This window comes from Paroedura picta, chromosome 5 (genome assembly GCF_049243985.1).
Source record: "Paroedura picta isolate Pp20150507F chromosome 5, Ppicta_v3.0, whole genome shotgun sequence".
In the NCBI taxonomy this organism is placed as follows: Eukaryota; Metazoa; Chordata; class Lepidosauria; order Squamata; family Gekkonidae; genus Paroedura; species Paroedura picta.
Window position 1 is genome coordinate 100,973,129 of NC_135373.1, and position 127,489 is coordinate 101,100,617.

General features: G+C 44.7%; 4 protein-coding genes across 8 annotated transcripts; 2 read left to right on the plus strand and 2 right to left on the minus strand.

Moving 5' to 3' along the window:
* The first annotated feature begins 465 nt into the window (after positions 1-465).
* MICALL1 (MICAL like 1) lies at positions 466-37,218 on the plus strand. Its single transcript, XM_077339489.1, has 16 exons — positions 466-1,168; positions 9,625-9,673; positions 18,550-18,691; positions 20,473-20,573; positions 21,102-21,238; positions 22,444-22,994; positions 23,926-23,983; positions 26,238-26,635; positions 27,317-27,783; positions 30,317-30,451; positions 30,665-30,791; positions 31,794-31,884; positions 32,700-32,773; positions 34,047-34,161; positions 34,465-34,511; positions 35,560-37,218. The coding sequence occupies exons 1-16, from the start codon at positions 1,023-1,025 to the stop codon at positions 35,679-35,681; spliced, it is 2,760 nt and encodes a 919-aa protein (XP_077195604.1). The 5' UTR covers positions 466-1,022; the 3' UTR covers positions 35,682-37,218.
* A 15-nt stretch (positions 37,219-37,233) lies between these two features.
* C5H22orf23 (chromosome 5 C22orf23 homolog) lies at positions 37,234-47,900 on the minus strand. 4 transcript variants are annotated; one of them, XM_077339499.1, is made up of 7 exons: positions 43,157-43,388; positions 42,252-42,365; positions 41,978-42,040; positions 41,149-41,337; positions 40,633-40,764; positions 39,476-39,576; positions 37,234-38,583 (listed from the first exon to the last, which is right to left on the minus strand). In XM_077339499.1, the coding sequence occupies exons 2-7, from the start codon at positions 42,355-42,357 to the stop codon at positions 38,467-38,469; spliced, it is 708 nt and encodes a 235-aa protein (XP_077195614.1). In that variant the 5' UTR covers positions 42,358-42,365; positions 43,157-43,388; the 3' UTR covers positions 37,234-38,466. The 4 variants fall into 4 exon arrangements, with proteins under 4 accessions (XP_077195614.1, XP_077195613.1, XP_077195615.1 ...); XM_077339498.1 differs by having other exon boundaries at positions 43,046-43,388; XM_077339500.1 differs by lacking the exon at positions 43,157-43,388 and adding an exon at positions 42,543-42,902.
* Positions 47,851-64,501, plus strand: POLR2F (RNA polymerase II, I and III subunit F). Of its 2 annotated transcripts, XM_077339501.1 has the most exons (6): positions 47,851-48,006; positions 48,463-48,532; positions 48,989-49,119; positions 51,372-51,443; positions 52,728-52,837; positions 64,143-64,501. In XM_077339501.1, the coding sequence occupies exons 1-5, from the start codon at positions 47,987-47,989 to the stop codon at positions 52,816-52,818; spliced, it is 384 nt and encodes a 127-aa protein (XP_077195616.1). In that variant the 5' UTR covers positions 47,851-47,986; the 3' UTR covers positions 52,819-52,837; positions 64,143-64,501. The 2 variants fall into 2 exon arrangements, with proteins under 2 accessions (XP_077195616.1, XP_077195617.1); XM_077339502.1 differs by lacking the exons at positions 52,728-52,837; positions 64,143-64,501 and adding an exon at positions 52,324-52,375.
* On the minus strand, positions 57,551-80,625 carry SOX10 (SRY-box transcription factor 10). The gene is made up of 4 exons (XM_077339492.1): positions 80,419-80,625; positions 79,054-79,502; positions 60,538-60,803; positions 57,551-60,117 (listed from the first exon to the last, which is right to left on the minus strand). The coding sequence occupies exons 2-4, from the start codon at positions 79,461-79,463 to the stop codon at positions 59,408-59,410; spliced, it is 1,386 nt and encodes a 461-aa protein (XP_077195607.1). The 5' UTR covers positions 79,464-79,502; positions 80,419-80,625; the 3' UTR covers positions 57,551-59,407.
* Between the last annotated feature and the right edge of the window lie 46,864 nt (positions 80,626-127,489).

Sequence of the window (127,489 nt, forward strand, 5' to 3'; positions counted from 1 at the left end):
TTGGCTAGCTAGACCCCTGGATGTCTGGGGCGAGAATGGAATCCATTCTTCCCTCCTCCTCATAAAAGGGGTTAATAGTTAGCGTTGGATCTCGGGTCTTGGCGATTCGGATCCATGTCATTCCCTTTCTTTACATTAATGTCGTGGAGTGACCTTGGCCTAATCACACGCAGCCCGACCCACCTCACAAGGTGGCTGTAGGGGTCAAAGGCGGCGGGGGGGGGGGAGACCCGCGGCTGTGGTCCTCAGCTCCTGGACGGGAAGGGGGGGGGGAGTTGGGGACGTTTGTCCGGCAGACAGCGACAGATGAACGTGGCTATCCCAGAATTACGCATAGTCCATTTAGGTGGGACACAAGGTTGAGACATTGCGCCTGAGGTGGGCGCCGCGGGGCGTGGGTGGCTGTGCTTGTGAGGGGGGTGGGGAGCGTTTTGGTGATAGGCTATCGACAACCGCAGGCGACGTGCGTCCTCTCCGCCTGCGACGGCGACTGCGGGTGACCGCCGGAGTTTCCGTTTGGGCCCCCCGGCCCGTCCTTCGCCAGCTCGAGCCTCTGCGCCTGGGCTCCCCACCCCCCGGGCATGGCGGGCGCATCGCGAAAGCCCCCTCCCCCTCTTCCCCCTCCTCCCGCCATGGCCCCCGGGGCAACAGCCGCAGCCGCAGCAGCAGCCGCTTCCCGGCCGGCTTGCCCCGCTCTCGTTGGCTGAGCCGCAGCCAGGCACGCTGTGTCTGGGTCGGCGCGGGGAGGATGGGCGGAGAAGCCGCCGCCGCCGCGACAGGTCTGAGCAGAGCCCGGCGGTGTGGCTGGGCGGGGGCAGGAGGAGGCGCCCCCCGGGGGTAGGAGGGGAGCCCGGAGAGAACCTGAGCGGAGAAGCCGGCAGCACAGCGGAGCCGCCCGGACCCCTGGCCTGGACGAGAGGCGCCCGGACCCAGGGAGCGCCGAGCCTGCCGCGCCCGCCTCCTCTCCGCCCCATCCATGCCGCTCGCCCGGCCGCTGGCTCCCTGAGCCCGGATCCCGCCCGATGTCGGGGCCCCGGAGCGCCTTGCAGGCCTGGTGCCGCCGCCAATGCGAGGGCTACCCGGGCGTGGAGATCCGAGACCTCAGCAGCTCCTTCCGGGACGGCCTGGCCTTTTGCGCCATCCTCCATCGGAATCGGCCGGATTTGCTGTGAGTACGGACGACCCACCGCCCGCCTGCCCGCCCCACGGGCCCCCCCCCTCTCCCCCACCCACCCACCCACCCCCGCGACTACGGGACCAGGCCCAGAAGCCCCGAGCTCGCCTGAGCGCCGTATTGGCCCGAGGAGGCCCTTGCGGCGGCCGTTGCATAGACACTCCCGAGGGCTTCTCCTGGGAGAGGTTGAGGGAGGAGGTGGAGCCCTCGAGCGGCCCTGAGGCTCCCTAGAGTCAAGGGGGAAGGGGGAGCCGCGCGTCAGTAACTGGCATGGATGGGAAACCTTGTTGTCACTAGAACCGCAGGCGCAAGGTCACACCTTTCTCAGCACTGATTGACGCTGAGTAACTGCTACCGGTAGTGTCTTGCACTCTCTCATCCTAATCAGATATATTTCTTAAACTTATTTATGTATGTACTCCATTTGTAGTCTGCCTCCCTCGCTTGAGATTTGAGATTTCCCACCGCAATTCTCAAAATACATACTGAAAGGGAAGGGAGATCTAATCCTTCCTTTGGTGATCCAGACTGAGTAAAATGAAATGAGAGGGGCTACAGGGGATCTCATGCGCCACTTTCCCCTTCAAATGTCTTCCATTTTTAACTCCTCTTCCTCAATGTATTTGGATCTGCTGAGCAGAAACCCATTACATACATCTGACAAAGTGAGCTGAGGTCTGCACAAGCTTATACTACACTGAAAACCTGTAAGCCTTTACTATTTCATTTTGCTGCATCTGTTTCACAAAACTGCCCATCTGGAAATAGAGTCAAATGAGTACATTATTCCTCCAGGATGCAGGGGGGAGCTTGTGGAATCTAGTTAGGACATCTGAGAGATATATCCCAGTTTCATCAAAAAGGACTTGAGGGAATCTCACTGAGTCTTCTGGGGTTCCTCGGAGACCGCTGACCTCTTTTTCTACTCTCCTTTGCTTTTGGCTGATCTTCTCTGACATCACAGTAGACCCATATCTACTTGGCGTGCCATTGTTATTAGCTTAATTGATATAATATCATGGATAAGGTGGCCAGATTTTAACATTGGTAAAGCGGGACACCATTGACCGGGGGGGGGGGATTCTTGATTAAAAATTTGGTCTATATGGAGCAACAAAAAGTTTCATAGAACACATAGAATGCAAAAATAGTATTGTAATATATATATATTTAATTTCAACATAAGTACAATTTGCCAGGTACCTCCAGATGTCCCTCCAAAAGTGGGACAATCTGGTCACCTTAGTCATGGAAGGACTTGGCAGCTGATAAAGGATCTTATAGAATTCAAATTCCAAGGTCCATGAGCAACCTATGGTCAGTTGAACTGCCTCATCCATGGACTTTCCTTTGCCACACCTTGTTGGTTCACCCTTTTGCTTTAACTGATTTGGTATGTGGTGATAGCATCCTTCCCTTTCATTTCCTATTTAGTATTATTGTAGCCTTTCGAACATGTTATTGCATGTAACTATTAATGTTTCTTCTTCCTCTTGTTTTGAGCATTTCCTGCATTGTCTCAAACAATATGCATCTTCCTTCCTTATTGCTATTTATAAATATGACGTGTGGGAATCAAGCATCCAAGGTACTGTGTAGGAAACATCAGTGGACAAGAGTGAGAGATGAACGATTGTGACCCAGTTTTCATCCTTCAGTGTCCCCTTGGACCGCCTGTGTGTGTAGTGCTTTGTTATGACCTCAGCAAGTAACTGGGGAAATGGCTTGGTGCTGTTACAGCGGGGGAAATTCCTCATCCCAGTAGAGCTGATTTCAAATGATGTTAGTGAAGCAAAGAAGTTCAATTAGAGGACTTCGTGCTTGCACAACATGCCGTGTTGCTAGTCATGTAAAGCAGCTATGCATGCTTAACAAGCAAGCCAGTGCCATTCCTGTCCCAGCTACTAGCCTGTGGCATATTACCTAAGTATGTGTAGCTGCCTTATGTGGGAGCAGCCCAGTTTAAAAGAGATACCATTGGAGTGCAAAAATCTGACAGGTAAAATGCTTTTGCCCTGCCAGAATTAAAGCAGCTGTGAAGAGCATCTGTACACAGATTTCACAGAGTCTCCTTTAATCTCTCTGTAGCTCTTGTTGCTTTTGTTAAGTTAACCAGAAATAAGCCAGCCTTGCCAATAATGATTTAAGGCATTTCACCTTCCTTAGGCCTTTTCATCTGCTGGCCCCCCTTCTCCACCATTTCTACAGGATGGCTTTCAAATTAATCAGACAGATTCTTGGAGGTTATCAGTAGCTATTAGCTGTGGTGGTTAAAAATGGCACCATATTCAGTGGGAGTATAGCAAGCAACTGGTAGTAGCTATTTTCATTTTATGAGCTTCTCAAAGCATTTGGCTGGCCACTTAGAGACAAACTGCAGGATTCAACTGCAGATCTTCTCACGAAGTAGCCTTAATATATCGTGTGTGTGTGTCTCTCTCTCATGTGTGTGTGTGCCTCTCTCTGCAAGGTGGGAATTATAATAATGCTGAACCAGCATTATGTATTGATTAGAGCAGCCTTTTTCAACCTTTTGACCAGGGAGGATCCCCTAAATTTTTTTTTCAGACTTTGAGGAGCCCCAGAAGTGATGTCAGCTGGCCATGACCCCTGCCACACCCCAGGAAGTGACATCACTATCTACATCCTTTCCACTCCTTTTTCTCTCTCTCCATGCCTCCCTCTCCCTGCTCTGCCTCATGTAGACCAGAAAAGATCAGGCACTGAGAATATAGTCTGCCCCCCCTCCATACTACGCCACTTCAGTGTTCCCACGGACTCCCTTCAGAACTCCTGTGGGCCCCCAAGGGTCCACAGACCCCTGGTTGGGAATCTCTGGGTTAGAATATCATACTAGAACTGGGGAGATTTGGGTTCAAATCCCTGCTGTGCTAGGAAGCTGTCTCAGTGCCCTTGGCCCAGTCGCATGCTCTCAGCCTAACTTAGCTCATGGGTTGTTGTGAGGGAGGGGACAACTGTCTATACAACCTTGGGCCAGGAAAAGGATAAACATGAGATGAATTAGATAGGGGTATATATTTTGTAAATGTTATGATCAGTGACAGGAACTTGGACTATTTTTCACTATGTTCTGGTCTATGTATCCATTTTGAATTGTTTTCCGAGGTGCCACAGAAAGATTCGTTGTTAGTTAAACCAACCAGAGAGCAAACTGCCAATGACAAGTCTGTAGCAAGCAATTTGGACAAGGTTCTGTCTGCAGAGGTGGAGAAGATACAGAGCCAAGGGCTTCTGTCAGCTGCCCCATACTTTGGGTGTGCAAACATACATGGGGACAATGAGTAATTCATATGCTTTCAAAACACATGTAGCAGCTGTTGAGGGCCCAGAAGACAGCTGTTAGATGAGCACATGACAAGAGACAACATCAGAGCAAGAGGTTCAAAAGAACTATAGTCTGCACAGATAAAATGTGCCTGTCCTTGAAACAAAATTACTATCCCATTAAGCAGAAACTGTTGCTGTTAAATATCTACAGACATAAATCTCTTTCCTAGCAGATGGTCTAACTAAGCACTTTGCAGTTAAGCTGTGTGAGCTGTGTTGCAGACGAGAAACACAGCACCTTACAAGGCCATGGCATGTTAAGAAAGGATTTTTCCAAGTGACATCTAAGGGGAGCGTTGAATCATTTCAGCCACTTGAGCATGTCCTGATTTGGAAGCGGGAGGATCAAAGGCTGGAAAGAAATTGTCAAAAGTCACTCATTGAACAGATCAAAAGTACATCTTCTAAGCTGAATTTGTAAAGAAGCACAGATTATTAATAGGTTCTGGTAGGGATTGTGAACAGCCCATAGTTGTATAGAAACGGGCTGTTAGATTTTAGAGAATCAACTGCTCAAATCACAGCAAAATTAAGAGACTATGACGTTCTGCACACTCATGTATTTTTGGCTCATGCCCACAGGTCAGAGAGCTTATGATCAGACTGTTACATATGCCAAAAATAAATGCCCAAAATAAATAAATTGAAAGCCAGCATGGTGTAGTGGTCTGAGTGTTGCACTTGGATCTGGAAGACTTGGGCCCATTCCGCACAAGGTTCAATGTGGCAAATTGGTTTCAGAAAGAAAAAACGGAATTTTAAATAGTGGAATTCGGCGTAACGCATACCTGCCTTTGTAGTGGAATCCGGTTGCATTTCAATCGTTTCCCACAGGTTTCCGGTCTCGGCAAAACTCGCTAGAAATGAAGCTATTTTTTCCGTGCTTTGTCCCGCCCCTGGCCGTCAATCAAGCGAACAGCCAATGGACGGTTGTTACCATGCTCCGGAAAAGCTCCTTTGCCTTTAAGAACAGGTTTAAAAAAAAAAAACACACGTTGCAACTAATATGCCTTGATTCCTTGATTCCTTGCTTCCTCCTAACGTAGAGACCCATCTAGCTGGCAGCTGGCGTATGAGCTGCCGATTCATCGTTGCCACGCTCCCCCGAGTGAAAAAAAAATCCCCCCCCCCCCGTGCACGGGTGCGATTTTTGGCCGAAAATAAAGGGAACTTGCAAACGGGGCTGTTTTGTGCTTGGTGACTTAAAGCAGCTCTGTGAAGGGACTGCAGCTGGAGAAGCCTTGCTGGGTGAATGAAGGCTCTCCAGTTCGTTGCTTTCTGCTCGCTCCGAGAAAAAAAAATGGCGATCGCTTCGCCGGAAGTTCAGAGGAGACAGCCAGGGGGAGGGACTTTGCTGAACCCGCAACAATGTTAATGCACAGGTCTTTTTCGTTAGTGTTGCAGATTGCTTGCAAGAGAGTAGCGCTTTTCGGTGGGTGAATCCACTTTTTGGGATTTCCCTAGAAGTGCTTCAACGAATTGCTTTTAGCGGGACTGTTTCAGGAGTGTGGCAGATTGTGTACGATGTTGTGCATAACTGCATATTAGTAGCGATTACAATTTGCCACACTCCTGCAACATTGAACTTGTGCGGAATGGACCTTGGGTTCAGATCCCCCACTCTGCCATGGAAACTTGTTGTGTGACCTTGGGCTCTTGCACATTTTCAGCCTAAGCCACTTTGCAAAATGGTGTGGAGAAAAATGGAGGTATAAACAAAGTAAATACATAAATAAATCCATATCCTGCAGCCTAGATAAAATACTTAAAGTTTTTTTTACTTAGCATTGTTTAGTCTGCATTTTTGTTTATTCTGCTTCCGTTGCCCCATGCAGAGGGTCCAGGTGCTATGCAGGGTGGTACAATCCTGCCTGCTGATTATGGGGAATCTTCTTCTGCAGTCTCTCTGAGTTGTGAGATTTCAGCTGGTTCCCACATGCTTTCAGCTGTATCCTCTCGTTATATTTGAAGGGCTAGAAACATGGATATTCTGAGGAAGTTGTGCAGTACTTGGACATAGACTGCCTAGTAATACTTTAAATAGTCTGTGATGGTAACTGCTTCCTCTTCCTCTCTTCTCTGAAAGCTGAAGGATGTTAAAAACATGACTCTTAGTCCTGGAGCCAGGAAGACACGTGGCTGGATTTGGCCCACGAGCCTTCTGGCTACCATATTACAATTCCAATACCTTCTTTCAGTTTTGCCTGTGATGAATTTTTTTGTATGTCAAGCTTAATTATTGCTTCTAAAGCATCTAGCCTGTTGTATTCAGATATACTTGCTGCCCTGATCTGACATCATGTAGCATGTAAGCTGGGAATGAAGGAAAGGGTTGTTTGTGTAAAGAGACAGATACTTCCTGCTTCTTCAGTCCTGATTGGAGGACCCTGCTCAAATCTGGTCCTGAGAGGTGCGCAGGAAATGAGTGCCTGTGGCAAGAGAACTTGTTCAAATATAGGGGTCAGCCTTGCAGTCGGGGAAGTTCCAGAACCAATGTGGAGTGCTGCAGGGCACAATTCTCTGCCTGATACTATTCAGCATCTTTGTGCGACCTCTCACCCAGCTTGTCTGAGAGTTTGGGTTCAGGTGTCACCAATATGTGGATGACACCCAGCTCCATATTCCACCTGACTCCTTGGACAGGTGTCTGGGAGCTGTGAAAGAGTGGCTCCAACAAAGTTGCCTGAAGCTAAACCCCCTGAAGACAGAGGTCCTGTGGCTGGGAAGGAAGGGATCAGAGAAGGAAGTGTGTCTCCCCTGATATGACAGGGTGTAGTTGCACAGACCATCAGGAATCTGGGGGTGACCCTCGACATCTCCCTTTCTATGGAGGCACAGGTCCCAAAAATAGCTTGTCAGACATTTTCCCATCTATGACAGGTGAGGCTACCGGCACTCCACCTGGACCCAGAACACCTAGCCGCAATGATCCATGCAATGGTCACCTCCAGGCTAGATTACTGTAACTCGCTCTATGTGATACTGATTTGGAAATTACAACTGATCCAAAATGCAGCTGCTGGGTCCTTTCAAGGACCTCGTGGAGAACTACTAGGGAAAAGCGGCATATAAGAACCAACTCTTCTTCTTCCTCTTCCTCTTCCTCTTCCTCTTCCTCTTCCTCTTCCTCTTCCTCTTCCTCTTCTTCTTCTTCTTCTTCTTCTTCTTCTTCTTCTTCTTCTTCTACTTATTGACATCTGAATGGGCTCCCCTGCCTACCTCCACCCCATCTATCTCAAGCCTGGGCAGTAAACCTTGATCCATTTGCCCCCCAGGTTTTAGTGGCAGAGCATTTTTTTTCTAGTAATGGATATGATTTTAAATGAAAATGGATTATATTTTTGTATGGAATTTTAAATTATATGGGATTTAAACTGCCAAGCACCCCTTCTCCCTCCTTTCTGCAGCTGCTCCTCCAGCTTGTCTGCCTCGTTGACCACAGCTGTTGTCAAATGGCTTACTGAGTTGATCAGTGTTTGCACCTCCAGCACTTAAACTCCATTGAGCTGCTTGCTTGGCACAACTGAAAACGGTTGCGGAAAAAGAAAAAGTAAAAAAACCCTCCTAAATAAATCTAGGTCCAACTGAATATTCCTCCTGGTGGTCAAAAGTGGCTTGGCCTCTTCAATTTCATTGGTTATACACGAAGTAGGGAGGGCGAGAAGATGGTAAATGAACATTTTTGTCTGGAAATTGCTGAGATGATCAAATGGACATTGCCATCATAGCCAAGCCTGATTGCTAGTATGGTGCATGTGTTATACCTCCAACCTTGGCAGACCCATGTCTTAACTTGCTGAATTCCTTCTGTTGCATCACATGTTGGAAACCTGATCAAATTGGTTAGCTCTTCTGTAACTGCTCCCTCCCATCCACACCCAGCCGCAATAACTAGGAACTGCACAGAAAGGGAGGTGAAACTTTGAGAAGCTCCAAGTCTTGGCAGAGCACAGGAAGAAGTGAACAGTGCCTGTGTGGTTATAGTGTTGGAAGGACTAACAGGAGTTGGTGGCATTGGGGGAGAGTTCTGTTGTTCTGGGCTAAAATGTACTGTGAGTGCAGCCATTTTTGTAGAAGACCATAAGGCTTAGACCATTTTAAAAAATCACATCTCGATCCTTTGTTTCCGCAAAGTTGGCTGAACTAAATGACTTTAATCGACCTGTTGTGTGTTTGCAAATCTCTGCTAGGTTTCTAATTTTGAAACTGCTGTGATTTTTAATACATTCTAATTGTTTGCTAGTGATTGGGGAAGGAACTCTGCAACCCAACACTAGGAGGGAACAGTTTAATAATGACAGAGTTGGGGACCACAAAGAGATTTTTGAGATGCACGCTGAGTGAGGACCTGTGTTCCGTGGATTGTTTGGAAGCTCTACTGGGAATGGTTGTGACTCTAGGCATACTCTAGGCAGTTGTGGGGGAAGCTATGCGAATTCTATCTTGTGTGAAGGTATAGAAATGTTTGTCCATGTGTGCATTCATTGTGAATCCATTGGCAGTCATGCCTTCCAGAGAAACTGAAGGCAGCAAAAGGCATACATTCTTTATAGATGATGGTGTTCATTATTTATTTATTATCTTTCTATACCACCCTCCCATAAGGCTCAGTGCATTGCTAACTTATGTAGGGAAATTGTCCATTTCAAAGCAGTCTACATAATGGGATATAGTGGAGTAATCCTGTTGGCTAAAATGTCATGTGTGACCTGGCCCAGATTCTGAAGCTAATCCACTGGGTCCTTTCCTTGAGCATTTTGCATTGAAATTGTTCAGAATCACAACTGTGATTCAGATATTTGTGGAACAGATGTTTCCTTGTGGAAGTCTCTCTGGTTCTTCCTCTTTTTAAAAAAGGGTCCCTGGAATAATTGATCAACTCTGAAGTTCTTTTGAACTTCCTGACTTTGTGTTTTTGGAATATGCACAATCAGAAGTCCGTCAGTCTGTAAAATAGAAGATGATTGAACTGCAGAGATTTTCTGATTTGAAAGTTACACATTGAAAAGGCTGATTGAGATCCTTGCCTTGCACGTTTCTTTGTGAACTGGTAAAGAATTACACTTTCCTCCGTGACACTCTGTTATATGTTTGCTTTGCAGAGATTTCAACACACTTTCTAAGGAAAATGTATACGAGAACAACCAGCTGGTGAGTCCTTTCCTATGCCTTTGCTGTATTCTTGAAGGTGTCACTGGACTTTTGAAATTGTTTAATGCACATTTTAGGAATGGGCAAAGGTTACAATAGTAAATTAAGACAGACTTCTACACATGTCTGAAATTTGGGGAGTTTCTCCAGCAGGAGTGAAGAAAAGCTGCAGAGTTAATTTATGAAATCTGAACTTTGATCATTGTACAAAAGAATTTAAACTATTTTCAGTCCTTCTGGTTACTAAGATAGCATCCCATACAGTAATGGTGTCCAAACCAAAAGCATCAACTGAGCCCCCCAGAAAAACCCCTGTTGAATCCCGAACTGATCTACCTATGGAACCATAGTTAGCAAGTTAATGCTGTCATAGGAAATGTTATAATACTTGCTATCACCAGTTATGGAAGCCACTTCTTGTTTGCCTGATGTTATGAATTATGCTGTGCTATCCCTGTTATTTGTAAACCACCCTGAGCCACAAGGGAGGGCAATACAGAAATACAAGACAATAAAAGTAAAATAAAATTATGCAGGCTCAGTTCATAAACTGAGTTGATTTAGTCTCATTCCATCAACATCAGGGGAATCTTCTTGAAATAATGAGTCTGTGAATCACAGTAATACTGGCCATCGCTCAACGTACTTTATGTATTTAGCATAGGAATGAATTGGAGCATGTTTGTTTGGAACTGTGGCACAAATCCATGCAGCAAACCAATAGCTCTATTCTTTGACTGCTGGTAGATTTCTGAAGCTGAAATTAACAAAAATAAATCATGTGTTAAGGGGAAGCTGTCAAGAAAAACATGAAATTTTGTCATATGGAAAGCCTGTTGGAAACATAGTGAGAGAAGAAGGGGAATGCAAAGAAAAAAGCCTGTGAGGATTCAACACAGTTAAGGCCTGGCAGTAATGTAGTCTTGGAGACAGAAACCTTTGTAAGGCATTAGTGCAGGGGCTGCCTAATGAAAAGGAAAGAAACTTCCCTTTCTGCACCAACAACCAGCAAAATTCCTCAGTTTATTTATTTTATTTTTTTATTTTTTTATTTATATTTTTATACCGCCCTTCCCTACGGGCGGTTTACATAAAACATTTTTGAACATTCACATAGAACACTATCAAATCAATATCAAAATCAATATAACAGTATAACAATAACAACAACATATCAACTGGAACAATTAGAACGGCACTTCAACAATACCTTGACAATCCCTCAGTAGGTTCGGTCCCTCAGTCTGGGGGGCACCTGTAGGTGTTATGGCTCAGTCGGCCCCACCAAATGCCTGGTGGAAGAGCTCCTTTTTGCAGGCCCTGCGGAATTGTGGAAGTTCCGGCAGGGCCCTGATCTCTTCGGGGCGCTCATTCCACCAGGTTTACAACAAATGGTGTGTTTTTTACTTCGGGCTATAATGCCTTAAGGCTCAAGCAGGCAGCATCAGATCAGAAAGTCTTCAAAAAGGTATAGTGAGGTCATTGTTTTATTTTTAGCTAGAAAAAAACCCTCAAGGATGACTACTTTGCTAACGATGGGATAAAGAGGCAGTGTGGTGTAGTGGTACAGATTAAAACTACGGAGAGCCTGGTTCAAGTGCCGACATAGCCACAAAATGCACTGGGTTTCCCAGGGGCCTACTGCTTTCAGTTTGCCTAACCTCTTATCTGTGTACACTGGTGCCTCCCTTCTACTTCAGTGGGGGAAGTTCTTCACTGCCTCTGCTCACTCAGGTAGGGCATTCTTATGCAGATTTTTCAGAGCTGCTTCCTTAGTGACTGGAGCCTGACTATCCAGTCTTGCCCAAGCCCTGCTGCTTGATAATTTGACATCCACTATCCTTTATTTCTGTACTTTTGGGTGGGAAGTGGATGACTTCATCCCACTGAAGAGAAGAAACCTTCAGGTGAATCCAGTGTTTCGTTCTCCTTCAGCGGGTGCGAAGCTCCAGCTCTGACCACTGAAAGTCACTGCACATGTGCCTTTCCCTCCACAGTCCATAAGGTAGGAGTTGCTAGCTGGTAGTATGTGAGGTCACAGGTGCTGCCTGAACACCCAGTTGTCAACTCTGTCTTTTGCCTGCTCTTATTTCCTGAAGGGGCTTATGGGATGGGAAGAGGAAGTGTTGTGTACAAGGAAGAGGTTTCTGTACACTGGGACTTTTTCTTGAAATTGGTCTGTGGCAGTCAGGAAGATACAAGACCACACCAATACGAGAAGCCCCCTGTTCTGCTGTGAATTGCAACCAAGGCAGATGAAATCAACGATCTAAAATATTAAAAATCTTTTTTCTCTTTCGAAATGCTATAAGTTTCATTTAACACAAACCTAGCTTGGGACATGTCTTTCAGAGGTCTAGCGTTATATGTGACACAATTGGTCGCATGCAGCATTGTTACTGTGGGACAGGGACTGGCAAATCATCACAGGTACCCAGATTTAGACACTAGCTTCAGGAGATGCCATTCCTACATATTACTAGGTGGATCATTTACAGTGCTCACTTTTGGGATTTTGTATAAGGTTTCCCCTGTGCAAGCACCGAGTCATGTCTGACCCTTGGGGTGACGCCCTCTAGCGTTTTCATGGCAGACTCAATACGGGGTGGTTTGCCAGTGCCTTCCCCAGTCATTACCGTTTACCCCCCAGCAAGCTGGGTACTCATTTTACCGACCTCGGAAGGATGGAAGGCTGAGTCGACCTTGAGCCGGCTGCTGGGATTGAACTCCCAGCCTCATGGGCAAAGCTTTCAGACGGCTGCCTTACCACTCTGCGCCACAAGAGGCTCTCGGGATTTTGTATACTCCTGTTCTTATTTTTTGTTCAGTTCCCAGATTCTGAATATTTGCTCTTAAAGGTTCCAGGCTCAGTCCCTGGCATCTCCTGTTAAATGGATGAGATAGCTATGAAAAACCTTGCCCAGAGGATCCTGGAGAGCTACTGCCAGTCACCTGATTTAAAGCAACGTGTCTTTCTCATGAGTACTTCTGACTGTGTCTTTCAAACTTTCCCTCCCCAGTCATTTGTGGCAATAGAGATGAGGGTGGCTGGTGAAAGGGGTAGCTTGCCAGCAGTCTGTCTGCTGGCTGCCTGGGACTTAATTCACTACCCTATATTCAAAACACTCTACTAGCAAAATTAAATAAGACTTCTAAGGTTAGAAATCTGTATCTTTTTGAAGGAAATGAGGTCCCTCATATTCTGAGGGTGGCTAGTTCTGTATGGAATACTAGACTCACTATCTACATAACAAGTTTGCAGATTCAAACATGCAGCCTCTGTGTAATTGTCTTGGTATGGTGATGCAAGACGGTGCTTAGATTTTTCTCTGTGGCCTGTCTAAAATGCCAAGTGAGTGTAAATAATAATCTCAACTGGGAAGAGTAGTGCTGATGTAATGGTGAAACTATGGCTTGAGATGGAGGATGCAGCCCTCAGGTGAAACCTTTTGCAGCTCCATTCTGATGCAAAACAGTAGAGCAGACAAAATGCAACTTGGCTACTTTTTGTGTATTCAGGCATACTTTGTCAGCACTATCGATCAAGCTGTTGCCTTAATCCCTCTCACATCAACATGTTTAAGGCACAGATTTTTAGACTGTGTTGTTCAAACAAAGACCTTGAGGTGTTATTCCCATGCTGAGAACATCACATGGGAAATCTGCAACAAAAAGATCTCCCAGTTGTGCTCTGGGATTAGGATTAGTCAATGCAAGCATTAGTGGTAGTCATACACTGAAGATACAGAAGTCCTCATATGATTTTTGTGTTAAATTTCAATGTACTCAACCAGAGGGAGGCCAGCTTGCCCAGACATCACCCAAGTGAGTTTGTAAAGCAACTAAGAATGGGCCCAGGTCCATGATTCTATATAGTGGTCCATGTTGGCTCTTGCTGCACTTGGAAGCAAGTATTGTCATCTCGTATTATGGTTGCCTCATTCTCAGTCCTTGGCAGTTGGACAAAAATGATAGTCATCAGTCCAGTTTATGATTGGAAAAAGCCTACCTTTTATTTTTCATGTACATTGAGTACTAGCACAAGCTTCTGGTATTTCCATTTGGCTTACATGTTTTCTGAAATCAGCACTGTTTTATATAGAGAAGTAAATAAGGATTGGGGCTTGATGGAACCAGAGGAGATGTAGAGAAAGGGAGGGTGGGATATTGTGGAATGTGTGGGGACAGTTTAGTAGAGGATAAGGAACCAGGCCTTGATGTGATTTGGGGAAAGGGCAAGGAGCTCGCTCTTTCCTTTCCTTTTTATCCCACCCTTCCTTCCAAGAACTCAGAACAGTATACATGTTTCCCCCATCCCCATTTTATCGTCATGACAGCCCTGTGAGAGAGGCTGAGAGAGAGTGAGTAGCTGATGGTCATTCCATGAGCAATGTAATTGGACAGTCATTTGAACCTAGTCATTGCCCTTCTGTCTTTTGACCACTGATAACATCTCTGTGACCTCTTCAGATATCTGACAAGGCAGTGTTTCACTTTAGTTAAAGCACCACAAAATTTTGAGTCCTCATGCCTCAAATAAATCTTTATTGGCCTTAAAAGTGCTATTGTACTCAATTTTTGACCAACATGGCTATGCGCTTGAATTTAGCTAAAACAGTTCTTCAAAATAGAACAGGTGCTCCCTAGCCAACATTTCAAAGGGGTGTATGCAGTAGTATTTGCGGCCTCCAAAAGGTCCAGAGATTGGAGGGCGGTTGTCATGCTTGCATTCTCCGAGCTGGCACCAGGGGGTCCTCTGGAGGCAGAGGATCTCCTGGAAGCACTGAGAGACTCAGCTGTCATGGACAAGGCACGGCCTGATCTCCTAGGACAAGCAGCCTGTCCCACCCATTTTGGCTGCATTTTAAAAGGACCTAGAAGCAAGGTCCTTTTTGGGGTCAATGCATACGTTACCCTTCCTATCTCCTGAGACTCCTGCTCCAATTTGCCATGGCAAAGCTATGTTCCTGTGGCTCCTGGCTCTTCAACCTGTGGCTCACCTGACACCCCTGCTCTGGCTCCTTGACCCCCGCTTGTCCATCGACCACACTTGGGCTCTACAAACTCCGGCTTGTACATCGACCATGCTCTGGCTTATCTGAATCCAGCTCATATTTTGCACCTGTCCGGCTCTCCCGGTTTGCTGAGATCTTAACTTCACTCCCCACCCCACCCCACCCCACCCTACGTTCCAGCCAATACTGTCTCCCCCAGCTCCTGACCTCCTGGACTGGACTTTGGGGTAAGCTGTCTACTCCGCCACAATCACGAGCTGTACCAAATCTAAAAAACCTCAGCATTTGGGTGAAGAGGAGGAAGGTCATAATGGAATCACTGTGGCATATCCATATCAGTCATCTTAACTTCCCTGGATCTCAGGGAGGCCTATCTACATATAAGTCTGCACCAAGATTCTATATAGTACCTCTGCCTCTACCAGGAGCACCACTGTCAGTAAAGGGCTTTGCCTTTTGGCTTTTCTTTAGCACCTCAAGTATTTACCAAGATCATGGTAGCATTGGTGGACAGGATACACCAGAGGGGGATCCACGCGTACCCCTTTCTAGATGACCTGATAATGTGAAAAGACAAGGCAACTGCAAGAAAGTTTACAGAAGTGGTAATTAACAATGTGAAAGAAACATTCCCAAGAGGCACTTGGCACCATCAACAGACCTAGTACACCTAGATGCCAGAATATGCACATGCCTAGCCCAGGTTTTCTGATCGGAGGACAAGGAAAAAGAATTATGGGGATTATAACCAGCACGGTGATAGACAGTATACACTTCACAGCCATACACAGCCTACTAATATCCATGATAGACCTAATACTGTGGGTGCCATTCCATTCCAGGGCACTTCAATGGTTCCTGCTTCCCCGTCAAAGAGACATTCCAAGGTGCAGAAACACCTTTTGCATAGCGAAGGAGCAATAAAGAAACCTCCACGAAACTCTGAGCCTGAGGGACTACTTATATGATAATAACCACTGAGGAAGAAAACAATTTTGAAAACGGGATATTGGAAAAAAAAAACCTGTTTGTCTAGAACCTGTTTTGGTTTATGTTTGTACATCATAGATATGAAGGCAATATCTACAGAATAAATTAGAATAATTATAAGCAAAAAAGATTACATTTTTATACTAGCCAACTGGTTGAATTTTTCTAGTTAAGGTGCAGAAACAAGCAGATAGCATTCAGGAAAGCTTGGGGTAAAACCTCAGATGGTGGACATTGAACCAAAACCTAACAAGAAAAAACAACTTCACAACTTCACACAGCTGCCTTATGACAGTTCACTGATGAACTAAAATACGAAAATGAGGTTTATACCTAGAAACTCTTTCTATTGTTTGAATAAAATTACAACTTCTACAAGGAGGGTCCCTGGACTAGTAGCTCTATGATACAGAAAGGAACTGTGTACCTTCCAGAAGGATTCAGTTACACTGAGGACAGACTCATGCTCCCCCCCCCCCCCCCCAAAGTCAGTTCAGTATTCCACCTGGAACACCTGCTTGACTTTCTTTCTGCCCCGGGCTGCAGCACGCGAAAGTAAAAAGCTGGCACAAGCTTGATGTGCGCAGTGCCCTGTGCATCTACCTACACAGAACAGCACCCTTCAGGTGCTCAGACATGCTCTTTATGTCACATAGCACTCCAAACCTGGGCAGACAAGTGTCAAGTTTAACCATCGCATTCTGGGTCAAACAATGCATTCTCAATTCATACGAGGTCAAGGGTAAGGTGCTACAGCATATTCCATCAGGGCAGCGGCAATAATTGCAGCCTTCTCCACAAGAGGCTCAGTGACAGAGATTTGCAGAGCAGCAACGTGGCCATCATTTTTAACATTTATCAAGTACTCTCGCATCGACCAAATGGAGTCAGCAGAAGCAGCCTTCAGCCAGGGAGTGCTGCAACAGGTCGAGGAATGACAGGGAAACGAAACAACCATCCAGAAAGATAGCTTAGTTTGGATGATTTCCCCCACTGAAGGAGAACAAAATGCTGGACTTACCTGGAGGCTTCTTCCCTTCAGTGGGGCAAAGTCATCCACTTCCCACCCGGACAAGCAAGTCAGTGGTGCACAAGTGGGGAAATAGAAGTAACAAACAGAAACGACACCAGGGAAATGAGAAGCACATGAACGCAGACGCAGCAGGGCTTGGACATGACTGGAGGGTCAGCCAACAGTCACTCCCATAAGTAGCCATACAGATTTGCATAGCCCTACCTGAGTGAGCAGAGGTGTGACCTAACCAGTTTGGATGACTTCGCTCCACAGAAGAGAAGAAACCTTCAGGTAAGTCCAATGTTTAATTCTCAACAGTCAAGAAGGCTAGAAGTTTGTTTTGAAAAAGAAACCCAGCTGACCCAACTATAATCTTTGGAAAACTATATTCTGTGTTCATTTCTTATTTCCTTGTGGATTTTTGCGCCAGCATGACTAAAAAACTTTTCAAACAGACTGTCTGTTGTGGTGGTGAACATATTGTGACATGTTAGGCTGCTCCTAAGAGGAATGTAACATGAAGTTAAGAGAAAGAGTTGATTACTGATAGGTATAATTGACTATTTTTTAATACACAATTATTAGAAAAACTTAAAATCAATGGTTTTGAACAATCAAAGACTGAACATGAAAAACAATTATTTACACATTTTTATTTTTTATTTATATTCCACCCCTTCTGGCCTTGCCAGCTTGGGGCGGTTTACAACATGATCATAAGAACACGTACAGTAAATTCATAACAATTATAATATTTAAAATTTAAAATCTAAAAACAGTCAGTTGTGAACATGTTATTGCTAAGATGTCTAAACTCTTTTTGGAATTTGAGACAGAGGAAGAATGAGTGAAAGAATCAGTAATAAAATGGGCTAAAATTTTTGGATGTAATACTCATGGAACAATGGGATCGTAAATTTACATTGAGCTCTAGTCTAAAAGAAAATCATTGGTATATGTCACCAGTTAAACTAGCCATTTTTTTTAATGTTTCAAAAAAAGCTTCTGGTGAACAACATGAAGGGACATTTTATCACTTAGGGTGGACATGTAAGAAAGCAAAAAAAATGGATACAAATATATTTATTAATTCAGAAGATTTAAAAAATTAATATACAAATAAAACAAATATTCTGGGATTAATGGACAAACGGGAAAAAATGGAACTTTGTTTCTATATATGAGAACAGCAGCAAGATTATTATATGTTCTAAAACAGAAATGTTCGACATAACTCACAACAGAGATCTGACTGTTGAAGATGTTGAAATTTGCAGAGGAATAAACTCAATTCTTTGTTTAAAGAAAAGACAATATATACATTTAGTAGTAATTGGAACCCCCCCCTTATGGACTTTTTGCATGAAAAGAAAAAAAAACATGAATTGATGATTTGTGGTTTTGATGATTAAGTGGGGGGGGGAATAATAGATTTAGAGAATTGGGGGGAAAGGGTTTGTTTATAATCATAAAGTCAATTAGTTTGTAGCTTGACTTTATATATTCTATAGATAAGATCAAAAGTATTTCCTCGATATATCTGTACCTTTCTCCCTTTTTCTTTTTCTTTTAGTGTTGTAGTTTTTAATATTTTTATTTTAAAAATTCAATAAAATTATATATTTTTAAAGAAGAGTATCTGTTGCATGCAATCTCTCTATGAATAAACACAGACATGGTTCTGTTTTGGAGATGTACATTAGAGGAGAGGTGGTATGGCATGGAGCAGGAATTCTGGGGGGTTGCTTCCATAAGGCAGGTATGATTTGCCCTTGTTGCTTACTCCCCAGGCTCAATCTGCCGTTGTGTGTGTCAGCTTTGACACTGTCACTGTTTTTCCTTTGTTGTTTCTCCAGGCTTTTCAGCTGGCAGAGCAAGAGCTGGGGATCCCCGCCTTGTTGGATCCCAGCGATATGGTCTCCATGAAGGTCCCCGACTGCCTTAGCATCATGACCTACGTGTCTCAGTATTACAACTATTTTAAGAATCCCAGCCAAGGTGAGAGCTCCATTCCATACTTTATGCTGCAACTATGAATGAGATTTAGGGAGAAGTTGGCTCACTTCAGCATGTGGCAGCATCAGCTTCCCGCCAGCCCTAATGCTGTGAACTCTTGGAGCCATTCCGCACAATGTAAAATCAGCGAGGCCATTATCTTAAGCAAACGCTTTATTTTTGTCATTTTAAACGACGCTGTCAGCCTCCCACTTTGTCCCAGCGCTGATCTCACTACATCTTCTGATTTGTAGCTAGATCAGTGTAATCCCAAAAAGTGGATTCCCCTGGGAAAATCCCACCAGCTGCCGCAAGCAGCCAGCCAAGGGAGAGTCAGGAGGCTAGGGCAGTAGTCGTCACACGAGGAGATGTCCCGCCTTTGCTTCCACCCCCTTCATTTCTGGGAGCGGGGTTTCGCTGTCTTTTTAAAAAATGGCAAATCTACGAGAGCAATGAATAGGTGTTTGCGGGGCTGCAAGATGGTTTAAAAACATGTCCCAAGCAATGCATATGTGAATAAATAGATTCTCATCTCATCGCATAATTCATATTTTAAAAAGAATTTGCGGCGAGTTGCAGGGGTTTAACGTGCCATGCTGTGAGGTGATTGGTTGTCAGGAATGATTGACGGGCGCAAGCTGGGGGAGGTGCTGGAAGCTCATAGCTTGTTCTTAACTCCTTGGAAGGAGGTGAGGAACGCTGCAAATGCTGTGATCATGGAGAGAAAAGTGGGGAGGGCTCTCTAGTGTAAAATGAAGGCAGGACACTACAAAATGTTGTGCTGGCCCATGCAGCGCTGATCACGTTACTTTTCCCTTTATGTGGAATGGACCTGGGTGTGACCATCTCCCTGCAATACTTGGGTGAGCATGATGAACTCCTGCCCTTCTGTCAAGCTAGCAGCTATGTGGAGGACAGGGTAATTATCCCAGGGTAATCATGATTCTTGGAGTTTGAAGGTGCTAGGACTGCCTCTGAAGCCACCCTGCTGGCTGAGGGGTTTGGAGGATCATCCCTAACTGTTCTTCTCTGGGGAAACCACAAACACTGCCAGATTTCATTGCAGTTCATCATCTAGGCTTTACTTACCAGGCAGCCTGTGTTTGTACATCCTGCCCCAGTCAGCTGACATGCATGCCTGGGGGTGTGAGAAAGAGGCAGGGACTTTTCTCCTTTGTGTTGAGATCTGTAGAAGGTCCAGAGCAGAGGAGGAATGCCAAATGTTTTATTACTTTCCCCAAATTGCAGCACTGGTGAGTGCTCAGCAGAGGGAAGGTGTGTGCTGGGCATCCTTCCCAGAAGAGGATGTAGGAGCATTTTGCAGGGGCGAGCGGACTTGTGGATGCCTGAGTGTGTTGTCAGAGGAAAATGCTTCCCCCCTCCCCCAATCAGAATTGAGATGAACATAACTTTTGGCTGGCTCTCAAAGCCAGTCCAAATTGTTGGATCCCTAGAACTCATTGTGGCTCTACTGATGCTGCTGAACATTTAATCAGTGGCTAAGTCATGCCTGACTAATTACCACAGTGCTTTGAAAAACGAGGGAACTGGAGCGCGTAAGGGGTGAGCAATTCACCCACAATGGCTAGTCATGTAAGCCTTGCATTTAACCCCCCTCCCCCCTCAGCTGTACCTCTTCCTCAGCGAGAACTGTGTAGCAAAATGAAAGGCAGTCGTCTGGAAGCTTGCTTTACAATATACAAATGGATGCTTCTTTACATCAGCTTTTTGGGAATCAGCATCTACCCTCATGAATGACTCCCTTCTATTCTCTGTTTCTGCAGCTAGAAACCCTCCACCTAAGACACGCCCAACAGTTGCCTCTGCACCCACTTTGCCGGTTCACAAGCCCGTGGCTGTATCCGAGACCTCGTCCGCACCTCAGGTACACAGTCCCCTGAGCTTTTCTCACCTGAAACTGGACACTTTCCTTTCTCCATCTGTCTGGTTGAGGAATTCATGTGTTGTCAAGGGCATTTCTTCCTTTGAGCTGAAGAGGGTTTCCGTGATTGGCTAGGCAATGGAGGTTATCTCCTTTCCCCTCCTCTTCTGTAGCAGCCATTTTAGGTTGCAGGTCTGCTTCAGGAGCTGAAAGGCTTAATTCATTCCAGGACTGGGTGAGAGCCAGAGCATCTTGCTGAAAACTGGGCCAAGGAAAGCTAGATAAGGTCTTTCCTTAGGTCTGAATAATAAAGTCCATTATGGAATCAAAATAAGGTAGGAATGTGTGACATAGTGGAGCCTGCGGTTGGTAAGACAGTCTAGATTTCTGTGCCTTCTGATGCAATGATGTGGTTCGTTTGGAAGCCTTTTGGGTAGACGTGTGGCTTTTTTGTACTAGACAGTGTTTAATTAAGGCAAACAGCACATAGATTGGCTTGTGCATTCTCAGTGTAACTTCTTGTTGCCTCAGGACGATGTTGCAGAAGGCCTGGCTGAGCAACCCCAGCGCACCACCCTCAGTAGCACCTGTGCAGCTTGCCAACAACATGTTCACTTGGTCCAGCGCTCTCTGGCAGAGGGCAAACTATATCACCGCCAGTGCTTCAGGTAAGCTTTTCCTGCCTGAGTCCACTGAAAAGTGATTCCTTTCAACAGAAATGGTGTCTTCCTGTCATACAAGAGTATAAGAAGGACTGTCTAATAATTAAAACAAACAGAGAGAAACAGACCTATCCAATGGCAATCCAATAAATATATTCATAAAGGAAAGAAAAGTGTCCTTTTCTGTAGTTTAAATTTTTGATACTTATAAAATTGATAAAAATATTGAAGACTCAGAGGACACTGATGAAAGAATCTCGCTGAAAACGGATATTACCTGGATTCTGTTTTGACAGAGGTCCTACAGAATAAACAGATAAGAAAAACTACAAAAAAGGACACTTTTCTTTCTTTTATGAATGTATTTATTGGATTGCCATTGGATAGGTCTGTTTCTCTCTGTATGGTGTCCTCCTATGCCATGGACTTGGGTGGTCTTAGAATACCATAGCATGTGCTAAGCCCACTTGGAGCATCTGTATACTCTGAACCGTAGTACTTCTTATTTGTATGCCACCATGAAGGCCTGAAACGTGCTTTTTGTCAAGGAAAAAAAGGCTCAGGTTCTGTGTTGGAAATCCGGTAATTCAATAGCATGGGGACCACATGCGACCCTGGACGCTGTTCTCCAGTGTGGCACCTCCTTCATGTTTCTGGCAGCCTTTGTTCTGTAGGGCTTGTGGTTGACAGGTGGTTCCTCTGCCACCCCACAGGCTGAAGAACAGGTATGCTGCAGGCCATCCCCCTGTCTCAAACTTGCTTTTCTCTTGTCAGTGCCCTGAGAGAACACTCAATAGTGGAGCATTTTAAAGTATTTTAAAGATGAGGGCTATTGTGGAAATATTAGGAACCTTGTGCTAGTTCCTGCTCGATGGCCCTCTGATGATAACAGGATGTCCATGATCCTGGCTTTTGAGTCTAACTGAGGCCTGTTTTTAAGTGGATCCAAAAGGATTTGGATGGGTTGCTGTAGGGAGGGAGCGTGGTCTTTGCTCAAAGGACAGATCAGATGAAAAGGGCAGGTTTCAGTTCCTGCATTAGATATGGGAGTTGAGGAGCAGAATGCAGTGCCTTTGTCTGGAGTGTCACACTGAATGAGTAGCAAAGCAGTCAACTGCAGCTTGTTCTCTGGTGCGCTTCCCTGAGCACAAGGTCATGGTGTCTGCCCCCCTCTACCTTCCTGTAACAGGATCTCTTTGCACCTTTGGCAGGTGTAAGGAATGCTGCAGCACACTCCTCCCTGGGTCTTACAAGCCTGGACCGGAATCGGGCACATTTGTCTGTACCCAGCATTGTGGCAAGCGAAGCCTGAGCAGGAGAGCAGAGGATAGGCCCAGTCCTGATCTTCAAGCAGGAAAAAGGAGTGAAGCTGAGATGGTAAATGCTGGTAAACAGGAAGAGAACGGGCTATTGGAGAGTCACCCATCAGCTGCTGAAGAGACGGGGCAGAGAATAGTGGATGGAGCGGTGGTGGAGGTGTCGCCTGCCCAGCCCAAGAATGAAGCACTCCTCTCTACGCCCGCCTCTGGACCCAGCCCCCAAATGCCTCCCAAGCCTCCCGTGCCAGCCAAACCCCTTCTGCTGTGCCAGGATAAAGCCAACCTGCAGCATGGACGACTCAAGGAGACTCGACCCACCCCTGCCCCCAGGAGGGCCACAGACACAGCCACCCTGTCTCCACCCAACTCCCATCCTGTTCCAAAGCCCAGAGGCAACGTGCAGAACGAGGGACCCTATGAGCCAGGCTCTGGGATTGTCAATGGTAAGGAATCGCTCGCCTAGGGAAGTGGGGTTGTCTTTTTCTCTTGAAGAATGTATGAATCTGCCTTATACTGAGACAGACACTGTTGACCATCCTGACTGACAACAGTTCGGCAGGTTTCAGCCCGGGGTCTTTTCTAGCCTTGCTGCCAGTAATCCCCCCTAATGAAGGATTCTGGGGATTGAGCCTGAGACCTTATGTAGAGGACACATCTGCCCTGGTACTCAGCCACCACTCTGTTTGCAACTTAAGGAAGAAAACCTGGAAAATGATGTCCCTTCCTAGTATAATAATAGACATTAATATTTATATGGAAGAAGGAAGTCTCAAGGCAGTCTCCAGTGTTGTCCTTCCTTCTGCCATTGTGTCCTCACCTCAACCCCCAGTCAGGAAGGAGAAGATTGGGCCTGAGGTCACCCAACAAGCTTCCATCGCAGTGTGTAGATTCAAACCTGGGCCTCCCAGACCCTAGTCCAATCTCAGCAAACATACACAGTATTGCAAGTAAACATAAAGTACTTCAAGTAATATTGTCTGAGCTGTGGACTCTTGTTTATACGAGCATAACCCAAATATTAGAGAGGAAAGGCTATCCAGCTGCCCTTTTTTGGCATTTTTGATCAAAATGCATTGGGTGCTTTGCCCTGTGTGGAAAGTTCTATTTTGCGCCCTCTTTAACAGGGGAGAAAAATGTTTGGGGTCATTCTGGTAAGCATTCTCAAATTGAGGCTTATGCCAGTTTTCTGATGGGGCAGAGTTCTCTGTCAGCCTCATGCCTATGGAAGTGCTGCACCCTTCAGTCTCCTAAAGCAGGGGCAGGTGCACATTCAAGCTGTCATTCACAATCGTAAAGACTATCTACTCTCTTCCAAGATCATTTCAGCACTTGAAAGTGTTTTCTAGAAATATGATGGACTCTTATATCTTCTAGGTGGGACACCTGAGCCTCCAGTTCCAAAGCCCAGAGGCAGACCAGCTTCCTCAGACCGGTATGTTCTTTTGTCTGCAAATTACACAGAGAAACAAGAGAGAGGCACAAATGTTCCTTCTGGCTTTCATTTTTCAATCCAGGGGTTTACAGGAGGGCTCGTTTAAATCTGTTACTTAATTCTTAAGCATGTACAAGGGAAAGATGGGGAAGCTGATAACCTAAGTTATATAACTTCTCCCATTCCAGCGAAGAGAATCCCGAACTGTTACTTAGCACTCATCCCTGAAAAGGTACAGTGCAGCCTGGCCTGTGTACGTTCTTAGCTTTTGAAACAAAACATCAAGATTTTGCATCAATAGAAGCGTTAATTATTCATTTTAAAAGTTTGTAATCCCACTTGTCTCCTGAGCATTTCCGTACCTAGGGTGGGTGTAACAACAGTGTGAAAGCATTTCTTAGACAAACGTTAAAAGAGCATAAAGACATTAAAACCAATCAGTAAAACACATTATGCCCTCCCCCTAGGCACAGGCCCAATCTGGCCCACAAGCTCTCCAGAACAGTAGTTCTGCAGCCTTGCCAGATACCAAGAAGATAGGAGCCCCCCAGATTTCCTTCGTGGCTGCTGTATGGCCACTAAAAAGGTTCGAGCCCAGACTGTTGCCAAACTTGCCTTAGACAAGGGGGGGGGGCGGTTGGACTGATGTAGGCGGTGCTGGGAAGAACAGAGCTGCCACACAGGGACTAGTGGGGAGAGGTGGTCCTTCAAGTATGCGGCCCCCAGATTTGAAAGGCTTTAAAGGTAAAAATTGTGTTCTGTCACTTGTATACTTTATATAAACTAAAGAAATCCATATTGCATTGTCCCTGTGGAGCTGGCTGGCACAGAATGTAGTGATGCCTATGGAACGAAACAGTTACTGCCCAGCATCTGAGAGGGAAGGAAGATTTGATCATTTCACTGGAATGAAAATGTCAAACGGAGAGGACTAAGATCACAAGAAGTCAAAGCAAATCAAAACCAGGCAGAAGCAGAAGCAGTTTTAAGGAAGAGTAAAGAGCGAAGGGGAGGTGGATGATGAGACTTTAGGGATAGAGATCTGGGGCAAGGAAGGTTTTATCAAAGGACTAAACTACATGTTATAATACTTGGCATGTTGGGGTGGGTGGGTTTCCCTGAATCTGATTTGTGAGCAGTCAGGCACACATCATGTTGATGTGCATGGAATCCTAATTTGGGTCAGGAATGCAAGGTGAGTTTGGATGACTTCAGCCCCTGTGCCACTTTTCTGAACCAGAATGGCCCCAAGGGAAATGCTATTTACTTGGGTGGGGGGGGGGCTGTACATGTAGTCCATCAATGCATGTGCAGCCCCCCAGTGGGAAGAATAGGGCCTTTGGGGCCAGGAAAACAGCACCATAGTCCCAGTTCTGGGCCTATGTGCTTGGAAAATTAGTTTTCATCAGTGTGACTGACTCGTTACAAGTCAGGTTTGCAGAACATGTTCTTGCCTAAACACATATAATATCACGGGTACATCTTGACGAAATAGAGATAGTAAAACATCTTAGCACTTAAGTTCAAGAGCAGTTTATTTTGAGTGTTATTTTGCTTCCACAAACCAGGGCGATGGGATAAAGCTGTGCAGGGCAGTGTGAAGCCCCACAGTCTGCAGACTGAAAATCCAGCTCATACTCCATGTGGCTTCATGAGACTCACCGGGCACGGTCTGTGTGCCTTAAATCTATCTTTGTGCAGAACGTTGTGCCCAGAGACCCATTTCTATCTTTGGGTGGTACAATTGCAAAATATAGCCCTGAAGGCAAGAGTGCTAGAATATTGCTTTCCCTTGGACATGGATTCCTTGAAAAGAACTGTTGGTTTCTTAGAACTGTTATTATTGAACCATTTTGTTACCTGCATCATTCATTCATTCATTCATTCATTCATTCATTCATTCATTCATTCATTCATGCATGCATGCATTCATGCATGCATGCATGCATGCATTCATGCATGCATTCATGCATTCATTCATGCATGCATTCATTCATTCATTCATTCATTCATTCATTCATTCATTCATTCATTCATTCATTCATTCATTCATTCATTCATATTTATATACCGCTCTCCCCGAAGGCTCAGAACGGTTTATGATTTCCAAGTCTTCTGTAAACCACCCTGAGCCACAAGGGGAGGGCAGTATATAAATAGAAGAAATAAATAACTAGAATCCCAGGCCATTTGGTCCTTTGTCTATGCATTTCCCCTCAAGCTCTTCCTTGCCCTTTTTCTTGCCCCCCCCCAGTGCTGGAGAAACACCAAGGGGAAAGGACCCTCCATGGATTACCTTGGTCCAGGCAGAGCCCAAGAAGAAGCCTGCTCCTCCCCCGCCTGGCAGTAGCAAAGAAACCCCACCAAGGGTTTCGGATGGAGAAGAGGATGGAGAAGAGTCATCAGGGGAGGCAAGAGGCAGGGAGGGCAGGCCCCGGGAGCGAAAACCCTACAATCCCTTTGAGGATGAGGATGTTGGAGATGATAATGCTGTTGCAGAGGAGGAATGTGCCACGTCACCAACTACGCAAGTGCCAGAACAGAGCGAGGCCACTTCCAAGGTCCTCCATCCCTGGTATGGCATCACACCGAACAGCAGCCCAAAGACAAAGAAGCGTCCAGCTCCGAGGGCTCCCAGCGCCTCCCCACTTGGTGAGTGCCTCCACGTCCCCTTCAAATGGGAGATGGGTTAGTGCTCAGCTGCCTGTCCAGCATCAGTTTCGCCACCTCCTCCCTCCAATCATAGGCAGAGGCAACCTTTAGTTTTCTGCTGCCTCCTATAGCAGAGAGAGGATATCCTGGTCCTATTTTCCTTTGTTCTGAAGGTCTAAGGAGCTTTCATGGATTCATCATTGAAGTTTTCCTTTTCTCTTTGATCCTGTTAAAATACACTGCAGGATCACAGTGCTGGCCCCCAGGGATCAGGTGTCTCTCATCACCCAGCTCACCTTTTGCATGTCTTGAAGTGTTTTGTTCCCCAGCTGCCAAGGCCTGCTTCAGCTATGGAGGGCATTCAGGTAGCTAGGTAGCTGTTGGATGTCATGGAGTTGTCCATCTTTCAGGGGTTTTTAAAAAGTGTTAACAGCCTGAGACTCTTCTTGGAGGTTGAGAAGGAAAAATCTGCCTCACTTTTCTCTGGATATTTCATTGTTTCTGCTGTCTTCTTACGGCAGGCTTTAGTTTAGGCTTTTAGGGGCAGGGCAGGGCATCATGCTTCACGTGGCCAGGAGGGCTAGCCGCAGTGGCTTCCAGTGGGAGGTCTGTGGCTGTAGCAGGGAGGCCCTTCAGACAAGCGGCTGTTATGTTACCTCTTTGTGGTCTTTCCTTTTGCAGCTCACCATCCCATCTCCAGGCTTTCCCACTCAGAGCCATCTTCCTCCGCCCCATCTCCCGCCCCCAGCCTGGAAAGCATCGCATCTGAGTGTTTGGCCAAGACCGACAGCAATCTGGATGAGGCCTCTGTGCCCAAGAGCTCCTCGGAACCAATGGTCCATGCTCCAGCGGCGTCCGCAGCCTCCTCCTCAGGCCCTCGGCTTGACAGCATCTCTTCCGGCGAGATCCCTGCTGCCCTGCCCAGCTGCTCCCCCAACTCCTCCTTCTCGTCATCTAGTGATTTGGCCATGTATGGCAATGGAGTAGATTTGCAGGCGACCAGAAGCTGTTCATCTGGGAGCTTGAAAACTAGCCTGGGACGAATGTCTCCCAAGCTTCCTCCTGGTGCTTCTCCAACCCCTGTCCTCTTGCCATCTGATCTGAGTGGGACGGTTAGGAATTCTCCTTCACCCAAAACACAGCAGAAGGTAGGTGGAAGCCTTCAGTCTCATGGATAGTGTTGTCAGCCAGCATATGGCACCCAGCAAGGACATTGGGGGTGGGGTCCTTAGGATGGATACTATGATTTTCCAATAAGTTTCTGCAGATTCCTAGAGTGGTCTGGCATCACTACTGGGGTTTCCCTGGAAGTGACAGAATGCCATTGGGCCAACAGTGATCCCCTCTGTTGGCCTACTAAGCAGTGGAGGGTGTCAGTGTCTGAAAGCAGGAAATCCCTGAGGAATAAGGCTAGCCTGCTGGGGTGACTTCATCTTGCCATCCTGCAGTTCCTTACATGTGTGCTAGCAGCCAGACGTTACAAAAGAACAAAAACCAAAAGCCAAAAATAAAGACAGTCCCAAAGAGTTTCACAGTTGAGCAGATGGGGCTCTGCTACCCATCCGACGGTCCCTCCTTGTGGACTACTGCGTTTCAAAGATCCATTGATGCTCCCTGGGATGGGCTAAGCCCAGTAGCAGTTGTGGTCTGACAAAGCATCTGATCAAGAGCCACACTGGGGCTTTGGGTACAGAACAGTTTTCTGGCCTACTGTATCTTCTGATCACCTTTAGCAGCACCCACTGGCAATGTTGTGTATTGCATGTGGCTTTATTATTGGGATAACATACTTCAGGCAAAAGCTGTTGCTATGCAATGTGATTGCCAGTGGGAATGAAATCCTCAGTCAGCTGATTAAGGCTGGTGTTTACAGCAAAGCTGGCTAGGGGTTAAAAAAGCAAGGTCATTTTTTTTCCTGCATGATTATACTTTGTGGAATATGCTGGGCTTACTCATAGCATACAGGAGTCTAATAAGATGTTTTCCTAGGAAAATGTTCATCTCCCTCTCACAACACTACCTTGATTGCAGTTTTGGGAAGGTGTCAAGTTAGAATATTGATTATGCTAGCAATAGCTGTGTCTCATCTCCCCCGTCCTGTTCAAGAATGGAAAATGTAATGTGGCAAACTTTGCCATCTTGGGCTTTTTCTGTATTTTATAAAATGTGTACCCTGTCTTTCTGCCCTCATCAGGGCCACCACGGTGGCTAACAGATTAAATAAATATAATAAAAATTCATTGTTAAAAAACATTAAAACCAACCAAAAACACATCATGGAAACAATTCTTAAAGACATATGCAAAACATAAAAGCAGCCATTAAAACACAGGGCAGGAAGGAGAGATCACGGAGGAAACCCAGATGCAGCAAATAAGCCTTTGCCTGCTGGCAGAAGAGGGCAACAGAAAGGGAAAGGGGAGTCTCCCTGGGGAAGGAATTACAGAGTTTTGATGCCACAACCAAGAAGGCTGCCACAACCAGGTTGCCACCTGCCAAAATCTCAGAAGGTGGGAGCGCCAAATGGCAGGGCCAGTGATGATGACTATAGTGTTTAGATAGGCTTGTCTGAGACTAGGCAGTCCTGCAGCTAGGCTGACTCCAAACTATATAGCACATTAAAGTTCAACACCTTGTTTCCACAAACTGATTGGGAGCCAGTGTAAATGGGCCAAGAGTGGAGTGATATGGTCCCGATGACTCACTCCAGTCAACAACCTGGCTGTAGCATTCTGTACCAATTGAAGTTTCTGAACACTTTTAAAGGGCATCTCCAAGTAGAATGCATTGCAGTAGTATAATCAAGGTGTAACTAAGGCATATATTCCAGTGGCTAGATCTTTGCTGCCAGGAAATGCTACCTGCTTTACCAACAGTAGGTGTGGCTCCAAGCACACCCCCAAACATCTTTCTCTCTTTTTCTTCCCCCCTTCCCCTTTTGATTCAATGATCCTGAACCACAAAAAGGAGCCATTATTTCTTTAAGGAAAATATGGTGGGGGTTAGCCACGTTCAGTGTAATTCTTGGACCTCTATCCACCAGCAGATAAGAGACTATATTTTAATCCAATTTTACTTACAGTCATTCAGACCAGATTTAAAGGACTATATTATCTTTTGGTAAGGTAGAAGGTAATTTTGTTAAAATAGGGGCTATCTATAACTAAGGATAAAAATTATAATAAAGATGAGCAGCCATGCTAGTCTGTCCATGACATTAGAAAACAACAAGAGTCCAAAAGCACTTTAAGGACTAACATAATTTGTGGCAGGGGAGGAGCTACTTGTGAGTCACTGCTCACTTCTTCAGAAGCCTCACTTCTCCAAATACCATTAGGTATCTGAAGAAGTGAACTGTGACTCACGAAAGCTCCTCCCCTGTCACAAATTCTGTTTGTTTTTAAAGTGCTCTTGGACTCTTGCTGTTTTCTGGCTCGGTTTTGATTCCTGAAGGTCAGAAAGGTCATTATCCCTCATATTATCTTCAATCATGACTCTTTGTGTTCTGCCCCATTCCCCCACTCTGGTTCAGATGGTCCATCTTGCTTCTAGTTCACAACAGATCTGGATACACCTCATAAGGCTGTAGCTGATGCACTGCTTTAAATTGGGCAACTCCCGTTAAGTGTTGGAATGGAGCACTAGGCCCCCTTTGACATTCTTGTGTGTGTTTTTCTCCAGTCATCGTGCAAAGAGAATCCCTTCAACCGGAAGCCATCACCTGCTACTTCCCCTTCAATTAAGAAGGCCCCCAAAGGCCCCAAGCCAGCAAGGCCTCCTGCTCCAGGACACGGCTTCCCACTTATCAAGCGGAAGGTAATGGAAGTCGAAGGAGATGCCTTCCCACTTTAGATCAGTGATACTGTTTATATTCCCAAATTATTGCCATGGTTGAGGAAGGTTTACACAAATTCTAGGGGTGAGATAGAAGAACTCCTTACCAGTTGGCTAAGAGATGCAGCATGGGAGGAAGCTGTAAGTGGCTTATTATATGTGGGAAGAATAATTGTTACTCCTTTGTTTTGGCAGGTTCAGTCAGATCACTATGTCCCAGTAGAGGACATTTACGGTGAGATGGACAGCATTGAGCAGCAGTTGGATGAGTTGGAGCACCAAGGAGTAGAGCTGGAGAAAAAGCTCCGCAGCATGGAGAATGGTAGGATGTCTGTCTGTCCATTTTGATCTCACCTGTGCCTGTGGAGCTCGTCATGGGCTTCCCTTCATGGTTCCTCTGCCACCACCTTTGGACTCAAAAAGCTCTTTGTGAGGGAAAGGACCAGATGTGTCAGTGGGGGGTTGCTTCCTAACTAGCCTCAATTTCGTCTGGAGTTGACCTCATCTGTCCATTCTGTTTCCCAAAGAACTGAAACTGTGCTGCCAAATTCTTTCATTCCACTCTGGGTTGGGTCCTGTGGTTGCCCAAATGGAAGGCACTTGCAGAGGTGAATTTTCCTCCTTTCCCATAACAGCTCCCAGTTGCCCACCCTCCCAATACAGTTAAATAAAAATAAGAGTACTTACCTCTCTGAATTCCAGTTGCTACCATATGCAATGAGCCTCAGCTTGCAAACATTTTTATGACCAAGGCTATATAGGGTCCTATCACCTGTTAAATGTAATGTGTGTGTATGTGTATATATTTATTAACTCTTTCCCAATTGGCCAAGCCCTTCTGGGGCCGTTGAGAAACCCCAGGGTTTCATGGAAGCCCAGCGACTAGGAGACCCATGTTCAGATTCCCATTCTGTCATGACCAGGCCTTCTTGCAGCCTAACCTACACGTAGAGTTGTTGTGAGGAGATAATGGAGGAGGGGAAAGCAAGGTATGTCACTCTGAGCTCCTTGGAAGGAAGGGCAGGATAAAGGCATATGAAACAAATAAGGAAGGAAGAGGTGGATTATTAACATCTTGGAAAGGATAAGACAAATCAATATCCCTCTGGGGTTTGCATGAGCATGCTGAGAATGGGTATATATATATATATATATGCAAATGTGAGTGACTGGGTAAAAATGCATACAATAAAAGAGCTCTTCTAGGCCTTGTGTGTACAGAAGCCAGAGCTGGGTAGTGGTAAAGAGTCTTTACTGCATCTCCCAGAAGCACAGCCTTTCTGTGCTCCTGAACTTCCTTTCTCTGTCCCTGTATATCTTGCAGATGCTCCTGAAGATGGCCTGCTGGTAGACTGGTTCAAACTCATCCATGAGAAGCACATGCTGGTGCGCCGTGAGTCGGAGCTCATCTACATGTGAGTCTGAATAATTGGCCAGTGGCTGCCTTGTCTTGAAAGGCTTGCGGCAAGCAACAAAGCAGAATGCAATTGCCTCATCTGGGAAGTAACATTCAAATGTCTCCCATCCTTAACTCCAGAGCCCTAAAGCTCAGTTCTCACAGGCAGAGTCTCTCCACCTTTTTAACAGGTGCTCAGCCTGGCCTTTGCTGAATCCACAGAGGGAGAGAATTCCCTGTGGACCAGCATATGTAGTCCCAGTGGAAATGGGGTGGGTGGCAGGTAACATGTCTTGTTTCCATTAGAGCAGCCAACTTTTACTTAAGAAAAGTTCTAGGCATACATACATTGGAAATTGTGAGGGATTCTGTGTGGTTCCCCCCCCCTTTAATTTATTCTGCCCTTGCAAACAGAGGATGGGTTCCTAGGAGCTTAGATCCCCCCAGTATCTGAGAGCCTTCATAGTTGCAGTCCTCTTTGATATTCTTCCACACTGTTTCCCTCCCTTTGAGTGGAGAGGGCTAAAGTCACATCTAGTTTACTGCTGGATTCAGCAGAGCATTTTGGTGGACCAGAACGATTTCTACCCACAGAGCACAAATTCCTTCCTTCCCTCGTCCTGCTGCAGCCCAAAATGCTTCCCCAAATGTCACTCCATGGGGACAGGGGCAGAAGGTGAGAAAGTCATGCTCTGTGGGTGGAAATGGCTCCGATCCAAGCCCCAGTGTTGAGAATGTTCCCTGGAATAACATCACGTTGCTTTGTTAAGATTCCCGCCCTCTTTCCCGAAGTCTTGCTGCTGGCTTGAAATGCTCCCCTTCTCTTCTTTTCAGCTTTAAGCAGCAGAACTTGGAGCAGCGCCAGGCAGATGTTGAGTATGAACTCCGGTGCCTTCTCAATAAACCTGGTAAGACTTTTCCTAGAATCTCTAAAATGGCTTTCATTCTAAGTAAATTGTGCATTGTGTGCTTGAGTACTGAAAAGATTCTCCTGCATTCCCCCCCCACCCCCCCCACCCCAGTTCTGAAAAACCTATGCAGATTATCATGTGTCACAGTGGGAAATCTGGCAGTCAGGGCTGGGAACTGGAGTGATACAATCTTTAGTGCCACTGTACATAATAATCCATATGTAACAGCTCTGCATTTCTAAGCTGAGTGAGTGCCTGCTTCTTATTTCTTTTCTGTGGAGACCTGTTCCGATAAACATATGTGAATTGGTGCATTTCTTTTGTATGCAGCTGGCTACCTATGTGGTGGCTCGTATGACAAACAAAATGTTCCTGCTTGATTAGAACACATATGGTCCTCTCCCATATACTTTTCCTGCCTCACTTTTAGGGATGGAACAGAATTTTAGAAGTTTGCTGGTTTGTATCTGTATTTGGCTATAGCGCTGGGATCGTCCCATTCCCTGAAGATCTGAACTGTATAAAATACTTCCCCTTATGGCAGCTTAGTCCTACATATGTTACCTTCTCTGACAGGCAAGAGTTGGCTGGGGTCTCAAATTGAAATGTTTCCTAGACCAGACCACCAGGGATCCTTCCAGCAGGAGATCAAGCTTGGGACAGTCTTCTTGCAAACTATGTGCCCACCACTAAGCTGTACATCAAATTGTTTCTTAAAAAAAAACAAAAAATGCTGCTTTGTTTTTTGTCTGTTTCAACTGCTGGACTGCCAGCAGAGAGCACTCTTGAATAAAGGAAAGGGCTATATGCCCAGGGCCAACTTTTCAGCATGCTCTTCCTGCTTATAGTAATAGGCCAGAATCTAACAAGAAAAGAACCTTCCGCCAGGCCAGCCTTATCCCTCAAGGCACAAATAGTCAAAAGATACAGGGAAGAAGAATTTCCTAGTCAACGGGAGAGGAATGACTTTGGGCACCCTTTCCAAGGCACTCTGAATATAATGAGCATTCAGTCTCAAACAAGACAATCAGGAAATGTCTGCTTTCTTGGTTTCCTTGTGTGTGCTGCTTATTAAGATAGTATCATTTTTATACCTGTGACACTACTTTCCAGGGTAGAAATCCAGAGCCTGGGTCCAGCCATTGCTGTATTTCCAAGACCTTGCGTATTAAAGAAGGGGCAGAGTGGGGGTCATACACCTTTCCTCTTGTGTGAGACGAGCAGAGGCCCAGCCAGTTGCATCACTTCGTTTTGTTCTCTCATTGGGTAGAGAAAGAGTGGACGGATGAGGACCGGGCGAGGGAGAAGGTGCTGATGCAAGAGCTGGTCACCATAATCGAACAACGGAATGCCATCATCAACTGCCTGGATGAGGACCGGCAAAGGTAGCCTGGAGGAAGTCAGTTTTGGCACCCCCTGGCTCCTTCTGGGGACAAGATTGGAAAGACAGTGCTGGCTGCAGCATTGCACAGCACAGCATGGTTGTGAAATCTTTTCTGGGTGACTAAGTGTTGTGCAAGGACATTGATGCTAGTACTTTGGGTGAAAGTGGGCTGGGGGAATTGCCTGGCTAGGATGATGTAGTTAGGGATTCCTGGCTGTTGTGTTCAAAGAAGAGTCATTTCTGTTCTGTGAACATAAGGTGTGCCAAGGCAAAATTTTTAGTTTTGCTTTCTTTTTTTTCACAGGGAGGAGGAGGAAGATAAAATGTTAGAAGCCATGATTAAAAAGAAAGGTAAGTGAGATGACCTAACTTTTTTGGAGGGAAAGGGGAATGTTGATTGGCTAAATGCTTTTTAAAAGTCTTAAAAATTATTATGACCTTAGTGGATTCCAGAATTCAATTTTTTAAGTGGGAAAATAAATTGTAGCTCTTAATTTCAGTGCCACATTGAATATGGGGCACTCCCCTGACCAGGTTACTTATTTACCTTTAAAATAGCATAAAAGAACCTGCATGATTCTCAAGAAACTGAATTTGACAACCCAGACCATATTCTGTATTCTCATGGAATTATGACAGACACATGGCCCTGGGATTACCCCTGAATATGTGGCTAAAATTCCAATTTGTTATATCTTCATACAAAAAAGATGTGTCTGGGTACAACCAGCCAATAACCAACTGCATGCCATTACCTGTGAGGCACATATATTTGACATAAAAGAGGGTTGTGGTTGTGGTTCTATTCAGAGGCAATCCTTCTCATCTTGCAGAAATTAGGTTTACTATATTTTGAAAAGCAAAAAGAAGGCATATTTCCTGACTGACTGCCTCAAACAAGTGATCACTATGACAAATCTCATTTTTTTTAAAAACCCTACTATTTAAGCCATGACAATCCCTACCAACTAGAAATATTCCTAACTTTCCAAACCAAAAAGAGGACGTTTTCATCAGTTTTTTAAGAGGATAGGCACCCAAAAAAGAGAACGGGTCCCCTAAAAAGAGGACATCTGGTAACCCTACCAGAAATGCTGTCTTAGCTTCTCAAGGGGAAAAACCAGAATAAAACATAATTCCAAATTCTGCAAATAGTGCCTGTTCTTCATCACAAAACAATCTGAATTGTATGAAGTGTGAAGATACAAGTTGTGATCATTTGCCTAATCTATTTAATGTAGTTCAGTTACAGAATTTATCCTTTCTAGTAACAGAAATTGGAGCTTGCTCTGCACAACTTCATATACAGGTTCTTGTTTGGGTGTGTGACTTCTGCGTGATCATTGCCTGAAAGCTGTCATACGTACACTACCCCTAGGCTGTGTCTCTCTTTTTCCAGAATTTCACAAGGAGGCAGAAGCTGACAGCAAGAAGAAAGGAAAATTCAAGCCCATGAAAGTGTTGAAGCTACTTGGGAACAAGCATGAGTCCAAAAACAAATCTCCCAAGGAGAAAAGCTAGAACAGGTCGGAGCTGGTGGGGTGCCATGCTTTCTGACTGCAGTGATCCACTTTGGCTGGCACCTGGCAAACAGGGCTTCCGCTTCCTGCCCTTTTTTAGAAGCTGTGCCTCACCATACACCAAAGCTGGCTCTTTCAAGAAGAATTCCATCAACTTCCAGCCTTAGACGCTCCTTTGCCTAGTCGAAAGGGCAGGCACAGCACGTCCAATCGGCACTGAAAATTTCTAAGGGACAGACTGGAAGAGAGCGAGCTGCTTGTCCCTGCAGCTTCAGGGTTGGGTGGAGGGAAGTGAAATAGCTTTAGACTTCCTCAGTTGTGCGCATATTATTTTTAATGGTTCTCAGCAGTACAGTGTTTGGGTGTCTGGGAAACTTGCACTAATTGTTCCCCTGCTGCAACTGTGATAGTCACGTGTGCCTCGAACCTTTCTCTTCTGGGCTCGGGGAGGGGGGGGGACTTTTGACCTTGCCCCTACCCGCTCCTGTACAGAAAGCCCTTCCCTCCTTACCGGCTTGTCAGACATCCTGCTTTGGTCACTTGAAACATTTGGGCTTTGGGAGCAGGATTATTTTTGTTGGCTTAAACTGTTAAACTGGAGAGGTCTCTCAAGGGCTTATAGAAACAGCCGAAACCCTAACCAGTTCCTTATTTCTGATAGCCTTCCCTGCCAACAAAGGAGATGTCCTATGAATGCTGATGTCTTGGAAATGGTTCAGGGAAGGAGGAATTGGTGCAGGTCCAAATAGGTCCCTCTCTCTCTTGCTGCTGTTACAAACTTCATCCACTGTGCTCCTCAGGGGACAAGGCATGCACGGGAAGAGTCACACATTCCCTGCCCACAGCTAGAGCATAGGAGGATGAGGTCAAGCTGGACTCAAGGTCAACGAGTTTCCTTTTTGCCTTGTTCACCAGTGCCACCCTGTAGCCCAGATAGGAAGCATTTCAGGTGCTCCTTCACCACATTGGTCTGTATATACTTTTCTAAGTATGCAAAAGGATTGCTTCCTAGCAGAACGTCAAACCTCTATGTCCCTTTGTGCTTTGTTTTGTGTAAACACACACACACATGCTTTGGGGGGAGGAGAACCTTTTCCTTCCTTGCTTCCTGCCTTTTCCTCTCAATCGGGGAGTTATTTATTAAAATGTTTGTTTTGTTTGAGTTAGACACTGGTAGTATTGTAGGTGTTGGCTAGTCAGCTGTTAGTCTTGAGTTCTTGTTAACAGAGGAGACTACCAGCCCAGAGCAAATCGCTGTGCTGCCTTATCTAAATACATTGAAATGTTTTACCAGTCTTCTTTTGTTGGGGGAAGGGGGGCTAAGTTCCCCTCTGCTATCAGACCTAACTGGGGCAACGTTCTCATTCCCTACAAGTGGGTGACATCAGGACCCCATGGCAAGGTCACCCTCGGTTTTCATCCCAAAGCACAATTTCCCCTATATAAGAACAAAGCGTCTGAAATGGACATTATTACAACTGTATTAACCACAATTTCCACTGATATGCAGGGAACAAAAATTAAACAAATCCATTGTATTTAGCATTTGTTGCAGTATTTATTTCTGTGTTCCAGCAGGAGGGGAGTATCTATTTAAATGGAAGACAGATGCTTCAGCTGTGTACTTTCCCTTATTAAGCCAAAGCAGAGCAACTGAGGGCCAAAGTAGACTGAATGGAGCAGCCACATTGTCCTTTTCACATCCAAAACAGGCATTGGAGGGTTGATTTCTTATAGAAAAAGGGATGCAAGGATGAGAGAAACTGAATGCTCTCCTTCTCCCACACTGTCATACTATGCTCTGCCTTGGAGTCTGCAGGAAATCTACTAATGCATGGGATTTTCATCTATTGAGTGGAACTTTTCCCATCCTGGGGAGCCCTCAAAATGCTGCTCCTGTGCATCAGAAGTCCCAAGAAACAGCATGAGGAGGAAGTCCCAAGTCTGCAGTGGGAAGGGGGAATACCCCCTCCCTGTCCTGAGCAGCAACTTTCTATGGGATCGACCACTCTTTTTTCTTCCAGCCTTGTTTCAATGACAAAAATGAACCAGGTTGAGGATAAAAGTATTTGGGGAAATAGAGTGTAGTGAGGTAATCCAAGGCCTTTGCCTGGACATGCTTTCATGGTAAAACTTAACTATGAACACATGCTTGAGATTGGGCAGGGGGGGGGCACACGTTGATTAACAAAGGTGGCTGCCTCTGGTGGTCTGAGCATGACGTTCCTATGTGCATGCAATCTTACTTGGGGCAGCTATGAAATTAAAAATAAGGCCAACATTACATGAAGCACTTTGAGGCATGGGTCGAAAGTGATGCAGGCTGAGGCCAAAGGTATTGCTTGTACACGAGCAGCATCTCACTTAAAGGGGGCTTCCGCCTGCAGAAAACAGCTGTGCTGCAAACCTGCTTCACACAGGGAACAAAATGGTTTAGACAAGACACTGGGAAGCCCTGTGAATTCATTTGCTTCAGTCTGCTTCGTGTAAATTAAGGTCAAGTCTCCTGCTGTAGCCAACAGTAATTTTCGTTCAGCCCTCGCTAGTCAGCTTAGAGGGAAAGTATCCTTATGCCTTTAACTAGTTCCATTCCAAAACCGAATGGCTGCTAAAAGCTAGGAGTGTCGTGACCCTGATCTCTCGTTTCCATGCTTTGCAATACAAACTTTTGGAACTGTCTTCTGCCAAAGGCTTCAGGTGGAACCACCCACATTCTTGTCGTCTGTGGAAGCCTAGCCCGGTGGTAGCAGAAGGAAGCAATGGTCACATTCTGGAGCCGGAAAAGACTACTCTTGGTCCCTGCTTTCAGGATCAGGCCTGTTGCCTATATTGAAGGCTTTAGCCACGGCCTCTCGCATTTCTGCGCTTCTCTGCTTATCAATGACTTCCATCTCCCGTAGTTTCTGCAAATAAGAATAAAAGAGGTGGTGGTAATGAGGATAACATTTAAAAAAAAATTATCTCAACATGTAGAAAACGGTGACCTGGTAGACATTATCTACTTGGACTTTCAAAAGCTTTTGATAAGATAACTCACCAAAGACTCCTGGATAAATTTAGCAGTCATGAGATAAGAGGACGGGTTCTTATGGACTAAAAACTGGTTAAATGATAGAAAGCAAAGAGTAGCAATCAACAGCCAGTTCTCACCCAGGAGGGAACCAAGCAGTGGTGTCTCACAAGGGTCAATATTGGGGCCAGTAGTATTTAATTTAGTAATAAATTATCTGGAACTAGGGCTGAGTACTGTAGTGGCCAAGTCTGCATATGACACAGGATGGTGCAAACCAAGGCTGACTGTGAAGAGCTGCAAAAGGACCTCCACAATCTGAGTGGATAACAACTGTACGTATGAAGTTCAGTGTTGGTAAACATAAGGTGATGCACAATGGGACGAAACAATCCCAGCTTCAGATATAGGCTAATTGGGTCTGAACTTGCAGGGGCTGAGAGGGGAAAAGGGGAATCTCCGTATTCAGAGGCACTAATCCAGAGCCAGGAGGCAACATCAGGGGGAGGTTCTATGCCTTGTTGCTGGCTCTCCAGAACTGGTTGGCCATTGTGTGAGACAGGATGCTGGACTAGATAGACCACTGGTCTGATCCACCAGAGCTCCTTTTATGTTAACCTGCAGCAGTAGACAACTGGGCAAGCTTCTTCCCAGCTAGTATTAATTTGCAAAAGGATTTTCCTATCTTACACATTTCTGTCTAATCTTTGCCCCAGTACAAAGCTGGACTAGTAATGTTCAATGCTGCATATGTTAGGATTCTGGCACTAGAAAAGTCCAAATACCTGTGATATTTCAGTGAGTATGATCCCTTGGTACAACTTGCCCTGTCCTAGAGCCTCCATTTCTTCCAGAAACTTCTTCCGATCTTCAACTTCGTTCACCACTAAGCAGGGAACAAAAAGAATGCTATGTGGAATGAGGAGGCAGAAGCACTACTGCCTCAACTCTGAGTCATCCCAATTTTCCACCCATGTCCCGCACTGTATTTATTATCTCTATGGTTTTTAAACATGAAAAACAGCCATCACTCCAGAGGGAGAAGCTTGATTAGCTTGCTTCTGCATGGGTGGCTGGTATATGTAGACTGAGGCTTAGTTCCACTAGAAATTCCTGCAGATAGAAAAGATTTCTGCCTGCAGAGCATCAGTATCTTGCCTCCTTTCCCTTCCCCTCTCCCTACAGTAGCCCAAAATGCCTCCCACAGTGCAGCTCCTGGAAGACAGAACTCCCAGGGACAGCATGGGGGTGGGGGAAGGAGAGCTGAAAAAAATCATCCCTCCTTTTATAAGTGAAAATCCTGCATGGAATCTAATCTTGAGGATGCCCCAAAGGCCTCTAACATCTGATGAGGCATGTACAATGCAGTGCCAAGTCTGGAAGCAGTACAAGAGCCTACCTCTATGTGCTGTTTCTACCTTAGCAGACATACCTTAAGTTGGTGCCATCACTGTTGGCTGCCTGTATACCTTGTATAGCTGTAAGGACAAGCCTTACAGAAGGTCAGCTCCACTAGCTAAATGTGCTGATGAGAAACCACCCCATGCAAGCTTGCTGTGCCCCTCCTTTATCAGTCTCCTGTAGCCCTCTATCCAGTTTTGTAGCATTCGTGTGAGGAAAAGTCTGTACCACAAGCTGAAGCCAGTTTCATGTGGAAATGAAAATATACATGAAATCATTTGATTCAGAAAAGAGGTACATGAAATCACTTGATAATCAGTGCAGAAGAGTCATTGCTCTGGCTCCCATTTAGGAAATAATGTTCATCAGGGTGGGCAAAATATAGCCAAGTCTCTATATCAAAGCTCTCACTGAACCTGATGATACCGCTATTCCTTTCATCTAACAAGTTCTAATGCCCAAGTAAGGGAGAGCTGCCTCTCTCTTAGTCTCCCCAGGCCAGTAAATCAAACCACTGCTTTTAACCCACTTGATTACATACATTCTTCAAACCGGTCTGGTTCCGGTACCGCCTCTTCCACCTTAACTGGCTTCTTCCGCAGCGCTCCCTCCACTTTATCCTTTCCTGTTGCCAAGATATTTTGTAGCCTTTCCTTCTCCTTTTCCAGGTCTCCTGTGAATAGCAAAGAAAGATAATAACTGAAGTGTGAGGGAGAAGTGGTGACAACATTACACACATTGTTCGGAAAAGTGCAAATTTTGGGGGGTACTTTCTAATATAAAATCAATCACCTGCATTTGTGCAAGAACCTCAACACAGGAAAGTTTAGCTGGCACAGAAATGGGTAGCAAAAAAGATGGGAGGCTTAGTGATAGAGGACAGGCTGCTTTAAGCTTGCAGAGGTTAGGAGGAGAAATTAACATATGGAAGATTTCAGTACATTCCTCTAAAAATCTCAGCTGAGCTTAAGCTGGAGGTTTCAGATATATGGGGATGTAAAAATTGAACTAGTACAGCACTACTGTGAGATTATGCATTGCAAGTATGGTCACTTACGGGTAGCTCGTGGCCTGAATCTCTCTCGGGTATAGGCATCACCTGCCTGGCAGGCCTCAGCAGGGCGGAGGTGAGGTCTGCCAAATGGACTGATCGATAAGAAAACCTTTGGTGGTGAAGAAACAGGTTTTGGAAGCTCTGGCTCTTTGCTGGATGTTGGGTTGCAGTGGAGGGGCAGTGAATCACCTCCTAAGAAAGGAAAGAAGGTCAGGGAGGCAAAACTTGTACCTTATGGATAAAGGAACTGAATGTGAGCCTGGCAGCGTGTTTACTAAAGACAGTAGAGATCAGATTTGAATCAGAGCTATGTAGCCTGGTGAAAGTTCAGCATTTGTTTATCTGTTGTATTTATAGGTCACCTTGCCATTATGACTTAAAATAAAGCAAATTTTAAAATTCTAGTTAAAATAATAAAGAAAATCAGGTGCAGTTGATTAACTCCTCCTCTACAGCCCTGCAAATGTTCTGGCTGCTGCTGTTTCCTTCTTCAGTGTTGCAGGCTGAACAGTTTTATTATTTATTTTATTAGATTAGATTAGTTTTATTAGATCTTCTAGACAACTATGTGTTTTGCTGCATGCTTCATCATGGGAATCTTACATGGAAACAGTTCTGGCTTCCACGTTGAACTAAATTACGAAACCACCATATGTGACTTTTCCTCTTTGCCCTTATGAGCCCACTATATGTTCTGCCATTCCAAGATCATGATTTGTTTCTTTGGAAATGGGTCATGCAATGTGAATAAAATTGAACTAAATTTAGGATTCTGGGAAATAATAACCAACAGCTCCACTGCACTACATAGAGAAAAGGATGAATAACTCACGGCTCACACAATTTCTAAGACGACGTTGCTGGAAGTTTGTTAGTTTGGATTCTTCCATCATCACTAAAACACAAAAGATATATGTTAAAATCCTTATGTGAGCAATCCCAGTGACTTCTATAAGTGTCGTGCACCCTGCAGTAGTGGGCACAAGTGCAAGGAAGAACGTTCAAACTGATGCTTAGATGAGGTTTATGGCCAAATGTGGAATGTTCAACTGCTGGTCAAGGACACTAAATGCTCTTGTTCATAAGTATTGTTCCTCGCAAATCACCTTTTAATAACTCCTGTGTTTCTTGGCTGTATTCAGTTACAATGGGAACATGCCAGAACCCAGCGCCTTTCACCACAGGAGGTGTGGTTCTTTCTCGGGAAGCCATTGGGGCACCTGCAAAAGCAAAGAGAAGTATTTTCTGCTGATAGGGCTATTAATCTGGACTTGCTTACTCCCCACATTGGTCTGTGTCATGGTGCCACAACTCAAAGGCATGTTCTGTTTCCACCCTCAGTATTCCACCATACATTTTTTTAAAACTAAAAACTATCAATATATTTATTTACTTACTTCATTTATAGCCCACCTGTCTGGGGGGGGGGAGGCCTCCAGGGGATTATAAAATATGAAAAGCAATTCAGTCTGACAACATAAAATATCCAATAAGAGATAAGATAAGATGGCGGCGCGGTCAGTTGTGGAGTTTAATGCTCCACCCAACGCCTAAGGAAAATGGGTTTTAATGAGGCTTCAAGCATCCTTTTTTATCTGTATTTGGGGAGGATTTTAGAAAGAACCACCTGGTCCCCCTCACCCGACGGAACTGACTCGAAAAAGAACTGGAAAAAGAACTGGACAGAGCTGAGAACAGTGAGTGCGGTGAGAGCGACGAGGGAGGGGGATGGGCAGAACAGAAAGAACAGAGAGAACGCAGAGCTAGTAAAGGGAGTGACGACCCTGCGGCTTGATAAAGACACCCGGCTGGATTTATTGCAGCTGTGGAATGCAACTCAAGTCAGGGGTGTAGTGGAAACGCTACCGTTCACCCCCCCTCGCCCTCCCCCCCTCCTCACCTGCTCCTTATTCCTCACGTCTGCAAGCTCACCCTCCTCCCTCTGGGGAGCTGCCTTTAGGCTTGTTCCCCGATTAAGTCCACAGAGGGAGACAAAAGAAGAAGTCCCTACCAGCGTGGGAATCGTGGGTGAGGCCGCAGCAACTGAAACGCGCTCCTGCACGGCAAGGGACTGGAGAGAGACCGCGGAGCAGCGTCCAGGGTTTGGGCAGCCATTTGCTTGGCAAGTGCGTGGAACCAGCACCCCAAACTTAAGAAATCGAGCTGCGGAGGAAGATCTCCCTGCGTATTCCCTGCTGGCCCTGCCGCTGGGTGGGGCGTTCAAGGGCCTTTGGTCTATTGTGAGCTGCTGGCCTGGGAGGCCTTCGGAGCTGTGCTACCACTTTAAGCTACGAACCGGCATTACGAAGATCTACCATCCTGCGCTCTCTAGTGGCTTGACCTGGCAGGGTCGTGAAGATCATCCAGGAAACGCAGCCCTGGACCTCCAGGCGACCGACTAAAGTGGAAATTGGACTCAGCACCTGCACGAATCAGCTCATTAGGGGGTTGAGGGGGAGGGGCAAGATAAGGATAAGAATACGGGCATACTCAAGGCCATCTACGGGGAATTAGATAAGTTAAGGTGCCCTAGCAGGGATCTATTGGAACCAGTGGGGGGCAAGGTCGTGAGAACCCCCTCGAGGCGGGATCTGACTAGGCCCTAGCCTGCTGGTGAAATAGGACTGCTGGCTTGCAGAGATAAGGTTAGGGAGGGAGGTTAGGGTGGGTTTAGTGGGTGGAATTGGGTTGGGGGGGCTAGGGTGGGATATTCAGTGCAACCTAGGAGTATTAGTGCTAGGGTTCTAGGGCAGCTAGTTAGCTGAGGGTTTGTTCCCCTGGGAGTATGATTGGAGGGGTACCACCACGAGGGGGGGCCCAAGTTGGGGCCGGGATCTCGTCCATAATGGGTCAAGGGCGATATGGCTGGGGGAGGAGGTTAGACAAGAGAAGGTCAGAGAGCACTTGTGTTAGTCCTTGGGCCAAGCCGTGGTTACACGGCAGACGCCCGAGGCGTGCTCGCTGCCCTTCTAACCTCCGTCCCATCCCCAGATATACGGGGGAGGAGGCAAGGGTGGACCCGGTCTTGGTCCTGTGCAATGCAAGGTCAATCAACAACAAGGCCTCAACTCTGCAACAATTTTTCGCGGAGTCTGGGGCCGACCTTGCGTGTGTGACTGAGACCTGGGCGAGGGGTGGTGAAACAGTCGCCTTAAAGGAACTTGCCCCCCCAGGGTTTGCGGTCCTGCACCAATCCCGGGTCCATAGAAGGGGAGGGGGGGTGGCAATCTTGGTCCGGGAGGATTTCTCCTACAGGGCTCTCCCGGCCCCAGACATCAGGGGAGTGGAGTGCGTCGGTATTGGGTTGGACTCAGTCGAGAGTTTGGCCATCTGGTTGGTATACCGTCCGCCCAACGCCCAACCAGATGTCCTGCCGAGCCTGCTGGAGGCGGTGGCCGCCTGGGCCTTGCAGTACCCCAGGCTTATAATCTTGGGGGACTTCAATGTCCATGCGGACGCGCTGCCCCCAGGACTTGGCTCGGACCTAGTGTCGGCCATGGCGACGCTGGGGCTCTCGCAATTTGTTGCTGGGCCCACCCATCAGGCCGGCCACACCCTCGACCTGATCTTTGGGGCAGGGATAGAGGTGGTTCTGGATACAGCTTTGGCCGTACCATGGTCAGACCATTATGCCCTGCGGGCTCGGATCAAGACCCCACCCCCTCCCCAGTTGGGCGGCGGGCGCATTTTTGCCCGCCCAAGGAGACTCATGGATCCAATTGGTTTCCAGAATGCTCTGCGGGACCCGAAACCTCCCGGCATCTCGTTAGCGGCCATGGTGGAGGACTGGCAGTCCCGCCTGTCGGCTGCCATAGACGAGATTGCTCCTAGACGTCTTCTCTGCCCTCGACTCAAACGGGCACCCTGGTATACTGGGGAGCTCCGGGAGAAGAAGAGGGAATTGAGACGACTAGAGCGAGTGTGGCGGAAGGCCCGTGACGAGGCTACAAGAACATCTCATCGCACGTTTATGAGGGCGTATGAGATGGCAGTGAAAGCGGCTAAACGTGAATTCTTTGCCGCGGAAATTGCATCCGCTAGCTCTCGCCCAGCTCAACTATTTAGGGTTATTAGATCTCTTACCGCCCTGGAAGATGGGCGCCAAAATAGTAGGAATTTGACCATCAGCTGTGAGGCATTTGCGAGCCATTTCGCGGATAAAGTCTTGTCGCTCCGCCACTCCCTTCCAGCTACAGTTAATACAGTTAATGAACTAGAGGCCCGTTGGCCGCCTTTGGAGGTAACGTTTGATGGCTTCAGGCGGCTCTCTTTATCCGAAGTGGACGGGTTGCTGGGGAGGATGAGGGCAACCACCTGCCCCCTTGATCCCTGTCCGTCTTGGCTCCTTAAGGGGAGGGATGGACGGATAGGTGAGCAGCTCAGGGATATTGTTAACTGCTCTCTCCAGTTGGGGGAGTTTCCTGAGGTGCTGAAGGAGGCGATGGTGTGCCCTCTCCTCAAGAAGCCATCCCTGGACCCACATGACCCTGCAAGCTACCGCCCAGTAGCGCATCTAGCGTTCCTGGGTAAGGTGGTGGAAAGGGCTGCGGCGGACCAGCTCCTAGCGTTCCTGGAAGATACTTCGGCACTCGATCCATACCAGTCTGGCTTCCGCCCTGGTCATGGGGTGGAGACTGTGTTGGTCTCCTTGTTGGATGACCTTCGTCGGCAGCTTGACCGAGGTGGCTCTGCTGTGCTAGTTCTTTTAGATCTGTCGGCCGCGTTTGACGTGGTCGATCACGAGCTGCTAGCGAGCCGCCTTGCCGGTACGGGGATAAGGGGTACAGCGTTACGCTGGATACGCTCCTTCCTCCAAAACCGGACACAGAGGGTAGCCGTGGGAGAGGAAGTATCGGGCCCTTACCGGCTCCCTTGTGGGGTCCCACAGGGCTCGGTGCTCTCTCCTACATTATTTAACATCTTTATGCACCCTCTGGCTCAACTGGTACGGAGCTATGGGCTGGGTTGCCACCAGTACGCTGATGACACCCAGCTCTTTCTCCTCATGGATGGCCACCCGGACTCCCCCCCAGATCCATTTGCCAGATGTTTGGAAGCCGTAGCTGGATGGCTCGAGCAGAGTCGCCTGAAACTCAACCCCTCCAAGACGGAGGTTCTGTGGTTGGGCCGTAGGGGGGCAGATCAGGAAGCGCGCTTACCCTTTCTGGCCGGGACGCAACTTAATATCGCATCTCAGGCCAGGAATTTAGGGGTGACCATCGATGCCTCACTAACACTCGAGGCACAGGTTAAACAGGTAGCTAGCCGGGCATTTTTCCATCTTCGCCAGGCTCGGCTACTAGCGCCCTATCTGTCCTCTGAACACCTGGCCACAGTGATCCATGCGACGGTCACCTCTAGACTAGATTTCTGTAACTCGCTCTACACCGGCCTGCCTCTGGGCTTGATCCGGAAACTGCAACTCGTCCAAAATGCGGCTGCTAGAGTCCTCACAGCTACACCATGGAGGGCTCACATCCAGCCAGTTCTGAGGCAGCTGCATTGGTTACCGGTCGCCTTCCGGATCAGGTTCAAGGTTTTGGTTTTGACCTTCAAGGCCATCCGTGGTCTAGGCCCAGCATATATGAGGGACCGCCTTTTGCCCTATATCCCCCGCAGGGCTTTACGCTCTGCGGGGGCTAACCTACTGGTCGTTCCCGGCCCCAAGGAAGCCCGCCTGGCCTCGACTAGGGCCAGGGCCTTTTCGGTCCTGGCCCCAACCTGGTGGAATGAGCTCCCGGAAGAGCTGAGGGCCCTGCGAGAATTACCAGCATTCCGCAGGGCCTGTAAGACGGAGCTCTTCCGCCAGGCTTATAACTGAGGCCGGGCGGAAAGAAGATCAGCCCCCCCCTCACAAACTGGTGGTAGAGAGCGTCACCCCCCACCGTAGATGAGGATGCGGAGAGCAAATGAGTAGGCTACGCCATCGCTGTTACAATTATTGTAAATCATTGGTTTTTATTGTCATTTTATGGTTTTAGGGGACGGGTTTATGTAAGCCGCCTCGAGCCTTCGGGGGGAGGCGGGGTATAAATATAAATATAATAATAATAATAATAATAATAATAATAATAATAATAAATAATGTAGTCGAACTAGGATTATAGAATTAGAGACCTGTCTAAAGCAGGTAAGGCAGAAGATGCCACAATAAAAAGAGGGAGGTTATGCATATAGTAAACATTGCAATAGATTACAATCCTGTCCTTTACAACAAGCGCTTTTTTCTGGGACCTCCTATTCTTCCAGTTTGTGGACCACATATACAAACTCAAAAAGAGTGACATTTTAATTTTTAAAAATCTTATTACAATTAGGGCTTCTTCCCTAACCAGACGCCTCGAGACAACTTCCTGTACCAAAGCTCAGGGACAGGGGTAGTCCATTCGCTGGCAGGGGCTCATGGGAATTGTAGTCCATGGACATCTGGAGGGCCGCAGTTTGACTACCCCTGCTCAGGGACAACAACTGGAGCGTAGTTGGGTGTTTCACGCACAGCCTGGGAAGCAACTTTGGTCATCTCAAAAATTCCATTCCTGAAAGGAACGGGTCTCAATAAAGCCACATAGGCAGCGGGACGAAAGCACTCCTAAAGATAGACACAGAGAGACAATCACAGTTATTTACCTTCTCTTAACCGAGCCGGCAGCTCACGTTACCATGCCAACCGTGCTTTCCCCCTGCACCCGTTCGAGCTAGCGGCTCCCTTTACCATGACAACGGTCAATTTCCGGTAGCGTCTGTTCTGACCCGGAAGTACTCCTCATCTCCCGTGGGGTAGTTTGTATCGTTCGGCTCGCCGGGCGGGCGTCTGCTCTTGAAAAGCCGCAGCGGCAGCAGCATGTCGGATAACGAAGACAAGTAAGGGCGCGCGGGGCGAGGGATGGTTTGAGCACCGGCGTCGGGGAGAAGAGTCCCGGCAGGTCGCTGTGGGCCCGGCCGGGGAGGCCTCGAAGTCGGGCCCGGGGCTCTTCAGTTAACTCACGACGAAGGGAGTGTCTCTGACCGTGTGTGGTGTTCGCTTCCCCCTTCACACACACGCGCACTCCGACAGCAAGGAAAACCCCACTCCCAAGACAAGCATTTGTGGGGAAGAGAAGCTTCCGCAGCAAACACGTAGTCTTTGAGCATGCCTGCTTTGGTGATGGTTTCAGGGTTAGCCTCTTTGGTTTCGAGGGGCCTTCTGGTTTTCCAGCTATATCCAGAGTTATTTGGATATTTAATAGGTCATTAGTGTGGAAAGATATAAGGGAGCACTTGTATACAAAAACATAGCAAGACTGCAGCACTTGATGTATTGTATATTTCTTCAACCAGTTTTGATGGAGATGATTTTGATGATGTGGAGGAAGATGAAGGGCTAGATGATCTGGAAAATGCAGAGGAGGTAAGTCTCTTTAACCTATAGCGATCTCACCCAATCATTGATGTGTACAGTGCCCCAAGATATTTCTTCACAGATTGTTCTTTCCGCATTTGTGTGTGTGCTTGCCATGGCACATGTGTCAGTCCAGGAACCTAAGAGCAAGGATGGAAATCCATTTCTGTGTAATTCATGATTCCAGTTCCTATGCTAATTGTCCTTCCAATAATATTTTGATTCAGGTATTATAAGTGATTTCAGTTAGAAATAAGTATAAGCTTATTAAGGGGAGTCCCCTACCTTGTAGCTTGTTTTTGAATAACAAAAGTTGGCAGACTCATATATTTGATGAATATATTTTAAAATTCATATCCAAAATATACTAAGATAATATTCAAGCAACTCTTATTACTAGTATTGTATAACTTGTCATAAACAATTCTATGAATGTGCTTACAGTTACTTATACTTCTTCTGCAGGAGGGTCAGGAGAATGTAGAAATTCTGCCATCTGGAGAGCGGCAGCAGGCAAACCAGAAGCGAATCACCACACCCTATATGACCAAATATGAGCGGGCCAGAGTTCTTGGCACCCGTGCCCTCCAGATAGCGTAAGTAGCTTTTGGGCCACACGCTAAAGAGGAAATTAGGTGTCAGTGGGCATCTACAGAAATTCAGCTTTGTACTTTTGTCTATTTGTACATTTCTTATCACTCTCTTCTCCTCTGTCTTATTCTCACAACAAACCTATGGAGTAGGTTAGGTTTGGGAATATGTGACTGACCCAAGGTCAACCAGCAAGCTTCCATGGTGGAGTGAGAATTCAAATTTGCATCTCCCATATCTTAGTCTTGTACTCAAGCCACTACACCACACTGGTTTTCACAGTGGGTAGCAGGAAGGAAGACTTGTGTCAGACTGCAGAAGCAGTGTTTTTTGCTCCCTGAACCGTTTTCCCGGGAGTGGTGAAACTGCGCACGTGCTCTCCCTTATTGCTTTCAATTCAGAAGTTTCACATGTTGTCTGTATAACTGTGTACATGTTGAAGAAATTAGGTGTCTTTTCATTCTAGCACAACATTAAGGATAGATGTTTCAAATTAGCTAGGAGAAATCCTTCTCTGGTAGTATTTGTGGCATGTCTCTCAGGTGGTACTTGTTGCTGTATCACATGCTTTGCTCTGTGTACAAAATATAGTTCTGCAGGAGCCTCCGGTGTTTAGGGCCACAAAGCATGCTTACTGTTTTTGTTGAGGGTGTGCTTTTAACTTCTCAACCTGTTATGGAGAAACAGCTAATATGTTTTAGTGATGGTAGAATTCAGGTAATTCTAATAACAAATCCAGTCTTCTGCCAACATAGTGATTGTGCAAATGTTATTGAATGTTAAAGTGAAGCTGTCAAGGTGCTTGGCTGTATTGGCTTGATACTCTTTTGTCCTCAGAATAAATTAAAACTGTAGCTCCAAGTTTCTAAATAGTTGTCATTTTTCTTTTCAGTTCAGTATGCTGATATTACATACACAGTGATTTCGGTTTTCATAAATGTTTTTGAATGCAAATGTAAATATTTAAATAAAACTAGGCAAATACAGAGCTCTTTGTGCATCTCCTGGTGCAATCTTTATAATAATAATAATCTTTATAATAACCCTGGAAGGTAGATTAATAGTCTCCATAGTGCAGATTCAGGGTTGGGTTAAAGTTAGGTATGGTACCTTATGGTAGAGATTCATTTGAACTCAAATCTTCCTGATTTGTAGTTCAGTCTCTTAGCCACAGCATGATACCCCCTTTAAAAATACAGGAGGGTCGAAATCCAGCCTGTGTTCAGGCCAGGCACTGGCCTCCGGTTGATTTCTGGATCAGGTCCAATGCGTTAGTTTTGACCTTTATGGTTCTTTGTGGTTTGGGCCCAATGTAACTGAGGGACCACCTAACTGACCATACCCCCCCCCCTCGAAAGTGCTTCTTTCTGCCAACACGCGCAGGCTGGTGATCCCTGGCCCAAGGAATGTACATTTGGCTTCAGCTAGGGCCAGGGTCTTCTCAGTCATGGCCTCTACCTGGTGGAATGAACTTCTGGAAGATCTGCAAGCCCTGCAGGAGCTTTCACAGTTCTGAAGGGCCTGCAGAACAGCTCTTCTGCCAGGTATTTGGAATAATAGAACAGCAAAAGAGCCCTTCACAGAATTCCCATCCTGGAACCAAGAAGGGAACAGAGTTAACCTCATGACATAGACTGACAGCTACAGCAAATAAGAATCTGTTAATAGTTATTTTTTTATATTATTAAATGTTTAAATGTTATTGTATTAAAGTTCATTGTCATTTCAAATTGTTGTATACTGCCCTGAGATGGCTATGTTGAGAGGGGTGGTTAAAAGTCAAATAAATAAATAAAAGTATGGAAAGCAGAAATCTTTATTTGCATTGCTTAATAGTTGGGATACCTGATATCCTTTAGTGGGGGAGGGCTTTCCATATTGCATTATGAGTACACTGGAGTGGAAAGCCATGCCTCTTTCTGCTCAGGATAAGGCACTGCAAAATATTGGGTAGTGTTTATGTAGAGATATGCAATTGCTCTGTGATTAGAGATACTTTCTGCAATACTGTTGTGACCTATTAAGCCTAAACAAATACACATGGACTTCCATGTCTATATATATCCATGGATTTCCTCCCACCCTTGTACCTGCAGGAATCCTAAAAAGCAGAGTTGTTTTGGTGATGCACATAAGACTTTGTTTGCTGGTGTCTCTCAAAATAATAAGGTTATCTAACAACTATGACATACGACTTTTTAATGTGACACAGCTTATCCCCATTTATGTAATGATTCTGGATTATTTTTCCCCTTAGCATGTGTGCTCCGGTGATGGTAGAATTGGAAGGGGAGATGGATCCTTTGCTGATTGCAATGAAAGAGCTGAAGTAAGTGTGTAGTTTTGTGTGTGTGTGTGTGTGTGAATTCTAGCAGCATGCTTATTCTTATGATTTATTCAAGAACACCCCCCCTCAGCTGGCATAAAACAGTAGTTTCAACAAAATTGGCAAGAAAAAAACATAAATTAATCCTCCTTGTCTTGTTAATATCAAACATTATTTTGACAAACAATGTCAAACATTTTTTATTTTTTCTGTAACATGCATGCAAAAGCTGGTTCTTTCTACCATTTGTGCTTCCATGCCTGCATAACTTTATGGGGACATAAATTTGTGAGGCCAAACATGAAATTATCCATGCTTTAGGGTTAATTGGAGCTGTGTGGAAGCTCTCTGATTCAGTGATGTTTTGAGATTTGGGGGCTTGCTACTAGAGATGCTGTTGGATACAGCTTCTCACCATTGTAATATATTCTTGTGAGTTTTGAAAGATTTCTTTGGCTTTGTTTTCCGTATGCTCCACTTTTTTTAGCCTGAATTTCTGGACTAACTCCAAGCTGGTTAATTACTTTGTTGACCTTAAAACGTCTTTCTTAGACTAAACTGGATTTAAATTTCTTTGCTTTCAGTATTGAATTGTTCACTTTTTCCAGTAGCTTTAAACAGTTGTTGTATTCTGCTGGGAGAAGGAAGGCTGCCATTTCAGTTACTGGAGAAGTATGCACATGTTTTAGATTCTGCAAGATGGGGCTATTTGTGACCCCTAACTAGGTTGTTTATTCACTTGTTTCTCCAACTGTTCATTAGCAATTTAACTTCTGGTTTGGGATTTGTCTCTGTTAGCTGTGCCCTGAGCATATCCTGATCAGGTTCCATGGAGTATTTGATGATTTCTATGAGAATGTAACAAGAGCCTTTTGTGGCGCAGGGTGGTAAGGCAGCTGACATGCTGTCTGAAGCTCTGACCACGAGGCTGAGAGTTTGATACCAGCCAGCTGGCTCAAGGTTGACTCAGCCTTCCATCCTTCCAAAGTCAGTAAAATGAGTACCCAGCTTGCTTGCTGGGGGGTAAAATGGTAATGACTGGGGAAGGCACTGGCAAACCACCCTGTATTGAGTCTGCCAAGAAAATGCTAGAGGGCATCACCCCAAGGGTCAGACATGACTCAGTGCTTGCACAGGAGACATCTTTACCTATGAGAATGTAACAGTGTTCATTATACTACTGTTTTCAGAAGCACGGGACATGACTGGGATTCTATACCTCACTGAGAGCTTCAGTGATATAATGAAACTATCCTTTTTCTATGTGTTCCTCTTTCCTTCTTTCAGAGCTCGGAAGATTCCCATAATTATCCGCAGGTACCTGCCAGATGGAAGTTATGAAGACTGGGGTGTAGATGAATTAATAATCACGGATTGACCAGCTTCCTTTCCATACTGCAAGTCCCCTTTCCCACAGTTTTTATTTTTGTGCAATTAAATGTTAAAATGTTTATTCAGTTGTTACTTCCTTCTTGCATGTTTGAAGTCTTGGTCACATTTCCCCCTTACTTTTAGTGCTGCGACTTTTTGTGCAGCTCCATCTCTTGTGATCTTTTCTCTCTTACACATCCTTGCCCCTTACCCTGTGGCTAACTTGGAAAGCAAAATGGGGTGCCTGTTGCCTTTGAAGCTCCACATCTCCCTGTAGAAAACTTAAAGACAAGAGCAGCTTCTGCAGTATTTGGTTTTTCCCAATGTATTATACTGAAGCTATTTTAAAGTGATCCTGCAGCTGCCAGGCTTCCAGATGTCCTCCGCAGCAATTGAGAGACCCTTTTTCCTCCCAACCTACGCCCTTTTCTAGGGGCCTGTGGTAGAGGAGACATTTCTGTTGCCTGTCAGCAGACAGACATGCCTTTGTGCTTGGGAGCGAGTTGCCTTGGAAACCTCAATTTCCCCTCTGATCAGGACTGGCTCTGTGGGCTTCTCAGGAGTATCACAGAGCAACTCTCATCAAATCTCCCATTGTTCCCTGCTCCTGCCCCAGCTCCTTATCAATCAACAGGATCCCCTTACAGTGGCAGTTCTGTAGCAGGAAGCAGAATTGCCTTGATGAGTCTCTACCGAGTAAGGAATCAGCTTGACACACATAGGTATAGTTTATGCTTTGAATGCACCTCTTTCCAACTAAAGTTACAGCTGTAGATGTGCCATAGGCAGCTTTCTCATTGCAAAGCCCTACATGCATCCCTGAAATACCAGGAAGAGAGGTTCTTAAACTTTGCTGCAGTGAATCTCCTTATGTCAAGAAAAAGCTGTTCAGGGCATTTCAAAGGAACAGATCAAACAAAATGATATATTTGCTTCAGGGTAACAGAAGCAAGCAGCCTTTTGGATTGAATCTTCAGAATGCCTTATATGGAAGTGGATGCTACGTTTTAATTGCTAGTCTTACCTTTTAAAATGGGCATTTGTTACCTTGTCTTTTTTAATAGTTGTGAATCTCTTTCAACTTGAGTTAAAAGCTGAAAGCAATCTCCAATGAAATTATAAACCACAATCATCAAAACTAGTTCAACCTTTAAAACCTCATCACCCCAAATTTAAAATGCATAGATTACATTAGCATAATCTTGGTCTCAGGTGACGGATCACCAACCAAAGCAGGTAGAAAGAACCCTTAGTGGTTTCCACTAATGAAGAATCTAGTGAAAGGGCAGGGTCAAGAAGGATGTAAACCTAACTCTTCAAGTAGAACACCAACCTGTCAAGAACAGGTAATGATCCTAAACCCTCATCCACCCCGGAACAATAACCAGTAGCTCGGGGAGTCAGTTGCTTGTTCCTGAATTCAACTTAGGTAAATAATGAGTGTTGTCCTTATACAGCTAACTCCACACTCCAGAACTTTGTACAATCTCTTCCCATGGCTGACGGGAAGGAACCAGGTTAATCATCATGCACAGCAGGAGTTTCCAAGTGCTACCCTATGTTGCTAATGGAGCTTTTCCTTTGTCTTTTGAGGTTTTTCAATCTAGCCGGAAACATTTGTTTGTATGTTGTACTCACTAATGATTTATTCTGTGTGCACCTGCAGAGATGGGAACAGTAATTTTTTTTTTTATATAAGAGTAGTTTCAAAGGCTGTCGCTATAAATGACAGTGAAGGGGTTTGACAGTCAGCATGCAGCATGTGCAGGCATTAAAGCCACAAGGAATGTGTTAGGTGTTTAGAGGAGCCCCGCCAATAAACGGTTAACCTTCAGAGTTATAGCTTACCAGCCGCCTTGTGCGCACCCCCACCCCCCTCCTTTCTCTGGCGTTTAATCACGTTGGCGTGATGAAATTTCAGTAATGAAATGTGCCTTTGTGCGATCATTTTGGCACTGGCAGTGGAGCGCGGGAGTCGTTTTCTTGGTCCTCTAAAAAAATAGCTTCTTTGTTTTAATGCCCCCCTTCCTCTCAGCCCAAGCTTTGCATCTATATCAGATACAGTTAAAGGGATAGCAAAAGAGTCTAAGGCCAGCTCCCACCAGACTGCGGAGGGAATGTGCAGGCCTTTTGTGTCCAATGTGGAAGCTGGTGGGTGCCGAATCCTGCTCTTGCTATGAAGACAGAAGCATAGTTGTTGGCACTCACTGCTGCCAGCCGATGACTTAAGAGAGCACACCGCCACTCCCTTGCCCAGTTGCCCCCTTGGGGAAGCGTAGAGGACACTTGGATTATGTTGGAAGGAACGATTTTGGCTTGCTAGGTTTTGTTCCTCATGCAGGGTTCCTGTGCCCCCTAACATCAGCCATCTCCTGTCTGGCAGTTTGCCACGTATTCCACTCTCCAAAGGTCTCATTTACAGCAAAAGCGGGTTTGGAATCTCCACTCTTGCTTTTGCTTACGCATTCAGGGAAGTAAAGGACAAAGCCAGTGGTGGCAATGATGTAATGGTCTCATTTGCTGGGACCGAGCATTTGAATGTATGCATCCTACTTCAAAGTCCAGAGAGAAACCCAGGAAAGGTTTTTTCCATTTCCTGACAAATCACTCTACTGTCCTGTTGCTTCCCTTACCTAGGTGGACATTGAATGGAGATGTGGTGGTGGTGGTGGTGGTGCGGGAGGAAGGAAGTGCCATCGAGTCACAGCCAACGCATGGTGGCCCTGTGAGGTGTTCAAGGCGTGAGATGTTGAGAGATGATTTGCCATTGCTTGCCTCTGTTAGCAACCCCAGACTTCCTCGATCATCTCCAAGTAAAATATTCACCCAAGTACTGACCCTGCATAGGTTCTGAAATCTAGTGGAATTCGGTTAGCCTGGATCATTTTTCTTTGTTAGGGTAAGAGACTGGCTACTAACTCTCACTTGGTTAAAATTATTCTGGCACAGTTATAAAGATGCCCCCTCCCCACAATTTCTGTTTTCAGCTGAGCATTTAAAACATTTTAGCTAACATGACCCTGCTCTGTATGGCCTGAGCCAAAGGTTTCCATTCAGGCCAGTAAGGATAAGATCAGGCCAAATACATAACCCACTACACCCACTGCATTTTTTTGCAAAGGCCCACATACAGAATGACCAAATAGCGTGTTCTGCTATGTTAAACATGGCATTTGCTAACAATGGTCACTGGCTACATAACCCTTTTTCTTACCTTGCTGCTCTTGGTCTTGGAAGAGCATATTTGTAAATGAAGAATCTGTTGTCTGATCAGCTTGAAAGGCTTGCTGAACAACCCTATATCGGTTGAGCCCATGAAAATGTTCTTTAGATCTTCTTGACGGCTATGCAGCATGAAAAAGTGGGGATCAATTGTCTTTGAGGACAGTATGGAAGTTTGAAACAAAAGAATCGTGGTGGAGAATGGTAGGTTCCAGGGCATGGAGGAAAGAAGATACTCCTGGGCAAAGGGGCCTTGTAGAGTGAGAAGGAAACTGAAGAATCTTCTAATGTGTTTTAATAGCCTTAACTGGGTTGGCAAGGGCCACCTAAGTCAATCCAAATTACGAAAACTGAATAAAGAGAACCAAGAGAAATTCTCCTTTCTCTGCTTCAACTTAGTGTTAGAATGTGAGGTCATCGAGTGCATTGGTTGGGAGTGGGTTCACAAAAAAGACAATATTAACGTAAAGCACAATTAATATAAATTGCTGTGCAAGGGGTGCCCTTTCAAAAGGATTATTGGATCACCTTTTCTATTTAAAAAAAGAAGGCCAAAGTGCCTGGGACATTTGAGTTTGGAAAAAAGATGGCTAAAACTGAGGAGGATGTGTGAGGTTTCTAAAATTATGTGTTGGGCAGAGAAAGCAGATAGTGCTCCCCCCCCCCCCCCACTCTCACCCAAAGGCTATAGAGACTAGATTCAGGATAGGAAAAAAAATGCTTCTGTTCTCAACTATTATTTCAGTTGCGAAATATGGTGCCAGAAGCAGTAATAATGGCCACAGCTATAAGCAACTTTGAAAGGAGATGAGACAGATTCAAGGAAGAGAGGTTCACCAGGGGCTACTAGTCATGCTGACCGAAAGGAACCTCTGAATGCCAGTGCTAGGAAATAGCATCAAGGGACGGGCTTTGCCTCTATAACCTTGGCCCTATGGACAACTGGTTGACTGTCAAGTGCACCAAGAGGCTGGATCAGAGTGAGGGTCTGACCCAGTGGAGCTCTTCTTACATTATGTACTTATGGCATATTCAGAGTTCCCAGCAGCCAAGGGTAAAACTGCCCTGCCCCTTTAACAGAGGCTTAATGGAATGTTATTTACCAGGTGATATTATTCACTTCCATGTCATGGGAAGCTTCACACCTTAGCCCCCTATGAATGGGGGAAGACATTTTCTCTAGCCTTTCTGGCAACCTTTTACAAAGGCAAATTAACTTCTGTCATATGCACAGGATGTACTACAGCCTCATCACCACCACCACCACCACGCCCTCCTTGTAAGCGTTCACAGTGGCATTTCACGGGCAAGGGCTGCAACTGGAGATCCCAGTCCCGTGAAAGATTGTGCCCTGAGAGCTTCCCTGTTAGCCAGAGTCCTTTCAACAACCATCACAGAAGAAATGTGAGCAGTGTAAGGCAATTTGTGGAACAGTTCTTTGTCCTTTTCAGTTCTTTCTTGGCAAGTGGGGGGAGGGGGTAATAGAGCAAAAAAGAAGAAACAGCAATTGGCATACATAGCTGAAACCTTTAAAGTTTATTATTCCATACATTTGATGCAAAGTTAATTGGTGCTAGGACAGCACAGGGTTGTGACGCCGGGGATAGCGAAGGAGGGAATATGCTACTTGCATAAATAAGGGTGCAGAGCAGTTAATAGGTTGCATGCATACGAGGGAAACAGGCATTCTACATGTTCTTTTCAGAGACAATCATCCACTGCTGAAAATGGAGGCAAGCGTATATAAACATAATGTTAGGCAAGTTGGCCTCAGCCATTCCAGTCCAAAGGGGTTGGGAAGAACAACCTTCAGTGTGACCCATCCTCGTGTATTTGCGTAATTTTTTTCGCCGGTGCTTTGCGATTCATCCCTCCGTCTTCTAAGATGATAGCTGACTGTAAAGTGACATGCCTCTTTGAAGCCCATGGAACAGGCAAGCCGTTTCTTCACCCCAAGGAAGCCAGGAGAGCTTGGTTTAGCTGGAAGTGCTGCCTCACATGGATCTATTTTAACTTTAAATGGCCCCATGTTCTCTCTTTAAATGTCCATTCAGCATCGGATGCAGCAGCGGTGCTCTCCTTCTTGTGGCTGTGGTTGAATTCAGCTTCTATTGATTCTGAATACATGAGCAGGAGCATCCCTACCATTTTGGCAGGGCGAGGAAGACCACTCTAGGTACAAAATTTGGGGGTACCATTGAGTTTACTGATAATCATTTAGTTCATTGTATACTTTACATGAATGCCTTTTGAAATCTGGCTTAGGCTGTTTACATTGCAGCGCTATCTGCTGAATGCTCTGGTCATCTGGATGCTCTCTGGGCATTTTCTCCCCCATGCTAAAGCAAATGGTTGGAGGATCACACTTACAGTTCTGGTTGCTAAAATGCTTCTGCCTTCCCACACCTGCTTAAATACAACTGTACACACACACTCTCTCTCTCACACACACACATACACTTTCATAAGCATGCTAAAACAAACAAAATAAGCACTGGCTTTGGCAGGGTATCTTCTGAAGTATTAGGCAGCTAGCTGGGGAAGTTTAGAAGGAAGCCAGGTGATGGAAACAACTAGCAATACAAAATGTTCATAACAACAATGTAGGATTCTGTCCCCTTTGCTTCTCATGGTCCAGGGGACCAGCATGTACTACACACATGCTGTAATGCAAAGGTGGCCAGAGCATATAATGCAGTTCCTGAGTCCAATGTACTGTCTAGTAAAGTCTTAAGAGAGCCAGGCAGCAGAGAAGTGGTGGGATGGATAAAGGAAGGTGGAATGCAAATGCTAAAAATCAGGAAAAGCAAGCATGGGTTGGTCTTCCAATGGGGAACGCGATTCATGCACGTGCAACTCTGAAACAGGAATGCCCTAGAGCATCTTCTGCTTCAGCTGCTCCACCCTACTTCTCCTACTGTAACATATCCGCCGGGGTGGCTGACAAGCCACATTTCACCCACAGTGAGTGATAAAGTTATGGCCATTGTTTTCTTTGTAAACCACCAGTCTGATGGTCTGGGCAACTTGAGAGAGAGGAAGAAAATGGAGGGGGGTATTAATTTTTTTTAAATCCTTGGTCTGCTCAACAAAAACTTCACCATGACTATTTGCTCCATGCCAAGAATTGTCCTCATCTAGAAGGCCTATGGGATCTTGGAAGCCAATCAGGAATTGGGAGAATGGGGGTGGGCAGGGACCTTCCTCTAGCCAGGTGAGCCTTCGATAACTGCGGTCAGGATAGACACGCCCGGATATTCAGTGGGTTCTGGTGACTGGATTACACTGAATGGCCTCAGAACTCGGAGGCTCGTCTTCTGGGGCTGATTCTTCGGACCCTTTCCGCTGCTGCTTTGGTCACTGCTCCCCATTCCCTAGGGTCTTGAGAGGGTCGTATACACAGGCTGTTCCCAGTGTGTTGGGCTATGGGACTGTGGCACTGCAGGTGCTGGGTCAGAGATGGCAGTGTACAGGGGACGTTGGGAGGGCCCCATATACGAGAAGGCCGAATAGAGGCCGGAAGCCTGACTGGAGTGGCTATAGTAGGGTCCTGAGGGCTGGTGGTCAGGGTAGTCAAACTGGGGCCTTGATATAGAAGGAAAAGCTGAGCCATAGTGGGGCAGACTGAGAGATGTGTATGCTATCTGGGAAGTGGAGGGCTGATCAGTGTAATGGCCCCCTGGAGCCGAACCCTCCGTTTTCACTTGGGCCTTGGAGTCTACCACCGATGATGTGGTGGCAGACAAGGAGACTCCATGCTGTTTGGAGATCCAGGCAGAGTGTCCGCTGGCTGCAGCCAGGGCACTCCCCAGGCCATAACCGGCAGCTGCGGCATAGCCTCCAACATGGCCCGGGTGAGCAGCATGTCCATTCGGTGGCAGGTACTGATCAAACTCGTTGACATCGAAGGGCTCCATGTTGGACATCACTTCATGGCTGATCTCCCCGATATCCACATTGCCAAAGTCGATGTGAGGCTTTCCTCCTTCCCCCAAAGAACGCCCTTCTCTCTTGGAGTCAGCTTTACCCGACTGCAATTCTGTCTTCGGAGTGGTTGGTGGAGTAGGGGGCCCGTGGCTTTGACCTGTGAGGAAAAAAACAACATGGGAGGAAAACAGAAAAATGTGTCCATTACCATTTCACTATACATACAGTATGTGGGGAAAGTGCAACAAATCAGTCTCAGTGCAACCCAAATGCATTGATAAACTTTCCCCCCTTCACCACTCATGACTTAATAGTCACATCTCCATAGAACATCCAGTGAATGGGTACCCAGTGGAAAACCAAGATGGCAACTGGGTATAATACATTCTTGTGGGGTATGCTGGTCATACTGCCCAGCTGACTGATAACCCCCCCCCCTAATTATTGATTTATGTGCATGTCAGGTGAAGAAACTGGCTTTCATGTTGCTGCCCTTTGTCTTTGACTGCTGATTCATCAAGCAGCTATGATCGATAGCCTTGGATCGCTGAAGGTCTAGCGGTTGGCTTAGACTAACCTGAGGAATGTTCAGGGTGTCCGTCAGACAGGGGAGACCCTTCACCAGGATGCCTGTGGTCCATGTGGGCATTCTTATAGTGGGCCTGGATAGCGGCAGCCCCACCAGCTTCTCCTTCGGCTTGGCTATCATTTTCCCCCTGGGCAGCCTTGCCGTTTTTCCGACGACGTGGCTGGTACTTGTAGTCAGGGTGGTCCTTCTTGTGCTGCATCCGCAGCCGCTCGGCTTCTTCGATGAAGGGCCTCTTGTCACTTTCGTTCAGCAGTCTGCCAGAGAGAGATTTGGGGCAGATGGAGGAAGAGGTTTCTTAACGCCAGGATCATAACGTATCGCTCGAGGTTATGTTAACATATATAAACCCACCACAGAGCATCTCATAGCAGCATAGCAGGGAAACATCTGGCCACAGCGCTAGTCAACACACTTGAAGACGTTCTGCAGTGGCTCAGCAAAGCTTTTAAGGTCAGTTCACGAGACTACCAGGCATGTGATCAGCTGTCTTCCTTTTATTTTTCTGGAGCCTAAATAATATTCTGCTGTCAGCTAATCAGCCATCTGGTCCATTTGGCATGAGCACAGTTTTACCTTGAAAACACTAGCAGTCAACCATATATCAAATGATTGGGTCCCCATTGCCCACCCACCCCATGGAATTCTGTGGTGCTTTTTTCTCTAGTGAGGCTTCAAGGAGTTGTGATGTGTTCTCTGGAGGTTCTATGGCCATGTGGTGTGTTCTGTAATGTGCTTTGCATAGCTTAGGGGCTGTATAATTTGGAATGTCCCAAATGTAGCAGAAATCTTTAGGGTTTTTCTGGCCTCAGTCTCGACTCTGTTTAACAGGCCCTGCATTATAAGGCACTATTTAATAGATACTGTTTGGGGAGAGTAATTAAAAACATAGCACGGCCTTGTGAAACTCTGATGAAAGACACTATAGAAAAGTAAGGCAACTCCTGTAATATTAGCAGTTTTTCTCCTGTTAGAACAGGATTTCTCGGCCCATCGGGTTAGACCAGGGTTGCACCAAGTCCCATACCTTTGCACTTTGGACTAGCTTGTTTTAGATTTTGTTCTCTATATTCTTTTTTTCAGCTGTATGTCAGGGACTGCCAACTGGCAGCTCATGGGCCGAATCTCGCCCTGAAGGCATTTTTAATTTGCCCCTTGGCAACGCTACCCAGTTTCAGTTCAGTTTGTGTTTTCCAAAGTTGAGACAGACCATTGCACCTTTAACACTGGATGTCTCTGTATGTTCCTTATGTAGGAGTGCCTGGCCGGCTCTGGGAAAATGGCTGAGCTTCCCTAGAAGTCAGCCCCATTGAATAACAGGGCACTTACTTCTAAGTAGACTTGAATAGGATTGTACAGACTATAATGTAATGAACAGTAGAACATAAAATAATTTGGGAAATATAGATTGGAATATGTTTCTCTGTTCTGGGGGCAGAGGAGATACTCTATACCAGGGGTAGTCAAACTGCGGCCCTCCAGATGTCCATGGACTACAATTCCCAGGAGCCCCTGCCAGCATTTGCTGGCAGGAGCTCCTGGGAATTGTAGTCCATGGACATCTGGAGGGCCGCAGTTTGACTACCCCTGCTCTACACAGCTAATCGTACCACCTAAAAGAAGAGGACACTGTACTGTTTCCTCCACTTGAGAGGAGATTGATGGAGCATCACAACAGGATCTCAGTTAATTACTTCCAGCAGTCGACTGTTAAGAAAGGTACATCTGCCCATCAGTCTTCAATTTCAATATATTTATTTCCTTCACAACATTTCACCCCTGGAATTTACCCCAAATAAATGGTGACCATATAAACTAATCTTGTTATTCCGGGTTGGTGCTTGCATCTGTTAACGTTAAACACCTTTCTTATTCTGTATGCTATTTTGCTGCTTATCCTCTACTTATATGTAGGGACTGGTAACTTCCCTTTCAATACATCTGAAGAAGTATGCCAGCAGACAAAAGGTGATACCTTGAATAAAACTTTGTTGGTTTTAAAGGTACCTCTGGACTTGAGCTTTGTTCAATATTGTCACTAAGCTCTATGGATTTGTGAAGTAGGCCAGGTTGTAGGGGGAAACTACTATTCTGACCTAGATTTTCTCTTGCTAGGGAAAGCTGAAGGCAGCAGCAAAAAAGGAACACCCAAGATGACATAGCCAAGGAAGCCACAGGCCTCAGTTTGCAAGACACAATAGGACATTTTGGGAGTTATTAATTCATAGCGTTGCCATAAGTGAGAAACTACTTGACAACATTCAATCCACAGAAAGAGAGAGAGAGAGATTTTGTTTGTAGAAAGAGCAAGCTGTGAGCATATCCCTCCTCAGTGGTTCAGTGCATTCTTTAGGGAGGCAGAAAAGACACAAACGCTGTGATAGACTGCAGTTGGCCTGTCTTTTCCAGGGATGCCATCACGTTTTGCATTCCACCCATTTCAGGTTGAATTTTTTGTCTTGGCACAAACAAAAATTGTCAAAAGCATACAGCGATACACTTGTCCACAAATGGCTCCCCCCCCCCCAAATGTGGGAGATGATGCAACACATTTATATTTCAAGCTACCGGTACTGCTATTCACACCAGTTAAGAGGCTTAGGAAACCGAGGCAGGATAAATATTACCTGGGGGAGCAACACATAAACAGAAAAATGCAGAGTAAATGAATCCAGAAGGTTATACTTATCAGTGCATTAACAGTGATCTTGGGCATGAAAAATGGGGTTATTGACAGTGTGTTCCCATTTTTATCTGATAAATGTTTAAAGGTATAATATGTTTACTGGCATGGGGAAAAAAGATATAGATAGAAGGTCTTTCTAACAATGAATTGTAATGTGTTTTTCAATATTATTTGATCTGACCCTTTGAGGCACTGGTGACATGAAGATTTAATTATATTTGACTAAGCAACAAACCAAGTGTAAATGCTTATGTAAATAATTTAAATCAATTAAAAATCTTTAAATGTCTGATCTGGTAACACAGCATCTCTGAGCATGTACAGAGTACCTTGCCCATACTACTCAGAAACAGCAACCTTTCCCCAAGCAAATATCTTCTATCCAAGATTGAATCCTAGAACTGCTCTATCTCTGTACTTAGACTCAAACAGGAAAGCAAACCTGGGAAGGTGATGAGTCACTGCTACATCTTTTGTATACCTGGGCAGCTTAGTCTAAAACCTCTTGAGCTATATAGTAATTACTACAGAATTCTGTCTTCCCCACTAGGTCTTTTTTGGTCCTTGGCCTAGCCTACCTTGTCCATCCATTGATCTCAGAGAACTCTGGATTATAACCCCAATTACAGAGATAAGACCTTCAGGATAAACATATAACTGGGGAGATTACAGAAGTACCATAAACCAAGGAACTGATATTGCTTTTCTCTGGAGGGCACAGCTTCTCCCTGCCTTTCCACTAGAATGAATAGAAATACTTGCCTCTGCGCCAATTTCAAAAGTCATCTGTCAGTTTTATCCCTCTTGGTGTTTTCTTTTGTTTGGGGGGGGGAACTACTGGCCTTTTAAAAAACATCCCTTGAATGTTTATCTGATCCAAGTTTCATCTAGCACTCTGTGGCTTTTTTAGGTTGCAAAACTGCTCCAGGGAGAGAGAGGGAAAAGCCAAGGCTGTGATGTCAAAGCCACCAACCTGCCAAGGCGGTGCACAGCTCTGGAAAAGGAATAGGTGGTTCTAATAATGCTGAATATGGTTCCCGAATGCAGCGACTCTTGAATGGTTTGTGCATGCTTGTTTGTTTTGACATGTCTGTATCCACCCTCAAAATATGCTAATTTAGCCAGTCAAATCTGTACTTTCCTAATCTGTATAATTTTTGCAGCATCCAGATCTCCCTGGTGTCCATGTGGCCCCCTCTTCTGAATACTATGCCATTGTCTCCTTAATCTTTTGACATGATTGGATTATAATTTCTCCCCCCCCCCAAATTCTCATGACTCCTCCTACCCCCTGTACAGTTTCAACATTCCACCTTCAGCTAGAAACAGAACAAAGTCAAGAAGTTATTGTTTCTTTTATGATATTTCCAGCCAAGCCAGACACAGCTGTAGTTCTGCAAGCCAACCTGCAGTCTACAAGGACATGTATATTCTCACTCCATTTATGCTCCATTTTATAAAAGCAAGAAACCTGGACTGAGATATTCGGAGCCGCTTGTACAATCCCCGGGGCTTTGTTTGTTTGTTGGTTTTCCAGCTGCTTCAGAAGAAAACGAATAACTTGTGGAATGTTCAGGTTTTTTGTTTTAATCTGGTGGGTACTGAGCATATTCAGCAGATACCATTCATCCAGACTGGCATTTATTATCCAGCTAGAGAACATATGGAAAACCAAATGTACGATTTGATGACTATATTCACTGCATTTATACATGCCCAATTTACTGTTGATTCCAGGATACAACTACCTTTCATCGCCATACGTCCCATGTACTTAACATGGAGTATTATGGTTGTGTAAATGGCAGGGGGGAATATGCAACCAGAACAATAGAATCTGTGTTCTTACAGAAAACCCCTGGCAGCATTGAGCCACAGCATGGGTGCAACCTCAGTCTTCTCTCGACAAATTGGATCCAGTGCCATTCCACACCCTCCACACCGGCCCAGTACTGCTCCAACCCCATCTTTGTCTTCTCCTTCTGTATCTTCCTGCTTCCCTTTGTTCTTACCAGGGATCAGAATTTCAAATCAGCTTTAGCAAAGTGAAACCGGTATGAGCAGGCAGAGGCCAGGAGATTGGAAGGATTTAGATTTCACTGTTTCCTGCCTTTGCGTCTTCCCCCACAAAACACACACACACACACAATTCATGACCTTTCACGCAAAGGCATTTTTGCATGGGCACAGAAAAGAACAAATCATCAAGCGAGACGCAGCTTTAGCTGATCTCCCCACCAGCATAATGCTTGAGTCAAAGTGGAAAATGAGGAAAGATGAAAGCTATGTTCATTTTAGGCTTTATTCTTTCCTGCAAGGTATCTAGTCTAATAGATATGCTCAAGGTTAAACATATGCAAGTGATACAGCTCAGCTATGGGTGACACATACTGGTATCAACTGCAGATGAGTCCATGTGGTATGAAGGGCTTGGTCTGGGAGCAATGGGCAGAATATCAAAGGAATAGGTAGAAAATCACATGCAGGCATACATGCAAGTCCAGATGTTGTATGCACGATGGCTGCCTTCCACGAAAATGTTGGCCCAATCCTTTACTTATGGAGAAAGGGTCTGCTGCCATCCGTAGGCAAGGATTCTGTCATCTTGAAGGCAACTTTTGAGAGCCCTCTTCTAATTGTCCAGTCAAGGACAACTAAAAGCCAACTAATTCTTGTCCGCCTTTACCAAAACATGATCTTTCATTACTAAACACCCTAAACAGATTATCTTGTATATTGCATGGGGTTTTATACCAGAAACAAAATGCACAAAGACACACTCAGATAATTAGTATGAGATGTCTATGGTATTTTCAGATACATAATTTCTTTAAAAGTGGTGTTGGAATTGTTTGGATGCCATTTCTCCCCCTCCTTGTTCCCAGATGTGCTGAGGCTGGCTGTAGGTAGAATATACAGATGACGGGAAAGTATTCTGTTCAAGAGCAGTCTTTTCTTTATCATTATTTCTTGTATTCCCAGCCTAGGACTGCATTCAAATTGATTCTTTAGAATAAAGCTTGACGGTTAAAACACTCCATTCATTTATATGGCTTTGGATTCCAAAGGAGAAACTTTTTGTGTCCACAAAGAAACACAACACACTTCCGGTGAAGAAAGTTACTTAGGAAGAGACTTCAGGAATCCTCCTGGGTGTTGCTGCCATTTGCTCTTTATCATTCCTTTCTTGTACAGTATGTTTGGGATAGACAGAGGATAAGCTATCAACAACACAAGTAGTCACAACTGAATCTCCTTGCCCTTATTCAAATAGAATCGCAGGAGGAAGCTATCCAAAGATGGAAATGGTAGCTCTCTGGAAGATTTGAAGTTGCCAGTCATCAATAGATACACAGACAAGCACTGGGAAATATATGGAACATTGCTAGAAATGGGGAGAGTTAAAATACGGATTTCTCCAACCTCCCCATTTCTCGCAACCTCAAAGTACACCTCACAGGCAGTCTTGCATATCTTGTTCTGTTTCTGTAATTAGAAGCCATTGGGAAAGGAAATGCTGCAGCAGAGAAATGGTGAGGAGGAGGAGAAGAGGGGCTCTTCGAGCTTCCCCCTCGTGGAGGTTTTTCCACTCAAAATTTCCCCTCTTCTGTTTTTCTTCCAGTGATTTTTGCAGTGGTATTCAATCTGTTGCTAAAATATTGCTGAAATACTTGCACAAGTATTACCAAATAGAGGAATGCTTTGTGTTGTTGGGTAGAAAGGTGCCGTGGGAATACACAACAGGTGAAATATGTTTTAAACAGTAACTGCCTGTCTCCATGGTACGCTGGGAAGAATCTCTGCAAAGGAGCTAGGGATCTCTAAAAGGGAAGTATCAATATCCTCATCAAACTCCAATTCCCAGCATTCTTGGGGAAGCCAGACTATATATTGATGTATTATTTAAAGTACTGTCTCAGCGAACATGATTCCTAAAGCAGCTTATTACATAAATAAAAACACTGGTGGTGGTCGGTACTCTCAAGATGCAGCCAACTTAAAGCAATCCTATCAAATTTTCAAGACAAGAGACATTCAGACTGTTTACGCACTGGAGGTTTCATGCCGGGCTGCAGACTAGAATTTTAGTCGTGACAGGTTGCCCCACCTCTTCCTACATCCACACGGGGGAGCATTTGGCCTGGTGCGCCTCATCTGCCCCCAATTTGTGCTCCTGCATGGGAGCTGGAGCAGTGAAGTTCCCAGTGCATAAACGGCCTCAGAGGTGATTTGCCACTTCCTGCTCCTGCATAAAGACCCTGATACTCCTTGGTGGTCTCCCATCCTCAAAGTAACCAGGGCCAATCCTGCTTAGCAGCTAAAAACTGCCAAGGTCAGATTGGCTCAGGCCATCCAGGTAAGAGCAAATGAACAAGTACAACCAATTAAACCAAGTGCATTACTAAAAATAACAGCAGTATCTTAAAACCTCAGGTGTTCCTCAGGTCCACTGATTTACAATACCAAAATACACATTTGTAATGGAGACATGAAGAGCCTCTTGTGGCGCAGGGTGGTAAGGCAGCAGTAATGCTGTCTGAAGCAGTCTGCCCATGAGGCTGGGAGTTCAATCCCAGCAGGCGGCTCAAGGTTGACTCAGCCTTCCATCCTTCCGAGGTCGGTAAAATGAGTACCCAGCTTGCTGGGGGGTAAATGGTAATGACTGGGGAAGGCACTGGCAAACCACCCCGTATTGAGTCTGCCAAGAAAACGCTGGAGGGCGTCACCCCAAGGGTCAGACATGACTCGGTGCTTGCACAGGGGATACCTTTACCTTTACCTTTTTTAATGGAGACATGCCCAATTTGCTTATTGATTTCCATGGTTGATGGTTTCCATTTCCCAGACATTCGCAGAGAATGCTGCTGATGTACTTTTGCTCACTTCACATGTCTCGTAAGGTCATACCATAATTAGTCTTTAATATACCACAGGACACTCCTTTTGCATGCAAGCTCTTTGCTACATCAACAACTGCTCCTCAGGGACCTCTTCTTGTGGTCAATTCTGGCTAAAATGTTATTTCACTACTTTTCCAGCAGATGGTGCTGTAGACACCAGCATCTCATCTCTGTCTCCTATTTCTCAGTGGAAAGAGTTCAGCTTGAGTTATATTGATTCTGCTTTTTGCTTTTGTTGTTATTTCATCCAGAAAGGCGAGGCTTCTGTTTATAATCATGTTGCATGATGCACATATATGTATGTGTGTTTGTGTACTTCTCTTTTCAAGAGACCTTTTGTCCCCACAGGATAGCTAACTTGCACAGTGGCTCTCCTCACATCTCTATTTGCTGCCTCCTCCTTCTAAAAATGGTAATTTTTCAAGGCTTCCACGTGCCAAGATGTCTAGTGGATTAGATCTGAGAGGATCTACAAATGTCCCAAGAGATTCTGGCAGAAATCTGGGCTCCGCCATTTCCTCAAATTCAGCCTCGAGCACCGGATGCCATTTTGTGGAGAGGAAACCCAACCAACCAAGTTCTCTTAAAAAACATTCTAGGGCAGGGGTAGTCAAACTGCGGCCCTCCAGATGTCCATGGACTACAATTCCCAGGAGCCCCCTGCCAGCGAATGCTGGCAGGGGGCTCCTGGGAATTGTAGTCCATGGACATCTGGAGGGCTGCAGTTTGACTACCCCTGTTCTAGGGCCTGTCTCTCAGCCATCTTCCTGGCCCCACGTTTGTGCTCCCTCTCCTGAGGTTGGAGAAGGGGGGGGGGTGAAATTGTTCACCCCGTTCCCAATGATACATACGCATTCATTGCTTGTAGTGTGGAACCTGAAGAGAGAGAACCGGCGGACATGAATCAGCCAGCCCATGAATTGCTGTTGCCAGAACTTTTATACCACAATGACAATTAAGATGAAAACAACTGACTTGCTCAGAGTCATTAAGTCATCAGATTATGAGACAGCAATGGGGAGGGGGGGGGGGGGGTCATGCGTAAATTAGTGCCCCATAAAGTAAAACTCACTGGTATCACATAATGTGCTTATTTGCCCACTCTCCTGCTGCTGCAGTTTAGTTTACTGACTTTCTATACTGCCTATCCTGGTGGTAGAGTAGGAGGACAAGAAAAGTGCTATTTCATTCAATCAATCAATCAATCAATTTATATGCTGCCCCTCATTCTATCTAAACTAATGCAAATGGTGCACCATTGCCTGCCTCTGTGTGACATATGCTAAACACAATAGGGCACATGTACTGGGTGAATGTCTGTGATACCTTTTGGTCTCTGGGCACCTTATACTGTACTCAGTGATGAATGTCCTAACAATTGCTGAGGCCCAAAGAAGTCCTTCAGCAGGCCCCACAAGCCCTTAACATTGTCCCAATGGTCAGCTACAATCCCCAGCTATTACTCCATGTATTTCACCATTGACCCCTGGCACTCAAAATTAGTGATGGGACTAGGTTCTGTATTAAATTAACAGTTTAGGGTTGACAGAAAGCCAACCTAATGAGAATTAAGAGTGACTCGCCACATTTAATTATTATTATAGATGCCACTTTGAGACTTCACTGACAGCTTGAAGGGGGCTGATTTTCTAAACCCTCGGCTTCCCCCGGCTAGGGCTGTTTAAAGTAAGCACCATAGCACAACAGGGTTGCCAGGTTCCTCCCCACATCCACCAGCAGGGTATGGGAGAAGGTAGGATTCCAAGATCCAGGTTGGGAAATACCTGGCGATTTGAGGGTAGAACCTGGGGGTGGGGGCAGTGACCTCAGGGGGGTACAATGCCAAAGAGTCCACCCTCCAAATCATCCACTTTCCCCAGGGGAACTCTTCTCTGTAGTCTGTATATGAACTGTGATTTGGGGGGAACCCCAGGCCCCACCTGGAGACTGGCATCCCTGTGTTGCAAGCCCTTTCCCTTTTTTTTTTTTTTACTGTTAGTAATAACCAGGGTTTTGCACTTATAACATAATATGTTGGCGTAACTTTGAGTTTGTTTTCACCAAAACCAACTACAGTCCAGAATATCTAGAAAAGACTTTCAACTAGTCAGGAGTGAAACTAAGCTTGTGCTGGTCAGTGGTGGTAAGGAAGTGGTTTGTTACCTTCACCCCTGGCAGAAGCCACTTCTACCCTCTGTGAACTAAGAACATGGCCAGGGGAGGCTTTATCAAGTCGAAGCCATAATACGTACAACAGCTGCCTACTTTCTGTGGGATAGGTATTGCCAGCATGAAGTACAGGAAGCCAACATAAATTGGAAGTAATTGAAGCAGTTAATCAGAGCATGAAACAGAAGCCGAGATGAACTCAAAGGCTGAATTCACCACCACCAACAATATCACTAATTATTTTGTTAAAAGTCCTGCTGTAAGGGGAAAGGCACATGAGTACCCAATGGCAAATGCACCACAAGATCACATAACAAGCATATATAGTGAATCGCTAATGGGACGGACAATGAATGCCAAGTCTATAACATCCCAACTCAGATTTGTTTTTCTGTGCTAAAAAAGCCTGTCTGCCAGGGATGGTTACTGATTTTACCAGTATATGGCTTTCTTTCTTGCTGCTGGTTGTCCTATCCCCTCCCATAAACAACAATTCCAGATGAAAGTATTTTTGAAAAATCAGGAAAAAAGGCAACAAGGCAAGTAGACATGTGCATACATTTGCCGTGTTTATTCATAGCGTTTGCACTGGCTGTTTGCATTGTTTTCGGAAGTTCATTTAGGAAATTTCATGTGTCCCGTACGTATACACTGATGGCATGAATACACACATATCTGGCTCTGTATAGGAATGTGTGATAAACTGATTATGTACTTATGAGGCGCACATGCAATTTCCTCAGCAGAAACTATAGAAGAAATTCCTCATGCCTCAAGACCTCGGGCTTTACAGCTAATGTCGTCTGTGGCTGGGTATGAACCTGAGAAACTTTGATTCCTATGTCCGCTCAAGCTCAGAATGACGGGGGACCGGGGGGGGGGCTATTTGTTTTATTTACAGAACACCATTAGCTTCTCACCTGTAAAAAGGGGACACGAAAGATACACCTCACAGACCTTCTTTAAGGAAAGCAGAGAGCGCATAAGCTAAAACAAAATGTGTATCCTCAGTGCTTCATATCTTCCCTCTGATAGCACGTTTGATAATTATAGGTCTCCCCCCTCTGCAGATATCCACATATGCCCCCGAGGCTCAGATATTACTACAATGAATGACACAAAGAATGCCATTATCACAAGCAATGCTGTTTGATGTCTGTCTCTTTAGAATTTTATAATAGAGGTTCCCAAAGGGGAAAGGTTGGATTCAGGGAGAGGTCTAGGGCTCCTACGGCTGACTGATCTTTCCCAGAACTTTGTGGAAATGCCTTGCTGCAGCAGTCAGCAATAACAACACTACTAGATCTTGCAGAACGAGCAACCGGGAAAAGCAGCCCCTTTGAGATATTACCGCTGGAAGATACTTGTACACCCTGAAAAAGTTCCAGTCCCCCTCTCCTTTTGGAGTCTAGCATTGAGAGATAGAGATGAATTTTCAATACCCTACTCTTCTCTACCTTAACGAGTTTCAAAGCAGCTTACATTCTCCTTCTCTTCCTCTCCCCATGACAGTCACCTTGTGTAGGGCTAAGAGAGTTCTGGGAGAACTGTGACTGGCCCAAGGTCGCCCAGCAGGTGTTATGTGGAGGGGGGGGCAATCACACTCATTTCTGAGAGCCAGCGTAGTATAGTGGTTAAGAACAGCAGCCTCTAATCTGAAGAACCAGGTTTGATTCCCCACCTCTCCACATACAGTCAGCTGGGTGACCTTGGGCTTGTCACAGTTCTCTTAGAGCTGTACTTGCAGATCCGTTCCATTAGAGCTCTCTCAACCCCGCCTACCTCACCTCAAAGGATGTCTTTGCGGTAGGAGAAAAGGAAGGCGAAAAGGAAGCTGCTTTGGGACTCCTTTGGAGAGTGAAAATCAGAGTATTAAAAACCAGCTCCTCTCCAGATTGCTTGTCTTACTGTCTACTCCTCACTTGCAGTTGCAGTGCAGGGGTTTGCATGTCAGTCAGTAGACCAGATAAGATCCTGGCCCTGTGGGAAACCTGAATTGCAGGATGGGCTGGAGATAGGCAGGTTGCCACACGAGAACCCAATGGAGCCGCAGTGTCTGGAAGATGGGGCATCTGTTATGTTTTATGCACAGTTCAGGGCAGAAGGACAGTCTAGTATTTGCTGTTGTTGTTATGGGAAACCTTTGCTATGTTCTGTGGTTTTGTGATGCTCTGGAAGGTCTCTTAATTAAACAGGACCTAGAAACATCAGTCGGTCAGTTGTAATTCCTCCAAGGGGTGGCAAAGTTTTCAGGGAGTCCAAACCTTTAACATTAACACAAGTTGGAGTGTCAGATGTAATAACGCCACAGATGGGAAGGAGAAAGGAATTAATGCTGGTATTGGTCTGTCCCAAGCATTCCTCAGATCAAGGCAATAGGAAGCTAGAGACGTTTACATTTTGCAAAGGCGGCTCAACTTTTGACATCGGTTTTTCTTATCACGTAGCTTCATTCACATTGCTCTTATTCTGATTCAAACCCGTTAGGGATTCTTAGAGAGTTTTTCTACAAGATGTTCAAAGTGCCTTAAGCTTCTTTCGCAGCATGTTAACACCTGATTGCTAATGTGGAAAAGAGGCATTTGGAATGCAAATAAACCTCCTGGACAACTCCAGCAGGTTTAACTTTCACACATGCCTGGAAACAACCTTAAACAATATCTTTAGAACACCGACTTTCATCCTTTCTATGCAGTTCCCCCCACTCCTGCCAAGTCACAGCCAGGGGTTATCAAGGCCAGAGATGTTCAGAGGTGGTTTGCCTCTGTGCAGAAACCTTAGACTCCCATGGTCATCTCCCATCCAAGTCCTAACTCTGACTCTGCTTAGCTTCCAAGATCTGGCTTTTCTTGGTTATCGATGTCAGGGCTTTCTAGACCTAGAACTCCAACCCATGCAATGTAGAACCCATTTCTAGTGGTTAGTTTTATATATAATTTTACTGCTAGAATCCCCCCCCTCCCCAGCCTTCCTTTCCTCTGCCTTCAAAATATGTTTGTGGTGATACTCATGTGACCCAGTGCTCAGTTTAAGAAGACCAGTGGAACAGGCTTCCTCGGGAGGTGGTGGATTCTGCATCTTTGGAAATTTTTAAGCAGAGGCTGGATAGCCATCTGATGGAGAGGCTGATTCTGTGAAAGCTTAAGGGGGTGGCAGGTTACAGTGGATGAGCGATAGGGTTGTGAGTGTCCTGCATAGTGCAGGGGACTGGACTAGATGACCCATGAGGTCCCTTCCAACTCTATTATTCTATGATTCTATGACCAGTGCTTGAGAACATTGTGCAGTTTCTAAGCTTGCTCACTTTCAACCTTCCCCACAGAAGCAGCACCAGTAAAACGTATCGCTGTGGGAATGACCTATCAACCACTGATCAATGAAGTTGGCATTGTACAGGAATCCCAGACAAGTCTCACGGAAAGAAATGGAAGCAGCAGACCAAAGTCATCAGAGGATAACATAATCTACCTACTTCATGTCTTGCTGAGGTTCAAAGCTAAGCATTAGCATAATACCAAAGCAGCATTTAAGGCCTCAAACATTCCAGCCTCGGAACGACAGACTAATGCTATATTTCAGCTTGGAGGAGTTAAAAAAAGACTGCATTTTCACGTAATGTTTATTTTGAAATATTTCTGCTGATTTTTTGAAGTGTTGGCAGTAGAGATATTTTTTAAAAACCTCAAGGAAAGCGTGTAGAGCCATGTTAGTGAGGAAACACACAAGGAACTCTCTGTTCCCAAAGACAAACAAGGCAAAGCAAATAAAGGAGTAAATCAAAGTTTTTCACAAGGCAGCCATGTTGAATTGGCCCATGTGGGCCGTCCTCCTGAGAGGCACAGGACAAACTGGGAATAGCACTGTTCTAAAGCCAGAACTGTGCAAGCAGGACAAAGGTGAATAACAAAAAAGCACCAGGATCAAAAGGACCCGAGTATCTCCCTGCTCTCTCATTCTGGTCAAACTTTAGTACTATCTAATACAAGGTCCAAATCACCTCACCATGGGGAGCACAATCAGTAGACCCCTAGCCATAATAATAAGAATGGTGAGGATGACCCAGGCCCCTAAAACATCACCCTTGTCCTTATCATTAAATACTCATTGCAACTGCGGCCTGAAGGAAATCTAAACCCAAGTTATTGTTATTGCTTTCATCACTTTGCATAACAGATTCCTCAAGATAGTTTTAAAAGACAAAGGCTGAAATCTTGTTTCTATCTCTCGATCGATCAATTGAGCACTACTTTACCCCCTTACCCCACTCCAAGAAATAGATATATTTCGAATTTAAAATCTTGTGGCACTGTAAAGAGCCCTGTTAGAGGGGAAATGCACTGGAAGTGAATAACTTTAAGACAAAAAAAAGCAGTGTGCCATAAGCTATCGTTTGACAAAATCGGCTCTACTGGGGCTGCCAACAACCTGGAGCGAAAATCTCCTGTCCCTTTAACAGAGGCTTAGTGTGTGGAAATGGGCAGGTAAGGCTTTTCAGGGCATAGAGATCAATAATGTCACCTGATAAATAGCATCCTATAAAGCCTTAGTTAAAGGGCCAAGGCATTTTTGTTTTTTAGCTGTGCCACATTTGCTGCTATATTTTGGTTGTTGTTTTGGCTGCAACAGACTAGGGCCAAAACTGAATGTGCCCAGGGGTAGTCAACCTGTGGCCCTCCAGATGTCCATGGACTACAATTCCCATGTTTTGCTGGCAGGGGCTCATGGGAATTGTAGTCCATGGACATCTGGAGGACCACAGGTTGACTAACCCTGGAAGCATAGGAAGGCTGAAATTTTACTGTATGCTCACTTTTCTTTATGACCCGCAATCCATTAGGAAACCTGCTACATATGAATTGACGCTACCTTTCTAGTTTTCACTCATACACAACAGCAGTGTGAGAAAAAGGAACTAAAAATGTTTTAAGTGGTACCTGTGAATCTGGTGTAACATAGCTAACCCTCTATAATTTGTCAGATATATTTCAGATTTTCATTTTCCTGTTGAATTTGCTCTTTAATGAGTTATTCACATCATTTCTAAATCTTTATATTTTTCTAATGGTTTAAAATGTGTTCCGGCTTCTTTTTTTTTCTTTTTCTTTTTAAGGAAAATATGGGAAATGAGATTCTTTTAATGGTGTTTGACCAGAACTGTCTAACATATGATAAAGATATTGGCTGATATTCTACCATTATACTGAGCAAAGCTTTGAAGTCTTCCTCCAGTCTGCAGAGACTTTCTCCAATGTATGTTGAGAGGAAGGCTCCATAGGCTCAAGGAAAGTTTCAGATTTTACTTTGTGGTTTGGTAGGATAGGTTAGTTAATCCCATTGCAATTCTCCCGGACATGACTTCGCACCTAACAACAACAACAATCCCTATCATGTAAATCCTATTGAGATAGATATGATCGAAGCAATGGTAGTCTTATTGATTTATATTTCAACAGTGCACTTCATGACTAAGAAAATTTATACGCACACCAAATACAAAGTAAAGTTTTGGAATAGGTAGCCGGTGAAAAGAAGCACTAGGCAAAATTTGGCAGACCCCAAGGCAATCAACATACATGCCCATTTCCCATAAGTACATAATAAAGATTAGTGTCAATTAAGAAAAAAAATTGCCATTCTGATTGAATTAATCTGGAAATGCATGAACATTTAAAATTGTTCCTAACCTAAAAAGGAATGAAATCTGTCTGGATACAAAAACCAACAAGTCAGTCCACTTTTAAACTAGCCACATGTCAGTGCTAATGGTCAGTCTGCTTTTAAACGAGCCACCCAGCAATGCTATTAGTACTATTTGTAGCAATAGCAGATTTAGTGACAACTATGTACAGGAACACACAGATATAAAGTATAAGCATGTCCACATTTTTAAATCATTCATGTAAAATATTTCATCCAGTGTAACAAGACCGGGTTATGAGAATTCTATAGAAATATTTCACTGATTTCCTTGGATAGAGTTAGATAAAAAAAAGACTTTCGCAGAACGGATTAATCAGCACCAACCTTTAGGAATCTCATTTTATAGTCTATCACATTTACCCATTTTAGTTCTCCGAGGAAGCCATTTTATCACAGTTGCCCTGAAGGCAAACAGTTGGGAGAAGACATTTGATTGGGTGAACAGCAAACAGCTGCTCACAGACATTGTTCAAAATATTAAAAGTGTCCTACTGGATCACACCAATAGTCCCTCTAGTCCAGAACCCTGTTTCTCACAGTGGTTTGCCCCAGAAGGTCCACGGCCGATCCCAAAGTATCCCCATCTTCTCCCTAAGCAGGTCTTCTCCAAGGTAAGATCTACTTTAGTCAATGGGACTTACGCCCGGGATTGTAGCCAAAATAAATCCATAATAAAAACCAGACTTAAATAAAGGCCAACAGTTGAACTTCTGTCTCAGAAAACCCCTCTAGTGTCAATGGGTTTTATTTCTGGCATGGTATGACTGAAAACAGGGAAGCAAAAAAAGGAATGGACACCCAAATACTTTATGTGAAACTTATTCTCGGTGTTTATAAGTTAACAAATGGTGAAGAATATGAGGCTGGAAGGGTGTGTGTGTCTGAAGTATGCCTAAGGAAACAGTGAGGAAAATACTGAAGCTATTCGTGGGCAGCGGGAGAGGGGGGGGGAACCAGCCAGAAAATTAGAGTTCTTGCCCTTACATCACGTGGATACTGTGTGGTTCCTCTCAGCAAAACTGCTCAGCAAAGCTGATCACATGAACTAGGCCTCTGCTTATTTAGATCCCTTGAAGGAATGATGGCTCGAGGGTGGACAGGCGAAGGACTTGAGAGAACAACCATTGCTGCAGGATTCTAGCCTGGATATTGCATATATCTGGCATTCATCCACACACCAAAACGATAAATGATATATGATATGATAAATTATTATATGCACCTTGCATTTAGCTCTTCCTAAATGTGAATCTATTATTCAGGTTTTCCAGTAAAAGCCAAAATACTAACTTCAATTCTGAGAATTCAGCTCAAAGGACAAATTATTAACTTAAGCTTCACGTACGTTCTTTTGTATTTTAAACAAAATCAAAAGATAGTTTGCATTGGCATCATCCAGGCTTAGGACTTATATGATTATCTGATGCAGTGTCAGGTTTACCAGTGTCATAAATCTGGACTGTGGGGAAACTTGGAAGAATGATTACTAAGGGTTTGAAACTAACAAGGAGTCTGAAACTAACAAGGGATTTCCTTATGCTTTGCTGCTATTAGATCCATGGCCTGGCATGGGAACAGGTAGCAATGAGGGAGTAAGTGTCTGTCATAATAAGTGACGTCAGAGGCATGGATCATTAGGTACCCATCATATTCTTGCAGTTGCTTTCAGGTCACAATTCCAAACTGCAATTATGCCCTGAAAACAAGTCAATAATTTCTACAGAAACAACACAACTGTGTTTTGAGTGCTGGGAAATATGTTTTCTTTGCAACAGAACTGCTTCTTCGATGGAAAATGTCTGGATCTCACAGTTATAGGGCAATAAATTAATAATCCAGAAAGAAATTTAGAAACGTACATGACTATGCCATGAGTGAGGAATATCTTGCGCCTATGCACCACTAGAATTAACCCTGATTTGTTTGTATGATGCCTGGGATAACATGGTCCCACAAACAGAAACATCTGTAAGAATGCGCAATATGACCAGGTCTACACAGTCCCACAAGAAAGAAAATGGCATGATGGCAGGAATACAAGGGAACTTACCCTCTAACTCTACTCCCTTATCTCTTTGTTAGCATTTTCACTACTCTTATTTAGACCTTTATTGTCCCTACTTTTATCTGCAGGTTGAAAATCTGTATCACCTGCAGACAGGAAATGGCCAGCTATTAACGTCTGTGGCTAGACAGCATCAGAATGCTCCTTAAAGGGAAAAGGAGGGAGGCCGCAGCTGACCTCCTTTCTTCGTTGCCCTGTTTACCCACCCTCCTATCAGCAGCCACCTCTGTCTTAGGACTTGGGTTCAAATGTTTTTAAGGGAGTCAAAATTAAACTATGTTGACTCTTTTACCCCAACAGTCAAATCCTCACAGGATTTCAACTCCAAATGCTTCAAGTTTGACTATCCACAGATCATGAGTCTTGCTTTAAAACATGAGTTGAAAAAACCAGCCTTAAAAAAAAGGGGGACTGCTGCTCAGTTTTTCACAGTAAAAAAGCTACATTCTTCCAGACAGAAAATCTTACAAGTTTGTTTATTTGAATATTATTAGCCATGAGTCAGTTTATCATAAGGCTGCTGATGTTGGACTTTGTACTTATTAGACTCTTGTGAGAGTCATCGGTTCAGTACTATCTGTCTTCCCACAGGGTAGCCACATGCTTTGATTAGGGATGAAAGCTTTAGAAGACGACCAAGAGTGAAGACAGAAGGAATGCAACAGGCCAAAAGAAGAAGGTGAACAATGCAGTGTATGAAAGACTTCTTGGGATGCCTTTTGTGACAAGGTGAATTGGGCCTTGGAATGGAACAGCAGAGAACTGAAATTTAAAACATGGACTGAGTTTTATATTGTCAGAGCATAGCTGAGACAAGAAATGTCTTTTAGGATTCATTCTCTGATTTTCCTGACCATTATATCTGCTCTCCCATTACCACTTTCAAGGTAGACCTGTTAACTCAGTGACACTTTCTCGTCACTTCATTTATCTCCAGCATGCCCCGTTTTGCCCTCATCTTTTGTGCTTCCCCCATCCATTCTTACCTCCAGAGCTTCCCCAGCGTCTTACTAAGCTCTGCATTGTGGAGGTGAGGATACTGGTCTGCCAGCTTCCTCCGGGCAGCCTGCGCCCACACCATGAAAGCGTTCATGGGCCGCTTGACATGGGGCTTGCTCTTGCTGCTTCCATTGACCCGCACGGGCATGGGCACCAGGGTCCAGTCGTAACCGCTCAATACCTGGCTCACTGCCTCCCGGATGCACACTGGAAACTTATCGTCGTCCGCCTCTGAGTCCTGCTGCTCCTTCTTCACCTTCCCCATCTCCCCGCTGCTGGGGCTGGTCAGGTGAGAGCTGGCATCCGATGCCATGGAAGGTCCTGGTGAGAGGCAGTGATGGTCTTCAGAACCCACAGGACTCATCTCCACCTCAGAAAGGTCTTGATCATCTGTCATTTTTTCCTCCTTTTATTCCTCAGAAATCACGTCTTCAAACTGGAACCAATCAAATATTGTAAAAGTAAACACTAAAGCAAAAAAACAAAAGTTTTGAATATCCTAATAAACTGGCAACTAGTCAACTTACTGAATAAAATTAACAAGGAAGGAAGTTGCTATACCGCATATACTTTATGGGATCTAAAAATACGAAATATAGATTCAGGAGATTTTTCATTACCTGGAAGCTTTTGATCCATGATAAAAAAGTCTATCTAAAATTAGAATGTGTGTTTCGGTGAGCACACTGACACTTTAAGAAGGCTGAGGAAGTGTGGAGGAATCTAGGATCCCAGAAAATAAACCCTACTCTCTCCCTCCAAGTATTGCCTCGAGTTCACATTTTATAATCTAAACTTATTTTAAGATTGAAGTTAAAAATATCAGTAGCGGGCAGGGAAATTTGGGACTTTGCTATTAGACAAGAATGCCTTCTTTTTGAGCTAGAGGTAATTTTGAAGTGCGTCTTTAGCACCCCGTACTCTTTGAAGCTGACAAGGTATAAAAGCATGGTGGAGTGGAGTGGAAAGATTTCAGCTTCATATTCTCTTCCTGTTGCACGTATGGTCTGTACATTTTTTTTTAATTCACAAGTATATATAACTTCTTGAAAATCCAAGGCTTTGGCACACCATCCTTTCTGACACCCTTGAGTTAGATATTACCAACCTCAAGGAAGCCGTGCTCAGAAATAAAGTTAACACATACACATACACCCATTCCCTACCTTATAGTAAATGAAGTTTCAAAAGTTGTCTGGTTTTTAAATTTGTAACTATCCTTTTAAAGCTAATTTGAAGAGAGGAACAATCACCTTTTTTTTAAATAGAGCGAAGAAACTGTAGGGGGAAGAATTTCTTAAAAGAGAGAGAAAGAAAAGTGTAAGTCACCAAGTTCAGGTAGGAAAACTTACCTCGGCCAATCTGCCTGGCAAATCCTGGGAGAGCTGTAATTTGTATCCCAATAGCCCCTCTGTTCTCCTCTCGCAAGCCTGGTGACTTTCAGGAGCTCTGCGCTGAGGAAACTCAGACAAGTGCCATTGCTAGGGGGCGGCTTGGCTTTCCCTAATACCTTGGATGAATGTCTCTCTGACTGGCTTTCTGCTTCACACTGGGGGAGGGAAAGGCAGAGGGAGGAGCCAAGGGCTCTTTATAGCCCAAATACATTAATTATATGCAGGCAAAAGGAGTCTTAGATCTCCCCCCCCCCACAAAAAAAAAAAAAGAAATCTCAGGCTAACACTTGTTCAGATAGAAGCTTTTTTTCTTTTTTGATGTGACCGAAGTCACCTTTTTATTCAATTTGCTTAATGTGCACACTTAACAGCGGGCATTTTTAGGCCATTGTACCCACTGTGGCACAAGAGAGGACAGTGTTTAGACTGTGTTTCGTTTTACTCCTGACTAAAATCCTGTGTGGAACTGTCATTCTGTGTGTGTGTGTGTCTGTGTGTAGATTGTCACACGTGACAATTGTATTTGTGGGGGTTTTAGTGAGATTTGGCCAGAGCATCCCACTATGTACAGTCAAATGTGGATCTTTAATGGTCATGCATGACAAACTGCATGGCGGAACAGATAAAGAGAAGCACCTTCAGGGCAGAATTTGTATGCCATGTGAAGTGTTTCCCTTTCCGAGGCTTCCATTCTCTCTGTGTGTTAACCATTAACACCACTGGGGTTAGGGATGCTAGTCCCAAGGTGGGACCCGGGGATCCTTTGGAAATATGGCTAATCTCTAGATTTAAATAGATCAGTTCCCCTGGAGAAAATGGCTCCTTTGGAAGGCAGACTCCATATATTGCAATGAGGTTCCTCCCCACCCAAAATCCCGCCTACTCCCAGCTCCACCCCCAATGTCTCCAGGTATTTCCCAAGACAGTATCTTCACTTCTTAGCAATTAAAATCCTCACAGAATGGGTATTTTCTGCTTCCACAATGATTGTGATATGAAAATAGGCCTTTGTATTGGCTTCTGATAGCTAAATCTGCTACATAAACACTGCACCCAGCATATTCCACACGGGGAATGTGTCATCCAGCACTAGAAAAAGATGGTGTGATATAACTAAGAACATTAAAAGTGCTAATTGAGGCCTCATGTGGGTTAGACGGGGCAAAACTCTTATTTTTTTCATGGCCCCTAAGATACATTATGGGCACTGTCCAATACACTTCCATGAAAGTTGCAAGTATAATGCTAGTAAAGAGAAGAATCAAGTTTTCTCAATGATAATGAACGTTCAGTTCAGCAAAATGTGTGATGGCATTCACTGGGGGAGATGTATGTTAAATATCCTTGAGAAATCAAGGTTTCAAGCTTGTGTTGGGATTCTGGGAATACAAACTGAAATCTATAAGAGCACTCGTTAAAGCTGCAGAACTCTTCAAGTTACTTCTGGCAAAGTTTCACGGGGGTAGCAAGTGAGAGTTGATCTGAACACTGAATACAGTGTAAATCTGTTCTACTTTTCTGTGTGGCAGTTTGGCCACCAAAGTTGCCCCTGCAAGATAGTAAATCAGGCAGGAATATTTTAATATAATAGAACTGAGTACACAACAGATTCAGGGCATCTGACATATTCTTGTATTGCATTGCTATGAGCCATTGCTATGAGAGGAGACAGAGGGGGGGACATGATAGCCCTCTTTAAGTATTTGAAAGGTTGTCACTTGGAGGAGGGCAGGATGCTGTTTCCGTTGGCTGCAGAGGAGAGGACACGCAGTAATGGGTTTAAACTACAACGATATAGGCTAGATATCAGGAAAAAGTTTTTCACAGTCAGAGTAGTTCAGCAGTGGAATAGGCTGCCTAAGGAGGTGGTGAGCTCCCCCTCATTGGCAGTCTTCAAGCAAAGGTTGGATACACACTTTTCTTGGATGCTTTAGGATGCTTAGGGCTGATCCTGCATTGAGCAGGGGGTTGGACTAGATGGCCTGTATGGCCCCTTCCAACTCTATGATTCTATGTTGCCATCCTCATCAAAGCTCCCATTTCCCGTTTGACACAACCTGGTTACTAACAATGGAGCTAAATAATGAAGGTGGGTCACCAAACCACGAGGAAGGAACAAGGGTGTGTTGGGAGAGAAACACACTCTGATGGCAAGTTTGGGTTTGCCTCTTTATGTTACAAAATAGCCATGAAATACAGTCTGTTGCCCATAGTAATGAAACCCATTGTGGGGGAAAATACAATGGGCTCTAGAAAATATGGGATGGGGAGCAGGTATGAAAGGCTGTTGTAAACTGGAGAATCATAGAATCATAGCGTTGGAAGGTATCTCCAGGGCCATCTAGTCCAAACCCCTGCACAATGCAGGAACTCACAAATCCCTGCCCACCCACCCACTCACAATCTGCCTAAATTCATAAAATCAGCTTTTCTTTCAGATGGCTATCTAGCCTCTGCTTAAACACTTCCAAAGAAGGAAAACCCACCACCTCCCGAGGAAGCCTGTTCCACTGAAGAACCGCTCTGTCAGGAGCTTTTTCCGGATGTTTAGCCGAAAATTATTTGGAATTTATTTTAACACTTTGGTTCTGGTCCGACCCTCTGGGAGCTTTGGCTCCAGTGACAGTTGGTGTCTCATGCCTGGGAGGGAATGGGCGTGTGTGAAAAATGCTGTGAGGGGAAGCTGGCATGAGGTGCAGCATCTCTAGGAAAGGTGGAAGGGAGTCTACAGGTGGTAGAAGTGGGCACAAGGGGCAGCATCCTCCAGTGTGCTAACGTCACAGAGAAAAGACATCAGCACTTCAGAGGACACCCTGCCTCGTGCCCACTCCCAGCAGCCACTGGCGAGTTGTCACCAATATGGCTCGCCTTTTATATAGTAGAGGAGGTTTATGAATACTTGTGCAAACTTAAATGGACTCCGGGGAATGGTAGAGGACAGGAAGGCCTGGAGGATCATTGTCCATGGGGTCGCAATGGGTCGGACACGACTTCGCACATAACAACAACAATAAATGAATACTTGACATGAGAACAGAATATAAAGTTGTTCATATGATGTGCTATTCCTGTATTTTATGTTGGGAAGCCAGAAAGTAGTGTGGAATGCCAGACCTGTACAGCAGCAACTCAATGAGTGTGTTCTGAGCAGCACAGTAAATTTTGTAGTAGGTTCCTCTTCAAAAAGTTTGAAAACCACTACATTAAGCTGAAAAGAGTTTTCAGCTGATTAATAGAGTTGCTTAGAGCAGGGGTAGTCAACCTGTGGTCCTCCAGATGTTCATGGACTACAATTCCCACGAGCCCGTGGGAATTGTAGTCCATGAACATCTGGAGGACCACAGGTTGACTACCCCTGGCTTAGAGAACACAAGCTGAGAAAAAGTTTTAAGGGAACTGTCATTACTTTGAGGGTGATGCTTCTGTGGATTTGGAACCGTTTGTAATATATCCCTGTAATCGCTCTTTAACAGAAGGGTTCCCAAAGTAGACAGTACTGTCCCCTGGGGTAGTGGGATTACTTGGGCAGTGCTGAGAGGCTGCAGCAGGGCCCTGGAGATGAGCCCCTTTGACAATTTCATTCACTTCTTTACAACTGACCAGGCTACGGCATTATGCTGGCATATGGCACGTCAAATTTCTGCCTCTGCATAGTGCAGAAATCTGGAATTTTGTAGAACCAAAGTTATAGTCAGATCAGTGTGTTTTGAGACTGTCATCACTGTATGAGATTTCAGCTTTCTGTAGGCTTGCCGGCCTCCAGGTGATGGTGGGAGATCCCCTGGGATTACAAATGATCTACAAGTGATGGAGTTCTGTTTCCCAGGAGAAAAGGTAAAGTGACCAGATTTTAACATTGGTAAAGCGGGACACCATTGACCGGGGGGGTGGGGGAGTGTTCTTGATTAAAAATTTGGTCTATATGGAGCAACAGAAAGTTTCATAGAACGCATAGAATGCAAAAATAGTATTGTAATATATATTTTTCAACATGTACAATTTGCCAGGTGCCCCCAGGTGTCCCTCCAAAAGTGGGACAATCTAGTCACCTTAAGAAAAGGCCACTTTGGAAGGTGGACTCTATGATGTTATACTCCATTGAAGTCCTTCCTTTCCCCACACCCTGCCCTCCTAAGGCTCCACCTCCAAAATCTACAGGTGTTTCTCAACCCGGAATTAGCAACCCTAGGTCTGTCATTTGTAGAGTTTTTGCGTGTAAGTCCTTAACAGAACAGTATTGTATGTAGTATTTTTATTTCTTTTTTTTTTGTATTCTCACTTAACGAACCTGGTGATTATGAAGCACGCTTTCTAGTTGTAGAAATGTTATATTTGTCACAGTCTTCCTTTCAAAAAAGGGAAAAGATGTGGGCCTTTTAAAGGAAAAAATTAGGGATAGAAGGAAAAATTGGGATAATTGAGGGGGAAATTAGGGTATATATTAAAAAATCCAATAATAAGATGAAAAATCATTGTAAATAAATATAAATAGGGTGAAATTTGGGTATATTTTCAAGAAAAAAATAGACAAACCTTTATAAAGAAAATATAACATATAGTCCTAACTCAGAATTGCAGTAATAAAAGCAGGCAATAAATTAAAATCATCTTCTTCGTTCCTATAAATTCAAGCCAGTATTTTTCTTAAATTCTTTGGGTCTTCCAGGATCTTTTATATATACCATTTACATCTGTCAAACATGATCTTTCTCAGTGGGTTGTATAAATCACTATTTCTGAATAATGCTTTTTATAGAGAATGGCAGCAGGCACAATAGGTTTACAGAACCAAGGAAGCATTAACCACTGCTTTAGCTGCCCGGAGTCCCCTGGGGAAGGGTAGGGCAAAAGTTTAAAACTAAATAAATAAGGCGAACAAACCAGTCAGTCCCAGAGGAGTTCAGCCCTGCCTGCTCCTTAGAAGGCCAGATCCTGAAGATGAAACTCAAATACTTTGGCCACCTCATGAGAAGGAAGGACTTCCTGGAGAAGAGCCAAATGCTGGGAGCAATTGAGGGCAAAAGAACAAGGGGGCGACAGAGAAAGAGGTGGCTGGATGGAGTCACTGAAGCAGTCAGTGCGAGCTTAAATGGACTCCGGGGAATGGTAGAGGACAGGAAGGCCTGGAGGATCATTGTCCATGGGATCACAATGGGTCGGACACGACTTCTCAACTAACAACACAACAATAACAAATAAATAAAACTGTATACAGACAGATTAATACAAACAGGAGTCTTTAAGCCTCCCTCTTCCAGAAGGAAATTAAACTTGTAAAGGGGTACCCTAAATTTCCCACCATTTGCGTAAGGGAGAGAATAAAACATGGGCTAAAAAAGGCTGCATCTGGGGTTGCTAACCTCCAAGTGGGGCCTGGCAAGCTCCCAAAACTGTAACGGATCTTCAGACTACAGTTCTCCTGGCAAAACTGGCTTCTATGGAATTATGGTCTCTATGGAATTATACCCACTATCCTGCCCTCCCCGGATCTCTGGGAATTTCCCAGTCCAGAGCTGGCAAGTCCAGCTGCAGCTGATTCCAACAGTCAATCAATTCATATGTGATTTTTTCACTCATCCACTGCCATCTTCACCTCTTCAGCCTTAGAGGTGGTTAGTGAAAGTCGGCCTTTGTTGGTCAGCAGAGGGGGAGGCAATGTGGGAGTTATGGCATATGTGGAAGAAGACTCGGCCTCTGTCTGATCCATCTGAACCGCCTGAACGAGGTGGAATGGGATAGATTATTTGTGTTTTTGACCTCTTGCTTGTTTTATTGTAAAATGGGGTTTTATTGTATTTTAATGTTTTATTCTGTGAACCGCCGCGGGTCCCTAGGAAATGCGGCGGTATACAAGTTGAAATAACAAACAAACAAACAAGCAAACAAATACATGTTGTGATTTTGAGCACCATGAAGGATTTTGTTTCTGTACTGACAAAATATTTGGACGTTTCTACCTTTTAGAAACACCAAAGAAAATTTTAACAGGGACACTTTCTCTCTTAACCATTCATAGAGCTGATTCACCTCTCCTTTAACTTCTGTCCATCTTCCTGTAAGTCAGTGACGTTGCCTGAGGACCTGTGTTGGAAATGTCCTGTTGTAATAGCTTCTCCACACAGTGTTTGCTGAGCCAATCCCTTGGAGAATATCCTGTATTGTTTTTGGTAGCTCATTATGTGAATAACCCTAACAAGGATATAATTGATATGATTTTGACTTGTACCTCCGAACAGATACTAGGAAGACTGTACAATAAGGTCATAAGGTTGTTGCCTATGTCTAAACCTTTCCAGTTACTGACTATATTTTCTGCACTCCATCCTTCCATGCATTTAATGCTTAAATTTCTGTAGTAGCTGCATTCTGTTTTTACTCTAGAGAATGTGGCTGGTTCCATAACCAGGCCGGTAGGGAGGGGATGTATCTGTGTGTGTATGGCTTTTTAAACCAGGATCCTGCAGTGAACCAGTAGCACCCATCAATTAACAAGAAACAACTAGAGCTTGGTAATTTCTACCCAAGGGAATAATTAATTTTCACAGCATACTTTAGACAATGTAATTTTATCACAAAGTCATCCGCAAAGACCAGGCCTTTTCTTGTCAGAAAGGTTCATCTTTAGGCAGTGTGAAAGATGGAAGGATCTCTAGACTGAAGAACTGCCTCAGGGAGGGGAAAGGGGGTCGTCTCCTGGTCCCACTGGGATATTACTGCAGCCCAGGAACACTGGCCCAATTGTTCCAGCGTCAGGCTAATGTTCAACTTCAGATGGGGACACACAAAGTGGGAAACAATGGAAAAAGAGAAGCACGCTGTCCCTCCACACCCAGGTGCAAGTTCCTGTTGACCTACAGATTATGAGAAAGAGAAAATGTGAAGGGATTCTGTGTGTATAACGTTCAGCAAGTGAATTTTTTAATGATAGATAGATGCAGCAGTGGGGGAAATTGCAGCTCCTGAACTTCTGCATATCATGCAGCTATTAAAAGTAAAGGAGCCTTGCTGCATAAAAGTTCATAGTCTGAGGAACAGTGCTTGCACTCAAAAGCTCACTCCTTGAATAAATCTTTGTTGGTCGTAAATGTGCTACTGGACTCTGATTTTATTGTACATAAAAGTTGGCAACTCCAGTCTGTGCTATCTCACAAGTGTTAAGGGTCCACAAATTGATCTACAAATTTAACAACCTGGGATTAACATCCTGAAGTGAATTTGCATGTTTAATCATTAGTAACAGCCTTGCATCCATTGGAATGTACTCCCAAACGAATCTGCATAGAGTTGTAGACTGCTAGAGACATTAATTGCTTTATCGGTATGTGTCACAGTTCCACACCAAGGGTTGCCTCCTCCAAACCCTGCAGACAGGGATCTTGGAGCATTAAGATTAAAGATATATCAAGGATATGAAGAGAAGTGGGGCCTGTCTGGAAACCCCCCAACTGCATTCAGACCAGACGTACCTTTTCACTGAAGGTCATGCCCTAAAAACCTGGATCTGCAGTATGAAGCAGAAGCCAGCTGTGCTTATTGCCCCCCCCCCCCGGATTCCACACTATAACTATTTTGTGCTGCTGAAAGATTTCTTTTGCGCATTGAGTTGCTAGTGAAATTGAAAAGGGACTCACACACTTAATAGAACACTATACTTTCTTTAAAAATCTACCAATGGGTGGCTTGTTCCCAGGGGACTTACTTGAAAATAGCTTCAATTTTTTTAAATCCCTGCTTCTGCCTGCATTGTCCCTTTAAACTTCTCAGATGTTTCTGCTCAGAGTTAGGTTGGCCCTCCATTCCTGAACATTACTTTACCTGGGTGGGTTGAAGGGCTTTAATTACACCTTGCTTGTTAATTATTTCATAATGATCAGAACCTTCCTTTTCATCCTCACTGATTATGTTATTTTTAAAGCACTTTGTTATTTTCCATGGTGATCAATGAGTTACTTCTTTTTCACTTGTGGTGTTAAATCAGAAGAAGAAGAAGAAGAAGAAGAGTTGGTTCTTCTTATTTGCCGCTTTTCTCTACCCAAAGGAGGCTCAAAGCAGCTTACAATCACCTTCCCTTTCCTCTCCCCACAACAGACACCCTGAGGTGAGGTGGGTGAGGCTGAGAGAGCCCTGATATCACTGCTCAGTCAGAGCAGTTTTCTCAGTGCTGTGGTGAGCCCAAGGTCACCCAGCTGGCTGCATGTGGGGAGAATTGAACCCAGCGTGCCAGATTAGAAGTCCGCACTCCTAACCACTACACCAAACCGTTCTTCTTACTTGTGGGGAGTTAAAGAAAGTGAGACTTTGATTTCTTCATTCCACTTGTCTGCAAACTATGGTCATTAAAAAAAAATTACAAAGGGATATCAGTGCACTGTCATGATCCTAAAAGAAAAATTTTAAAAAGTCAACCACATTTGTGACAAAAGAAAAAGTGAATAATTAAGCCTCCTCCTTTCTAGTCTCAGGTAAGGGTTCCATTCAGGAGTGCTGAGGCACCAGTAAGGAGAATCCAAAACTTTTTGTACTTTTTTTTTAAAGGCAATATTATTTAAAGGGACAGTAAACATTGGACACCTAAAGAGCACTTTGATTGTCCACATGTGACATTGCAATGGGGAATAAAATCACCTCAGTTCAGGTATGGGTAAACAATTATGGAATGCAGTGGCGTGACCACAGTATCATATCAGCTGTCTGTGAAGACAGCATGAACAAATCCTGGTAATTCCAGATTTTAAAACTCATGTGGAACCAACCCAAGAAACCTCCAAACCTTAGAGCAGTTTTCTGCTTCTAAATGTATTCCCTTAAAACGGATAAGTTAGAGGCAATGACTGAATCAATAAATATATGAGTATTCACGTGGTGCTTTAAAAAATTATATTTAAAAGACTGGCAGCCTGCCCGAAGCGTGGGACAGTAATCTAGTGTTCAGTTTTTTGGTACGCCTACCATTTCAGTTGCAAAGCCAGGCTTGCACAGCAGCTGAAGAATTTGCTGAGAGCTCTCTCTTTATATTATATCTGTCTTAGGATTTTCCTTTCTATACTAGGTATTGTGCAGAAAGGAAAAGGCACCAGATGCAGCTTCTCTATAGCTCTGTGATGGGAAGCCCACTTCTGATTCAATGTTCTCTTCCATGCAACTCTTGAAAGTTACGGGTATCTTCTGAAGGTCACTCCATAGGCAACTAGGCAGCTGTCCAACACTCATCAAGGCAAGGATGTTCTCCGCCCAGTGCTAAGAAGTCACAAGGGATACCTACAGCAACCATCAGTGAGAAGTCAGCTGCTCTAATATATTTGTGTTCTTGTAGGATCCCCTCAAAAGGCTTTTCTTTTACCTCTGAAAGCTGACACAGAAATGTAAGAAGTGTGCCTTTTACTAATGGTGGGAGTGTGATGTTGGGGAAATCCAGACCTGTTGCCCTTCTGTCTGTCAGGTACATTTTGAAGAAATAGGAACCATACAAACACAGAACTGCTGGATTTCTGTTTTTGTAATACTTAGCAAGTGGGGAGCCCATAAATGTGTTCATGATGGGTCCTACCCTGGGGAAGCAGTCAGTTATCTGCTATAATACCCCAGCAAGGCTCAGCATCTTGCCCAGCACCTTGCTCTTGGAGCAACTTATAAAAGGAGAGGGAGGTCCCAATGGCTGAATGCACTCTTGATTTGTTTGTTTGTTTAATATACCACCCTCCCCGAAGGCTCAGGGCAGTTTATATGAAACAAGGAATGATACAGGTAACTCCATCTGTAGTAATAACAAGGTGATAACAACAATAACATTAACATAACTAGAAATTAAGCCCACTGTATCAAAAATACAGCGGACGGTAGTGGGCAGAGGATGGGTGCGGGAGGCCCCCCCGGCCTCCCTCTCCTCCCCCCCGTGTCAGCGCGAGGCTTGTAGTGTCACGCTGAAGCCTGCCCCACCCGCTCTCCCAACTCCCGGCTGCAGCCTGGTCTGAGCCCCGCGCTGAAGCCTGGCCCGGCCGTCCCCCTCCCCACCGAGTGTGGGACATGCTAAGGGGCCAATTGGCTTCGCAGCTCCCGATTGGCCCCTTCACATTTTTATCCCGGACTCACCTTTCTCCACCCACTTACCCCTTACTCCTTTATTTTTACCACTCCCGCGGGAGCGGTTTACAGATAACAACAATAACATTAAAGAACGGTTTTCACTGGTTTTCACTGATGGCTTAAATCAACCAAAGTTGCAGCTAGGATGAAAGAAACTTGGCAACCAAGTCTGCTGGTAATACGACCAATTGATACTGATAAGCAATCAAATGAAGAAAAATGCCACCGTCTCAAAAGCAGATTATATACTGCTGGACTAATGAAGCTCATTCATTAAACAGTTTCCAAAAATTCAAGCCAATGTAGCCAGTGGATCTTTCAGAAGCTTTAGTGGAAACTCTTGGAAGCATTCATGACTCATAGATACGATACAATAACATTTACTGCATATAGCCAAAGGCCATTACAAAACATAATTAAAAACAATACGGTACAAATAAGAATAAAACAATATTTCTCTAATATTGCATACATAAAATTGTAAACGAGGGCTACTGAGTTACAATAAGAAAAATATGGTGTATCAAGTTGGGGACTCCTGTGAAAAAGCTTTGGCTCAGATCTTCCTCATATATACAAAGATGGCACAGGAATGGGCCTATTGCTCTATCCATCAGTGAAATAGAGTCTTCATCCACTTGAAAGAATTTCTTCTCTCTATTCTTCTTCCAGTCATATCTGGAAGAAAACGTTTCAACAGGTTTTGAAATAGGTTCTCAAAGGGAAGGTTTTAGAGTTGGTACTTTGACCTCAGTCCTTATCAGTTAATCAGAGCCAGTCTGCTCTCCCAGACAGCATCTCTTTATTTTACATTTATATAATTCCTTTCCAAAGTTCAAAGTAGCATATAGCTGGTGAACAGAAATTAACAATACATTCCTCAGTAGAGCTAAACCATTGAAGTTAAGGGCCTAAATAAAGGATGTAACTTGGCTTAATATAAGCATTATAAAATGCATGCCCTCAAGGCAGGCATTTAACAGCATACTGCAAAATCAGACAAAAATCATGATTGGCAAGTCACTGACAGAGCTGTGCAGGACAGTCCAGGACTGTGTCCACACTTGTGATTTGCCAGCACGTTTTCACCACATTGAATTCTGAATGCAGACCCTGAATTTGCACCTGGCATTCTGCATTTGAGGTTTCCTCTGCCACTGGACAGGAGTTCATTTGTGGCATGTATTTTGCACTTCTGTTGGGAGAGTGGACAGTTCTGCTTCTCATCCTGCCTCTGCCCTTTTTTGGGTCTGAGCATGTGCAGGATGCAATTGCATCCCAGCACAATGAAATGGGGAAGATGTCTCCCCCTTCACCCCCCACTTCAAGAAGGGTCAGACTTAAATGTGGGAACTGCAGATATCTGCCCATCCGGGTGAGTGTGGCCAGACACTGAAAAATGCCTCCCGCCCACTTGTTCTTGCATCTCCTCCTGGATGTTGACACCACTGCTACCGCTGCCACCGCCACCGCTGCCATCGAGGGAAAGGGTGAGTGGGTGCCTGGGGTTCAGGCAAGGGTGGTGAAGGGCAGCAGCATTCAGTGGCACACCTCATCCCTCAGCACAGCCCTTTGGCTGCAGCCCATCACACAGACCAGGTGAACGGGGGGGGGGGAAAGTGAGCATGGGAGCAATTATAAGCTCTTGCAGTAATCCAATCAAAATAAAGAAAAAAAATTAAAATGCACACGCCACAGCCCTTGAATCCCATGGTACCCAAATCACCCAAGCAAGGAGTGGTGGTTCTTACATTGATGTGCACTCAGTCACTATGCATGCAGGAAGACAAAGGATGTTGGCCGCTATTACACACGTGTTTTCCTGCACGAAATTTATGAAGTGCCCCCTTGCACCTTAAATCGTATGGTCCATTTAGATGCTGGAGGGGGACATGGGGGAGGCAGGGGTGTGTGGAGTCAATGTTCAGCTTTCTGGAACATCCCCAGGAAGCTGATGCTTACGCTACTGCAGATTAGTATTGTAACATGATAATGTTCAAAAGAAGAAAAAATATATAAGGGAGGGTGGAGGGTGGCAGGAGAGGAAGACTATTGGTCAGAGTTGATACGTTATCATTTGAGGTGGGAAACGGAGGAGGAAGCCAACTCGACTCTTGAGGTTCCTCACTGGATAAACACAAATTCCCTCCCGGGGAAGGATGAGGGAATTTGGTAAACAGGGAGTGCGTTAAGATATGCACCTGAATAGCAAGATTTCAGTGTAAAATGCTTGGGATTCCAGGGAACATTAAGGTGGCCATTGTGACATTTTTAGTGCGTGTCGAAACAGCCTGGGGTTTGTCTGTTCACTTGACCATCATATAAGATAGGAACTCCAATTGAGAAAGCACGGAAACCTTGACTGAAACTATACAGATCTGTAAAATGGTTAGCACCTAGCCAGGGCCTGTTGAACAGATGCTGGCTGGAATGTGGACTTATATGCGGAAGGATGGCTCTGCAGGTATCTTAATCCAAAGTCTTGGTAGATACTAAACTAAATATTTTAATTCAGCTCAGATGCAAACTGGGAACCAATGAAGTTGTTTTAAGAACTGGATGGTGATCCTTGGCCCCAAATAAGCGTATCTGACCTCAGCTGGGGCCAGAGTCTAGGCCCCCACCTGGTTGAATGAGCTGCCTGAAGAGATCAAGGCTCTACCTGAGCTGCCACAGTTCCACAGGCCCTGCAACATGGAGCTTTTCCGCCAGCCATTTGGTTGAGGTCAACCGAACCAACAACAACTGCTGGGCCCTGCAGAAACTCCTCCCCATGAACTGCTCCCAAACATAGACCAACCTATGGGGCTATAGCTGACAACGTTGTCACCACTGACGTTGGAATTGTTATACTGAAGTGCTGTTGATATTGTTATCACTGGTTGTTGAGATTACTGTTACTACTGTATTGTTGAAAGTTGTTGAACTATATATACCCCTATGTTCTACGTAAACCGCTCTGAGCCACAAGGGAGGGTGGTATATAAATACAATAAATAAATAATAAATACAATTCCCGTAGATTGGGGGGGGGGGGATTATGTACCGGCTGCAACTCCCATGCAACTACCCAAGATGGTCCCATGTATTATTTCAGCCAATTAGTTGCAGCATTAATTGCAACATTTGCCTCATCCATCATAAGAAAATGGAGATGGCTCCTTTAGCTAAGGCCTCGTCTAAGCTAAGGATGGGGCTAAAAAAAAGATGTAATTGGTTGTCATAGTTCCCCTCTTCCTAGTATTGTTTCTGCTGGGGAGCATCCCAAGTAGTTATGCTGATGTCAGTTCCAGTCCAGCAGTAACCATCTGAACCATCTGAATATGATTGTTCAGCCCAAAGTTTCTCGTTGAATACTCTCACTGTTATGATCATTTTCTGCAAGGTATTGAACATTACGTAAGAGAAGTCCATCAGAAGACAGATTGAGAAACACAGTTCATTCTCATAGGGGAGGTGGAGGAGGACAAAGCCCATAGATGGTTCAGTTTGGGTCAGAAAGCATTTCAGGCATCACAACTTCAGTATTTATTAATTGACTGCTTATCTACACTATATCTACACTTGGCACAGAGTGGTAAGTGGCAGAAATGCTGCCTGAAGCTGCCTGTCCATGAAGTTGGGAGTTCAATCCCAGCAGCCGGCTCAAGGTTCACTCAGCCTTCCAGCCTTCCAAGGTTGGTAAAACGCTTGCTGGACTGGTAAAATGGTAATGACTGGGGAAGGCACTGGCAAGGCCACCCTGTATTGAGTCTGTCATGAAAACGCTGGAGGGCGTCACCCCAAGGGTCAGACACGACTCCGTACTTGCACAGGGGATACCTTTACCTTTACCTTTTACTACACTTGGTATGCCCAGGTATATGTGTGGGTGTGCGTGCCATCAATGAGCCTGAATAACTGTGCCTTAACTGCAATTTGGACAAGACTTTTGGGGTTGCCTTCTGTCTTGGGGGCACAGGACTAATGTCCTGGGTCTGTCTGGGAAAATAGGAGGGGGGGTCACAATTAAATATTTCTATACAGTAGAGCTGAAACAGGCGGGGGAAAGGAGCAGACGTTCAACACACAACGGCTGAACAATAACACCAGTGTGCTGACGGAATGGGAGACCCATGAATTGGAAGTTTGATAAGGGCTCTCTCTTTCTCTCAACAACCCCTTCAATTTCCCTCTGCACGCTCTCCCCCTCCCATGCCTGCTTTCTTGTTTGGGCTTTTAACAGTGCACTGTCTTTGTTCAAGATACAGGTGAACAACAATCATGTGATTAATACACACACACACACCACACACTTGCACAAAGCTTTTTAAAGGCCCGTCCTGTCTTGCCTCAGAACCAAGGAGATGGGGCGAAGAGAAGCTGAGACTGCAGCATTTGGACTACAGGCCATGACAGGGCTGGGCCGCGTTCTTGTGGTGAGCCATTTTGTTCTTCATCAGTGGCCACAGCACCTGTAGCACTCTGCACCTCCTTCTTGGACGGAACGCTTCCTCCCAGGCAGAAACCACGCCAGATTTGGAGGATGCGAGGAGAGGCTTTATGTTTTGCTTCTGAGGGAGCTACAAATTTTAAAAAGTCTATTTGGTGCTGCTCGTGTTGTTTTTGCTGTCACTTTGCTGTCCCTTGGCCCAGGCCCTGTGCCTTGGTATGGATTTGGGTTGTCTGCTGACATCGGGGAGTCTTGCTGGAACTAAAACAGGGGGATGACCAAAGCAGCTGAAGGTCAGTCACCTCCCCCTCCCGTTTACATTGCAACTTTAGTTGAAAAAAGAGCTTCCTAAAATGTATTTTGGTCACACCCCATTAGGGTCCAGAGCATCTCCCTTATCCCTAGATGCTGCGCAAAGCCAAATTCTAACAAAGAAATAACTGCATATGATAATTTTAATCTCTCACCTCTGCTGTTCCTCACAGCCTCGTCTTCCATGACTGAAATTGATTTGGTCAGAGCCAAATCTTTGGTTGCAGATTTGTTATATGTGTGATTTAGCTAAGCTTGGAGGGAGGGACACATATTTCCTGATAGGAGAGGCAAAGATGGGAGATTTTTTAAAACTTCTTTCAAAGTTGGGGCAAGAAACCACAAATGGGAGAGCATCCAATGCATTCCACATGAACTATCATCACAGAAGTTGTGAAGATCTGCCCTGAAGGCTCAAACAAGTAACTAATGATGCATGTGTTTTCTTAGTGTGCCCTTTCCTGCTCATTTGATGGATTTGTTTCATATACCTACTCTATTCAAGATGCCCACTGGGCAGGTAACTTTTGTGCCCCTTTAATCGTTCTGTCTGGCATAAGGATACTTCTGCTAGAAAGAAAGAAAGAAAGAAAGAAAGAAAGAAAGAAAGAAAGAAAGAAAGAAAGAAAGAAAGAAAGAAAGAAAGAAAGAAAGAAAGAAAGAAAGAAAGAAAGAAAGAAAGAAAGAAAGAAAAGATTCCAATGACACACAAATCTCTGAATGGTCACCAAGACTGTAAGAAGGAAAATGCCAGTGAGGAGCCAGACAAATATAGAAAAGCACTGGAAAATATTCTCTTTGTTCAAAATAATGTCTTTGGATGTCGGTCAGAGGGGAATGGAATGCCATCTTTATGATGCTTGTAAAGTCCTTGGCTTTGAGTCTGAACATTACTGTCATCCTGCTGACCAGTAAGATGATTCTCCAATTCATGCCTCAAGGAAGATAGTGAAGGATTCAACAACGACATTTTAACAGCACTGTTTTTTCGTGTTAGAGTTAATTAGGTTTGAAGTCCTAGAAATAGGACCTATTTTTATGTTATAAAATTATACTGATTTGATACCATTTGACTCTCATTTTTTTCCCCACAAAGAGTTCTGGGAATTGTAGTTTAGTGCTGAGATTTCTCTTGTAGAGATTTCAGTTTCCCCTCACAAAACTACAACTCCCAGAGCTCTCTGTCCAGAATGAATGTTTAAACCTGTAAATGTAGACATGGGATGTGTTCATTGGATCAAAATACCTTTTGCCCATCACAAAATAGGATACAGTGAGATGCTGACATGCTAACACTGTGCGCAAAAGAACCATCTCCTGATTTAGACCCAATTAACAAAGGCAACCTAAAGCATTTTCAGCCCCTATTCCATGCTAGTGTGCATGAGTAAAAAGCAGAATGTAATGTGTTTATCTCAGGTTTCTGAACTGACAACATTGATGTGGGATATTGATTGATAATCACATTTTGATCTTCTGACATTTATAATGTGCTTGTGGTTTCAGCCTTCAGCATTATGTCTGCCATGTGTCCGTTTCTTTTACTCATCCAGCATCACTGTTAAATTGGCCACAGGGAAATTTAAAAGCATCCCTGGCCCAGGAGTCTATTTTTAATCGTTTCAGTAATTAGAAAAGCTAAGCATTGTGTTGATCTGGTTATCTGTGCCAATGTAGGATAAGTTGACCTTTCAGAGCCTGGTACTTTGCAGCACATTTTAGGTCTGTCCAATAATGTCCCCTTTTTGTTGTTGTTTGGCCAAAGCCAGTAGTTATAAACAGAATGAATATTTGGTGCAGGTGTCTAACATTTGGGGTGGCTTAGACAATTTCTTGATTTAAGGAGCAGGTCACATTGTGAGTACAAAGACTCAGGTTCAGACCTTGGCATCTCTGGTTGAAAGAAAGGAGGACTATGCTGAATCTCTGGAGGCGATATTAGGCTAGGTTAAGAAGGTCCACAAAAATAGGGTTCAAGAACCCCTGTGTAACACCCACACCATTTTAAGCTATGTGAAATGTATTATGCTACTTGGCATTTCTGATACAAACACCACATGCATACTTCCCCCTGCCAAAATGTAGGGACATAAGTACAAGGAAACACCAAGAATATCATCCTGCATTACTCTCACATTGGGGGACTTAAGAGTGAAGTAACCCTTCATGGGGTTGTGCTGTTAATGGGTTAGTAAAGCAGATAAAAAGAAGGAATCTGTGTAGTAGTAGTAGTAGTAGTAGTAGTAGTAGTAGTAGTAGTAGTAGTAGTAATAATAATAATAATAATAATAATAATAATAGAACTTGTGGCACCCAGTCAAGTTGGTGGCCAGTTAATTCATGATGTACAAAATGAAGCACTTCACTCAAAGAGTGATTAATTTGTGGGATTTACTAGGTTTTGAAAGGGCTTTAGGGCATTTATAAAATATATTGCTATGAATACCTATTAAACACAATGACGAAAGAGAACTTTTGTGTACAGGTTTCCCCTGAATAGCAGTGTTTCAGACTCTGTGCCCTGATTGCAGTCCTTGTGAGGGCATCTAGTGGTACATACTCTGGATTTAATGGTTTTTGAGGCTGGATGAGACTTTAATATACTACAAATAATTGACTCTTGCCTGCCTGCCTGAGCCCAGGGCTGCTGAGCCCATAGATCCAGGCCCTCCTCTTGTATCCCGAAGTCCTACTCATAGCATCCCTGGGCCAATTGGTTGGCTTCTGATTGCCTAGAATGCTTGGCTAGGTGGATCAATTGCTCTGATCCAGAGCTCTTATATGTTCTAGATCAAAAGAGGAAATTGGGCACAGCCTGTTTATAAGGTGCCCTGACAGGTGGCACTCAACCTTCCTTACCACTGGTGTTACCCTCCTCAAATCTTGAAGGACAGTTGCGAGTTTCTTGTGTTTGCAAATGTAAAAGCCATGTAAGTGGAGGTGGGGACAGGATAATCTTGAGTGGGATTTGGGGTATTGCTGTATGGAGCAGAGAGTATTTTGAAGATGCTTTAGTTGAACAGCATAACCTTGTGAATGAGCAATTGAATATGTAGGTGGGATTCTAGTTGACCTTTGCTCAGAACAGTGGTCATGTAAGAAAAAATTCAAGCAGAGTGACACAGTTCTGCTTTTGGCTCTGTGGAGCATCCCAGGAAGTCAGGGGAAGGGTTAAATCAGAAACTTTTCAGTCTGCTGCTTTGGTCCCTGTAATTCCTCCCAGGGAATAAGAATGGAGAACAAGGAGCTCTTTCTTTTTTGAAGAATTAATAGCAAAGAGTCATCTGGGGTGTCATTCAAGCCCTGATCGGCTCCCAGTGGAATGCGTGTTTGGTTGTATGTGAGTGAGACAGCACAAGGCCTGAGGCTGAGATGCCAAAGTAAGGACAGAAACAGTCCCAGAGGTATAAACTGGCATCCAGTCAGGGAGACCAACCTCCTTTTAATTCTGTAATTCCCGTATCCCTGGGGAAGAGGTATCTCCAGCTGTTGTACTTAGTCCAGGATGGGCAGAATCTTTCCTTATCAACAACTTTTCCAGACTCTGACAAATTTTCAGATGTTATTGTCTATCGTTTGGAGTGCTCACTTTCTATTATGAGCCAAAAGAAATCCTTTTTCAAATCTGTGGTTGGTATTTGCCCTTACTACAAGAAAGAATGTACCATATCAGAATTCACATGCCTGGTTGCTAAGAGAGAGAAATCACCAAATACTGAGAGCAATGAATACACCAGGATGGCTAAAGCATCTTTCATGGCTTGTTTGCCTCACAGGGATACCTAATAGGTCTGTTGAAAACTGGATACTGGGACAAACAGATCTGACTCCGTTGTTACTGTACCAGGATAGCTGCCTTGACTGGAATTCACAATTGCTAGTCAACTGAATGTGACAAGAGCTGATCTATGACCATTATCTGGATTAATTGAAATGTTGTAATCAACCTGTCCTGTGTCTAGGATTTTCAATATCTAGGGCACAAAGTTTTCTTGACTTTAGCGACATTTCTTTTTATTTCACTCAAGCATTCACTTTAGGAGAAGTTTGATTTCTGGCGTTTATTTTTTCACCTCAGTTGTTGTTTATAATCACAGTATTGCATTGGGACACAACACTATCAGACAATGGCTGTTGTTTGCCCTGGGGCAGGTTGCCCTGCCTCTTCCTGCTCCCACAAGGGGGAGCATTTTGCCAGTTGCAATTTATCTGCCCGAGATTTGTGCTCCTGCATGGGAGCTGGGGTGGCAAGGTTCCACCACACTTGGTGTGTGTGTGTGTGGTTTTTGTTGTTGTTTATAAACACAGTATTGCATTGGGATGCAATACTACGTTCCCAAGCAGAAATAAAAATGTTCATGAGAATCAGATTGTTGCAGATTACATGGAAACACATAATCTGTGACAATCTGATTCCTGCTGGCGGCTCCATCCTCCTGTTCTCCCAGTCCTCCCTGCTGTGCCTGGTCTGCCAGCTCCAGAGTCCCGGAAGCCAGGGTGTGTGGCAGGGCTGGGGCACCGTGGACACTTGGTTTTCTGTTGCCTGGACCAGAGTGTAACTCAATTCCCATGCACAGATTCTGCATTCACTCCCCTCCCGCACTGGCCTGCTCTGCACTGGCCCCGCTGCACTCGATCCCCTCTGCACTCTAGCCAGCATGTGCTGCAGGGCCCCTGGGCAGAGCAGGTGCCTGCCTTCCCTCCACCTGGGCCAGAGCGTAGAAGGGGAGTGATGTAGTGGGGCCAATGCAGTGGGCACAGTGGTGGCTGGCCAGGCCTGGCACTGAGCACTACTCGCTCCACTGCTGCCCCCTCCCACCAGCCCCACAACCCACAATGTGAGTGCAGGAGGAATGGGTGCAGTGGTGGCTGGCCAGGCCTGCGCTGAGCCCTAGCCTGTAGCCCTTGTTGGTCGTCTGCCTGCCACCCCTCTCTGTCTGGCCTCAAGGCCTTGGCAGTCACCTGCCTGCCTCCCCTCTCCATCTGGCCTCAAGCTCATGCACTGTCAGGGGGGGCAGGATGGACTCCCATAACATCCATAGTAATTTACGTTTTGGGGAGCGCACCAGAAGATGTGTTTCCACGTCAAAAAATGCCCCAGGAGGCTTTATCGTACTGCACAGCATGGTGGAGCCACCTAGGGCATTTTTGTGCATTCTTGGGATGCCATGGGGGGGGGGGGGGCGGGATCCAGGCCTGGATTCTTCCCTTCCAGATGGCTCAAGCCCAACATAGGCTCCATTGCCACTGGGTCAAAAAAGGGAACATAGATATACCTCTGGGGCAACTGAGGGCCTGAATCGGGCCAGGCCTGAGATAGACCCAGCCCGGCACTAAAGTCGAGCAGAACCAGGAATTAGCCCTGCCCCCAGATGAATGGTTAATCAGGACAAATTCCTGGTGTGGAAACAAGTACCTCAGTTCTCACATCCTGCCTACAATAACATTTGTAGAGTTCTAAAGTTAAATTGTTTTCCTAATAACCTTCAGAGGGCACTAAGCCAGCTCAACAGGTGTCAGTAAGTATAGGTCCACAGCACAGACACCTGCTTGGTGAGCTCTTTCCTTAGAAGTAAGTCCTGCTAATTTCAGCTATACTTATTTTCAAATAAAATTGTTTAGACTGGACTGCTAATAAAGGGAAGAAGAACCATGCCCACTAAAATGTGTAAATGTAATGGTCATGCCTTCTACAAATTATATTTTGGAGATTATGGCCTCAGAAAGGAAATTTAGCCAATCACCATGTCATTTTCTTTTAGATAATATGTCATATAATGCTGTGTATGGCCCTTTTCCTGAGGTCACCAGCTAAGGTTCAGCTTGACAATTAGTTCCAATTAATGGCTAAAATTGGGTAATGGTAATACAAGGGAAAACTCTTATCTAATCTGCTTCTATATTATACTGTTGTGTGTAGCAGTGATTCCCAATGATTATTTATAAATAAATGATTATTTATTTAGAAACCGTGTATACTGCCCTTCCAGAAACTGGTTGATGTACCCTAGAACTGAGGGACCCAACAAGAGTCTCACTACAAGTCAGAGACTTGCCTTTCCCCCACTCCCAGGAACTATTTGACCCACCAACATAGAAGTATGACTGTAAGTGAATTACCAATTCATTCACAGTATGTATAATGAAAATGCCAACTTTCAGTAGCCAGGTGATCTCCAGCAATAAAGTTCTTGCTGACTCACAGTATACCTAATGAACTTTAGCAATGGGAAATCTGAAACTGGTAGAAGCCTAGCCCATTTTCATGTAAGCATAGCTGCACACTCATTGCACTCTCAGGGTGAGTTGGCAGTTCAGGGTGAGTTGAGAGAATTGAGCAGCCATTGCTGATTTTCGTATGATGATTTATTTGTTTGAAAATTTAAACTACTGTAGAAACAAGTCTGGGTCTTAAATTAGTGAATAGATGTGTGTTTTTTGTTTAGAGATTTCTAACCTGCCCCTCTCCAAAATTGGTCTCAGGGCAGGATACATCAGTAAAACACAAAATACAATGAGCATAAAAATCGAGGTATATTTTCTAAAAAAGACTAAAATCAATTTCACATGCTCCTGCTATCCTGCTTCATTATGGACAGGAACATTCCAGTGAGCCAGGCAAACAAATTGGAATATATGTCAAAAGGCCTTGTCCGATGAGGGGGTACCAATCCAGCAGTAACCTCCAAAGTGGGGGTAGGCAGGGAACTCAGATGGATAGTTGAGGTGCAGCCCAAATCTCAACCAAATACCTAGTAGAAGATTGCCATTTTGCAGGCCCTTTAGAACTTTTTGACTTCTGCAAGGGCCCACATTTTTGCCAGCAGCTCATTCCACCAGGATGAAGCCAGGTCTGAAAAGGCCCTGGCTCTGGTCAAGGCCTGGTGCACCTCCATGGCCAGGGATTGTCAGCAGGTTAGAATTTGCTGACCGTGGGGGGGGGTATATACAGAGACACATTCCCTCAGGTACACAGATCCTGGACAGTGCAAGGCCTTGAAGGTTAGAACCAGCACCTCAAACCTGATCCGGAACTCAATAGGCAACCAATGCAGCTGCTGGAGAACAGGTCAAATATGAATTCTCCATGAGGTCCTTGTGAGGACCTGGACAGCTGCATTTTGTACTAACTATAACTTCCGAGTCAGGGATAAAGGGAAGGCCCATGAAAAGCGAGTTACAGTAATCCAGCCTGGAAGTGACCATCACATCGATCACTGTGGCTTCACCTGGCATAGATGGAAGAATGTCTGGTGAGCTACTTTAGTGACCTGCGCCTCCATATTCAAGGAGGTGTCCAGAATCACTTCCAGATTCTTGACCAACTATGCAGCATAGAACTGGACCCCGTAAAGACAGGGAAGGTGCACGTCTTCGTCTGAACCCTTCCTATCCAGCCACAGAACATCCATCTTCAGGGGATTCAGCTTCAAGCAGCTTTGGTGGAACCAATACATCACGGCCCCCAAACATCTGGCCATTGAATCGTGGCCAATGAATCTATCAACAGATAGAGCTGGGTATCATCCGCATACTGTTGACAGCGAGCCCAAACTTCCAGACATGCTGGCCTAGAGGGTGCATAAAGATGTTAAAGAGTATTGGGGAGAGGATTGCGCCTTGTGGAACCTCACATTGGAGCTCATAATGGCATGACTGTTCCTCCCCAACAGCAACCCTCCATCCCCGACCTTGGAGGAAGGAAATCAGCCACTGGAGGGCTGCCCCCATATTATTATTATTATTATTATTATTATTATTATTATTATTATTATTATTATTATTATTATTATTATTATTATTATTTCGATTTATTTCCCGCCACTCCCAAATGGCTTGTGGCGGCTTACAGTGTCTTAAAAACCCTGAGGTGGTGAGGCAGCGAGTTAACAGCTCGTCATAGACAATATCAAATGCTGAGATAAGATAATACTAGCAGCACTGGTTCACCTTGGTTCAGCTGTCTACAGAGGTCATCTGTCAGAGCAACCAGTGCTGTCTCCACCCCATGGCCAGGTCAGAAACTGGATTGGAAGGGGTCCACTTTCAATTGTCCTGCAACTGTCTGCTCAACCACCTTCTCTATAAACTCAAGATGTGAGACAGAGCAGTAGTTGGCAGGATCCTGTGAATTCAAAGATGGCTTTTTCATCAGGGGCCAAATTATGGCCTCCTTTAGCCTGCCCAGGAAAATCCCTGATATCAGGGATTTGTTGATAATATCCCAGAGGGGCCCTCCAATCCACTCATTGCCACGAGGGACAAGGCTCCAGGGAGCCAGTGGTTGGCCTCACCGAAGACAGCAACCTGTCCACGCCAGTTTGTGAAAACTCCCTGAAGCCTGTAAAGAATTCTCCCAAAGGTGGCCAACTCCAGTTCAGTTACTGTATTAATTGTTGGGGGAAGGTTGTGGTGGAGAGACAAGATTTTATCTGCAAAAAGCTTGGAAAGGCCTCACAGCTTAATGCCAATTGACTGTTATTTTGTGACCCTTCTGTGACGCCAATAAGAGACCAAATTACCCTAAACAATTGAGCTGGGTGAGAACTAGCAGACACAATGGAAGCTGCATAGAAATCACTCCTTGCCACTTTCATTGCGATCTCACAGGCCCTCCTAAGCATCCTACAAGATGTTCTTGCCACTTCATCATGAGTCTTCCTCCAAATGCTTTAGTCGTCTCCGCTCTCGCTTTTTTCCTCTCAGCTCCCCAGTATACCAGGGGGCCAGTTTGAAATAGAAACCAGATTAATTTTGTACTACATTCCAACTCAGACTGGTTTAAACTTCTTGTTGTGCCAATCTTAATTTTTACTGGACTCATTCAACATATCCTCTACATTTTAAAAGGTATAGTGGTCCCTGCTGAAAAACCACCAGCTTTTAAGTATCCAGTGCATGACTCTCTTGCCTACGGTTGACCACGTTTTGCCATCTTGTTTCTTCTTTTTGCTGATTCTTCTTTCCGAAGTATCCATTTCTGGTGCTTAGGTTTATAATGTCTTTAGGTCTTTGGAGCAGAAACTTTAATTTCTCCTGTGTTATTTCTACTGGGTAGGAAGGCAGCATGGTATAGCCCGATCTGCTCAGATCTCAAAAGCTAAGCAGAGCTGGTACTTGGGTGGAAGACCAAAGAACACTCTTCAGAGGAAGGCAATGGCAAACCACTTCTACATTGGAAGCCCCTTGCTGGTGTCATCATACATCGGCTGCAACTCAGTGGGCCCTCACACACACACAATTTCTACTGGAATCAAACAAGATCAGTCAGTCAGTACTTGATACCAACAGGAATGGAAGAATATCTACTGGTTAATCTGTGTGCCCCATCACCCCACGAGATAAGGGCCTGTTGGAGAGAAAGGGTTAATAAGTGATGCAAAGAAGGGACCATTTAAGACATGGCAAACCTTGACCTTTCATAAATCATACTGGCTTGGTTGTGAGTGTGTGGGGGCTCTGTGCAGCTGCGCGCGACGTTGACATTGTTCCCACCATCTCTAAATGCAACAAATCCCTCTATTGTCTTCCCGGTTTATCTGGTTCCTCTTGTTTATTAGCAGAGGTTGTTTGGCATTGGTTCCAGCCCTGGGCGGGTGGAAAGAGTGCTGGCACGCACCACAGAGGGAGGGAGGAGGGGGGATGAGAAGTCTGTATCAATGGCGTTATTGTTCCACCATTTTTGTTTCTGCTGTAATGATATGTTTGGAAAAAAAAGGGGGGGAATTAAAGAAAAGAGAAAGAAATCTGTGCAAAGGACTTGGTAAGAATTGTTGTCTGGGCCTGAAGCGGATGCTGCTGCAGCTGGGAGGATGGTCCAGGACAGAGGCGCGACGGGGCCGCAATGCGCCTTTATTCGGCAGCTCTGGATTCTGATCTGTCAGCCTAGTGACAAGCACTGGAATCCACAGGTGCCAACACAGTCCATGCTGCATGTAGAGAGTGTCCACTAATGTAATCTGCTCCTTTGAGGGCTCAGGTCAGGGTTAAGGATAAAACTGTATATAAAAAAATATAAACCATTTATTAGCAGAGCTCAACAAGTTTAAAAAGCATAAAGGTATATCTTATTATCTATTGAGGACACACAAAGCAGCTCAGTCTGTACACCAGCAATGCCAACATGCTCAGATCTAACATGTTTCGATCATACTGGTCTTCATCAGAGGTCAATATAAAGATACAGACCGTTATATAGATCCCCCCGCCCCAGTTTTCAACAGGGGGTAAATACTTCTTTAATCTGCTCTAGCTGGTTCTGGTCCTGCAATATATTCATATTTGACTGTTATGCGTCGGACAGAATTTTCAACCAGCAAATATTTCTGTTTTCTCCCCTGGATTTTAGAAAATCCTGCTGTGTGTTTCTCTGCCAAAAGGTCCAAAGTAAGAGATGATCACATGACAACATCAGACCATTCTTATGAGTGCTACAAGATTACAAGTGTTACAGTAAGTCTTAACAAGACCCCCCCCCATGGAGCCCCCACTGAATAAATGCCTGTCTTAGGGCAAATTCATGGGTGTTTTGCAGGGTAGCGTAATCCTCCCATGATGGGGACTATACCATGCCAGTTTCATGTGGGAAGATGTTAATTTGTTTTCATGTGCTCCTATCTTAAAAATAACCTCATGTGAATAATTAGCCATGTCAAAGAGGAGATGATTCTTCACACATTCTTTCAAGAGGAGCGTTATATTAAAAAGCAACATCCTCAACAAAATACTTTTCTCCCTTTAAAACAGTTCTCATCAGTGATGCCTACCATGGTCAACATTTAGGTTTCCTTTAAAAGTTGATGTCAGTGGTTGAAAAGCAAAGGGTTAAATTATTGTCTAGAATCCCATTTTTTAAAATGTTTCCCTCCTTATATTTTTTTTCCTATGCTGCAGTCTCATTTACACTTTAATGAAACATATCAGGTGGCAGTGAAAAATCAAGGAACTGTATTAATAAAAGCTCCAGGTCCCTGGAGACTAGCATTACTGCAGAGAAAATATGAATCACAGCCACACATGCACACTCAACTGGATATTTTCTCCCCAGACCACTTGCTACAGGCCTTTGTTATATGTCCCTCCTTACTCTTCCCTTTGAACAGCCATGATGAAGGCCATAAGCAGCTGCTTCTGGTTGTGCCTTTCATTACCCATTTGGTCCTCCTTGTTTTGGCACCAGCAGAGAGGTCAGGAAGTGATCCAGGAGGCAATGGAAACATCATGTCTTTACGTTGTCTTCAGAATGAGCGCTCTAGGAATCTGCTGTCCTGCTACATGCACTCACATGAATGAATGAACACACAAACACTACAAGGGAATTGGCTGGACCTTTAAAGAGTTCAAACGGCATGAGAGCTGTGTGTGCTTTCAACTGATCTATCTCAAAATGTCTACAAATGGAGATAAAGTTGGCTTTGGCAGATATTCTGGAGACACAAAAGAGTATGGAAAGCTTTGAAAGATGGATTGATGCTCATTCTATTTACACCCATCCCACAGTTTCCTCTGGGAAATCAGTTTTGCAAGGTTTTATATTGTTTTGAAAACTTGAAAGACCTGTTTAGCCCACTGGAAATAGCTACAAAAACGAAATAATGTGTCCCTCTGTCAAACTGTTTTTAACTCTCTTAAAATCTGTTGTCTTCTCTAGTGATAGATAGAAATTGGAGTTTGTCAAAAACCACAGTTAATGGAAACCAATGAGCACCCTGTTTTGAAAACAGACTCTTTGTTTACATGAAGAAGCAACCCCTCTGTTACAAAAGGAAGAAAAATGCAGCTCCATATGGATGGATGGATGTTGAAGAAACAAAGAATGTGAAGTAATCAAAAGCTTTGAATGTGCTTGTGTATACATGTTTTGGCTTTTGTCAAGACTATGTGAGGGAAAGAAATCTCTAACTGAAGATAGAAGACAGTCTTCAGAGGGAATGGAAGGCTGTCTGAAAGCAGAATCACTGCTCATTCTCCTCACATTCCTGCCTGGGAAACAGATTTTATAGGTTTTAGCATTCTGTCCCCATAGTCCCGCCCTGCAACTCATGTTAACTGGGGTGGTGAAAGAGGAACAAAATAAATGCATGTAGCATGAGAAGAAGTGTAGGTTGGTGTTGCATATATGGATATTCAGAAACCTCTAATGGACAGCACGGACTTATCCGTGCTGTCGGTTGGCGGGTAGGGGGCCAAGAGAGGAGCAACGGCTCCACCAGCCAAGCCTTGGGCTCCGATGGGTACGCTGCGGTTAATGGCACCCTCCCCAAGAGCTAATTTTACAAATCAACTTTACAATAGCACAAAACTCATTTTTTCCTGCTTGTCTTCCTGCTTGTATTCACATCTCTTTTGCTTCTGGACAGACCCTGTGAGAAATCATCTCCTCTCTTACAGGGAGATTTGTTAGACATTAATTTTCTTTTTGTTCGTTGGAAAGGTCAACAGGGGACCCTATTTCTCTGAGAATCCCTTGTGGCATCTCGACACAATATGATCTTGGCGTCCATACACATTTCTGTACTGTGCCAAATGTCTGAGACTTTTCAATCCAAACCTTATTTCCTGGTGCGAATGCAGAGAACACTTTTACTCTGTGCCTGCCATTCAAGTTTCGTTATTTTTTTGTATGCTTACTTCTTAAAAATTCCAAGTTGGGCCACTTTTAGTTAAGATATGTTAGAGCTAATGGCAGAGCCATCCTCAGTCTTCAGCCCATGATAAATTCTGGTGAAGATAGTCCTAGGCCTAGTCTGTACACATAGGATAATGCACTTTCAATGTGCTTTGGCAGCTGGATTTTCCTGTGCAGAACAGGAAAATCCACATCTAAAGTGCACTAAAAGTGCATTATCTATTGTGTGCAGACTAGGCCCTACTGCCTGGGAGTGTTACTTGATACTTCAGAAGTGCTTTGAATAGATTCTCTGATTTGTGGAGACATCTCTCTAGTCATGCAACTCTTTCTGCTTCTCTATTGTTGAAGAAAAAATGTGGGCTATTGCTCAAAATCTTGTAAAAATTCTGTAAGCAAACTCTAAAACATGAAGAATCAAACTTGTGAGATTATGATGAACGATTCTCCTATTAATGGAACTTCAGAAGAGTTTTGCGATGTTTTATGTCAATGAGGAACAAGTCAACTGGGAATGGAAAGAATTTTTGTGTTGTTATGCCACTGTGTGTGTGTGTATCAACACTTCCTATCAATTAATATTTTAAGGACATCATTCTTGAACTCCATATGTTATGTTGGAGCAAAAGTTCAGTTGGAACATAAATTCATTTCTGTCTTCGTGGTGAGGTGAAGTTTAAATAAATTTAATCAAAATAATCAAGCCTTTTTGACTGCTAGACCTGTAAACTCCTTGCCAGAATAGCAATATGTGACACAACCACCATACAGAATTTTAATCCTACATGAGGCTATGGCTTGATTTCTTCATATTATCTCAGAGGATATGTTATCTAAAAGTCGCATGGAAATCATAATATATCACACTTTCATACAGCCAGCTGCCATATGTCAATCACTGCCATCTTATCAATATGGAAGTAAATCTCATAGAATCATAGATTTGGAAGATACCTCCAGGGTCATCTAGTCCAACCCCCTGAACATTGCAGGAACTCACAACTACCTGCTCACTCAGAGGGACCCCAATTTCATTCCCAAGTGATCCCCCACAAACCAAAAATCTCCAGGGCCATTCCGCACCAGGATCCATGTAGCAAATAGTTTGCTGAACGAAAAATCGCCATTTTAAATAGTGGAATTCGGCGTAACGCATACCTGCCTTTGTAGTGGAATCCAGTTGCGTTTCTATCGTTTCCCACAGGATTCCGGTCTCTGCAAAAATCGCTAGCCAGGAAGTGCTATTGCTAAGCTGTGTCCCGCCCCTGGCTGAAGCAGCCAATGGGCGGCCGTTATCATGCTCCCAAACAGCCCCTTTCCCTTTAAGGAAGGTTTTTAAAAAAAAAACACACACACAAACCCGTTGCAACGAATATGCATTGATTCGTTGCAACGGAGAGACCCATCCAGTTAGCAGGTGGTGTTTGAGCTCACGGGTGCGATTTTCGGCCGAAAACAGTGTGAAAAATAAAGTGAAAATAAACCAGCAAACGGGCCTCTGCGATGCTTGTGCTTGGTGACTTTAAACAGAGGCGCTGCAGCCAGGGAAGCCTCGCTGGATAAACGAAGGCTCGCTGGTGCGTTGATCTCTGCTCGCTCGGAGAAAAAAAATGGCGATCGCTTTGCCGGAAGATCAGAGGAGAGAGCCAGGGGGAGGGACTTTGCAGAAACCGCAACAATGGTAACTCACAGAACTTTCCCGCTAGTGTTGCAGATTGGTTGCAGGAGTGTAGCGCTTTCCGGAGGGTGAATCCACTTTTTGGGATTTCCCTGAAAGCGCTACAACGAAGCGCTTTTTGCAGATCGGTTTCAGGAGTGTTGCAGCTTGTCAACGACGTTGTGCATAATGGCAAAACTGTAGCGATTTCAATTAGTAACCATTGTGCTATTTTGGATGAATGCGAAACGGCCCCCAGAATCCATCATGGCCTGGAGGGAATCAGCTACCATCCCACAGCTGCAATTAGTAATTCCCTGGGTATGCACAAAACACTGGCACATCCCTTCCTGCCCACCCACTCACAATCTGCCTAAGTTCTTAAAATCAGCATTTCTGTCAGATATCTATTTTGTGCTTAAACACTTCCAAAGAAGTTGACTCCTTCAAGACCATTTGCTTTTCCAAGAGATTCTGACAAAGTATGACCATGTATGATTCATTGTCCCAAACTTGAAATGGTTGCAAAACCAAAAACCAATGCATGTTTTGAAGTCTTTTTCTAGAAAGAGCCTCTGGGAAGGGCAGTATATAAATATATATAAATACTAGTAATCAAGCCCACTGTATAAGTAATACAGTGGGCTCTAGGCACGTACCAGATCGTAGGAGGCCCGTCGGGCGGCGGGGCCTCTCCTGGGCGGCGGTCATTTGGCGGGCAGGGAGTCCCCGGCAGCCGCGCTCGGCGCAACTGCTGGGAGCTCCCTTCCTGGTGGCGTGACGCGGCGTGACGCGCCTGGCGGGCTGACGCGCCTGGCGGGCTGACGCGCCATAGAGGCGGAGGGCAGAGCGGCTCCGCGTCAAGGCGAGGGCGCAGGCGCGGCGGCCATTTTGGAAGCAGGCGGACGGAGGCCATGGGCCACGCGGGCAGCTGCGCCGGGATACTCATCGTCAGGCCGCCAGGCAGGGAGCCCTCAGCAGCCACGTGGAGCGCGGCTGCCGGGGACTCCTTCGGGCGGCGGCCTGATGCGGCGAGAGGCGCTTCGCGCCTCTCGCCGTGTCAGGCCGCCGGGCAGGGAGCCCCCGGCACCCGCGCAGAGCGCGGCTGCCGGGGACTCCCTTGCGGCCAGCCGGACGTGTCGGAGCAACTGCGAGCCGTGCTGTGCGCGGCTCGCAGTTGCTGGGGCTGGGAATCGGAGGGACCAATTGGCAGGCGCTGCGCGCCTGCCAATTGGTCCCTCCGATTGTCTGTCCTGAGGAAGGGTCCTATCCGGACCCTTCCTCATCACGGACACATCCCACCTTAGGACCCCTTAACGCTTTATATAGTCCGTGGCGCCCGTGGCGCCACGGGCGGTTTAAAGATATTGTATATAATTATATAAATATAATAAATAAATAAATAAAATCATATCTCTCTTTTAGCAACTACTTCCCTGGGGTTCTGGATAATCTGTTGGCCAATACTAATGATTTTCCTGGTACATATTATGTTTACTGATAAATGAAAATATAATTAGCCATTAACAAAAGATTTAGATTCTGAGTTGTAGTCGTCAAGTGTGGTTTACTCTCCCCCCCATGAAAATAAGGCTTGCAGTCTGTTTTTATAGCAAACATTCAAATTGTGTGTGTTAAGTGCCATCAAGTCGCTATGAACTGATGTCCTCCAAAAGGCCCTATTGTTAACAGCCAATCTCAGGTCTTGCAAACTTCCTTTATTTATTAAATTCATATCAAGTTGGATCTTCCTCTTATAGTCTTTTCCAGCGATGCTTACCTTCTCAAAAGTTGACCAGTTACAATAACCTTTTAGTCATGACTACAGTAGTCATAGGTAGAGCTCAGCCTTGATTTCATTTAGAACCCACTTATTTGTCAAACCATATATTATTGGTCAAAGGCAGATATTAGGCCATTCACAAGCCCATATAACTACAAGAGCTTTAAAACACTTAACGGTCTGGGACCAGCATACCTACAGGACCACCTTTTCCCTTATAATCCCCCAAAGGTACTGAGATAGTCACAACAACATCTGCTCATGATCCCTGGCCTGAAAGAGGTGAAGTTGGGCTCGACCAGGACCTGGGCCTTTTCGGACCTGGCTCCAGCCTGGTGGAATGAGCTCCCAGGAGAGATAAGGGCTTTGCTGCAGGACCTAAATCAATTCTGCAGGGCCTGCAAGACAGAACTATTCAGCCAGACGTATGGTCAAGGCCAGAAGTAACATCCACCATAGTAGCTGGCCTCACTGCTTGAAGAGGAAGGGGAGGAGATGGAAGATCTGCTCCTGCCAAACCCCTTATTGTCAGTTTGCCTAATTAAGGCTGATTTCTTGTTTGCTAATGGTGCATGTCAACGGGAGAGCAGTTGAAACAGTACCTTTCAAGTGACACGAAGAATGTGGTCAGTGATCTAGACTCTTTACTATGAGGTATTTTCCGAAATACCGCTGTAACATTAAAAAAAAATTCTTATAACATGTTATATTATTTAGCTCCCAGACTAATGTTTTATTTTATTTGAGCTGCCAGAAGCTGCATTAATATCTGATCAACAGCAGGAGAGAGTCGTCTGTCTTCTTGTGTACATTTATTATGTGCGTGAAGTCTACCCAAATCCAAATTTCATCATTAGGTACAATAATTATACCGGCCAATCGATCGGGGGCTTTCTCTGCTGGAGACATTACTCATGTGTTTTCCATTGTTTGTAGCTTCTTCTTGACTTTTCCTCACAAAGGAATAGGAATATGGCATGAACAGTGAAAGCAGAGGAAGAGGCTCGTGGTATCATTTGTATCGCGTAGTCAGTTCAACTTTCCCAAAACAAGTAAGACTTGTGTCCACAAGTCCTTGATATTTGATGTTTGTTCACTGATTCCAGAGGGGAAGTTATTTCCATCTATTGCAATAAAAATAAGCAGGAGTCCTATGGCACAATAGCAACTTTTATTCAGATGCAACTGAAGAAATGGGATTTGGTCAATAAAAACTTCTACAAACAACAGAAGTCCCACAGGATTTCTGTTTACTTTTTATATATTCCAGTTTCCCTCAAAAATGAACTTGTATACAAAGTTGAAGTCCCATGGCACCTTTAAGTCCAAGAAATTTTATTCAAGTATACACTTCTGTGTGCATGCACACTTTGTCATATACAGGGCAGGTAACCCAGGCAGGGGTTTTGTTGGTTCAGTTATTGCTTGTTGAACTCCTGTCTGTTTTTTCTGCCTTGGAACAGGCTGTGGCCATCCATTCCATTAAAGGTTCCCTTAGGGTAGTGGTAGGAATGTTCCTTTGTCTCAGATGCAACTGCTCCAGCATCATTTTATGGAAAAGAACAAACAGAATTACTGAAAACACCGCAGTAATACACAGCTGAATTACACAGAATGCCACATCCATCAGTAGAGGTGGTTGAAACTTAACACTTCAATTGCTCTACCTTTCTAAGAAAGTAATGTGCAAAAGTTATCTACATTTTCAGCAGTATTTATCTTCTAGCATTCCTCCTATTAAATTATAAGAATCATAATGTCACCATGCATAAGGTCAAAGTCAGGAAAAAAACCTACAGGATTTTATATCATCTTCACTTTTGAATTAACACACAAAATATCCCTGTAAAATCTGCCTTCTCCTCCTCACCAAATAAAATCTTTCTCTTGCCCCCTCTCCCCCCCCCCCTGGAACTTCCCTGCAGCTGCAGAGCTGGCTAGACAATCGGGTGTTTTAGAGAAATACATTTTTGGGCTAATTTGCCATGCATAAGTGTTTCTCCTACCCTTTAAAGGAAGGGAACAAAGAGTGCATTCTCCAGGCGCTCTGCCCTGTTGTGAGCAGCCCTGCAGCTGTACAGAGCTGTGCTACCCTCCGCTCTCCTGCTCCATTCTCTGCTGGCTTTGTAAAGAGATGGGTCTCTCCTTTTACCAATGCCACCAAAAGACCACGCCGTCTCCAACTCCCGCCAATGTGCTGCTTCTTGTTTGGAAAGGCAGATGGAGCAGGTGGGGAGGGTAGAGATGCAGCAGCATCTTCTTACCTATAGTGTCTTTGTGTCTTAAGTGATGTTTCTTATTTAAAGAGACAGCCTTTACGTTAAGAGACATCCCTTGCATGGTAATTTAGACATCCCATCCAGCCCCTAAGTGAAATCAGACTGATATTGCTAGAATTGAGGGGAGCAACTATGAAGCATTAATTACGTGTCAGGAGAGATTTACATTTATGGGTACAATCCAAAGTTAAACACATTTGAGTTCTCTTATTTGATAATAGCACAGAGGTAGAGGAAATTATCTGCCCTCTTCCAGCGGCGTAGAGCAAACATTTTACAGTCAGATCAAATAATATACTTAGTAATATAGGTAGAAAATAGGCTGCATACTTTACAAATGTTTTGTTCCATAGGAATGTGCTATGGGGAGGGCAACAGCCGGGCTCTGCTGTGCAATGCCAGCTTTTTGTACATTACACACTGTGGTTTGGTGCAGATTACAGCGCTGTGCACAGCAGTTCTCCCGAGAATTGGTTGACACATCATGCAGAGGCAAAGCAGAGCTAGCAGTCAATTATATTTATTTGTTTTAAAGTGTATACTCCACTCATTAATTTTAAAAAATTCAACGCGACTGACAAAATATCATAGGTGTACAATTCAATACAAAACAAAATAAGCAGCAAAAATAGCCTAACCAAAAGTCATTCAATCAACAGTAGTCGATAAGAATGAGCACCTACAGAAACGAAAATCAAGATTCACTAGAATTCTCTTTTCTTCTGCCACCGGTAAACCTCATCAAATGTGCCCAAACTGTTAAAATGGCCTCATGTTGTTGTTATGTGCGAAGTCGTGTCCGACCCATCGCGACCCCATGGACAATGATCCTCCAGGCCTTCCTGTCCTCTACCATTCCCCGGAGTCCATTTAAGTTTGCACCTACTGCTTCAGTGACTCCATCCAGCCACCTCATTCTCTGTCGTCCCCTTCTTCTTTTGCCCTCGATCGCTCCCAGCATTAGGCTCTTCTCCAGGGAGTCCTTCCTTCTCATGAGGTGGCCAAAATATTTGAGTTTCATCTTCAGGATCTGGCCTTCTAAAGAGCAGTCAGGGCTGATCTCCTCTAGGACTGACCGGTTTGTTCGCCTTGCAGTCCAAGGGACTCGCAAGAGTCTTCTCCAGCACCAGAGTTCAAAAGCCTCAATTCTTTGACGCTCAGCCTTCCTTATGGTCCAACTTTCGCAGCCATACATTGCAACTGGGAAGACCATAGCCTTGACTAAACGCACTTTTGTTGGCAGGGTGATGTCTCTGCTTTTTAGGATGCTGTCTAGATTTGCCATAGCTTTCCTCCCCAGGAGCAAGCGTCTTTTAATTTCTTTGCTGCAGTCCCCATCTGCAGTGATCTTGGAGCCCAGGAAAATAAAATCTGTCACTATCTCCATTTCTTCCCCTTCTATTTGCCAGGAATTGAGAGGGCCGGATGCCATGATCTTTGTTTTCTTGATGTTGAGTTTCAAGCCAACTTTTGCACTCTCCTCCTTCACCCGCATCAACAGGCTCTTTAGTTCCTCTTCACTTTCTGCCATTAGAGTGGTATCATCTGCATATCTGAGGTTGTTGATATTTCTTCCTGCAATCTTGATCCCAATTTGTGACTCCTCTAATCCCGCATTTCTCATGATGTGCTCTGCATACAAGTTAAATAGGCAAGGCGACAGTATACAGCCTTGCCGAACTCCTTTCTCAATTTTGAACCAGTCAGTGATTCCATGTTCAGTTCTCACTGTTGCTTCTTGACCTGCATATAAATTTCTCAAGAGACAAATCAGATGCTCTGGTATTCCCATCTCTTTAAGAACTTGCCACAATTTGTTGTGCTCCACACAATCAAAGGCTTTAGCATAGTCAATGAAGCAGAAGTAGACGTTCTTCTGGTACTCCCTAGCTTTCTCCATGATCCAGCGTATGTTGGCAATTTGATCTCTAGTTCCTCTGCCTCTTCGAAATCCTGCCTGTACTTCTGGAAGTTCTCGGTCCACATATTGCTGGAGCCTAGCTTGTAGGATTTTGAGCATAACTTTGCTAGCATGAGAAATTAGTGCAATGGTGCGGTAGTTTGAACATTCTTTGGCATTGCCCTTCTTTGGGATTGGAATGTAAACTGACCTTTTCCAATCCTGTGGCCATTGTTGAGTTTTCCAAATTTGCTGGCATATTGAGTGTAGCACTTTTACTGCATCGTCCTTTAAGATTTTGAATAGTTCAACGGGAATGCTGTCACTACCACTAGCTTTATTGTTGCTCAGACTTCCTAAGGCCCATTTGACTTCACATTCCAGGATGTCTGGCTCCAGGTCAGTAACTACCCCATTGTGGTCATCAGGGATGTTAAGCTCGCTCTTGTATAGTTCTTCTGTATAATTTTGCCACCTTTGTTTAATCTCTTCTGCTTCTGTGAGGTCCCTACCATTTTGGTCCCTTATCATACCCACCTTTGCATGAAACGTTCTCTTCATATCTCCAATTTTCTTGAAAAGATCTCTGGTCCTCCCCATTCTATTGTTTTCTTCTATTTGTTTGCACTGTTCATTTAAGAAGGCATTCTTATCTCTTCTAGCTTTTCTCTGGAATTCTGCATTCAATTGGGTGTATCTTTCTCTTTCTCCCTTGCCTTTCACTTCCCTTCTCTCCTTAGCTATTTGTAAAGCTTCCTAAGACAGCCATTTTGATTTCTTGCATTTCTTTTTCTTTGGGATGGTTTTCGTTGCTACCTCTTGTACAATGTTGCGAACCTCCGTCCATAGTTCTTCAGGCACTCTGTCTATCAGATCTAATTCCTTAAATCTATTTGTCACCTCCACTGTGTATTCGTCGGGGATATGATTTAGTTCATACCTGAGTGGCCTAGTGCTTTCCCTACTTTCTTCAATTTAAGCCTAAATTTTGCAACAAGAAGCTCATGATCTGAACCACAATCAGCTCCTGGTCTTGTTTTTATTGACTGGATAGAACTTTTCCATCTTTGGCTGCAGAGCACATAGTCAATCTGATTTCTGTGTTGACCGTCTGGTGATGTCCATGTGTAGAGTCGTCTCTTGGGTTGCTGGAAAAGAGTGTTTGCTATGACCATTGTATTCTCTTGACAAAATTCTACCAGCCTGTGCCCTGCTTCATTTTGTACTCCAAGGCCAAACTTGCCTGTTATCCCGGTTATCTTTTGGCTTCCTACTTTAGCATTCCAATCCCCCATGATGATAAGCACATCATTTTTGGGCGTTGCTTCTAGAAGGTGTTGTAGGGCTTCATAGAACTGATCAACTTAATCCTCTTCAGCAGCAGTGGTTGGGGCGTAGACCTGGATCACTGTGATGTTGAATGGTTTGCCTTGGATTCGAACTGAGATCATTCTGTCATTTTGGGGATTGTATCCCAAGACTGCTTTTCCTACTCTCTTATTGATTATGAAGGCTACTCCATTTCTTCTGTGAGATTCTTGTCCACAGTAGTATACCTGATGGTCATCTGAATTAAATTCACCCATTCCTGTCCATTTTAGTTCACTGATTCCTAAAATGTCGATGTTCAGTCTTCTCATTTCTTGTTTAACCACGTCCAGCTTGCCTTGATTCATGGATCTGACGTTCCAGGTTCCTATGGAATAAAAATCTTTACAGCATCGGACTGTCTTTTCGCCACCAGTTACTTCCACAACTGAGCGTCCTTTCGGCTTTGGCCCAGCCGCTTCATTCATTCTGGCGCTACTCGTACTAGCCGTCTGCTCATCCCCAGTAGCATATTGGACACCTTCCGACCTGAGGGGCTCATCTTCCAGCGTCATATCGTTATGCCTATTGGAACTGTCCATAGAGTTTTCATGGCAAAGATACTGGAGTGGTTTGCCATTTCCTTCTCCAGTGGATCACCTTTTGTCAGAGCTCTCAGCTATGACCTGTCCGTCTTGGGTGGCCCTGCACGGTATAGCTCATAGCTTCACTGAACTACGCAAGCCCCCTTGCCACAACAAGGCAGCGATCCTTGAAGGGGGAAAATGGCCTCATAAGAAGCATAAATTGACCCAACAGCACCTCTGTTTTGTCTGTTCTAAACTCCCATTTGTTGTTTTCCTTTGCCCAGCCTGTTGCTGACTCCATCAATGATAAGGCAAATCCATAGTCAAACAAGGAGCATCAGCTAGTAACACTCCTGTGATTTGAGCATCTCTGTGGTCCAAGCCTGCGTGTGCTTCATTTGTGTTAGCTTTTAGGTTCCTATCTAAAAGATGGAACTTGTAAAATGGGCCAAAGGAGGGATCCTTGTAGGGCAGAGCTTTTCGAAAGGGATGGTAACCTCATTATGATGAGATTCCAGGTGGATCCCATTCCACAAAAGCTTATGCTAAGGTGAAACTTTTGTGATTCTTTTTAGTTGGATCCGGGTCTCTTTGGTTTCCTTATGTATGTGGCAAATTCATCAGAAGGGACTGGCAAATCTCGTTTGATTTAAACAGTGAATAACTAGAAAATTGGGGGAAATGGCTTCTGGGACAGACCAATTCTTAAATAACAAATGAAATAAAAACTAGAATTGAAATGAATATTAGCATCTCACAACCTGGTTACATTCCTAAGAAAGCCTTCTCATTGTGGTACTTTTTCTTAGGATTGTCCATTTGATAATAGATAGATTGCAGGCTTTCTGAGGGGCAAGTTCAGTTCTCTGGAATGACCTAGCAAAAAGGGTGTAGAAGCCGGGGATGCCAGTCCCCAGGTGGACCTGGTGATCCCCTGGAATTATAGCTCATCTCCCGACTAAAGAGATCAGTCCCCCTGGAGAAAATGGAGGGTGGACTCCATAGCATTATACTCCACTGAGGCCCCTCCCTGCCCCAAATCCCACCTACTCCTGGCTCCACCCCCAAAGTCTCCTGGTATTTCTTAACCCAGAGCTGGCAACCCTTGTGGAAGCCTCGTTCTTGGCTGTTAGATTTGAGTCCAGTGGCACCTTAGAGGCCAACAAGTTTTTCAGGGTATAAACTTTTGAGTGTCAAAACTCTCTTCATCAGATACCAGTGGATACCCCCCAAAATCATGTTGCCCTCTCAGGTGCTACTGGACTAAAATCTAGCCATTCTGCTGCAGATGAACACAGCTGCCCTCTGAAGCTTCCTTGGCTGTGTCTAGAACAGGCCTTCAAATATTATTTCAAGGGCATTTGGAGGAGGGTAAATGGCTTAGGCAGATCTGGCTGCGCCTTTAATCTATGTGTTGGTTTTTAAGCGCTGCATTTGTTTTTAATCGGTGTGTTTTTAATCCTTGTTTTTATCTTGAAAAAGGAACTTATATTTTTGTGTTCTTACAACTTGTTGCTGCATTTATTATCTACTTGGAACCTAAGGAGGGAAATAAGTGCTATGAATGAATGAACAAACGAACGAATGACCCCCCTGCCCCATTTTCCCATTTTCATCATTCAAAATTTAAATGCAGAAATTCAAACTCATATTTTGGAAATTTTCATTTGAACTTTGGGTGTTTTAGTTTTGTTGGTATCTCCTGAACATTTTTGGCATCTGAACAGTGCATCCTTATACAGTATTATTTTAGGTAAAAGCCATGGGTTCTGATGGAGTAATCCTGCATTGGATTGCACTGGAAATATCATAGGCTTTCTATTCCAGATGTGAACATACTTTCATGTTATCTATCACATACTTGGTGCTAAGTGCCACTGAAGGCTCATTTTCAAATAAAAAATAATACCTATTGTGTCCTAACGCATGTCTAACACAAATATTTATGGGTTAACAGAACCTAAGGAACAAACCTTTGTGGACTTCAAGTATTTAAAAGGGTGCTTTATGGAGGATGGAGCAGAATTGTTCTCTCTTGCTCCAGAGGGACAGACCGGAACGAATGGGATAAAATTAATTGAAAAGAAATTCCATCTAAACATACGGAAGAAGTTCCTGACAGTTAGAGCGGTTTCTCAGTGGAACAGGCTTCCTCGGGAGGTGGGGGTTCTCCATCTTTGGAAATTTGTAAACAGAGGCTGGATAGCCATCTGATGGAGAGGCTGATTCTGTGAAGGCAAAGGGGTGGCAGGTTACAGTAGATGAGCGGTTGGGATGTGAGTGTCCTGCATAGTGCAGGGGGTTGGAATAGATGACCAATGAGGTCCCTTCCAACTCTATTATTCTATGATTCTATGATTTTCTTCTACAAAGCACAAGTCAACAGACATAATATTCTCCAGTAACATCTGTCCATGTACTGACCAGACCTAGACCTCCTGAACTTTGGCCTGGTGCAAATCATGCACCTATCAGGCTACATGCTAGGACTGAATGCTCATCACCTACTCTGACAAGAAGCCCAAGGCACTCCAGGTTTATTGGAAAGTGAGTAATGATGATTTCCATGGAATTTATCTGCAAGTAGATAGCTGGCCTTTCTCTCCAAGTACATTTACATAGGATTTCAGTTCTCATTCCATAACCCAACCTACTATAATTCTAGTGAACCAGTTAAATCATTGGCTAGATCCAGGCATGAACAGGTTCTGTAGAAACCAGTGGAACTAGTTAGTCATGGTTGATTTATACCATTAGTGGGTATACTTGAGGCTTTATGGACATCTGGACTATATGTCACAGTGACACTGAAACAGTACCGTGGGGTAAAGGTGACGTTAGGATAGGTCCTCCAGCACAGAGGTCAGACCCGGGTGCTACTGAGAGTGTGGATGGGAAACACTGGGGGCTTTATGCACCAGGATCTTTGTAGCAAATTGGTCACTGAATGAAAAATAGCCATTTAAAATAGTGGAATTCGTCATTATGCATACCTGCCTTTGTAGTGGAATCCAGTTGCGTTTTGTAGCGTTTCCCACAGGCTTGGCAGAAATCGCTAGAAAGGAAGCGCTATTGCCAAGCTCGTCCCGCCCCTGGCCGTCAAGCAGCCAATGGTCAGCCGTTAGCATGCTCCCAAACAGCCCCTTTCCCTTTAAGAAAGGTTTTTTTTCAAAAAAAACAGACCCATTGTAACGAATCTGTGTAGATTCGTTGCAACGGAGAGACCCATCCAGCTGCCTAATGTGTTTGAGCTGTCGTTTGATCGTTTGATCGTTGCCACGCTGCCTCCGAGTGAGAAAAAAAAATCCCCCCCCTCTCACGGGCCCGATTTTCGGCTGAATGAATGTGTAAAAATTAATGGGAAAATACATCAGCAAACGGGCTTTTCTGTGGTTTGTGCTTAGTGACTAAAGGGGAAGGACTGAAGCCAGGGAAGCCTCTAAACAGAAAGAGGCTCGCTGGTGCGTTTATCCCCGCTCGCTCGGAGAAAAAAAATGGCGATCGCTTCGCCGGAAGATCAGAGAGGAGAGCCAGGGGGAGGGACTGTGTAGAAACCGCAACAATGTTAACGCACAGGTCTTTTTCGCTAGTGTTGCAGATTGGTTGCAGGAGTGTATCGCTTTCCGGAGGGTGAATCCACTTTTGGGGATTTCCCTGAAAGCGCTACAAGGAAGCGCTTTTTGCAGATTGGTTTCAGGTGTGTCGCAGATTGTCGACGACGTTGTGCAAAACAGCAAATCAGTAGCGTTTTCAATTGGCAACCATTGTGCTATTTTGAAGGCGTGCAAAAAGCCCCTGGGACTCAGCAGGTACTCTAAGCTTTCTCACACACTTCTGTCGCCACCCCTAATGCAGAATCTTCCATGTTTGTCTTCCAGGCTCAGTTTTGTGTGGAGGGACATGGAAATATCATGGAGCCATGCCAACGGACACCATGTTTGCATTGACTTCTTCCATACATGGCAAGATGTTGTCACCTTGCTGCTGTGCAGGACACACAGTGGTGCCATGAAAGTGGTGATGTTGTTATGTTCTCTCTTCCTTAAAGCAGTATTTTCCCCACTCTTTCCATTTCTCTGCTGGAAGAATACAGGATACTGATTAGGCTATGGTAATATTAATGTCCCTGTAGTATGATAGTAGGACTATGGGATGGCTTGGCCCGTCTTTTGGCTTTCCTTAGGCCATGCAGCCTGATCTTTTCACTCAGAAGCACGTCTTACTGAACAGGGCTTATTCCCAGGGGTATAGGACTCTGTTTTCAAGGGAAAATTTATATATTCTAAAACAGTGGTCCCCAACCTTTTTATCACTGGGGACCGGTCAATGCTTGACAATTTTACTGAGGCCCGGGGGGGGGGGTGTAGTCTTTTGCTGATGGAAGTCGCCGCTGCTGCCTGAGCCCCTGCTCCACTTGCTTTCCCGCTGGCACCCCTGACTTCCCGCCACCCACTGGGGGGCGCTGCCAGCAGAAGCTACCCTGTGCCATGCCGAGGGGAAGCCCCAGCCATGGCGGCTGCCAGAAAGCACCAAAGGTGAGCTGGTGGCAGAGTGACAGGGCAGCCCCTGAGGCAGCAGCTGGGGAGGAGGACAAGGAGGAGCTGCGGCCCGGTATTGACTGATTGACGGACCGGCACTGGTACTCCGACCGGGGGTTGGGGACAGCTGTTCTAAAGTCAAGTGCAGTAATAAAACCTGCATGATTACCAGTGCTAATTCTATCTCTTAAACCTTACCAGAAAGTAGACTCAGTGCTGCACATGACACAGAAGTGATACTCGATTTACATTAGCTTTTCATCTTAAGTTCAGCCCAGAGCTATCTTTGAAATACCAATTTATTCACAGTTTTTTTTCCTGTCTGGGACTCTGCACTTTCATTTTACCTCTCCTCACTGTACAGAGGGGTATTGTTTATTGACAGGTGCAGCAACTTTACCTGATTCTTTTAACTTTTCGGGTTGTGCATGTGGCATGGCCATTTTCTTCATGATCTCTTCTCTCTAGTTTCAAGGAAGTTGATAGGGTCAAGGAAAAGCCAAGTCAGTCTTTTTTGAAAAATGGACAAATAAGACAAATGTTTCCCAATTTTTCAGAAGGAGGAACAAAACCACCATGGGACCTATAAATAGGGAATACCGAAAATCCTGCCATATCCTGCATGCTCAGCGTGGCTCACAATATGTGCTGTCAAACATTCACCAGAAGGCTTTAGACTCTTGGAAGGGGCCATGCAGGCCATCTAGTTCAACCCTTTGCTCAAAACAGGATCAGCCTCAAGCAGCCATGCTAGTATCTGTCCAGCTGCTGCTTAAAGACTACAAGTGAGGGAGAGCTCACCACCACCTTAGGCAGCCAATTCTACTGCTGAACTACTTGGATTGTGAAAAATGTTTTCCTGATATCCAGAAGGTTCTACACATAGCTTAAACCCATTATAATGGGTCCTATCCTTTGCTGCCAACAGAAACTGTTCCTTGCCCTCCTCCAAGTCCCCTCTCAACCTCCTCTTCTCCAGGCTGAACATTCCCAAGTCCCTCAGCCTTTTCTCATGGGGCTTGGTCCCCAGGCCCCGGATCATCCTCGTCGCACTCCTCTGCACCCTCTCAGTTTAGTCCACACCATTTTTGAGGTGAAACCTCCAGAACTGCACACAGTATTCGAGGTGCAGCCTGACCAATGGGACTATGGTATCTTGTGATTTTGATGTGATGCCTCTGTTGATACAGCCCAAGACTACATTTGCCTTCTTTACAGCTGCATCACACTGTCTGCTCAGATTTAACTTACAGTCCACAAGTACCCCAAGATCTCATTCACACACTCTGCTAACCAGAAGTCGATCCATATGCATGCTTCTCATTTTTTTTGGCCTAGATGCAGACCCCTGCACTTCTTCGTATTGAATTGCATCTAGTTCTTGGCCCACTTTTCCAGCAAGCTCAGATCTTGTTGAACTCACTCTGTTCTTTGAGGTTTTCGCTACTCCTCCCACCCCCACCAAATTCAAGAAATAGTTGATGAAACCATGAGCTGCAGTAGAAATTACAAAGGCTGCTTCTGCATTGGTGATTTGTCTTGTCTGTGAATGGATAGCGCTTTTTTCCCTCCAGCTTCTGCACAGCATTGTTGTACATTTGTGTACCATCTGGCATTCCCTGGCTTTGCTGCAGGTCATATTGGGGCCATTTCCCCTGCCCCTGTACCTGTGGCTGTCATTACCCCTCATGCCACCAGGGGGCTTTATTTCTTTATTGGCAATTGGCAATTTATTTATCAGGTCCTGATGGGGGGGGGGGGCTGAAAAAGCCTCTTGTGTGTGTGTGTGTGTTGACAGGGGCCCGGGCAGAGAAAGACGGCATGCACAAGCTCCCTTACTGCTGCAAGCACTTTTCCTTTCCCTTTCAGATACTATGCTAAACATTTTAATAGAAATCTAATTCAAGAACATTTATTTTTACCTCTGTGGGTGGTTACAAATAATGATGTATAGTTAATTAGGATTCTTATTCACTTTTTGTTGTATACTCACAGGCGCATGTGTGTATGTGTGTGAATGTGTTTTACTGTAATTCTCAAAATCCATGTATCTTTTTATAATTTATATATATTTAAATTAGGTGATTGGGTGTTTTTTGCCTTCAAAAAGACATGCTTGTTCAGATGTTTCTTACTCTTTGGATTCAGTAGTTCTGAGGCCAAAATTCAGGGGATGGAAGAATAATCTGGCAGAAATTTAACAGGTACAGCATTTCCTGCACAGAGATGTTCAGGAATGGGAGAAATGTTTTACTTTCTGCTTATCATTCAGGTTGTTTAAAGCACAGTGCTTCTGCCAGGAAAAATAGTAAGAAACTTACTGGAAACAAAGGGGTTGGGGAGATACTAGTATATACAGGACAGCTCCAATATATTAGGCTACACATCTGGCCTTTCCAAAATCATCCTATGGATATGCAACAAAATGCAGCAGAAGTGCAGTCCACATGCCTTTGAAGACTGTCAAAATGCCCATATTAGTAGCTCAGCACTGGATTTTAAATGCACAAATAATCATGGGCACCATGCAGGAATGAATGGTCTGGATTTTATTCTTAGATATTAGGAAGGATCTAGTAATAAGCCTTTGAAACCTCGTCTTTCCTGTAACAGTTCTTTGCACTTGGACCTCACTAATCTGTAGAAAATGCTGCATTCCAAGGTATTTATAAGGGTGTCTTCCAGTCTTAATACTGGGAATTCTAATCTTGCATTAACCTAAACTTCACTACCCTTTATATGGAACACTGTGCACTTGGGGACATCTGGTTGCACAGGCATTATTATAATAGCTCACCATTATCCTTATCATGCTCCGCAGGTGACTGTAATAACTTCAGGCCATCCAGAAGAAATGAGATATTATTCATTATTATTGTACCTTACTCTCATCTGGTTTCTGAGACTGTACATTGCATTCCATTCCATTCACAGCTTAAAGTATTTCTTTTCTGCAGCCACTATAGAAGCTTAAAAATATCCTCATGTTAATTGAACTTGTATAAAGTAGGCTTGAGTGCAATGCAAATATATATTCAAAGTTACCTCCTGCTAGCAAATTGAGGGCCACAGTTTCCTTGATCACATCACTCCCTCCTCCTCTTTTCCTGTCCCCTTCAACCTTTCCGAGCATCATTGTCTTTTCCAGCAACTCTTGCCTTCTCATAACAGGACCAAAGCATGATAGCCTCAGTACCAAAAAGAAATTTAAACTGCTTTCACCTCTGGTATTACTGAAGATCATTAATGCAAACTCTCTCATGAGTCTACAATCTAAATTAAACTGTGCTGCTTCCCATGCAAAAGCAGCTACATGTGCCTAGTTAGCACCCCAAAGATCCATAGCCCTTACGGATGTGATGCAGGTGTGGCTTTGTTATGGGCTGCAGCGTCTTTTAAATGAGAAGCAAAGTTTCAAAGGAGAACCGCTTTTCTTCACTAGTATTACATTTCAATCAGGTCTGAGAAAACTGAGCTAAGAGATAAGGTAGATAAGGTGTAAAAAAAAAAATGCCCAGGTGATCTTGAAAGGTTCAGGCAGAAGGACTGATTCTGATGGAGGTGTGCTAGTACAAGCACCCTGAGGACCTATAGCTGCATTTGCAAGAGCTATTTCCTGCATCTACATTTAGAGAAGAGACAGCAGATCAAGAAGAAGGCAAGGATGGGGGAGGTGGATTCATGCCTCCACATGATTTCCTCAGTTGTTTTCAAAGTGCTGCTGGAATATACACTCTTGCATCCCATGTGATCTCTCATTTACGAAAGCAAAGGCGTCATCAGTGCGCAGCCAGCATCTGCCTGTCAGCCCACCCAGCCCACATGTCCCTGAAACATCCTTCGGCATTCTTATACAAAAGGCACCAGAGACTGAGGGACTGCTGACCCTGGATGGAGTGCTGCACAGCAAATTGGGGGATTTCTATTCTGGTCACTGCCTAGCCACTGGATCCAGCACTGATTGAAGGCAGCTCCATGAAAAGCCTCCTGGGAAAAAGCCTCCTTACTTGTCATGGTGGCTTGAATTCCCGTAGATAATAAAGTGTGCAGATCTCTGCTTGGCCTGCTGTCCCTCTGAGGGCTCCTGGTCACTTGTATGGTTCTAGACTCCTTCCCCACTCTGCAGCAGGTCAGGCAAGCATAAAGTTCAGTGGGGACTTTAAATATAGCATCTTTCATACCTTTTTTCTCTTGGAAATAAGTGTCTCCACATAGGCATAGGCAAAATGTAAAGAAAGAAAGAAAGAAAGAAAGAAAGAAAGAAAGAAAGAAAGAAAGAAAGAAAGAAAGAAAGAAAGAAAGAAAGAAAGAAAGAAAGAAAGAAAGAAAGAAAGAAAGAAAGAAAGAAAGAATTTCATTTGACATTTTCATTCCTTTCTGAAGATCTGGATCTCATCTACAGGCCAAAGACAAAAGACAGCTCTGATTGTAAGAGGGTGCTGGGAGGAGCTGGGACTCATCACCTAACCACCAATCAGGGAGGCTGTCCTGGCTATCCCATCCCTGATTGGCTGGCCACCCAATGAATGGCCATATCAGACGTTATTAGTGGCAGCTATGGAAATTCAGGACCAAGCATGTTTAAACAGCATCTTGGACCTTGGGAGCCTGGAATTGGGGCAGTTCTGTGAAAAAGCTGTAAAGCAGTGGGGGTAGGGGGGGGATGATTTGGACCACAGAAGTTATGAGAAGTGGGGTTCCCAGATGACGCCCCACCCCTATCCACTTTTCTTCTTATGGATTGCGAATAAACAGCAGAGTAAACATTATTTTAGATGCATCTAGTCTACTTCTGAAATGAAAATCCCAAGATGGTTCACAACAATAAAAAGACTCTATAATTATTTAATGAAAACCGTCAGCCATAAATGTGCGGCAGTAAGTTATCTAAACTGCTGAAAGCAGCAATTAAAACAAGGTTGAAAAGTCAGCAAAATACATTAATAGTAACACTTAAGCAGTATCACCAAATGCCTGAGAGAAGACAGAAAAGCCTTCAATGTGATGCCTAATAAAAGATGCTGGGTGAATTGCTGGGGAAATAAGTTCCTTAGGCAAGATGCTGCTATGGAAAACACCCCATCAGCTTTCTTCATGGTCCAGCTTTCACACCAATTCAAAGGACTGGGGAATGGGCAGGTTCAATTCACACCTGACCGAATACTACTGAATCGACTTTTGATTTACAACGTTGGGCTGATGGTGAACCCCTTAACTAACCCATTTTTCTTGGAATAATGTATCAGCTATCTACAATGCCCCCCCTCCCATACACACTTTTTCAGGGACTGTGTAAATTGGGTAGCAGACCCTGTTCATCCAGAATTAAGTCAGTCTTGGTAAGAGTACATGATACCACTTTTCCTCATTCTGAAACAAACATTCGCAATAATGAAAATGTGGAAAGTCTAAAATCAGGGTGCTTTCCTTCTACGCCTCAGCGCATCGCCTCCATGAAGGGTTAATTCAGCCAGGCTCTCTTTGCTCCTAGTTGTTTTTTAAGAATCAGAGAGAATAGTTCT

Excerpts from the sequence above, each read along its gene's own strand:
- MICALL1 (XM_077339489.1), top strand. The coding sequence starts at position 1,023 with ATGTCGGGGCCCCGGAGCGCCTTGCAGGCCTGGTGCCGCCGCCAATGC. Across the intron at positions 9,674-18,549 it reads TATACGAGAACAACCAGCTG|GCTTTTCAGCTGGCAGAGCA; the intron begins GTGAGTCCTTTC and ends TTGTTTCTCCAG. Across the intron at positions 30,452-30,664 it reads TCCCACTTATCAAGCGGAAG|GTTCAGTCAGATCACTATGT; the intron begins GTAATGGAAGTC and ends TTGTTTTGGCAG.
- C5H22orf23 (XM_077339499.1), bottom strand. The coding sequence starts at position 42,357 with ATGGCTTCCCGAGAAAGAACCACACCTCCTGTGGTGAAAGGCGCTGGG. Across the intron at positions 42,041-42,251 it reads AACACAGGAGTTATTAAAAG|TGATGATGGAAGAATCCAAA; the intron begins GTGATTTGCGAG and ends TTTGTGTTTTAG. Across the intron at positions 39,577-40,632 it reads ACCAGACCGGTTTGAAGAAT|TGGTGAACGAAGTTGAAGAT; the intron begins GTATGTAATCAA and ends TTCCCTGCTTAG.
- POLR2F (XM_077339501.1), top strand. The coding sequence starts at position 47,987 with ATGTCGGATAACGAAGACAA. Across the intron at positions 48,007-48,462 it reads ATGTCGGATAACGAAGACAA|TTTTGATGGAGATGATTTTG; the intron begins GTAAGGGCGCGC and ends TTCTTCAACCAG. Across the intron at positions 48,533-48,988 it reads ATCTGGAAAATGCAGAGGAG|GAGGGTCAGGAGAATGTAGA; the intron begins GTAAGTCTCTTT and ends CTTCTTCTGCAG.
- SOX10 (XM_077339492.1), bottom strand. The coding sequence starts at position 79,463 with ATGACAGATGATCAAGACCTTTCTGAGGTGGAGATGAGTCCTGTGGGT. Across the intron at positions 60,804-79,053 it reads ACGCTGGGGAAGCTCTGGAG|ACTGCTGAACGAAAGTGACA; the intron begins GTAAGAATGGAT and ends TCTCTCTGGCAG. Across the intron at positions 60,118-60,537 it reads ACACCCTGAACATTCCTCAG|GTCAAAGCCACGGGCCCCCT; the intron begins GTTAGTCTAAGC and ends TTTTCCTCACAG.